At 42.9% G+C, this 144,179-nt stretch overlaps 1 protein-coding gene across 1 annotated transcript; it reads left to right on the top strand.

Annotated features, from left to right (window-relative positions):
• The first annotated feature begins 2,567 nt into the window (after positions 1-2,567).
• LOC123412286 lies at positions 2,568-5,425 on the top strand. The gene is made up of 2 exons (XM_045105237.1): positions 2,568-3,482; positions 4,991-5,425. Exons 1-2 carry the CDS (start codon positions 2,724-2,726, stop codon positions 5,078-5,080), a joined length of 849 nt encoding a protein of 282 aa, XP_044961172.1. The 5' UTR covers positions 2,568-2,723; the 3' UTR covers positions 5,081-5,425.
• The last annotated feature ends 138,754 nt before the right edge of the window (positions 5,426-144,179 follow it).

Here is a 144,179-nt window from a genome sequence, read left to right as displayed (position 1 = left end):
GGAACACCACCTTCAGTTTGTCATCTGATCCCACATTCTCTACCCCATGAGTGAAATAAGATAACAGTCCATTGATCAATTCATGTAGCCTCTTTGTTTTGCTTTGCTTGTCCCGCTCAATTTCTCTTCATGGTGGAATTAACAATGGACGGGTTGATTTCTCAACAAAATAGGATAGGACTGACTACATTAGTTAGTTAGCTTATTATTTTAATAAATCAAAATGATTATAAAAAGATTAAAAGCGTGTGGTATTTTTTTCTCCCGTTGCAACGCACGGGCCTTTTGCTAGTAAAGCTAACATACATTCTAGTTCTCCTCTTCTCAATGTCTTCTTAGCATTTGACCTCATTCTCTTCCTTATGAAAGTCATCCTCATGTCTATTGTGCATAAAAGTCAAACGAGCATGTGCCCTGATTGCTCCGTCATTTGATGGGTCCTCGCTCACAGCTTCATCCTAAATATGGTCGCCAACTCCAATGGGCACGTAGATTCCTGAAGACCAGAAAGACAGAAAATGGATGTCATCGCCATGCTTCTTGAAAGTGTGCCCAATCATGTCAGCATATTGAGCACCAATATGACAAACATTCATATTTCACGAGGAACAACTCGCTTCCCACCATGTATGACTAAAAGTATGTTTTAGAGTTGCTTTCAAATATCCAATTTAATACTCACGCGAGACAAAATTATTGGAAAATCCTGAGATGCTTACTCGAGAGTAATAAATCCACCAACTATGCTAGCAATGGTTTTTAACATACCGCTAAACCTGTGTAGGAGGTCGTTAATCTGAATTCAGATATTAACATGACATAACTTGGATGTGGATGACTTTGTAAACCCATCATAAGTTCCTATAACTAGGGCTAAGCCTTTGTATGCCCATTGAACCCCTTCCATCACCTTTTCATAGTCATCGAGGAAAGGAAACCGCATTGTGTAAAGGTTCTAATCCACATACTTGATCTTCACCTCTTGGGCTACATCCCTTGACAATCACATGTTCTTGTAAAACCAAAACTTACTATTTCCTGTCCGTGTGCATCCAGGCTATAATCATCCAACGGGTTGCCTTCATATGTGATGACCCCTTGTTCTCGAACACAACATCCTCCAAATAATCTTTATCGAGGCATAATCCCTCACCATTGCTTATAGATAACTTTGTTTTCGTAGACGTGGCCTTAAAAGTCTCCACTTCCATGAAACCCTAGCCCGAGAGTAGGGATGAAAATACTAACTCCCGATCGCCAAGAAAACCGAAACCAAGGTCGGGCGACGATGCACGATCGCCCCTTCTCTAATTGTGCGAGGACCAAGGAGAAAAGGGCAGGGCAGGGAAGGGAAAACTCAACACTAGTGGGGGTGACGAGTAAACGTGAGAATGGTTATTAAAAAACCGGGTGTAACGGTTCGGTTCTTACTTTGGGTTTGATTGGTTCAGGTTTTATTGGGCTAAGATTTTTTTAGTTTGGTTTTGGTTTGGGTATGTGGAGAAACCAGTTTGGGTATAGTTGGTTATGGGTTTAAACGGTTTGGTTATTAGCGGTTATAAACTATGGGTCCAAAGCGGTTTCTAGGCATTGGTTATATGCAATAATCAACTACGACGAAGAATGAGTATCTTTGATCCGCGTGCATGCTGTAATGCACTATGTAATTATGTATTATGGGGAAACATCAGATGAAAATCGGAAGTGTTTTCTTGTGCTTTCGCTAAGCAATTTGGTTTTAATACACTTGTTAGTGAGCTTATTAGCCATGGGCATGTTCTTTTTGCCTCTTACTGTGTGTTGACTGTATCTCAAGGATTATTTTGTTTCTAAACTGTTGTAGATGCACTTATGCCTTTTCTATCTTATTTGTTTCTTAACATGTCAATTTGTGCAATCATGTGTATATTAAAGCAAACTCATGGTTATGTACTGGGTTTAAACTCATGGTTATGTTTTGGGTTTAAATTGGTTTGTGTGGAAAAAATAATGGGTTTGGTTTTGATTGGGCTAAAAATGACACTAAATAGGTATGGTTCAAGTATGGTTTTGAAAGATAAATGAATGTGTATGGTTTAAATATGGTTCAAGTATGAAATCATTCTCAGAGGTTTAGCGACCAGAGGGCAGAAACCCTAGGTGGAAGTGGAAGGGAATCAACATTCTCTTCCAAGTTTGTGCAGCCCTACAGAAAAAGTTGGGGTTGTTTACGGAGAGTAGATGAGAGCGAAATGCATCCACATCCGGATCCGGCCTGCCCTAATAAACTCGGATGCCTTTTCGCTGTGGCCCACCTGGCATTAAACAAGCAGGCACTATACAAGGCAGAGTACGAACACGCATTCCTCCGCTCCCCACCAATCGTGTCCAGAGACAATTCCCTTACAAAGAACTACGCCCGTGGGACGGGCCCACGCAACAGGGAGATGATTTCGCGAACGCAAAGCTCATGCCGACTCGCCCGGCCTCGACTTGACCCACCCGCAAGCCAAATACGTGGGGCCCAGGGACCGGTGAGGCGGGGGCTCTAGGCGGCGGCCACTGCTGTCCGTCTCCACCTCGCCCAACTCGCGTCCGCCTCCGTCTCCGCATCCACTTATAAAAGCCACCCGCCCTCCGGGCGCCTCCTTCTTTTCCTGTAGTTCTACCAGAGAAAAGAAATCACACCTCCCATCCATCTCAGGACGGCGGCGTGCGCGGGTTCGTCTCCGGAGGCTTTCCCCATGGCGGAGGAGTACGACGAGCAGGGCATGGCCATCGCGGCCGCCGAGATACTTCTCAGCCTCCGGACAAGGAAGCTGGCGCGGTGGCCGGAGTGGGTTCCGCGGCCATCCAACGAACTCACCGCGGCGGCGACGGATCTACAGCGGCCGGAGGAGGCGGAGGATGAGCTGCCGCCGATTCCGGAGAGATGGCCGAAGCGGCCGCGGCTGCCGCCGCGCGCGGTGGCGAAAGGAACCGCGTGGCTGCTGACGTTGAAGAGCACCTCTGCGCGGCTGGGGCAGCCCGTTCTCGCCAGATCCGGCGCGTGTTCCAGCGGGGAGGAGAGGGCGCGGTCGCACCCGCGCGTCACGAAGGCGAAGCGCGAGCCTTTGGCGGCGCGGGCGCCGGAGACGCCGCCGTACTACGTCTCGGCCACCGGATCCGGCCCTTCCACGAGCGGGCTGGACCAGGCGCGGTCGCGGCGGCGGCCGCGCGTGAGCGAGAAGGCGCAGGCGACGGCGACCGCGTGGACGGACGGCGCCATGGAGGCATCGAGCCCGGAGACGCCCTTCGACTATGCCAACGCCGTTGGATCAGGGGCGTCCTCGAGCGGGGACGACGTGGCGCGGTCGACGGCGAAGCGCAAGGCGCAGGGGTCAGGAGGATCCGGAGGGCCGTTGAGCGGCGACGAGGGGTGCAGCTCGCCTGCGAAGCGCGCGCGGCCGGACGTCGCCGGCGCCGGCGCTGCCCAACCTGCGGCAGCCGCGGTTAAAGTTGAGGTGAGTTTTTCCCCCTCCTTAATCACCTTATCGTTGTCTCATTCTTTGCGGTTTATTCGTCTCGCTTTAATTTGGACTCTGGATATCTTCCTTGCATGCCAATCTTGTTGAAGGTGCGTGAATTGCAGAAGTATTTCCCCTCTCGGTTTTGCGTGACTCTTGTCTAGTTCCTTATCAATCTATCGAAGAAGTTGCTTTGGTGTGATTTTTTTTTGTTCGTCCCATCGTCGATGTGGTGTGGCGATGTGTTGTTAGTTTGAATCTGGGGAGTTATTGTGATTCTAATGAGCTGGTTAGAATATGGAGTTCTCGTGTCGTACTCCGGCGCCAGCGGTTCGCTGGAGAAGATAAATCTTTCTCTCACAACCGGACTCCAGCCTCCGGGGTCGTTTTCGTGACCGTATGGCGGCAGTTGGCGCCGTGTGTAGTGTAGCTGTATGGCCGTGTTAGTGCCGATGGCCGACGAGGCAGGGTAGTTTTTTTTGTTCCGTTATACGCCGCATTTATCGCTTTTATTTATTCCTCGCTCCATCCAATCAATAAGCAGTCCATAGGGAGAAAAATAAGGAATCAACACACTTGTAATTTCGTTATGTTTTCGTATGGCAAAAGAAATTCTTGCGGGCTTTTGAATGAGAAAGTAGTAAAATTTCGTTTCCTTTGACTTGCCTAGACTTTCTTGCGGTCCGGTGCTGTTTCCCGTGCGGCCGCGTGGGTCTGGCCAGTTTTAATGGACCTGTTCCCACGGTGTTCGATTGCTGGTTTGACCCTGGTGTCGTTGATTTTCTTTTTTTTTTCGTTATTTTTTGTGGCGGAAAATACGGCCAACAGAAATAACTGCGGTAATAATTTCAGTGGAAGTTAATACAAAGATTGAAATTTGGTTGATTTTTTTGGAGGAGCAGAAACTTTTTCGTGTCTCTCGGTTGTTGTAAAGTGGTGCGTGTGCCTTCACGTGTCAGTCCGGGATGTGGGTCCCTAGGGCGACCGACGTGCACCGGGGTGGGGTGCAGCCCATCGGTCGGCAACGTGGTCATTAGATGCCGCAGTGACCACTCCTAGTCCGGTATGGGCTCGTGAGTCATGTCACCGGACCAGGCCCACCAGGGCTGCGACTTCTTTCATTCAAAACGAATTACTCAAGATCAAACTCTACAACTAACTAGTTGTAACTAATACCCCTAAAAAAAAACTTGTTGTAACTAATACTAATAATCTAAAATAAAAACTAGTTATATAAGTATGTTGGGTTTGTTGCCAGTAGCAGCTGTCTCGATTCCTTGAATAAATCGCTTTGCATTGCATCTATGCAAGTACGGAGTACCACTATTTTATCCCGCTACGATCTCTCGACAGTGATTCCACGTGATTCGCTAGCCCTTGCATCTTACTGAGTTCCGTCTAGTTGTTGCCATCCTGTATTTGATTGATTAAGCCAGTGTACTTTGACAGCATTTTCGATTTTCCTGGAGCTTCCAACTAAAATCACTTTCGTTGATGTTTTGCAGGTTCAAAAGACCGAGAACAATTACCGGGACGAGAAGGGCCACTTGATGTTTGACCTCAACGAAGATCCAAACATGGCTGAGGAGTGGTAAGAGGCGAGGCGAGGATCAGGAGAGGACTCTGCTAACTAGTTGGTGTGCTTGGGGCGAATCAACCAAGCTGCTCATATGTACATAGAGGGCAAGCTAGTAGAAGAAGAGCTGGTTAAGCGAGATCGGAGGGGGCTTAGGGAGGGGTATAATCGTCATTAGATTTATCAGGTTAACTTAGTCTGCTCTGTTGGACCTACTGCATGCGCCGGTGCGCTTCTGGCTCGCTTGCTCTATGCCGTCTGTGCAATCCCTGTCATTTTGATCTTTTGTTTATCCTGTTTATCCGCATCAACTGATACGGTGCATGAATTAAACAATAATATATACATTAGACATTTTTCTTCTTGTTTGTTTCATGTTGGCTATTTGCTCAGCAGCTTCTTTATTAGGAGGATTTACAGTATGTTATCTTCTTGATTATTTCCTCAGCTGACTCTCAGGGCATGGACAATACATAGCCTCATGATGATACTTCAGGATGTGTTTGGTTGCATTTTCATCTTAATATAGTTGTTCACGCTTTATGCGTGTTCATCTCAACACCCTTTTCATGCATGTCTTCTTCATACATGCGTTTAGTGTATTTGTGTTACGCTAGTATGGGATTATGCATCCTTCATACACTCTATCAAACACCTAAAAATGGGTCAGGGAAGAAACTTTTAGGCTTATGCACCCTTCATGCATCCTACCAAACACATCCTATGCATCCTACCAAACACATCCTGAGAGTGGAAAGTAAAGATGCATGTGTAGTATATTCTTTATTCTTTATTCTTTGATAAGGCCTATTAATGATAACATATATTTGAATTTTTTAATAAAGATATTTTAAGCTATTTTTTATTATGAAACATCTGCATCCATATATCATCATTGTACATGTCTTTATTAAAAGGATTTAGAGTCCGTTGCCATCATTATACATGTCCTTATTAAAAGGATTCAGAGTCCGTTTAATAGAATTGATGATTGATGATTTGCAGGCATTAGTGTTACTTTTTAGTTTAAACTCTTTCATGAGCAGTGGTACACCTGTCCACTTTTTTCTGTACAATAAACGTTATACGTATTTATTTGGTTACTAATGGAACAGTTTAATACGTTATAGTTTAGCGGTTACTAATGGAACAGTTTAATATGATATGGTTTAGCGGTTACTAATGGAACAGTTTAATATGATATGGTTTAGCACTGTGATTGACTTGGCTGGGGCTTGTTGTGAGCCGTTCGGGCTAGCGTGTGGCATGGGTGGTTGAACTGGGATGGATTTGCGTGCGTCACTTTCTCCTGCCCCACTCGTGTTGCTGTATGTATCCCCTGTCTTTAATCGGTAAAGAATGAAAAGATTTCTTTTTTTATGAAAAAATGAAAAGATTTCTAATGTTTTCAGCAAGTATGTTAAACATTCAATGGATTTTTTAAATAGAGTACAATCGAAGTCGTTACATAGACGAGCATACACTCACTCAACACTCATCCTTATGAACTCACGCACACATTCTATTCTTCGAAAGACCGAACCGGTACATCATCTTGAGATTGACGAAGTCGCCACAGATGCCTTCGTAGTCAACGGGAACGTCTTTTCTCACTAAACGTATATTGCCAAAAAGTGCAAGCATGAATGTCGAATCTGAAATTTAAACTCTGATAGATAGAGAATATCACAGTTCTCCTAACCATTTAACCACATAATGTTTTGCCTTAATGAATCCCATTTTGCTATGTAGGATCCCGTATTTAAAGGTGGGGTTAAAGGAAAAAGGAATTGGGAAATACCCTTTAGTTGTTGGGTGTATATATACACCTGATATTAAAAAAGAAATACCATTAATTATAAAAAATGTTAATAAATTCTAAAATAATTTTAAAATAAACTTTGTCTTTTGTATTCATATATAAGTTTCGCGAAACATGCTTTTCTAAAAGTAATGTCATTTTACATGTCCACAAACAAGGAACATTTGATATTTTTTAATACAGTACGGACACAAGCATGTATACATTCATTTCTACGAGTGCATATACGCACACCTTATTCCTGTTAGAATTAATTAATACATGTTAATTAAGGGATAACCCCTGCTTGTACTATTCGCACGTAGTTTCAAACTGCTGCGTCGGTTCTGTGTTGAACACGCGTCTCCTCCGAACAACGCCTCTCTACTCGCGTCCCCTCCTTCGTATAAATAGGAGTTACTATCTAATAAAGAGGACACTTGATTCATTTTATTGTCTCTGGACTTCTCTCTCGATCTTTATTTCAATACATTATTAGCACGCTCCCGGCTAAGCGATTCCATCGGTGCGACGGTTTCCGACTACAGCATCGTCCGCCCACGAGTTCGTCGGCAGCAGATTTTGATTCAGCGTGGTGGCGCCGCTAACATGCCGTCCCTCAGCCTGGCGGAAGCACTTCCAATCGGCAGCCTCACACCATGCACGGCCTCATTCTCTAACTGGCCCTTCGATTCCTACAGGAATACAGGGGATGAACGAGAGAAAGAAGAACGGGGTTGCAGGGGCATTAGCATCCATCGAACCTTTCAAGTTGAGAACATGAATCAAGAAAAGGTAAAATGTCTCACTTGATTAGCATCGTCACTTGGTGGTGACGCTCGTCGGCATCAGGATGTGAACGACGACTGCATCAGTTTCATCTGGCCTCGGCTCGCACTGCACTCGAACACCAGCACCACATGCCTCGCCTCCCGCAACGGAAATGGTGGCGGGCCCTCAGGCGTTCGACCCCGTCTCCCTACCTCCATGGCGAGGCAACGCTGTGTGGCGCGTCTCCTTCGGGTGCGCATGCAGTGGCTCTCTTCGGCCCTGGCACCCGCGAGGTTGACCCCAAACCATGACGCTGCGTGGAAGACCGAGGCGACAACGCGGCCCTCGCCTCGCATCCACGCAGGCGGCGCCCCGAGGCAACGACCCTCGGCTGGCCCTCCGGCGTGGCTCCCCGCAACGGAGATGACGGTGCGCCAGGTTCTCTCACTCCTCGCTGATGAGATGGCCGCCGACGGCGGGGGCTGGGGAAGCGGTTGCCCCAACTGGACATGGCGGTCCATTTAAGGTTGGGCCACCGACATTAGAGCCCTGAACTATTTGTTTTTAACAATCGTTCCACAAGTATTTTTATTCTGTTTTAGACTGTTAAATCCAGTATAGCTCTTTTCCGTAGTACTTTAATATCTAACATGCCCTTTACGAGTACAACGACATTCTTTTTGTGATTGAGATTAACTTTTCTCACACAACAATATTGATTTGTGATTGAGAAATATATATTTTCTCGCAAAACAATCTCATTGCGATAGAGGTTAAGTTTATCTCGTAAAATATTAATTCACCCTGCTGAATTATCTTGCAACTTGATATAAGATCATCTCATTTAATTTGAGGTCTATACAATTCAAGTTTTTCATTTGAGCATCAAGTTTACAACATCATTACTATTCATTACAATAGTAGTGTATTTCTGTTGAGTACCAATGTATTCCAGATCCTAGATTGATGTGATATATTTCCACGTTTATCACATGTTAAGATTAATTACGTTCATTTGCAATAGAGATGTTTAATCTCTTGCAACGATAAATTCAGTATCTCTACAATACTGTTTTCTCCGTTGAGTACGAGGTATTCCGGAATATTTTTATGATGTATCTATTTCCATGTTAAACACATGTTGAGATTAATACGTTTATTTGCAATTGAGATTTTTAATTTCTTGCAAATAAAAATCAATTCATCTTAATTGAGCCTTTTTCTTGATACAAGCAAGAATTGATATGCAAAATTCTAAGTGTTGTTTTTCAAATTAATGTTTTGGAATCACAAGGTAGCGTGTAGATCTACTACTTTGCAGATTATCACCACTACTGATAAAGCCTACATTTTGTCGTTTCGACATTATGTTTGCTTCACAAAGTGCTCTCCCACACATTTTACCAAGTCATTACATAAGGCATTACGCGTGAGTATCTACTTATTTCATCAGATTATACTCTTTAGTGCTGCGAGATCTACTCCATTTTGGAGATTATCTTCAAGGTGTCATATTTAGCAATTTGAGATTCACACTAATGGTTTCGAGATAACTTCTTATAATACCCATTGATTTTGCTAAGTTTATTACAACATCAATCATGATGGTCTTTAATTTACTGACCGTAAATTGATTATCTCTGGTTTACCCATAGCGGTAAAATATGGCTATAGAAATTGAGGCACTCGCCCTCAATGGCCACCACTGCCCTATCTAGGCCATGGACATCATTATTGCTCTTGTCTCTCGTGGGATAAAGTGTGCAATCCAGGATTCATCTCTCGTCAGGATCACACCGTTAAAAAAATGGTTATTCTGATCTTAACATGGTTATTCTGTATTGGCAATTCCTGGGATACAACGAACTCAAGGGCAAAGGTTTGAAGCCCACTTCAACCTTCAACCCGACATCATCACTGATGACGGGATCCTATGGACATGGAGAACGACATGTTTAACCGACATGTTTGGAGACTATGAGTAGTCTCTCAATCTCTTGAGTGGTCAATATTTATTTATGTCCATTTGTGATGTTGTATTAACAGCATAAGTATTGTTGTCATCATATATTGTATATCACAATATATTGTATCAGCATTTGGTACAAATACATTTATAGGTATTATATATATCTCACAGTGATTTTCATACTGAGAATCTTCATGTCTATATATAGATTTCTACGGGAGTCAATCCAATGAAAGATGATATGTGCCTTGTGGACATATGCACCACAAACTCTATACTTAGAGAAGTCCAATGTTTCCGCTCTCGTTGAGATAAAGGAGATATTTAAAAATCGCTAGACGCGATGAGGTACTTGTTGTCTCAACTCGAGTCATATTTACCATCCCTCTGGGTATTCGAGTAATGTCAGGATGCTTTATTGCTCCTGGTTTAAGTCGTACCCTACTAAACTATAGAGGTATCCGGCCAAACAGTTTCCATAGCGAAACTTATGATGGCAACAAAGATAAATGACTTCTATTTACCATATGCAACGGATATGGCAAGCACATTCTCTATGTCATCTGGATTGTACTACCAATACTACAAAATCCGTAGCACATGTTGCGCCCAAAATAGTTTTCCATAATGTCTTGTACATGACAAACTTGGCATACTGGCCTTGGTCATCCAGACATTGGGCTGAAACCGAAACTATCAGCAATTCCATTGGGTTATGATTATTCTGATGCTAAATTCTAACAATATTTGGATTTTATGTGCACTACATGTGACACGAGGAAGCTAATTTTAACGCTCGCGCACCTTAAAGTCTATGCTGAACCACTTAGACTCCTTGAATGCATCAAGTTGAGGTAAGTGATCTTCCCATCCATTGACTAGACTATTCAGGTGTTCCATGGTTATAGAAGACATATCTACATGATGGTCTTGAGTGTGTGCTTTACTTACGCAAAACCATTGGCTCATTGTCCTGACATCGATTTCACACAAATCAAATGGATAACATTGAAGAATTCTCCTTGAGTGCCTTCTCTATGGCCCTTGGATTGAAGTTTAGCAATTTGTCCTAATGTCTAGACTCAAAATGGTTTGGTAGAATCATATATCCAAAGAATTAAGCTCATTACATGATCTTTATTTTTAAATTACAACTTACCAACTTGACGTTGGAGTCATGCAGTTTTACATGCTCATGACACAACTGCATAACATTATTCCCCTCTATCTTTGATACATGGAAATCTACCAAGTATTTCCCATCTGCGATAATTTGGTTACATACTGTCACCACCACCCGGCATACATCATTGGCCCCTCAACATATAGTTGGGATCTATGTGAGGAATAATTTTATTTCCGTCAATACCTCAAGCCCCTCGCATGAGGAGTTATTCAAGGCCAGTATTCTGATTCATGAGGAATATTTCCAAGCATTAGGGGGAGAATTCAAGTACCATAAATAATGCCAGGAAATTAGTGGAATGTTCAACACATTTCTGCATCAAATCCACGTACTCAAAGATTTGAACCATGCGTTCAGAATGTTTGCAACACATTGCAAATAACCTGCCAAATTCATTTACCGAATATAAAGGTGTCACAAATCCTACAATCTTGCAAAAGTATGCGTGAAAGAGTGGAGGTACCAACAAAAACCACTCCACTCCCCGTTCGATGCAACAGGGGGAGATGTGTATGGCATAAGTACATCAGGATTCAACTTCTCGCAAGAAAGGATATCAAGGCCTATGAATCAGTAAATGCAAGTCAACTTCACGTTGACAGACACCTAATGGGTAGCATATACCCAGTAGATGGGAAACCTCCATCAACCCAGGTCATAGTGCACACAGTGACCGGGACATCGGAATACCCGACTCAATCGCATTGGGAAATCGCGAGCAGTCACCATGGGTAACGATATTTCCATCAACTATATATTTATATATACATTCTGGAGAATCATATAACCGGAAGTCTACAATTGTCGACATACATTTCTCAACTAGATTGCAAAACCTTTCACATGATTCATGTCCAATACCATGGCCATGGCATAGTGTGAACAACACTGGGACAAAACTCAAGCAAAGGATATAATCTAGGTAGAAATAATCTTGCTCAATAACGGAAACGTATTCATAAGCAATACCTACACCAGTTTTCTTCTAGAAACAGAATTGAGAACAACAAGGTGGTGAAACATAGAGCAAGTATTGTAGCACAAGGGTTCATGCAGATACCCAACTATTCTCGAGAGGTGGAATCTCTTTCTGATAATTTATATCATTGGCAGTACAAAATCAACTATCTCTACAGTTGATAGATGTAGTGATAACATATCCATGTGGATCACTAGATTCAGACATATATGATTGATTCCCAATGGAATCTCACTTTTGAATCGAAATGCAAAATGCAACATACATTGTGTAAAAATCAGTAAGTCATCATATGATTTATTGTTGTCGGTACATATGGTACAACCGACATAGTGAGTTCCTTATACACAAGGAATACTCCTACAATGATGATTATCCATGTTTGTGTGTTTGCAATGACGATGCATGTAATCATCTAAATGACGGAGCTTAAAATGAAGGATTTTGGGTAAACCAAAATACCGCTCGTTACTACAACTTGAGCACCTTCATTCATACATTATGGTATACTATGTTGTCTATATCCAAAATATATTGGAGAAATTCACTGTGGACAAATCTTATCCATCCATAACTCCCATGGTAGTTCATTCTCTAGATGTAGAGAAAGATCTATTTAGACCAAGAGACGATGGAAATGAGATATTGGGACTCAACGTTCCATAATGCCATTGGATCCACCAAACACAATTGGTTGACACTCAAGAATATCTATTGATATATCCAAAGGCATCAAACATCTTGTCCTGGTTTTTCAAGTTCCACAGAAATATGAACACCTATACCATTGGATACATTGATCAGATCCCCGCTATGTCAGATCATAGACAAGTTCAGTGTTCCTACTAGGTGTGGTAGCCCTCTCATGAAGAGTCTTAGAAACAGACCTCATGGCTATATCCACCAACCATTATCTCAACAATAAAGTTTCTTGTGTTGCCCGGATGCAAACAGGTTACGCAATAAGCAACATCGCTATATTGTATATCTAGCAAATCAAATCATGTGACTGATTTGTTCACAAAGTCTCTACCAACATCTACATTCCATGAATATGTTCATGGAATTGGTATGTGACGGCTTCGAAATTTGCAAGAATCAGGAGGAGTATCTTCCTGAATTGTTCATGTTCAATGCATCATATTCTACTCTTTTTCCCTTCATGAGTTTACTATACAAGTTCTCATAAAGGTTTTTAATGAGGTAAAATCAACATGAGATCATATGTCATACTTTCAGGTTTCCCCACCGGGGTTTTTAGGAAAGTATATACAACATATTTATTGTCCTCTTAATTCTGTGAGTTTTGTCATATTGAGTTAAAAGAGGCAATAATAATTATATGTTGCATCATTTTTCTCCTTATTTTTCCCACTCGGTTTGAAGGAGTTTTAGCAACATATCAAACACGTATCTCCTTATATTTTTCCACATGGTTTTTAAGGATAATCTTTATCAAGATGGAGTCTGCTCACAAGATCAAGCATTGATTAGGGGGAGTGTTAGAATTAACTAATACATGTTAATTAAGGGATAATCCCTGCTTGTACTAATCGCACGCAGTTTCAAACTGCTGCGTCGGTTCTGTGTTGAACATGCGCCTCCTTCGAATAGACGCCTCTCTACTCGCGTCCCCTCCTTTGTATAAATAGCAGCTACCATCTAATAAAGAGGACACTTGATTCATTTTATTGTCTCTCGACTTCTCTCTCGATCTTTATTTCAACAATTCCTATGGACACGTGTGGAAGACTGAGCTCACATATCATCTTGAGATTTCCGAAGTCACCGTTGACACCTCATCGTTGAAGGAAACGTCTCCTCCGACTGACCATCGCTGGAAATTGTGAAATAAATCCAGAAATAATGCAAACACGAGGACTTGAACTGTGGTGGGCTGGAAATACCAGTTTCCCTCTAACCATCCAACTAGAGGTTGGTTTACGAACATTTGGCAGTTGAAGATAAAAAATATATTGTGGCGAACGTGGAGAAAAAAAACATAAACATAGGGGTGGCTTAGATTTTGCCAAGATGGACCGCCAAAGTATGGGTGAGCCAAAAATTTGGCGACTCGTTTCGTCGTCTGCATCTTGCCAAAGCATTGACGAAAAAATAAATTGAAAAATTGCATCCAAAATGAACTGAAATTATGGATCCGGCCAAGGCACGCCAAATGTTATCCTTCAATCGAAATACTGCCCACATACTTGGTCAACGCCAATTATTTGGCTTGGCAAGCCGTGGCTATCATCCAAACAACTCCTACGGGTAACCCCACCCATAAGTTATACCATCAAAACATCTTGTTATCTGAATTTTATGGGTTTGCCACTATAAATTTGTTAGTACAACCATCATCTCAAAAGAGAAATGAAAAACTCACCATCTACCCTCAAATCTTGTTTGTTTGCTACATGGATATCTAATGTTTGAAATCATTATGAATTTAAAAATTCACAACACTCACTTGTGACCTTAAAATTGACTTATCACACGGGAACAAAACTACATGAACTAAATCTTGTCGAATCTCAAAAACATATTCCCTATGTCCCATATTGGTTGTCGCTGAAACGGGAGCGACAACTAATATGAGACGGAGGGAGTACTTATTAGCCATACATATACTGGTTCCATGTGCATGAAGCAGAATCATCAATTAGAACATAATCCAATGTAGCCTCAAAGGTCAATTTTTTTGTCTGACATGTGTTTTGTAGGGTCTTCGAGTTATTTGTCACTCGCGAAGTTGGGGCGGCAGCCGCAAATGGGACTAATGGTTCGTCGACTTTCCCATGTCGATATCTTTCCTCACAGTTGCGTCGACGAATTGGAGAATAGTGTTGATCAAATGGCATTTGTGGTTGAGAATTGTTTTTGTTCTCCCATTACATCCCCACTTGATGAAGCTCATCTTGATACGTCTTCCTAGAAGAACATGTGTGGTTTGTGTCCCTCCCTACTCTATCTAATCAACTTGCGATTATCTTATGGTCTCCTGTGGTGCAAGCTTCTTCGGGACAACGATCTATCCATACCTCGATTGTCGACTTATTTTGGTCTACGTCGATGACTTCCCGACCGTTGCTTGTACAACCTCATGTGTTTCAAGAAGGTTGCTCCGGTAAAACGGAGGCCTAGAGATGGGTGTCGTGGGACTGAACCTGACAGTAGAAGTGCAGGGTACAAATGGAGAGGGCAGAGTCCTAGCTATGGCAAGCTTGTACACGGGATGTATGAGTTCAGGCCCCTCTCTTAGAGGTAATAGCCCTACGTCTTAGTGCTCGAGAGCTCTTGCAGTGTGGATTGTGTATTACAGGGGGTGCGAACCCTTGTGCCATAGGGGAGGGGTGGCTTATACAGAGTGCGCTACCCCTCATCAAGGCCTCAACATCTAAGGGCTCGATCAATATGAGTTATATATATACGTTATTGATAACGTATGCAAGTAATAAGTGCTATTAAAGACCATTGGTTGAACGTATATCAGTTGGCCTTCGTGGGGGTGACTTCTTCTGGTCTTCTATGTCGACTGGAATTATTCCGAGTGGATGTAGGTCGTCGAGTGGATGGGAATATATACCGAGTGTTTGTGTATCGAGTGACTTTTTAGGTGTCACGTCCATCCAGTCGGAATCTTCTTTGTGACCCTTGGACTAATAATGAGGTACCCTTGGGTAGGACATTCAGGCCAGTCCTATGACCCTACCCTAGGTACATATCCCCATCATTAGCCCCCGAATGGATCGGGGTTCGAGTGACGAAGGGGTCGATGTGGATTCTTGTCAAGCCATACTAACCTTGGTCATTTTCCTAGGATTGATGAAACTTCGCGTCGACTGAAATCTTCATCGTTCGCCTTGATCCATTTTGTTGCGAAGTGTGTTCGAGTGATTTTAAATGCTTGAAGTTACTCCGAGTGACCGACGAGATCTTTTGATGTGACAGAACACTTCGGCAGGCCCGGATTTCACGGGATTCGAAATTTTGTATTCCGCGCGCCTCACAGGGATGACACAACTGTCAGGGCAAGTGGAGCAACGACGCCTTGTTTACCGCGCCGTCATCATCGCCACGCGTCACGTCTCCTATGATATCGGGATAAGCTGAGATCTGGGGGACCCACTGTTGGAAATATGCCCTAGAGGCAATAATAAAATAGTTATTAATATATTTCCTGTTTCAAGATAATCATTTCTTATCCATGCTATAAGTGTATTGAATGGAAACATAAATGCATGTCTGGATCTATAGACAAAACTATGTCCCTAGTGGGTCAATAGTTGACTAGCCTGTTAATCAAGGATGGTTAAGGTTTCCTATCCATAGACAAGTGTTGTCACTTGATGACGGGATCACATCATTAGGAGAATTATGTGATGGACAAGACCCAAACTATAAACGTAGCATATGATGGTGTCATTTTGTTGCTATTGTTTTCTGCATGTCAAGTATTCATTCGTGTGACCATGAGATCATGTAATTCACTGACACCAGAGGAATGCCTTGTGTGTATCAAACGTCGCAACGTTACTGGGTGACTATAAAGGTACTAGACAGGCATCTCCGAATGTGTCTGTTGAGTTAGCATGGATCAAGACTGGGATTTGTCACTCCGTGTGACAGAGAGGTATCTCGGGCCCACTCGGTAATACAACATCACATACAAGCCTTGCAAGCAATGTGACTAAAGAGTTAGTCATGGGTTCTTGTATTACGGAATGATTAAAGTGACTTACCAGTAACAACATTGAAATAGGTATGGAGATACCAACGATCGAATCTAGGGCAAGTAACATACCGAAGGACAAAGGAAATGGTATACAGGATTATATGAATCCTTGACATAGACGTTAAATCGATAAGATCTTCGTAGAATATGTAGGATCCAATATGGACATCCAGGTCCCTCTATTGGATATTGACCGGAGAATGTCTCAGGTCATGTCTACATGGTTCTCGAACCCGCACGGTCTGCACACTTAAGGTTTGGTGACGTTTCGGTATAGTTGAGTTATAGGTGCTGGTGACCGAAGTTTTGTTCGGAGTCCCGGATGAGATCCCGGACGTCACGAGGAGTTCTGAAATGGTTCGGAAACGAAGCTTGATATAGGAAGTTGGTATTTGGATTCCGGAAGGATTTCGGCCATACCGGCAGTGTACCGGGAGTGACGAATGGGTACCGGGGGTCCACCAGGTGGGCCCACCACTCCCCAAGGGGGGCACGTGGACTTTCTGGTGGTGCAATATCCCTTGATGGGCTGACTAGTCAACCAAAGAAATCCCATGAGGTAAAAGTGGAAAAACCAAAAGAGGTGGACAACTTGGGGAGGAGTCCTAATCCAAGTAGGATTGGAGGAGGACTCCTCCTCTCCTAGTTTGGCCGAGCCCAATGGAGGCTCCCTTGGTGCGCAAGCCTAGCCCCTCCTTCCTCCTATATATACTATAGGTTTGAGGGTTTTTGAGACATAATTTCAGCCACGTGCTACCCTCTCCTCTAGTTTGTAGTTCTTCCTTTAGATCGGATTTCTACGGTGCTTAGGCGAAGCCTTGCAGGAATAGATCATGTTGGGTAACGTAGCATAAATTCAAAATTTTCCTACGCCATATTCAGATCTTCCTATGGAGAGACTAGCAACGAGAGAGGGGTGAGTGCATCTTCGTACCTTTGAAAATCGCTAAGCGGAAGCGTTGCTAGAATGCGGTTGATGGAGTCGTACTCGCGGCGATTCAGATCGCGGTGTGATTCCGATCTAGTGCCGAACCACGGCACCTCCGCGTTCAACACACGTGTAGCCCAGTGACGTCTCCCGCACCTTGATCCAGCAAGGAGGAGGGAGAGGTTGGGGAAGATCTCCGGCAGCACAACGGCGTGGTGTCGATGGAGAGACGAGGTCTCCCGGCAGGGCTTCGCCAAGCACCGTGGGAGGAGGAGGAAGGAGGGGAGCACGGCTGCGTCGAGGGAGAGAAGAAACGGTGTGCAAAACAGCCCCAAACCCCTAGGTATATATATGAGGAGGGGAAGGGGGGTGCCACCCCTAGGGTTCCCACCCTAGGTGGTGCGACAGCCCCCCAGATGGGAGATGCGGCGGCCAGGGCAGGGGGAGGGGGTGGCGCACCCCTAGGTGGGCCTTAGGCACACCAGCGCCTAGGGTTTCCCCCCCTCTCCACCTCCTGCACCTAGGGTTTCCCCCCCTCTCCACCTCCTGCGCCTTGGGCCCCTTTGTGGGAGGCGCACCAGCCCACTTTGGGCTGGTTTCCCTCCACCTTTTGGCCCATGCTACCTCTTGGGGCTGGTGGCCCGTCCCGGTGGACCCCCGGGACCATTTCCGGTGGTCCCGATGGCCCCGGTACGCTACCGTGACGCCCAAAACATTTCCGGCGTCCAAAACCATCCATCCTATATATCAATCTTTACCTCCGGACCATTCTGGAGCTCCTCGTGACGTCCGGGATCTCATCCGGGACTCCAAACAACTTTCCGTTACCTTGTATAACATTTCCCTATAACCCTAGCGTCATCGAATCTTAAGTGTGTAGACCCTACGGGTTCGGGAAACATGCACACATGACCGAGACGCTCTCCGGCCAATAACCATCAGCGGGATCTGGATACCCATGGTGGCTCCCACATGTTCCACGATGATCTCATCAGATGAACCACGATATCAAGGATTCAATCAATCCCGTATACAATTCCCTTTGTCTGTCGGTATAAAACTTGCCCGAGATTCGATCGTCGGTATACCTATACCTTGTTTAATCTCGTTACCGGTAAGTCTCTTTACTCGTTCCGTAGAACGTCATCCTATGACTAACACCTTAGTCACATTGAGCTCATGATGATGTTCTACCGAGTGGGCCGAGAGATACCTCTCCGTCATACGGAGTGACAAATCCCGATCTTGATTCGTACCAACCCAACAGACACTTTCGGAGGTACCCGTAGTGCACCTTTATAGTCACCCAGTTACATTGTGACGTTTGATACACCTAAAGCATTCCTACGGTGTCTGGGAGTTGCACAATCTCACGGTCGAAGGAAAAGACAGTTGACATTAGAACAACTTTAGCATACGAACAATACGATCTAGTGCTATGCTTAGGATTGGGTCTTGTCCATCACATCATTCTCCCAATGATGTGATCCCATTATCAGTGACATCTAATGCCCATGATCAGGAAACCATGATCATCTATTGATTAATGAGCAGGCCAACTAGAGGTTTGCTAGGGACACATTGTGATCTATTTATTCACACATGTATTACTGTTTCCTGTTAATACAATTATAGCATGAACAATAGACGATTATCATGAACAAGGAAATATGATAATAACCATTTTATTATTTCTTCTAGGGCATATTTCCAACAGATCACCACCATCACCGGCGTGCTGTCACGCTGCCGGAGAACTCATCTACTTCCCCGTCTCTCTTGCTGGATCAAGAAGGTGGAGATCGTCATCGAGCTGTACGTGGAGGTGTAGTCCGTTCAGTGCTAGATTGGGACGGATCATGGGACGGCGGTGATTTGTATGGCGAAGACATTCCCCTACATCAACCGCGTTTCTTAACGCTTCCCGCTTAGCAATCTACAAGGGTATGTAGATCCAATCTCCCTCTTGTAGATGATCATCACCATGATAGGTCTTCGTATGCATAGGAATTTTTTTGTTTCCCATGCAACGACCCCCTACAGTGGAATCATGAGCTAGGTTCATGCGTAGATGAAATCTCGAGTAGAACACAAAAGAGTTTGTGGGCGTTGATGTTCAATTTGCTGCCCTCCTTGGTCTTTTCTCGATTCGGCGGTATTGTTGGATTGAAGCAGCCTGGACCAACCTTACTCGTACGCTTACGAGAGACCGGTTTCATCGACTGACATGCAACTTGTTGCACAAAGATGGCTGGCGGGTGTCTGTTTCTTCAACTTTAGTTGAATTGGATTTGACCAAGGTGGTCCTTGGAGAAGGTTAAATAGCAATTTGCATATCACCGTTGTGGATTTGCATAAGTAAGATGCGATCATACTAGATACCCATAGGAGCCACGTAAAACATGCAACAACAAATTAGAGGATGTCTAACTTGTTTTTGCAGGGTATGCATGTGATGCGATATGGCCAAAGACATGATGTGATATATTGGATGTATGAGATGATCATGTTGTAATAGTTAAATATCGACTTGCACGTCGATGCTACGGCAACCAGCAGGAGCCATAGGGTTGTCTTTAAACTAACGTTTGTGCTTGCAGATGCGTTTACTATATTGCTAGGTAGTAGCTTTAGTAGTAATAGCATGGATAGCACGACAACCTCGATGGCGGCGCAATGATGGATATCATGATGATGGAGATCATGGTCTGGCGCCGGTGACGATGAAGATCATGTCGGTGCTTTGGTGATTGAGATCAAGAAGTACAAGATCATGGCCATATCATGTCACTTATGATTTGCATGTGATGTTACTCCTTTTATGCACTTTATTTTGCTTAGAACGACGGTAGCATTATAAGGTGATCCCTCACTAAAATTTCAAGATAAAATTTTGTTCTCCCCGATTGTGCACCGTTGCGACAGTTCATCGTTTCGAGACACCACGTGATGATTAGGTGTGATAGACTCAATGTTCACATACAATGGGTGCAAAACATTTGCACACGCGGAACACTTGGGTTAAACTTAATGAGCCTAGCATGTACAAACATGTCCTCGGAACACAAGAAACCGAAAGGTCGAGCATGAATCATATAGTAGATATGATCAACATGGAGATGTTCACCACTGAAACTATATTCAACTCACGTGATGATCGGACTTGAGTTAGTGAATTTGGATCATGCGACACTCGAATGACTAGAGGGATGTCTATTTGTGTGGGAGTTTATTAGTAATATGACTAGCTAAACTCAATTGTCTTAAACATAGTCTAAGTAATCTTTGCAAAATTTTATGTCGTAGATCAATGGCTCGCACAGTAGCAACCCTAAATTTCAATGCGTTCCTAGAGAAAGCTAAGCTGAAGGATGATGGTAGCAACTTTGTAGACTGGGCTCGAAATCTAAGGCTTATCCTCCAAGTTGGGCAAAATAATTATGTCCTTGATGTAGCGCTAGGAGATGAACCACCTGCTACGGTTGAACAAGATGTTTTGAAGGCTTGGCAAGCTCGTAAGGATGACTACTCACTTGTTCAATATGCAGTTTTGTATGGATTAGAACCGTAACTTCAAAGACGTTTTGAACGTCATGGAGCATATAAGATGTTCCACGAGTTGAAGTTTATCTTAGAGAAGATTGCCCGGATCGAGAGGTATGATACCTCCGATAAATTCTATGCTTGCAAAATGGAGGAGAATTCGTCTGTTAGTGAACCTATGCCCAAAATGTCTGGGGTACTCAAACCGTCTAGCTGAGCTGGGGATCGCTCTCCCGTAAGAAGCTATCACTGACATAATTCTTCAATCACTACCACCTAGCTACAAGAGCTTCGTGTTGAACTATAACATGCAATGGATGAATAAGTCACCCGGCGAGTTATTTGCGATGGTAAAAGTCGTCGAGTCAGAAATCCAGAAAGAACATCAAGTGTTGATGGTCAATAAGACCACTAGTTTCAAGAAGAACGAAAAATGCAAGAAGGATAACTCCAAGAAGAGTGGCAAAGCTGTTGCTCCTCGGACATAGAAATCCAAGGATGGGCCTAAGCCGAAAACAGAGTGCTATTATTGCAAGGGGACTATTCACTAGAAGCATAACTGCCCCAAGTATCTGGCTGATAAGAAGGCAGCCAACGCCAAACAAGGTATATATGATATACATGTTATTGATATGTACCTCACCAGCTCTCGTAGTAGTGCTTGGGTATTTGACACCAGTTCTGTTCCTCACATTTGCAACTCAAAACAGGAACTGCGGAACAAACGAAGGCTGGCGAAGGATGAAGTGACGATGCGCGTGGGAAATGGTTCCAAGGTTGATGCGATCGCCGTCGGCACGGTCTCACTTCAGTTACCATCGAGATTAGTTATGAACTTAAATAATTGTTATTTAGTGCCTGCGTTGAGCATGAACATTATATCCGGATCTTGTTTATTGCGAGACGGTTACTCATTTAAGTCTGAGAATAATGGTTGTTCTATTTATATGAGTAATATCTTTTATGGAATGCACCCAATGTGAGGGGTTTGTTCATACTGAATCTCGATTGTGATGACACTCACATCCATAACATTGAGACCAAAAGATGTAGAGTTAACAATGATAACGCCACTTTCTTGTGGCACTCCTGCTTAGGTCATATTGATGTTAAGCACATGAAGAAACTCCATGTTGATGGACTTTTGGAGTCACTTGATTTTGAATCACTTGACACATCCGAACCATGCCTCTTGGGCAAGATGACTAAGACTCTGTTCTCTGGAACAATGGAGCGTGCGAGCGACTTATTGGAGATCATACATACTAATGTGTGCGGACCAATGAGCATAGAGGCACGCAACGGATATCGTTATTTTCTCACCTTAGGTGACGATTTGAGTAGGTATGGATATATATACTTGATGAAACACAAGTCTGAAACGTTTGAAAGTTTAAACAATTTCAGAGTGAAGTTGAAAATCATCGTAGCAAGAAGATCAAATTCCTACGATCTGATTGAGGAGGAGAATATCTGAGTTATGAGTTTGGTGCTCACTTAAGACAATGTGGAATTGTTTCACAGTTGACACTGCCTGGCACACCACAACGTAATGGTGTGTCCGAACATTGTAATCGTACTTTATTAGATATGGTGCGATCTATGATGTCTCTTACCGATTTGCCACTATCGTTTTGGGGCTATGCATTAGAGACAACTACATTCACTTAGGGCACCATCAAAATCCGTTGAGACGACACCATATGAGCTATGGTATGGCAAGAAGCCAACTTGTCATTTCTTAAAGTTTGGGGATGTGATGCTTATGTCATAAAGCTTGAGCCTGAAAAACTGGAACCAAAGCGGAAAAGTGCATCTTCATAGGTTACCCAAAAGAGATAGTTGGTTATACTTTCTATCTCAGATCCGAGGGCAAAGTAATTGTCGCTAAGAACAGAGCTTTTCTTGAGAAAGAGTTTCTCTCAAAAGAACTGAGTGGGAGGAAGATAGAACTTGATGAGGTTACAGAACCTCTGCTTCAACAATATGGTGGCACAAGGCAGAAAGAAATTTCTGTCGAGGCAACACCAGTTGAAGAGGAAGCTAAAGATGATGATCATGAAGCTTCAGATCAAGTTACTGTCGGACCTCGCAGGTCGACAAGAGCACCTACTGCTCCCGAGTGGTACGGGAATCCTGTCTTGTCTATCATGTTGTTAAACAACAATGAGCCTGCGAATTATGGAGAAGCAATGGTGGGCCCAGATTCCAACAGATGGTTAGAAGCCATGAAATCCGAGATAGGATCTATGTATGAAAACAAAGTGTGGACTTTGGAAGTATTACCTGAAGGTCACAAGGCTATTCAGAACAAATGGATCTTTAAGAAGAAGACGGATGCAGACGGTAATGTTACCGTTTATAAAGCTCGACTTGTGGCAAAGGGTTTTTCACAAGTTCAAGGAGTTGACTACGATGAGACATTCTCACCCGTAGTGATGCTTAAGTCAGTCCAAATCATGTTAGCAATACCAACATTTTTCGATTATGAAATCTGGCAGATGGATGTCAAAACGGCGTTCCTTAACGGGTTTCTTAAGGAAGAGTTGTATATGATACAACGGTTTTGTCGATCCAGTGAATGCTGACAAGGTGTGCAAGCTCCAGCGATCCATTTATGGACTTGTGCAAGCATCTCGTAGTTGGAATCAACGCTTTGATGAGGTGATCAAGGCGTTTGGGTTTATACAAGTTTTTGGAGAAGCTTGTATTTACAAGAAAGTGAGTGGGAGCTCTACAGCGTTTCTAATATTATATGTGGATTACATATTGCTGATTGGAAATAATGTGGAGTTATTGGAAAGCATAAAGGATTACTTGAATAAAAGTTTTTCAATGAAAGACCTAGGAGAAGCTGCTTACATATTGGGCATAAAGATCTATATAGATAGGTCGAGGCGCCTAATAGCTCTTTCACAAAGCACATACCTTGATAAAGTTTTGAAGAAGTTCAAAATGGAACAATCCAAGAAGGGGTTCTTGCTTGTGTTACAAGGTATAAAGTTGAGTAAGACTCAATGTCCAGTAACTACAGAAGATAGAGAAAAGATGAGTGTCGTCCCCTATGCTTCAGCCATAGGGTCTATCATGTATGCAATATTGTGCACAAGACCGGATGTCATCCTGGCCATAAGTATGACATGCAGGTTTCAAAGTGATCCACGAGTGGAACACTGGACGGCGGTCAAGAATATTCTGAAGTACCTGAAAAGGACTAAGGAAATGTTTCTCGTTTATGAGGGTGACGAAGAGCTCGTCGTAAAGGGTTACGTCGATGCAAGCTTTGACACTGATCCGGATGACTCTAAGTCGCAAATCGGATACATATTTGTTCTTAAAGGGGGTCCGGTAAGCTGGTGCAGTTCCAAGCAAAGCGTCGTAGCTGATTCTACATGCGAAGCAGAGTACATAACTACCTCAGAGGATGCCAAGGAGGGTGTCTGGATGAAGCAGTTCATGTCAGATCTTGGAGTGGTGCCAAGTGCACTGGATCCAATCATTCTGTTATGTGACAACACTGGTGCCATTACTCTAGCCAAGGAACCAAGGTTTCAGAAGAGGACCAAACACATAAAGCGACGCTTCAACACCATCCGTGATTACATCAAGGAGGAAGACATAAATATTTGCAAAGTGCACACGGATCTGAATGTTGCAGATCCGCTGACTAAACCTCTTCCATGAGCAAAGCATGAACAACACCAGAACTGTATGGGTGTTAGATTCATTACATTGTAAATCACATGAAGATGTGAGGCTAGATTATTGACTCTAGTGCAAGTGGGAGACTATTGGAAATATGCCCTAGAGGCAATAATAAAATAGTTATTATTATATTTCCTGCTTCAAGATAGTAATTTATTATCCATGCTATAATTGTATTGAATGGAAACATAAATGCATGTGTGGATATATAGACAAAACTATGTCCCTAGTGGGTCTCTAGTTGACTAGCCTGTTAATCAAGGATGGTTAAGGTTTCCTAGCCATAGAAAAGTGTTGTCACTTGATGATAGGATCACATCATTAGGAGAATGATGTGAAGAACAAGAACCAAACTATAAATGTAGCATATGATCGTGTCATTTTGTTGCTATTGTTTTCTGCATGTCAAGTATTCATTCCTATGACCATGAGATCATGTAACTCACTGACACCAGAGGAATGCCTTGTGCGTATCAAACATCAAAACGTTACCGGGTGACTATAAAGGTACTCTACATGCATCTCTGATGGTGTCCGTTGAGTTAGCATGGATCAAGACTGGGACTTGTCACTCCGTGTGACGGAGAGGTATCTCGGGGCCCACTCGGTAATACAACATCACATACAAGCCTTGCAAGCAATGTGACGAAAGAGTTAGTCACAGGATCTTGTATTACGGAACGAGTAAAGAGACTTGCGAGTAACGAGATTGAAATAGGTATGGATATACCGACGATCGAATCTCTGGCAGGTAACATACCAAAGGACAAAGGGAATGGTATACGAGATTATATGAATCCTTGACATAGAGGTTCAACCGATAGAATATGTAGGATCCAATATGGACATCCAGGTTCCGCTATTGGATATTGACCAGAGAATGTCTCAGGTCATGTCCACATTGTTCTCGAACCCGCACGGTCTGCACACTTAAGGTTTGATGACGTTTCGGTATAGTTGAGTAATAGGTGCTGGTGACCAAAATTTTGTTCGGAGTCCCGGATGAGATCCCGGACGTCACGAGGAGTTCCGGAATGGTCTGGAAACGAAGACTGATATATAGGAAGTTGGTATTTGGATTCCGGAAGGATTTCGGGCATTACCGATAGTGTACCGGGAGTGACGAATGGGTACCGGGGGTCCACCAGGTGGGCCCACCACTCCCCAAGGGGGCCACATGGATTTGATGGTGGCGCAACAACCCTTGATGGGCTGACTAGTCAACCAAAGAAAGCCCATGAGGTAAAAAGTGGAAAAACCAAAAGAGGTGGACAACTTGGGGAGGAGTCCTAATCCAAGTAGGATTGGAGGAGCACTCCTCCTCTCCTAGTTCGTCAGAACCCAAGGGAGGTACCTTTATGCACAAGCCTAGCCCCTCCTTCCTCATATATATACTAGAGGTTTGAGGGTTTTTGAGACACAACTTCAGCCTCGTGCTACCATCTCCTCTAGTTTGTAGTTCTTCCTCTAGATCGGATTTCTGCGGTGCTTAGGCGAAGCCCTGCAGGAATTGATCACCACCAACACGGGCGCGCCGTCACGCTGCTGGAGAACTCATATACTTCCCCGTCTCTCTTGCTGGATCAAGAAGGCGGAGATCGTCATCGAGCTGTACGTGTGCTGAACGTGGAGGTGCCGTCCATCCGGTGCTAGATCGAGACGGATCGTGGGACGGCGGCGATTTGGATCTCGAAGACGTTCCACTACATCAACCACGTTTCTTTACGCTTACCGCTTAGCGATCTACAAGGGTATGTAGATCCGATCTCCCTCTCTTAGATGATCATCACCATGATAGGTCTTCGTGTGCGTAAGAATTTTTTTGTTTCCCATGCAACTATCCCCAACACCCACCAGTCGGTGACTTATTTGGTCGGTTATATAAAGCGGCTGGCGCTAGGGTTGAGGTTGTCCCTTCTTTGATATCTTCTTGCTTCTTCTCCATCTTTGTCCTGCAAGCTTTGCTTAGGTGTTTCTCCATCGACATGACCATGCCGAAAAGCAAGACCTCCAAACTCGAGCGCGCCAAGAAGGGCGGCAAGGCAAGGAAGCCAGGTCGGACCGCGGTGCCACCGGGTTGGATTCAGGGGGATTTTCTCCCGTCCACCGCGACGAAGGAAGACGTCCTGGATCTCGTGCAGCACGGGATGGTGGTCCAAAACTCCTGGAGGTTGTCGGAGGGGGAGCTTGAGCCGGCGCCCCGTGAGGGTTAGCCGGTCCTTCTCCTCACACACGTCGAAAGAGGTTTTTCTCTGCCTCCGCACCCTTTTATTCGGGGCTTCCTCTTTTACTTTGGGGCACAACTTCACCATCTCCCACCGAATACCATCGCGTATATTTCTGCGTTTATCACTATGTGCGAGTGTTTTCTAGGCTGCCCTCCTCACTCGGGGCTGTTCAAGCACATATTCACTGCATGATCCCATACGGTGAAAAAGCGAACCCAGGCGACACTAGGACCAATGTCATCCAGTTGTGTGGCGGTTTAGGGATCCAGAAAAGGGGTAGGAGCACTTATCCCCAAATGACCCTTCGTGAATCTGTCCGGAACCGACAGTCGACATGGTTCTACTGCAACAATATCGCATCTCCGAACATGTCGACTGGCCTCCCTCCTTTCACCTTAGATCATCCAACTGTCCCTAGAATACTGATTGTATTCAAGGATGAGAAGGGAGAGGTGGAGATGTTGGTGGGTGAGGTGATAAACTTGGTCAGGAATGGACTGACTGGAATGGATCTGCTGGAGACGTTCCTTAGCCGGCGCATCCAGCCCCTTCACGCAAGGGACCATGCCATGTGGCATTACTCGGGTTCTGAAGATTCCACTCGGTCACACCCTAAGGAAGTTTCAGAAGAAACGGTAAGCCAGTGATCAAGAGCATCATCGGGCCTTGCGATAATCCCATGGGATCCAAACGAGTCGCGCCTTATTCTGCTGAGAATAAGCCGCGGAAAGTGGTATGTAATATCTTTTCCGATTGTGTTCATGTCTTCGTCGAGTGATTGCATACTTGTCCGACTGACTCTGTTGTCTTTGTTCTTTGTAGGAGTGGACGAACTTGCAGTCTCCTATACCCAACGGGTAGAAGTTTGATCTCGGGGTGGAAAGTGAAGGCGACAGTGTCGAGAGTGATTATGTTGATGATAGCGAAGAAAGCGAAGACGCCTCAGACGACAGTGAAGAAGAAAACCAGTCTCCTCCGCGCCACGAACCATGATCCAAACATCACCATGACCCAGCGTCTTCTCCGAGCAAAACAGTCGCATTTATCAGCAATAATGTGAAGGGTGACCGGGCCGCCGCAACTGACTCCGTGGAGAAGGCTGCGAAGCAGCCCAAGCCTGATGCCCCAAGCTTCGGAAGGCCTTGCCCCGAATGAGAATCGCCGTTCCGGTTGCCTCAGCGTGAGTATTCGTCCTTTTTGTTTTGCCATTATGACTTTCCGGGTTTCTGATAACCGAGTGTAATTCACTCGCCACTGCTGCTACCTCGGTGTCGACTCCTGTCGAGGCTGGAGAGGACCACATGGACTTGGATGTTGTGGATAAGCCTGCTCCTCGACCAGGATGATAAGCATTTATTTTATTATGTTTTATGGATTGGATCTGTCGACTGATTTGGCCATCGCTCTTGCAGCTTCAGACGTCATTTTCTTAGATGACGAACAAGAGCCGCAACATACAGCTGCAGAACAGACTCAAAGCATGCATGCAGCGTCTGCATTGGGAATGCCTGCGACGCCTGCATCGAGTGTTACTCCGGTCGGCTCGGTTGCTATGGCTACATCCCCTCCGATTAGATCGACTCTTTTGCTGACTGTGCTGACTGTGCCTCCGGTAACCCATGCTACCACTGTTATGATGCCAACCCCATCATCGCTTGCATTTTCCATGCACCGCATCCCACAGGATCAGACTGGAGCTTCCAAAGAGGCTATGATCCAAGCTGAGCAGATGATGAGGCGGACTAAGGAGGCGTTCGAGGCCAGTAAGTTGGTGTATGACACCAACTCGGCACTACAGGCGAACATCCGAGTAAGTTCCATTGTAAGTTAGTTTCCGAATGAATCTTGTAAATCTTGTTTTACACCCACTGTTGGTATGTTGTGTAGTGGTTTGTCTTTATTCCAGTGGGGGCACGCTGAGTGAACCCACTGGGTGTAGTCCCCGAGACTGCTGCAGAATGCTTGCATCAGCAAGAGTCTGAATTTGAGAGTCATGCTTTGTTTTTGGCTCGGCCAGGCCGGACCTGGTCGAGTGGTTTTGTACCCAGTGGGGACACTCTTAGTCCCCGAGTCCATTGTCGACTTCTTGCCTCGGCAGGGGTCTAATTGGGAATCGGTTTGTGTTTTACTCGGCAAGACAGATCTGGCCGAGTAGTTTCAAATCCAGTGGGGGCATGCTAAGTGCACCCACTTGGTGTAGTCCCTGAGACTAATGTCGATCGTTTATGAAGGGCATAACTCTTAAAAACTTGGGTTGGTGCGGCGGGCCGCTAATTGGTCGAATGAGTTGCATTTCTCCACTCGGAAGTAGAAAAATAACATTATCGATTGAAACGTATTTCTCCACTCGGAAGTAGAAAAAATAGAAACATCGACTGAAATGAATTGCTGATGTTTTTCAGAAGGCTTGCAAGATCGGGCGAAATACACCAAGGTAGAATTAGAAAGGAACCAGCTGCAGCTGGAGTACGACACTTTGAAGAAGGTGCTTGAAGACAAGGACCAAGTCCTTGCAAAGCTTAAGGAGAAGTCTGAAGCTGATGAGCAGAAGCTTGCGGACTTTAGTAAGTTGGTGGAAGAAAATACTGAAATGAAGAAAGAAAGAATGGAGTGGGCAAAAAAGGTTGATTCTATGGCAAAGAGGGGAAACGCCATAGAAAAGTTTGTGAAGGATTTCCTGGCAAAGATGCTTGCGACACTCATTGGTACGTTCTTTTCGCCGAGTGAGCACTTATGAATTTTGCCGAATGAAATGTGAGTGATGCTTCGTTTTTCTTCTTCCACAGAATTCTGTCCGAACTTTGAGAAAGAGACCTTCGAGGTGGAGCCGTACCTGGACCCCATTGAGACGCCTGTCGCTGACGACTTGTCCATAGATATGTACCACCTCAACTGTCGCCTCCTGAAGGTTCAAGGCTACATCGCTCGGCTGCGAGCTGATGTGGGGAGGATCGACAAGGAATTGTGGCCTGAGGACACTTTCCAAATTGATCGGGAGGCTATGATGGATCGCTTGGGTCGGATTCCTGACAGGGTCCAAGCATGGAAGAAATCCGCCATGCGGTGTGGAGCTGATGTCATCCTCTCGCTCGTCAGGGTCCATTGCAAGGAGGTGAGAGAAGACAAGCTGAAGGCGCTCCAAGTAGCGAACAAGAAGAAACTCCAGTTCAAGAATTTCGTGGAGACTTTCATCAGCGCTGCGACTCGCATTGCTGATGGAATTGATCTCGATACCTTTGTCGAGCCCGCAAGTCCCAGGGGGGGGGGGCTTGAGAATAAAACTGTCATTATTCCCAAAACTTTAAAGTTGCCTCGGTATGCCGAGTGGTTTATGTACCGTTACACTTCGTTCGGGTGTGAAACCCGAGTACTTTCTGGCTGCACGAATGACTTTGATCCCTGTCGAGTCCTTTTGAGTTTGTGTGCTTCTAACATTTGGTTGGTTTCTCTCGAGTGAATAGATTGCTATTCATTCGGGAAAAGTTTTTGACTTAGGTGATTTGCTCGCAGCTAAGTCTCTGAGTGTAAAGTTTTCCTTTCACTCGGAGTATATTTTTACTTAGGCGAATCGTGTTCGCAGCTAAGCCCCCGAGTGTTAGAATTGCTTTTCACTCGGAGTATGTTTCGTACTTAGGCGAAAACTGGTTCACAATGAAGCATCGAGCGAATAGTTTTTTATTCACTCGGAAGGGTTTGCAACTTAGGCGAATGATGTTCGCAGCTAAGCCCCTGAGTGTGAGGATCACTCTTCACTCGGAGTCTGGTTTGTACTTAGCGAAGACTGGTTCGCTGCTAAGCATCCGAGTGAATAATTTGTTATTCACTCGGAAAGGTTTCATAACTTAGGCGAGTCATGTTCGCAGCTAAGCCCCCGAGTGTGAGGACCGCTCTTCACTCAGAGTGTGGTTTTTACTTAGGTGAAGACTGGTTCACAGCTAAGCATCCGAGTGAATAGTTTGTCATTCACTCGGAAGGGTTTGTAACTTAGGCAAATGATGTTCGCAGCTAAGCCCCTGAGTGTGAGGGTCGCTTTTCACTCGGAGTACATTTCGTACTTAGGCTAAAACTGGTTCGCAGCTAAGCATTCGAGTGAATAGCTTGTTATTCACTCGGAAAGGTTTCATAACTTAGGCGAATCATGTTCGCAGCTAAGCCCCCGAGTGTGAGGATCGCTCTTCACTCGGAGTACATTTCGTACTTAGGCAAAAACTGGTTCGTGGCTAAGCATCCGAGTGAATAGCTTGTTATTCACTCGGAAAGGTTTCTTAACTTAGGCGGATCATGTTTGCAGCTAAGCCCCCGAGTGTGAGGATTGCTCTTCACTCGGTGTATGGTTTGTACTTAGGCGAAGACTGGTTCGCAACTAAGCGTCCGAGTGAATAGCTTGTTATTCACTCGGAAAGGTTTTGTAACTTAGGCAAATCATGTTCGCAGCTAAGCCCCCGAGTGTGAGGATCGCTCTTCACTCGGAGTACGTTTCATACTTAGGCAAAAACTGGGTCGCAGCTAAGAATCTGAGTGAATAGCTTGTTATTCACTCGGAAAGGTTTTGTAACTTAGGCGAATCATGTTCGCAGCCAAGCCCCCGAGTGTGAGGATCGCTCTTCACTCGGAGTATGGTTTGTACTTAGGCGAAGATTGGTTCGCATCTAAGCATTCGAGTGAATAGTTTGTTATTCACTCGGAAAGGTTTCATAACTTAGGAGAATCATGTTCGCGACTAAGCCCCCGAGTGTGAGGATCCCTCTTCACTCGGAGTACGTTTCGTACTTAGGCGAAAACTGGTTCGCGGCTAAGCATCCGAGTGAATAGCTTGTTATTCACTCGGAAAGGTTTCGTAACTTAGGCGAATCATGTTCGCAGATAAGCCCCCGAGTGTGAGGATCCCTCTTCAGTCGGACTATGGTTTGTACTTAGGCGAAGACTGGTTCACAGCTAAGCATTCGAGTGAATAGTTTTTTATTCACTTAGAAAAGTTTCGTAACTTAGGCGAATCATGTTCGGAGCTAAGCCCACGAGTGTGAGGATCGCTCTTCACTCGGAGTATGATTCAGGCTAGATGCCACTCGATTGGAATCGACACAAATTGAAGGAGTTATGGCTTTGGCAAGTAACATTGTTCAACAAACTTCATCTGTTACATCAGATCAATCAGTGATCAAGCATAAAAACGTTTGAGTAAATCTGCATTCCATGCACCGGTTTGTTGATCCTCTTCTGGAGATTGTAAAGTCGATAAGCCCCATTGTTCAACACCTTGGTGACGAGGAAAAACCCTTCCCAAGTAGGAGCTAGCTTATGAGGTAGTTGCTCATCCAGTCGGAGCACCAGATCGCCTTCGTGGAACGCCCGACTCATGACATGTCTTGAGTGAAAACACCGTAGGTGTTGTTGATAAATTGTTGACCGAATCAACACCATCTCGCGTTCCTCCTCCACGAGATCCACTCCATCTTGTCGTGCTTGATCGACTTCAGCTTCTGAATAGAGATCCACTCGTGGTGACTTATGGAGTAAATCACTCGGTAGAACGAATTCAGCTCCATACACCAGGAAGAAGGGTGTTCGCCCAGTCAACCGATTCGTGGTTATCCTCAGACCCTATAGAACAGATGGTAGTTCAGTCACCCAAGCACCCGCAACATACTCAAGGTCACGCATGAGTCGAGGCTTCAATCCTTGGACAATAAGACAATTTGCTCGCTGAACTTGGCCGTTGGTTTGGGGATTGGCAACATATGCATAATCCACTCGGGTTCCTTGTTTAGAGCAGAAACGTCTGAATTCATCTAAGTCGAAGTTTGACCCATTGTTCGTGATGATGCTGTGCAGGACTCCATATCGGAATGTAATTTCTTTCATGAACTTGATAGCTGTGCGGCAATCCAGCTTCTTGATTGGCTTAGCTTTGATCCATTTGGTAAACTTGTCGACTGCAATGATCAAATGTGTGAATCCACTCTGACCTTTTTGGAAAGGCCCGAACATATCTAGGCCCCAAACAGCGAACGACCAAATGAGAGCGATAGTATTCAAAGCAGATGCAGGTTTGTGAGACAAGTTGGAGTAGAACCGACAGCCTTCACAACGATCAACGAGATCTTTAGCCATTTCATTCGCACGTGGCCACAAGAATCCGGCTCGGTATGCTTTAGCAACGATGGTCCGAGAAGATGTATGATGGCCATAGGTCCCCGAGTGGATTTCTTCCAGAATGAGTTGGCCCTCCTCAGGGGAGATGCATCATTGAGCTATGCCGGTAACGCTCTCTCTATAGAGCTGATCGCCCATCACTGTGAAGGCCTTCGACCTACAGACAATCTGTCTGGCTTCGTCTTCGTCTTCTCGTAATTCTCGCCTTAAGATGTATGCAATATAGGGCGCAGTCCAGTCGGGTGTGATTACCAGAATTTCCATGATCAGATCAATGACTGCTAGAACATCAACTTCAGTCGGATTGGAAGCACTTGTAGGTTGTGGGGGCTCTTCAGTTAAATGGTCTTCTTGCACAGACAGAGTGTGTAAGTGTTCCAAACACACATTGCTGGGTTTAGGCCTCCGAGTGGATCCGATCTTAGCCAACTCACCAGCTGCCTGGTTTTTCAGTCGGGGTACATGGTGGAGTTCTAAGCCTTCAAACTTCTTCTCCATCTTCCTCACTCCATTGCAGTATCTAGTCATGGTGGGGTTCCTGACATCCCACTCCTTCATCACGTGATTAACCACCAAATCCGAGTCGCCGTAGACCATTAGGCGTCGGACGCCGAGAGAAATGGCTATACGCAACCCGTAAAGGAGAGCTTCATACTTAGCTTCATTGTTGGAGGAATCGAAGTGAATCTGGAGGACATAATTACGCTTGTCGCCTTTAGGAGACACCAATACCACACCTGCACCGGATCCATTTAACATTTTGGAGCCATCGAAGAACATAGTCCAGTGTGCCGAGTGAATCTGAGCTGGATGTTGTTGTTCCATCCACTCGGCCATACAATTAGCAAGGGCCTGAGACTTGATGGCATTTTTGCCTCAAATTCGATGTCCAAATATAGCAACTCCATGGCCCATTTAGCCATTCGACCCGTTGCATCCCGATTGTGAAGCCATTGCTCGGGGGCGCAGCCGAGGGCGCGGAGTGCAGCAGCAGGTCCCGTTGCCGGCGGGCTGGAGGCCGAGTGGTGCGGGTGCATGGGGCCGTGATACGTCTCCAACATATCTACTTTTCCAAACTCTTTTGCCCTTATCTTGGACTCTAACTTGCATGATTTCAATGGAACTAACCCAGACTGACGCTGTTTTTAGCAGAATTGCCTTGGTGTTATTTTTGTGCAGAAATAAAAGTTCTCGGATTGACCTGAAAATTTACGGAGAATATTCCGGGAACTAATAAAAAATATCCGCGAAAGAATCTACCGGAGAGGGGCCACCCCTTGGCCACAAGCGTGCATGGCGCACCCCTAGGCCGCGCCCCCTCACTTGTGGGGTCCCTAAGGCTCCATCGACCTCGTTTCCACTTCTATATATTCCTATCCGGGGAGAAAAACTCGAGGAGAATATTTCATCGCGTTTTACGATACAGAGCCACCGCCACCTCCCGTTCTTCCTCTGGAGGGCACATCTGGAGTCTAATTTGGGCTCCGGAGAGGGGAAATCGACGCCGTCGTCATCACCAACCATCCTTCATCACCAATTTCATGATGCTCTCCACCGTTCGTGAGTAATTCCATCGTTGGCTTGCTAGACGGTGATGGGTTGGATGAGATCTATCATGTAATCGAGTTAGTTTTGTTAGAGATTGATCCCTAGTATCCGTTATGTTCTAAGATTGATGTTCCTATGACTTTGCTATGCTTAATGCTTGTCACTAGAGCTCGAGTGCCATGATTTCAGATCTGAACCTATTATGTTTTCATGAATATATATGTGTTCTTGATCCTATATTGCAAGTAATAGACACCTATTACGAGCTATGATCCACATCTCCTAGGGTGACAATAACTGGGATTCTTTCCGGTGATTACCGTAGTTTGAGGAGTTCATGTATTCACTAAGTGCTAATGCTTTGGTCCGGTTCTCTATTAAAGCATGCCTTAATATCCCTTAGTTTCCATTAGGACCCTGCTGCCACGGGAGGGTAGGACAAAAGATGTCATGCAAGTTCTTATCCATAAGCACGTATGACTATATATGGAATACATGCCTACATTACATTGATGAATTGGAGCTAGTTTGTATCACCCTATGCTATGATTGTTGCATGATGAATGCCATCCGACATAATTATCCATCACTGATCCATTGCCCATGAGCTTTCCACATATTGATCTTTGGTAAGTTAATTTTCCGTTGCAATTGTTACAATCACTACAAAACTGCTACTGTCACGTTTGTCACCATTACCGTTACTTCCATACTACTTTGAGACTAAATACTTTGCTGCAGATATTAAATCTTTCAGGTGTGGTTGAATTGACAACTCAGCTGCTAATACTCAAGAATATTCTTTGGCTCCCCTTGAGTCGAATCAATAAATTTGGGTTGAATACTCTACCCTCGAAAACTGTTGCGACCCCATATACTCGTGGGTTATCAGGACCTTTTTCTGGCACTGTTGCCGGGGAGCATAGCTTTATTCTCTGAGTCACTTGGAATTTATATTTGTTGATCATAATGAAAAATCTGAAAGAAGCTAAAACCAAGATCTACCCCTCAACTACGAGGGCAGGTAAGGAACTGCCATCTAGCTGTGCACTTGATTCACCGTATGTTATGAGTAAATTCGCGACACAACCACCTGTTACTGAATCTGATATGTCGCAAGTAATTGATGATGCTACTTCTGCTATGCATGATGCTTATGATGATACTTTGCTTGATACTACTGTGCCACTTGGTGAATTTCTTGATGAACAAATTGCTAGAGTGAATGCTGAATCTAATGAAACTAAACACTATGATTCACCTGCAAGACCTAGCTCTCCTAGATATGAATTGCCTAATATACCCGAGGGTTATTTTATGGAAGGAGAAGTAGCTAGGGACTTTTTTATTGTAAGGATATATATGATCTTAAGAAATTGCTATGCAAGTGGAAGGAAAAATCTTTGAATGCTAGAATGCGATATGATCCCAAGTTTGCTACTTCACCTATCTGTGTTAGTGATAAGGATTATGAATTATGTGTTGATCCAGAGTTAATTACCTTGATAGAATATGATACTTTTCATGGTTATGGATCTGAAACTGTTGTAGCACACCTTACTAAATTGAATGATATAGCCACCCTATTTACTTATGAAGAAAAAATTTGTTACTACTATATTCTTAAGATGTTTCCATTCTCATTAAAGGGTAATGCTAAGATATGGTTTAATTTCTTGCTCCTGGTTGTATGCGTAGTCCACATGATATGATTTACTACTTCTCTGAAAAATATTTTCCTGCCCATAAGAAACAAGTTGCCTTTCAGGAAATATTTAACTTTGTGCAAATTGAAGAAGAGAGTCTCTCACAAGCTTGGGGGAGGCTTCTCCAGTTGATTAATGATTTTCCTGATCACCCTCTCAATAAAAATGAAATACTTTAAATCTTTTATAATGGACTAACTGATGCTTCTAGGGACCACCTAGATAGTTGTGCTGGTTGTGTTTTTAGGGAACGAACTGTTGAACAAGGTGAACTAGTATTGAATAATATATTGAGCAATGATAATGATTGGACTATTCCCGAACCACCTCCAAAACCAACTCCGAATAAAATAGGTATTCTATTCCTCAGTCCTGAAGATATGCAAGAGGCAAAGAAATCTATGAAAGAAAAAGGTATTAAAGCTGAAGATGTTAAGAATCTACCACCTATTGAAGAAATACATGGTCTTGATAACCCGACACAGGTAGTAGAGGGAAATTATCTTCGTAGATTTGATGATGGTGATATTCCTTATAATAAGTCTGCTAGCCAATGCTTGGATGAATTTGATAACTTTGTTGTTAAACAATAAAATTTCAGTGCTTATGTTAGTAGACAATTGAAGCATAATGCTTACATGCTTGAGCGCTTGGGTGATTAAATGAGTATAACGGCCAATGACCTTAGGCTTACTAGTAAACTTGCCTCCATGGTAACTACTCAAGTAGAAGAGGTACTTATGGCACAAAATGATTTTCTCATTGAGATGATTAGCAAGAACAATGATCATTCTGTTAGAGTTGTGACTAGAAGTGGTAGAATGACTCAGGAACCTTTGTATCCTGAGGGCCATCCTAAGAGAGTTGAGCAAGATTCTTAGAGAGTTAATATTGGCGTACCTGGTCCTTCTAATAGAAAGAAAGAGAATGATGATAGGACTTTGCATGCTGCTAGTGAACCTGTTGTAGAGTCACATGAAAACCCAAATGATATCTCTATTTCTGATGGCGAGACACAATCTGGTAATGAACATGAACCTAGTGATAATATTAATGATGTTTTTCATGTTGATGCTCAACCTAGTAATGACAATGAGGTGGAGATTGAACCTGCTATCGATCTTGATAACCCACAACCTAGGAATCAGAGATATGATAAAAGAGATTTTGTTGCTAGGAAGCATGGTAGAGAAAGAGAACCATGGGTTCAGAAACCCATGCCCTTTCCTCCTAAACCATCCAAGAAGAAGGGTGATGAGGATTTTGAGCGCTTTGCTGAAATGCTGAGACCTGTCTTTTGGCGTATGCGCTTAACTGATATTCAGAAAATGTCTCCTTATGCTAAGTACATGAAAGATAATGCTACAAATAAAAGAAAGATTCCTAAAGCTGAGATTTCCACCATGCTTGCTAATTATACTTTTAAGGGTGCAATACCAAAGAAACGAGGAGATCCCGGAGTACCTACTATACCATGCTCTATTAAAGGAAATTATGTTAGAACTGCTTTATGTGACCTCGGAGCTGGTGTCAGTGTTATGCCATTCTCTTTATATTGTAGACTTGATTTGAAAAAGTTGACACCTACTGAAATCTCTCTGCAAATGGCTGATAAATCAACTGATTTACCCATCGGTATTTGTGAGGATGTGCCTGTTGTGGTTACAAACATTACTATCCTAACGGACTTTGTTATTCTTGATATTCCCGAGGACGATAGCTTGTCGATCATCCTTGGTAGACCCTTTCTGAATGCTGCAGGGGCTGTTATTGACTGTAACAAAGGCAATGTCACTTTTCATGTTAATGCTAAGGAGCATATGGTACACTTTCCGAGGAAACAACTTCAAGTCCATAGTATGAACTCGATTGAAAAAATTCCAACATTTACTATTGGAGACTTTGAATTCCCTCTCCCTACCGTCAAGAAAAATTTGATATACTTATTGATGGGGACATGCATATCCCCATTGAGGTAACCTAGTGTTATTCAAAAGTTCTCTGGTTCCATGTCATTTGAAAAAAGTTTGTCAATAAGACTTGATCAACCTTATTGATGGATTCTTTTTGACGGGGATGAGATGGATGAATTTATAAAGTACAAACTTCTCTACTGAACCTTTATTTTCTGTTCCTTAGTTTCAATTTAGTACAAATGCTTTTATTTCTCTGTTTTTCCGTTCTATCCGTGCAATATAAAAATGACCTAAAAATAAAAGTTCTCAGAACGCCCTGAAAAATTTAGTATGATTTTTCGTGGAATATTTAAGAATTTTTGGCACTAAGAATACATCAGGGGACTGCACCAGTGGGCCACAAGCCTGCAGGGCGCGACCACCCCCTAGGCACGCCCCCTAGCTTGTGGGTCCCACGTGGGGCCCCTTCACTTATTCCAGTACCCATCCACTCCTTCTTCCTCCAGAAAAAATCCCACCATTGCTCAAACCCGTGTTTTAGCTCATCTTGGTGCCATTTTCGATCTCCTTGCTCAAAGCTCCATTTGCAAAACTATTTTAGGGGATTGTTCATCGGTATGTAACTCCTTCAATGGCCCAATTAGTTTTTTTCTAGTGCTTTATATATTGCAAAATCTTGCTGCTGTGGTGACCTTGTTCTTAAGCTTGAATGTCAAATTTGTAGGGCCCCAAGTAGTTTTGATGCATGATATAGCTTCTAGGCACTTGTGGGAGTAGTTGCTATAAGTTTTGATTGATTTTTGTTCGTTTTTATGTGGAGTCACTAAAAATTTCAGATTTAGTTTTTGTAGAGAAAGAAAAATGTTAAGGAAAATATACCAAGGTGGTTCCTCAAGCAAGAATACCCCGAGACTCGAGATACGCGAGCCAGACCTTGAACACCCAAGGGAAGTTCAAGTGTGGCCTTATGAATGGCCGTCGGAATCATTCATGGCCCAGGACGAATTCAAGGAAGAATTTTATGCGTACGTACGAAATGCTGGTCTTGAAGATTTTGTTTCAGACCAATGCAAGCAATATTATGAACTCACCGATTCCTTCATTCGTTATGAATCGAACACGTTTGCAATGAAAATTAGAGATTATAGTCACTTATACCATGCTTAATTAGCTAGGAGTGAATAATGGTTTGTCTTGAGTGCCAACATGCATATTAAAATGGTTGTGACGTAGTATGATAGAATGGTATCCTCCTCTAAAGGATTCGAGTGGCCTCACTTGGCACATGTTCACGCATGTAGTTGAAACAAAACCAACATAGCCTGCACGATGTTTATGTTCATAGTGATTTATATCCTACTCATGCTTGCATTTAATGTTGGTTAATCTCAAAGCATGTTTATGAATTTTATCGCTCTCTAGTTGGTCGCTTCCCAGTCTCTTGCTGGCCTCCACTTGTACTAAGTGGGAATACTTCTTGTGCATCTATTTCCATAAACCCAAAGTTGTTCCATATGAGTCCATCATACCTATCTATATGCGGTATTTACCTGCCGTCCCAAGTAAATTTTCATGTGCCATACTCTAAACCTTCAAATAAATATTCTGTTATGTATGCCCGAATCGCTCATGTAGTGACTAGCGGCTGTCAGTATCTTCCATGCTAGGTGGGTTATTCTCAAGATATGTGTTGGTTCACTATCATTCACGAGAAAGTGGGTGGTAATCGGGATGCCCAGTTCCATGCTCAAAGTAAAATCAAATATAATGAAATAAAACTCCCCCAGGAATGTTGTTGGTATGGACGGTACCCGTAGATTCGGCCCGCTGTGGAGTGCGATCTATTGGTGGAGGGGGAGTAAAAACTTTACTATTCTGTTTGGGAACCGCCTATGATGTATCTAGCATGGAAGATATTGAGATCTCCTAGTTGTTATGTTGACAATGAAATCATACCGCCCAAAATTTTGTTTCATCCTTGTTTTAAAAGCTCGAGCTCTGGCACCTCTGTAAATCAATGCTTCCCTCTGCAAAGGGCCTATCTATTTTACTTTACTATTGAGTCATCCTCTTCTTATAAAAAGGCACCAGTTAGAGAGCACATCCGTCATTTGTATGCTTTGTTATTAACTGTTATTGAGTATGAGTATGACTAGATATCTTTTACCATGAATTACAATGTCTAGTCAGTCCTTGTTCTAAGGAGGTGATCTGCATTTATGTTTTGCGGTCTCAGAAAGGTCTAGCGAGATACCAGTTTATCATATTGTATTATGATTGTTTTGATAAAATTGTTGTCATCCGAGACTTATTATTATTGCTTGTCAGTTGATCATGCCATTGATATAAGTAAATATTAGACCTAAATATTATTGTGAATGTGGTTAGTCTATAATCTTAGCTGAAGATCTGAACATAAGTTAGACATATTTACAACAACAAGATCAAACAAAGTTTGTAAAAGTTTTTATTTATCACTTTCAGTTTGACAACTGAATTGCTTGAGGACAAACAAAGGTTTAAGCTTGGGGGAGTGACGTCAGGTGTGCTTCCCTGGCAATGGCTCCAGAAAAGGGCTGATCCTGCAATCTCTAGTGTTAGCTAGATGAATGCTTATAAACAACTAACCTTCTCCTGCAACGGCACCAGAAGAATGCTGATAGCACTCCCCGGCAATGAAACTCGAAGAATGTTGTTGATGGCCCACCAGCGCGTGGGTTCGCAGCAGTTTTCGAGGGTAGAGTATTCGACCCAATTTGTAGGTACGCCATACAGGAGGTGAGAGTAGACTCTCAAGTATTAGCAGCTGAATCTGTCAGATTCAACCACACCTGAAAGATTAGTATCTGCAAGCACAATAGTAACAACGAAGTAGTAACAGCGAAGTAACGGGTATCAGCAGTGGAACAAGCAATAGCAGTGGCAAGGAACATCAGTAGTGACAGCAATAGAAAGTAGCAACAGTAGCAAGAGACAGTAGTAGCAGAGCAAAACAAGTAACAACAGTAGCAACAGTAGTAGCAGCAGAGCAAGACAAGTAACGACAGTAGTAGCAACAGTAGCAGCAGAGCAAGACAAGTAACAGCAGTAGCGATAGTAGTAGCAGCAAAGCAAGACAAGTAACGGCAGTAGTAGCAACAGTAGTAGCAGCAGCAGCAGCGCAAGACAAGTAACAACAGTAGCAACAGTAGGACAAACTCGTAGGCATTGGGTCGGTGATTTGTTTGGATGATATTCATCATGCAACAGCTATAACATGGAGAGATAAGTGGCTAGCTCCCGTTCGTCAATGTGATGTAGGCATGCATTCCGTGTGTCGTCATACGTGCTTAGGGAAAAGAACTTGCATGACATCTATTGTCCATCCCTCCCGTGCCAGCGGGGTCCAAAAGGAAATTACAGGATATTAAGGTTCTCCTTTTAATAAAGAACCAGACCAACGCATTAGCACTTGGTGAACACATGAACTCCTCAAACTATGGTAATCACCGGGAGTGGTTCCGGTTATTTTCACTCTGGGGTTGCCGGATCATAACACATAGTAGGTAACTACAACTTGCAAGATCGGATCTAAAACACACATATATTGGTGACATGTAGCGACCCGACTCAAGACGAGTCAAGCCTCTGTGTTTCTGTGCCATCCCTGGATCAGTATGCTCGCACACACAGTACATCAATGTATATATCAAAGTGCAATCACATGTAAATAGCGTAAAACTGATATATACCTTAAATATCTCAGCGGAAGCAGTCAAGGGAGTGGAGTCCCAATAAACACCAACGACAAGTTGAGTGTAGACCGTAACCCTGAATCGTACTCTTACTCGTCGAAGAAAAATATCTGCAACATAAGACGTTGCAGCCGTGTAGGTCAGCATATTGAATATGCTGGCAAGTCACATAAGAGAGGGGTAAAATGTCATCTATACTACATGCATATATGGCAGGTGGGGTTGTAAGTTTTAGCGTAAAGCAAATTTTTCTCCTACAACAACAGGGGCTAAAAGCAAAATGTTACTACATTGTTGGTTGTTAACGAGATGGTTCCGCCAACCAGTTCTCGTACCCGAGTTGTTAATAATTACCCTCACCAAATATATAATGGTGTTGAGAAATCCAGATAACTTCAGTTCCTTTGGCTCAAGTTGTCCATGACCGTGGACACGGCTAATCGATTAGGTTTGAGTACTCTGCAGAGTTTTGCACACGTTCCCCACAAGATTTGATCGCCTCCGTGTATGTCCTCGCACTTCAGGGTGTGTGAAGACCGGATGATCAAAACATGGTCTTTCAACGGGTCCATCTGAATCCCTGTCGGTGCCCATCCAATCCTACCGTTCTTCTACATCTGCTAGCACCGCCTGTCCAGAGTCGCCGCGTTGTCCAACCAAGCCAGAGCCCATAATGACTTGTGGCTGTGCAGGTAAGCCTTGGGTCTTGAAAATATCCGTTCGTCTCTTTGAGCCTGGGTGAAGCTTTCCGCAAGATGTCATGGCCGTCTCCAGCATCCCGGGTTATCCACTGGTTTTTCTCCACGGAGCCGATCAACCGTCCTTCACCCAGAATTGCATTGCATCACGAGGTCTTGAAAAGTCTTGACTTAACCGGTCTTGGTTATTAAATTATTCTCGCATCACTCGTGGTAAACTCTCAACCAGAATCCCGTCTACTCAAGCATGGCAATATGAAATTTGTCGTCCCGGGCCTAGTAACGAGGTTGTTGGGTGCCTACCACATGATACTACAATATGTAACCATAATTTCCAAGTACCTAGTCAGCATGCAATTGGGCATAGGATGGTAGAACTACGATGCATAAAACATAGGTGATACATGATCAAATGACTTGCCTGGTGATGTTGACGAAGAAGAATTTTCGTTCTCGGGAAATACGTGATAGAACTATTCGTCACTCTCCGATGAAATCTATATAATCAAACATAGTATTCACATAAGCACTCACACTAGCAATCATTCTAGCAATCAATTAACAAACAGCAATAAAAGTTGATGCAATCAAAAATCAATAAGAGTGAGTGGATAAAATCCAAAGGAAACTTCAAAGAAGCTAGGAAGCCTTCTACTACATCAAACACTATATAGTTTTTGTTCTAACTGAAAATAAAACACTAAAATAGAAAAAATAACAGAAAACAAAATATAAAATAACTAATATAACACAAGTAAAATTTATAAAACAATAATATTTTATAAGTATTTTCAAAATAGGAAATCAAACTAGCAATGCAATCAATTCGCAAGTTAGTATAGAACTAGAATTGATTCCATGCAAACAAATAAGAATAAATAAAATAAAATTTTGTTGTTGTTGAAAAGTTACTGGTAAATATCAGAAAACAAAATATAACTTGTCACAATTATAAAAAAACAAATTAAGAACAATTAATACAAAAGAAATAACAAGAAAACAAAAAAGGCTAAAACAGAATCTGTTTTGCTTAAAACCCTAAGTAAAAATATTTAAAAACAATTGAAACTCAAACTACTGAAAGATATGATCAATAGGAAACAGTAGCAAAAATAATTAATTTAAAAGCTATTTTTAAACTCCCGGTATAAGCAAAACAAGCTTTAATTCAAATCTGATCTAACTCAATTTTTTGGAAATCCAAACATAGACAAATTATTTATCTACAGAAACTACATAAAATTTGTGATCCAACGCAAAAAGAATCACCTAATTCGGAGTTATAGACTAATAGATATGAATTTTCTAAGATTGCAATTTTCTGAAAAAACTGCAATACGGGATTTCGTGAATCTCACCATGGGTGACACAGAGGAAGAACTCCGGCGAGGTAGCTGCTCCGGCGAGGTGGGGAGGTCGCCGGCGGGGTGGGGAATCGGCGGAGGAGTAGCACGGCAGGGGGTGGGGCGCTGGAGAGGCTCGGCAGGGGTGACGTGGAAGCGCCACGAGACCTACTGTACTCCGTTCTTGACAGGAAGATGAGGATGGTGGCGCCGTGGCTACGAGCAGGGAGAAGGCGAGGTGATGGGGAAAATGGAACGACGAGAGGAGGGGCGTTCTTATAAGGGTGGTGGGAGGCTCGGGAAGGAAGTGTAGCCCGCGAATCGGGGGAGGGAAGCTTCGTGGGAAGCTTCTGCCATGCCACACAAGGAAGCTCGTGAGGAGGAAGAAGAAGGTGGGATTGGGCCAGATTGGTTTCCTGACGTGGCCCAAGTACATTCCTAAAATAAGAGATCTCTTTCCCTTTTTATTAAAACAGAAATTAATACGATTAAAAGGAAATAGAATATCCTCGGAATATAGAGGTATAATATATTAAAATTTTCAGAAAAATAAATCCAAAAAGATGGGCATTTTTCCACTACCAAAATAAATACTTCAAAAAAAATGTTTTTTAGAAAATCCCTAAATGCTTTATTTCTTTTCGCAAATATTTTCTCAAATAAATCATGGGTTTCATAGCTCAAATATTTCAAAGAATATCCCCGGGTTTTGGAGGGTAATGTTTCTCCTCTCTTTTTCTTGCTTGGCAAGGATTATTTTCGGAGTATTTCTCGGGGAAGAAAAATATTGAAGCAAGGGAAAATATTTGAAAGAATTCAAATGCAAAACTCCATTCAAATTCTTTATAGTTGAAGAGGTCATGTCATCTTCTCTCATTGCTTTTAATTGGATGAATTTGAATTTACCGGAGAAGGGAAAGTCATTTCATTCCCTCTCATTCAAAAGTTTTTGAAAAGTTTCAAACTCCACTCAAGTTTCAATCACTCAATCAAACAAACAAACAATCTAATAATTATTTTAACATTCCAAAATTTGGGATGTTACATGACAACATAATAATTTCAGATCTGAAATCATGGAACTCGGGCCCTAGTGACAAGCATTAAGCATGGCAAAGTAATAGCAACATCAATCTCAGAACATAGTGGATACTAGGGATCAATCCCCATCAAAACTAACTCGATTACATGATAGATCTCATCCTACTCATCACCGCCCAACGAGCCTACGAATAGATTACTCACGAACGACGAAGAGCTTCATGGAATTGGAGAGGGAAGAAGGTTGATGATGACGATGGCAACGATTTCCCCTCTCCGGAGCCCAAGACGGACTCCAGATCTGCCCTCCAGATGAAGAACAGGTGGTGGCGGCGCCTCCATATCGAAAACGCGACGAAAACTTCTCTCTTTATTTTTCCTGGGACGAAAGACAACTTATAGAGCTGGAGTTGGGGGCGGCAGAGGCCTGTGGGACCCACAAGCCTGCCCAATGCAACCAGGGGGGTGGTGGCGGAGCAGGGGCTTGTGGCCCACTGGCCCACCCCCTCAGGTGGATTCTGGCGCAGGTATTTTTGATATTTTCCAAAAATGCTCCCCGTAAATTTTCAGGACGTTTGGAGAACTTTGATTCCGGCACAAAAATAACACCAAGGCAATTCTGCTGAAAACAACGCCAGTCCAGGTTAGTTCCATTCAAATCATGCAAATTATAGTCCAAAACAAGGGCAAAAGAGTTTGGAAAAGTAGATACGTTGGAGACGTATCAACTTCCCCAAGCTTAAAACCTTGCTTGTCCTCAAGCAACTCAGTTGACAAACTAAGAGAGAAAGAAAAACTTTGACAAACTCTGTTTGATCTTGTTGTTGCAACTATGTCTAACTCATAACCAGAATTTCAGCAAGATCACAAGTTAACCACATAAGCAAATGACACAAAGGTCTCACGGTAAACTAATATCAATTGCATTATCAGCTAACGAGCAAATAATAATGAGTTTCAAGTACCAACACTTCAATCAAAACAAGCATGAAGCAATATGAATAGGTGGTATCTCGCTAGCTCTTTCTGAGACCGCAAAACATAAATGCAGAGCACTTTCAAAGAACAAGGGCTGACTAAACATTGTAATTCATAGCAACGAACATCCAGTCATAGTCATACTCAATATCAATCAAAAGCAAAGCATAAAAATGACAGAGGTTCTCTCTAATTGGTGCTTGTATAAGAGGAGGATGACTCGACAGGAAAATAAATAGACAGGCCCTTCGCAGAGGGAAGCATTGATTTGCAGAGGTGCCAGAGCTCAAGCTTTGAAAACAGAGATAATAATTTTGGGTGGCATGCATTCATTGTCAACGCAATGACCAAGAGTTCTCAATATCTTCCATGCTACTCTTGCTATAGGCGGTTCCCAAACAGAAAAGTAAAGTTTTAACTCCCCCACCACCAATCAATCACACTCCACGGCTAGCCGAATCCTCGGGTACCGTCCATACTAACATCAATCCGGGGGGAGTCTTGTTTTACATTTATGTTTTCGATTTAAGCATGGAACTGGGCAGCCCAAATACCGGCCCCTTTCTCGTGAATGACTATGAATAAACACATGTCGAGGATAACACTCCTAGCATGGAAGATACCAATAGCCCTCTCTCACCACATGAGCGCTTCGGGCATGCAAAACAGATTTATTTCTTGAAGGTTTAGAGAATGGCATATGCAAATTTACTTGGAACAGCAGGTAGATACCGCAAATAGGTAGGTATGGTGGACTCTCATGGAAAAACTTTTGGGTTTATGGAGGTGGATGCACAAGGAGTATTCCCGCTTAGTACATGTGAAGGCTAGCAAAAGACTCGGAAGCGACCAACTAGAGAGCGACAACAGTCATCAAGATGCAATGAGTTTGACTAACATTGAATGCAAGCATGAACAAGATATAAATCACCATGAACACGAACATCATAGAGGCTATGTTGATTTTGTTTCAACTACATGCATGAACATGCGCAAAGTCAATCCACTTGAAACATTCAAAGGAGAATACCATCCTATCATATTACATCACAGTCATCTCAAAATCTATGTTGGCAATCAAGACAAACCATTATAAGCTCTCAGCTAAACAAGCATGGCATCAGAAACTATGGTCTGTAAGTTGTCATTGCAAACATGGTTCTCTCACAACAAAGCTAAATCTGGGTTGACAAGCTAGTCATATTTACAAAAACAAAATAGATAGAGTTCATACCAGCTTTTCAGTCTCAGTCACTTCATCATATATTGTTGCCTTTCATTTGCACGATCGAACGATGAAAACGATAATAAGCGCATTGGACTAAGCTGAATCTGCAAGCAAACACAAAGGAGAAGACAAGATAATATGGCTCTTTGAAAGCTAAACAGGTAAGCATGTAAGAACCACTAAGCATTGTAACCAATATCTTCTACCTTGACACAAAGAAAAATAAAACTATTTACACGGGAAAGCTCCCAACAAGCAAAAGAAGAAAGAAAAATCTTTTTGGGTTTTCTCAAAAGGACACAAAACAAGAAAACAAGAAAACGAAAATAAACTAGCATGGATAATACAGTGGCAAAGTGTAAACACCGGCTAACAGAGTGAAAGCATAATCATGAATGTAAAGTCGGTGAGAACACGTACTCCCCCAAGCTTAGGCTTTTGGCCTAGCTTGATCTACTCCCATGGATGATCCTGGCGAAACCCAAAGTCATAATGAGTGTTATACGGGAGTGCTGCAGCCAGTGCCTGAATAGCTGTCTCGCGAAGTCGAGCAGCCGTCGCCTCCCTATCATTCTCCTCTGCTTCTCCTATGGTTATGTAGTATCTTTGTTTAACCTGAAAGTCAAAGAAAGCAGGAGCAGGAAGGGTAATATGGAAAACACGCTGCCGGTTAAATATCAAGCGGTATAGAAGAGATCCATGATCTCTCTCAAGGAACTGGTAGCGTGTTAGAGCGACACGATCAAGGTAGGCTGTACGGAGAGGAGGTTCTTCTGGACAGATGGATACTCCCAGAAAATTTGCTAAGCGTGTAGCATAAACTCCGCCAAAGAAATCCCCCTCACTGGCATTTTTATTCAGCCTCCTTGCTATAATAGCTCCCATATTGAAGCTCCTGTCACCTGTTACTGCACTCTTAAGGATACTAAGGTCGAAAGCGCATAGGCGACAATGTGCACCCTTGCCGTTAATGCACCTACCTATGAAGAGGGTAAGGTAGTGCAAGGCAGGGAAATGGATGCTTCCTATGGTGGCTTGCGTGATATCTCTGGTTTCTCCAACAGTTATACTGGAGACAAAGTCTCTGACCAAAGACTTAGGAGGATCAATAACACTACCTCCATCGGGTATCTTGCAAATCCTATTGAAATCCTCCGGACCCACGCTATAGGATTTATCGTACAAATCAAACAGTATGGATAATTCATGCCCAGCTAAAAATTTAAATCTACGCACGAAAGAGGTAGTGAGCATAACATACTGTTCACATTTATCTGAGAGGAATTCTTCTAACCCGGCATTGCGGACAAGTGCATCAAACTCATCCTTAAAGCATGCTTCGATCATGAACTCATCGGAAGGCCATTCACATGGTTGCACCGTGCGTCCGTTAGTTGAAAAGGTTCGGGCTCGCGAAAGGAGAGATGAGGACCCTTCTTACTTGAGGAACCACAATGAAACTTCCTCCTGAACATAGTTTCCTTATGCTGAAATTTTTGAAGTTCAAGAGAAAAGTGAATGAGGACCAACTATACCTTGTAGCAACTACTCCTACTAGTGCCTAGAGACCGTATCACGCGCTAAAACTACTTGGGACCAGCTAAAATCAACTTTTCTAGCTCAAGAACAGGGTCACAAAGGTAGCAAGAATTCGCGAAGGATAAAGCACTAGAGCAAAAACTAATTGGACCAATGGAGGAGTCACTTACCAAGGAGTAATTTCCCCAAAACAGTTCGGAGAATGGTGCTTTGAGCAAGGAGATCGAAAATCACAGCCAAATGAGCAAGAACACGGGTTTGAGCTGCGAAACAATTTTTTCTGGAGGTGGAAGAAGAGGCTGAGAGCTGGAGTGAGTGGAGGGGGTGCCTATGGGCCCCACAAGCTTGCACCCCGCCACCAGGGGGTAGGTGGCGGTGGGGGGGCTTGTGGCCCACTGGTCAGGGCCCCAGGCCAGCTCTCAGGCCCAGAAATTTTCAAAAATTCCAGAAAAAATCATACTACATTTTCAGGACCATCGGAGAACTTTTATTTTCGTGGTATTTTTCTCCGGGACGCTAAAACAGAAAACAGGAAAAACTAAACTAATTCTATCATTTTTCTTCTAAGCAAAAGAAAATGAAGACTCAAAACAGAGGTATGTGACTCTATGATTCGTCCGTTTCATGGTCATCGGAAGAAATCCGTCAATGGGATTGATCAAGTCCTTAGGACAAAACCTTCTCGAATCGCAAGAGAGAACGGAGAATTTTTGAATAGTCACTAAGTCACCTCAATGGGGATATGAAACTCCCCAACAAGCAAATCATACTTCATCTTGACATGAGGAATAGGCCATTCAAAGCTCCCAATGAGAGTCGATGAAGTCTTTTCGATAGCATTGATGCAATGTACTGGATATCGTTTCTTTGGAAAGTGCACTGTGTTCTCATTACCGTTGACATGGAGAGTGACATTTCCTTTGTTGCAATCTATAACAGCCCCTGCAGTGTTTAAAAAGGGTCTTCCGAGGATGATATCCATGGCATCGTCCTCGGGAATATCCAAGATAACAAAGTCTGTTAAGATAGTGGTATTAGCAACCACAACAGGCACACCCTCGCAAACGCCGATAGGGAAAGCAGTTGATTTGTCGGCCATTTGCAGAGAAATTTCAGTGGGTGTCAACTTATCCAACTCAAGTCTACGATAAAGAGAGAGCGGCATAACACTAACACCGGCTCCAAGGTCACATAAGGCAGTTCTTACGTAGTTTCCTTTAATGGAGCAAGTTATAGTGGGCACTCCGGGATCACCAAGTTTCTTAGGAGTTCCACCCTTGAAAGTGTAATTGGCAAGCATGGTGGAGATCTCAAGATCTGGTATCTTCCGTTTATTAGTCACGATATCTTTCATGTACTTGGCATATGGAGACATCTTGAGCATATCAGTTAACCGCATCTGCAGAAAGACGGGTCTTATCATCTCAACGAAGCGCTCAAAATCCTCATCATCCTTTTTCTTGGATGGCTTAGGAGGAAAGGGCATAGGTCTCTGAACCCATGGCTCTCTTTCTTTACCATGCTTCCTAGCAGTGAAGTCATTCTTATCGTACTTCTTAGGTTGTGGATTATCAGGATTAACCGTAGGTTCAATCTCCACATCCTCATCATGGCTAGGTTGAGCATTATTATGAACATCACTGTCCACATTGTCACGAGGTTCATGTTCATCACCAGATTGTGTTTCTGCATCAGACGCAGAAATATCATTAGGTTCTTCAGGTGTGACAGTATTTGGTGAACTGGCGTGCAGGTTTCTATCGTCCTTCTTCTCTTTAGGATGACTAGGTGTATCAGCATTGATTCCTTGAGAATCTTGATCAATTCTCTTGGGATGACCTTCAGGATACAAAGGTTCCTGAGTCATTTTGCCTCCTCTAGTAATGACTCTGACAGAGTTGTCATTTAATTCATTGAGCAGGCCATTCTGAGCTTTAAGTACGTGTTCTACCTGACTAGTAATCATAGAGGCATGTTTACTCAGAAGCTTCAGAGCATTGACATTTCTGTCTACACAAGCACTTAAATGGCTAAGCATACAAGTACTTTGTTCCAAATGTCTGCTAACATAATCATTGAAACTCTGTTGTTTGGCAACAAAGTTGTCAAATTCATCAAAGCATAGGCTAGCAGGTTCATCAAAAGGAATATCACTCTCATCAAACCCACACAGAGAATTCACTTCCACTACCTGTATCGGGTTATCGAGACCATGGATCTCTTTGATAGGTGGTAGATTTTTGACATCTTCAGATCTAATGCCTTTCTCTTGCATATATTTCTTGGCTTCTTGCATATCTTCGGGACTGAGGAATAGAATACCTCTTTTCTTAGGAGTTGGCTTAGGAGGTGGTTCGGGAATAGTCCAAGCATTATCGTTGATCAAGAGGTTGTTCAGTAGAGTCTCAGTTTGTTCTACAGTTCGTTCCCTAAAAACACAACCGGCACAACTATCTAGGTAGTCTCTAGAGGCATCGGTAAGTACGTTATAGAGGATATCAAGTATCTCGTTCTTCTTGAGAGGGTGATCAGGCAAATCATTCTGTAGCTGGACGAGCCTCCCCAAGCTTGTGGAAGACTCTCTTCTTGGAGTTGAGAAAAGTTGTATATTTCCTGCAAGGCAGCTTGCTTCTTATGGGTAGGGAAATATTTCTCACAGAAGTAATAGACCATCTCCTGGGGACTATGCACACATCCAGGAGCAAGAGAGGTGAACCAGGCTTTAGCATCATCCTTTAGAGAGAAAGGAAACAACTTAAGGATATAGTAGTGGCGTATCTTCTCCTCATTAGTGAAAAGGTTGGCTATTTCGGATAGTTTGGCAAGATGGGCTATGACCGTCTCAGACTCATAACCGTGAAAAGGATCAAATTCGACTAGATAAATTATCTCAGGGCCGACAGAGAATTCATAATCCTTGTCGGTGACAAAGATAGGCGAAGTGGAAACTTCAGATCATTTCTCATCCTAACTTCCCGAGATTTTTCCTTCCACTTGAGAACTAATTTCTCAGCGTCATAGGCATCCTTACACGCAAGAAAATCCTTAGCTATCTCTCCCTCTATAACGTAACCCTCGGGTATAACATGCAATTCATATCTAGGAGAGCTAGATCTAGCAGGAGCAAAAGCAGGTTCTATCTCAATAGCATCGGCAATATCAGAAGCATCACGAGCATTGGCAGTAACTCTAGCAATATGAGCATCAAGGAACGCTCCTAGTGGAACATCAGGCAAAGGAGTATCTCTAGCAATATCAAGCATAGCATCATCAGGCATAATTGCATCTCTAGCATCATCAGGCAAGCAGTATCAAGCATAACATCTCTAGCAGTATCAAGCATAGTATCAAGCATAGTATCATCAGGCATAGTATCAAGCATAACATCTCTAGCAGTAGTATCACAAGCATCATCAAGCACATGCGACATATCAAGATTTCTAGCAGGAGGTGATGTCGCAAACTTACTCATAACTGAAGGTGAATCAAGTGCATAGCTAGATGGCAATTCCTTACCTCCCCTCGTAGTTGAGGGCAAGACTTTGGTCTTCGGATCCTTCAAATTCTTCATAGTGATCAGCAGATATGAATCCCAAGTAACTCAGAGAATATAGCAATACCTCCCCGGCAACGGCGCCAGAAAAATGCTGACGTCAGCTGTGCTTCCCTGGCAATGGCTCCAGAAAAGGGGTGATCCTGCAATCTCTAGTGTTAGCTAGACGAATGCTTATAAACAACTAACCTTCTCCTGCAACGGCACAAGAAGAATGCTGATAGCACTCCCTGGCAATGAAACTGGAAGAATGTTGTTGATGGCCCACCAGCGCGTGGGTTCGCAACAGTTTTCGAGGGTAGAGTATTCGACCCAATTTGTAGGTACGCCAGACAGGAGGTGAGAGTATACTCTCAAGTATTAGCATCTGAACTTGTCAGATTCAACCACACCTAAAAGATTAGTATCTGCAAGCACAATTGTAACAGCGAAGTAGTAACAACGAAGTAACGGGTATCGGCAGTGGAACAAGCAATAGCAGTGGCAAGGAACAACAGTAGTGACAGCAGTAGCAAGTAGCAACTGTAGTAAGCGACAGTAGTAGCAACAGTAGCAGCAGAGCAAAACAAGTAACATCAGTAGCAACACTAGTAGAAGCAGAGCAAGACAAGTAACGGCAGTAGTAGCAACAGTAGTAGCAGCAGAGCAAGACAAGTAACGACAGTAGTAGCAAGAGTAGCAGTAGAGCAAAATAAGTAACGGCAGTAGCAACAGTAGTAGCAGCAGAGCAAGACAAGTAACGGTAGTAGTAGCAACAGTAGTAGCAGCAGTAGTAGAGCAAGACAAGTAACGGCAGTAGCAATAGTAGGACAAACTCGTAGGCACTGGGTCGGTGATTTGTTTGGATGATATTCATCATGCAACAGCTATAACACGGAGAGATAAGTGGCTAGCTCCCGTTCGTCAATGTGATGTAGGCATGCATTCCGTGTGTCGTCATACGTGCTTAGGGAAAAGAACTTGCATGACATCTATTGTCCATCCCTCCCGTGGCAGCGGGGTCCAAAAGGAAACTACAGGATATTAAGGTTCTCCTTTTAATAAAGAACCGGACCAACGCATTAGCACTTGGTGAACACATGAACTCCTCAAACTATGGTCATCACCGGGAGTGGTTCCAGTTATTGTCACTCCGGGGTTGCCGGATCATAACACATAGTAGGTAACTACAACTTGCAAGATCGGATCTAAAACACACATATATTGGTGACTATATAATAATTTCAGATCTGAAATCATGGCACTCGGGCCCTAGTGACAAGCATTAAGCATGGCAAAGTAATAGCAACATCAATCTCAGAACATAGTGGATACTAGGGAACAATCCCCATCAAAACTAACTCGATTACATGATAGATCTCATCCTACTCATCACCGCCCAGCGAGCCTACAAATAGATTACTCACGAACGACGAAGAGCTTCATGGAATTGGAGAGGGAAGAAGGTTGATGATGACGATGGCAACGATTTCCCCTCTCTGGAGCCCAAGACGGACTCCAGATCTACCCTCCAGATGAAGAACAGGTGGTGGCGGCGCCTCCGTATCGAAAACTCGACGAAAACTTCTCTCTTTATTCTTTCTGGGATGAAAGACAACTTATAGAGCTGGAGTTGGGGGCGGCAGAGTCCTGTGGGACCCACAAGCCTGCCCAATGCAACCAGGGGGGTGGTGGCGGAGCAGGGGCTTGTGGCCCACTGGCCCACCCCCTCAGGTGGATTCTGGCGCAGTTTTTTTTTGATATTTTCCAAAAATGCTCCCCGTAAATTTTGAGGACGTTTGGAGAACTTTTATTTCTGCACAAAAATAACACCAATGCAATTCTGCTGAAAACAGCGTCAGTCCAGGTTAGTTCCATTAAAATCATGAAAATTATAGTCCAAAACAAGGGCAAAAGAGTTTGGAAAAGTAGATACGTTGGAGACGTATCAGGGAGTTGATATGTCTCCAACGTATCTACTTTTCCAAACTCTTTTGCCCTTGTTTTGGACTCTAATTTGCATGATTTGAATGGAACTAACCCGGACTGACGTTGTTTTCAGCAGAATTGCCTTGGTGTGCAGAAATAAAAGTTCTTGGATTGACCTTAAAATTTAGGGAGAATATTTCAGTAATTAAAAAATCACTTGCGAAAGAATCTACCGGAGAGGAGCCACCCCCTGGCCACAAGCCTGGAGGGCAGGCCCCCTAGGCCGCGCCCCGCGGCTTGTGGGGTCCCTGAGGCTCCACTGACCTCGTCTCCACTTCTATATATTCCTATCCGACGAGGTAAAAATCGAGGAGAAGAGTTCATTCCGTTTTATGATACGGAGCCACTGCCACCTCGTGTTCTTTCTCGGGAGGGCAGATCTGGAGTCTGATTTGGGCTCCGGAGAGGGGAAATCGACGCCATCGTCATCAGCAACCATCCTTCATCACCAATTTCATGATGCTCTCCGCCGTTCGTGACTAATTCCATCATAGGCTTGCTGGAAGGTGATGGGTTGGATGAGATCTATCAGGTAATCGAGTTAGTTTTGTTAGGGTTTGATCTCTAGTATCCATTATGTTCTGAGATTGATGTTGCTATGACTTAGCTATGCTTAATGCTTGTCACTAGGGCCCGAGTACCATGATTTCAGATTTGAACCTATTATGTTTTCATGAATATATATGTGTTCTTGATCCTATCTTGCAACTTATACACACCTATTACAAGTTATGATACGCATCCCCCACGGTGACAATAACTAGGATTCTTTTCGGTGATTACCGTAGTTTGATGAGTTCATGTATTCACTAAGTGCTAATGCTTTGGTCCGGTTCTCTATGAAAAGGAGGCCTTAATATCCCTTAGTTTCCATTAGGATCCCGCTGCCATGGGAGGGTAGGACAAAAGATGTCATGCAAGTTCTTTTCCATAAGCACATATGACTATATATGGGATGCATGCCTACATTACATTGATGAATTGGAGCTAGTTTTGTATCACCCAATGTTATGACTATTGCATGATGAATGCCATCCGACATAATTATCCATCACTGATCCATTGTCTATGAGCTTTCCACATATTGATCTTTGCTAAGTTACTTTTCCGTTGCTATTGTTAGAATCACTACAAAACTGCTATTGTCATGTTTCCCACTGTTACCGTAGCTTCCATACTACTTTGCTACTAAATACTTTCCTGCAGATATTAAGTCTTTCAGGTGTGGTTGAATTGAAAACTCAGCTGCTAACACTCGAGAATATTCTTTGGCTCCCCTTGAGTCGAATCAATAAATTTGGGGTGAATACTCTACCCTCGAAAACTGTTGCGATCCCCTATACTTGAGGGTTATGAGGTCGCAACCTGCAAAGCGGGCGCGGACGGGCGATGTAGTAGGCGACAGTGAGCCGGTGCGAGACGCCGCGTGCTGGCATGCGCGCAGGGGTGCTGGAGGCAATGCCGACAACAGGTAGTGGTGGCGACGACGTGGGCGGGCATGCCAAGCCGACGGGAGCGGGGCGAGGTGGCACACGGGATGCGTGCATCGAGGCGAGGCAACATCTTCGGCAGGTGCTGCCGACCTGCTCATGGGCGTTGTTGGGACGGCGAAAGGGGCGGCCGTGGAGCTGGCAATGGAGGCAGATGCGCGAGGGAGGATAGTCGGCGACGTGGTGGAGGTGGCGGCCGGGCAGCACCACGCAGGCGCATGCATGCGGTCTAGGACAGCCGACCAACCAGCAGCTAGCCCGTGTCCGCATGCCTGCGTGCACGCGGACAAACCACATCGGCAGTTGGCCTGCGTTGTGGCCACGTAGTTGACACACGAGACACCTTGTCCTCGCCACCGGTATCGCTCAGGTTCCAGCCAGACGGGTCTCCAGCCGGACGGATTAGCAGCCCCAACGAATGGACGACCAGCCGTACCGGACGTCGCACGCTAGGAGTCTAGTCAAAGGAGCGACTGGTGCTCAGCGGTGCGTGTAGATGCAACGATGCGGAAATGAGCATGCGGACACGCAGGTGCCTGAGCACGTGGAGAGGACAGAGCATACCAGGAACTGAGGCTGGAGCTAGGCAAGGTCGGGGGTGTGCTGATGTTGAGCCCCCGAGCAGTGCGTGGAGAGACGTTGGCGACGTCGCGACGGTGGTGAAGAAGAGGGTCCTGCCCGGACCGCGGTTCCAGCAACAACTTGCCCCATGGTGGGCGTCAACTGTCATGGTATTTTCGCAGGACAGATGCCAAGGGTAGCTTAGAGAGGTGAGAGCAAGACCGTCACACAGATCCGGAATGGGTTGGGCAACAACACGCGGTGGATTACCCAGCTTCAGGGCCCCCACGTGGATGTAACACCCCTACTCCTGCATGTGTGGTGTATATGGAGTATATGGTAGTACATGGTTGCTCCTTGAGGTGTCTGGAGGAAGAAGGAGGAGGCTGTGAGCTCTCCTCTTCTCGTGGAGAGTGGGGAACGATAGAACGGGGTGAGCTAGGGAGAATCCTCCCCTCTTGTGTGCGTGTTGGTGGGCTGGCTCCCTATATCACCGTATAAAGGGGTGCTCAGGGGAGAAAGCGTGGCCCACGTGGCCTAACTTTATTGTTGGAGACAATGGGTGAGGGGGGCCACATGGCCTAACTTCACTGTTGGAGGTGATGGGTGCGCAGTGGTGCAGACTGGACTGCTAGGGGCAGTGATGCAGGATGCAGCGTCCTCGCGTCGTGTCTGATGGGATGTCGCAGCTGACTTCGCTAGGCTCCACCAGGACAGGTCTCTAGTCGGACGGGTTCCAACTGGACGGGTCTCCACCCGAACGGGTTCCAGCAGGACGGGTCCCAGCCGGCAGCCGGTAGAGGCACAGTCGAACGGGTCTATAGCCGCTAGCCGGACATGTCTCCAGACGACAATCAGAGAGGTCTCCAGCCGGCAGCCGAATAGGTCTCTAGGCGGCAGCCACACAGGTCTCTAGCCGATAGCCCGTCAGGTCTCTAGTCGGCAAACAGACAGGTCTCCACCCAGCAGCCGAACATGTCTCCAACCAGCATCCGGATATGTCTCCAGCTGGACGGTCTTTTGTCTTCACTCCTTCGACCGTCTTTGTTGATTCGCGAGGTATGGCATATCGGGGGCAACGTCCGATGTTTTAAAACGTTAGTTTTGTCTCCTTTAATCTACCCACGGGTTATCCCCCCGACACGATCTCTCTACCTAGCCAACAAAACTTGTTGACTCTATAGGGTTTGGTTCAGAGGGCCCCGATTTACACTTCCACCAAGAGAAATTTGATTCCCCCACCTATCCCTTGTTACTCTTGGGTGATTGAGCACCCTAGACGGCTGAGATCACATCAGAGCCACATTCCATTGTGGTGAACCTTCAGGGTGGTGTTGGGAGCCTCCAATTAAGTTATGGAGATTGCCCCAACCTTGTTTGTAAATGTTCGACCGCTGTCTTCAAGGGCACCACTAGTGGAATCACGACATCTCACATTATGTGAGGGCATGAGGAAAATACGGTGGCCCTAGTGGCTTTTTGGGGAGCATTGTGCCTCCACACCTCTCCAACAAATACATACTTCAGCTTAAAGGGAAGGAACTTCGGGAACACATCCTCGTCTCCGCCGGCTCCACTTGTGGTTACTTACTAGTTACTACCTTTACTTTGTGCAAACTATATTTGTGTTGTATCCTTTGCTTTTTTGTATTGTGGTTGTTGCTAGCATCATATAGGTTGCTCAACTAGTTGCGCATCTAGACAACCTACTTGTTTGTAAACCTAATTTGTTTAGAAAAGCTAAAAATTGGTAGTTGTCTATTCACCCCTCACCTCTAGTCAATCATATCGATCCTTTCAAATGGTATTAGAGCTATGTATCTTTTAAAGGCCTAACCGCCCAAAGAGTACGGTTGGCGATGAGATTTGTGACGGGGAGAACTCTGTGGACGGGTTTGAGACCGTGGTCACCCATGATGATTTGAATGAGGCCATCGCCTCTCTCAAATCATCCATGGTGAACAAGGTCAAGGAGACGCTAAATAAATTCCTTGAGAATCTTAAACTCTCCACCAATCCGAAGGATATGGTTAACCCATTCTTTACGTAAACGGATGTTGATTCCAACAAGGAATATGCTAGTGCCGCTATCCCTAATTACTCTCAAGGAAAGAATGGATCTAGCACCAACGCCGCGGTTGCCCCTCCTCTCGCCTATGGTGGACCGGTTCCCTCACCTTACATTAACTCTCATGGGCCACCAACCATACTTGATTTGACTAACTTTCCTAATCGAGTATTTTGCATGAAGTCTCATTTGAATCACATATCAACACAATCATGGAGGGTGATCGAGCCGAGCTTTCACCCTCATGATCCCAACAACATGACCCCAAGAGAAGAAATGGATAATCAACTCAATGCATCCGCTTTGTTCATTCTCCAAGCTGCCATGCCACCTGAAGAGCTTGCACTCTTGCACCCTTTCACCATTGCCAAAGATGCATGGGCGCACATCAACCCATCGTACAAAGGAAGCTCAAGCATTCAATGATGCAACTTTGAGGTGGTTCTTGACGAAGCCGATGAGTTTGTGATGAATGAGGCTGAAGACCCATGGAAGCTCTATCGGAGATTAACCACCCTTGTGGTATCTCTCCGGTACCATGGGAGCAAGGACACACATGACAATTGGGTAGAGTGCAAGTTCCGCAAAACCGTCATGCCATTCAAAAATGCATGTCCTATGTGATCCGACAACTCCCCGACTTCCATACTTTAACCTCAAGCAAAGTGTTGGATGAGTTTGTTCCTATGAACATCATGAAAAAGACCATCGACAACGCACTAGATCGTGTCCAACGATCAAAGAAGCCCAACCTTGCTTTGAAGTCCATGGCTTTATTGTAAGAGGAGGAGGAAGAAGAAGAAGAGAGTTGTCCCGAAGACACCAAGTATGCTTATCATGATCACATGTGAACGGACATGGATGTTTGTGACAGCCTGAGACCCACGTTCCGGAAGATTCCCCCTTTATTTCCGTTTCTGTCGTGTGGTTAGTTTTATTTGTTGCATCACCATTCAGTTTGCATCATCGCATCATGCATGGCATCTTGCATCGTCTGTCGCGTGTGGTGTTTGAGTGTGTGTGGTTCGAGTGCTCACCGAGTCGTGGTGCGATAGTAACTCCCCTCCTCTCTTCTCTTTTATTTGTTTTGGGGTTGCGTAAAAGTTTCCGTTTTAACCTCTTTTAAAAAGGGTTCGTCTTCTTTTAAATAAAAGTCCTTTTATTAAATGTGGGGGCAACCCTTGGGTTTTAATTTAATTTCTCCTTTTGTTTTATTTTAAAACCGTCTCATTTTCTTTTCTCTTTTAAAGAGATTTTATTTTATTCTTTAAATAAAAGAGGTTTTATTTTATTCTTCAAAAGGGTTTTATTTTTATTTGTTTAAAAAGCCCAATCTATTTTTAAAGTTGGGGTATATATTTTAAAGGAGTAAAAGGCATTTTTTTTATTTTGTTAAAACATATTTTCCTTTGATGATTGTTCTTTGTTTTTATTTATAAAAAAACAAAGAGGAGGGAATGAGAGGAGGGGGCCCAAGGCCCAGCCGGACCCCCACTAGACCTAGCCCCAGGGAGCCCAGTCCTGATCCCCTCTCCTCCTCCCTGCGCGTCATCCCCATCCTCTCGACCCCTCTTCTCCCCGTTCCTCCCGTGCGCCCTAGCCCCTCGCTCGATCCCCTCTCTTCCCCCGCGCGCCGTGCCGCTCGCCAGACCCTCGCCGCGCCCCACCGTGCTCCCCTCGTCCTCGCCTCTCCTCTCCCTCGAGCAGGGCCGCCATGGACGCGAAGGAGCTCTGCCCGAGATTCCCAGCACCGAGCCACCCGTGTGCCACGGCCTCCCGCTCCTCCGCGCGACCTCCGCCATGGCGCTGGCTATTCTCCTCGCCTCCCGCGCCGGCCGCCGTGCTCGCCATGGCCGCCCGCCGCCTGCTGCACGAGCTCCTCTCGTCGGAGATTCGCCCCGGCCGCCTGCAGCAGCTTCCCTGCCTGTCGGCATGCTGCTTGCCTGCTGCGTGTCGTTGCTGTTGCTGTCGCCGATTAGCTGCTGCTGCTTGTCGCTGTTGCCTGCTTGTGCTACCTCGCTGCTCCTGTTGCTGTTGCGTTTTGCTGCTGGTAGATGCAGGTGCGTGCCGTTGCTGCTGCCTGAAGCTAGGCATTGCTTGCTTGCCGAGACTGTTGCTGGCCGTGCCCTGTAGCTACGGCTAGGCTGCTGTAGTTGTTGTTGTTTGTGCGGCGGTGTGCCTGATGTCTGCTTGCGCGGTGCTGCTCTTGTTGCAAGCTAGCTGCTGCTTAGTGCTAGGTCGCTTGTTGTGCCATAGCCGCTGCTTGCCGTATTTGCATTGCCACTACTAGTAGCTTTTGCTGTTAGATGCTAGTCTAGGTTGCTAGTGGCTTGCGGTTTGCCCGCTTTCGCTAGCAATGTTGCTGCCGCTTGCCGTCTCCGCGTGCACTAACCCCCCTCCTTCATGGAACCGACAAGTTCGCCACGAGTGCCACGACGTCCTCGACGACCCCGACCATCTTCGGAAACCGTGTTCGACTCCCGGCACCGAAGATCGTCTACCGATGCAAGATAACGACTACCGTCGACGAGACCCGAGTACCACGACTACCATGACGTCCGCTACGAACCGATCCTCTCCGATTTGCACGCCTCGAAGGTATACCGATGGGACGTTGTCGTGAACCGAACGAATGTGATGTATGAGTTGAATGTATTTTTGCACCGTATGTTGCCCGTTGCACGTTGTCCCTCTTATGTTGTGCCCGACACATGGGAACCCGGTAAACGGGATCACCCCATCTTTATTTAACGTTCCCGCACACGCTCCCTATTCGTTGGCATGATATCTCGACGAGTTATCGGGATAGGAACGTTGCCGTGGCATCGTTTCTGTTTTGCCGCCATAGTTCCCTCTCGCTCGCCGTGGCGACACTTGTTTCTTTCTCTTCTTACCGTGGTGTTGATAAACTTGCATGCATGACACATTCATGGCATATCGTGAGTTGCATGCCTCTTGTGACATAGCTCCGTTCCTTGCTCCGCGTGTTAACCGACTAGGATGTCAGGTAGAATCACTCGCTTCACCCTTGCCATGTTAACAACAATTAAATATTGCCGTGTAAATAATCGGGAGTGGACTAAATGATTAACCGTGGAGTTTCGTCGATATGTAACTCGTTGCATATCGAGCTTCACTTAATGTGTAGTGTTTGCGTGAGGTGAATTGCCATGCCATCACTTGCATCATTGATATGTTCATGCATCATATTAGGTTGTACATCATGTTGGGCACCGCATGGTGAATATTTGTGTTAATGTTTGTTTCTGGTTTGCTCCGTCTCGATAGAGTTCCGCAAGCGTGTCGGAATGTGAGGACCCGTTCGACTACGTTGGTTCGCCGACTTCTCAGAGTTGTTCTTCTTCCAAGCGGGATCTTATGCAAGATGACCATTTCCCCAGATACCATTACTATCATTGCCATGCTAGTTTATCGCTTCTATTGTTTATGTCTCGTTGCCTACCACTTGTTAAATATCAACCTCTCAATAATGCCATGACTACCTTCAACCTGTTCGACCTAGCAAACCACTGTTTGGCTATGTTACTGCTTGCTTAACCATGTTGTTAGCGTTGCTAGTTGCAGGTGCAGATGCTTCCATGTGATAACATGGGTTCCTTGTTATATCACCATATATCAAATGCTATTTAATTTAATGCACCTATACACTTGGTAAAAGGTGGAAGGCTCGGCCTTTCTAGCCTGGTGTTTTGTTCCACCTTTGCCCCCTTAGTTTCCGGCTACCGGTGTTATGTTCCATAAATGAGCGCTCCTAACACGATCGGGGTTGTTATGGGGACCCCCTTGATAATTCGTTTTATATTAAAGCTGGTCTGGCAAAGCCCAACTTTGGTACTACATTTGCCTAATAACTAATGAACTGCATAGGGAGTAATTAACCGGAGGAAATTTAATCAACCTCCGGGCTAGTGCTCCTCATGAGTGTTGGTCCAAAACAGAGCAGCTTATTAACGCTACCCGGGGCAACGCGGCGTTTGGCGTGGTAATCATCGCTCATCCGTCGGGTTCCTGAGAACGAGATACGCGGCTCCTATCGGGATCGTTGACACATCGGGCGGCCTTGCTGGATTAGTTTTACCTTTGACGAAATATCTTGTGCATCGGGATTCCGGTGACGCTTTGGGTAATCTCAGAGTTGAGGTTTTCCACTAGGGAATCCGACGAGATCGCGAGCTTCGTGATGGAGGATTTCTATGCGGCTTGTGGTAATTTGTGATGGACTAGTTGGAGCACCCCTTCAGGGTTAAATCTTTTCGGAAAGCCGTGCCCGCGGTTATGTGGCAACGTGGAAACTTTGTTTAACACTGGTTCTAGATAATTTGAAGTTAATTTAATTAAAATATGCCAACTGTGTGCGTAACCGTGACTGTCTCTTTCGTGAGTTCCTTCTCCGATCGAGGACACGGTGGGGTCATGTCTGACGTAGGTAGGTGTTCATGATCATTCATTTGATCATCAGTAGTCACGTTCGTTATGCGTAGATCATCCCCCTCTTTATTCTTGTACTCGTAAGTTTAGCCACCAAATATATGCTTAGCCGCTGCTGCAACCTCACCACTTATCCATGCCTCACTCATTAAGCTTTGCTAGTCTTGATACCTTTGGAAATGAGATTGCTGAGTCCCCTGTGGCTCACAGATTACTACAACACCAACTGCAGGTACATGTAAAGGTTATTTGACGCGAGCGCGTTGATTGTTCATTTGGAGTTGCTTCTTCTTCTTCTTCTTCATCGATCTAGGATGGGTTCCAGGCCGGCAGCCTGGGATAGCAAGGATGGACATCGTTCTTCTTTTGTCGTTTCTTTTCGTCCGTAGTCGGACCCTGCTCTTACTCTTGATGATTATGTAATGTACTGATGTGACTCTGATGTAGCTTGTGCCGAGTGTAAGCCAATTCTATTATGTATCTCTTCTTTTCAGTACATGTACTTGTAACGATATCCATTCTTGCGACACGACAAGATGCACTTCTATCCCTGACGAGGCCCCCGTGCCACATTGAGGATAGGGTCGCATGTTGGGCGTGACAATGTTGCCTAGAGGGGGTGGGTGAATAGGCGCTTTAAATTAATTATGGTTTAGGCTTGAACAAATGCGGAGTAAAACTAACATTTGATTTGTCAAGCACAAAACCTAAAACAACTAGGCTCACCTATGTGCACGAACAACTTATACCAAGCAAGATAAACAACTAAATTATAGCAACATATATAACAAGAAACAATATGGCTATGACAAAGTAAAGTCCATAACTAAAGAGCTGGGGTAAGAGATAACCAAGGCACGCGGAGACGGTGATGTGTCCCGAAGTTCACACCCTTGCGGATGATAATCTCCGTTTGGAGTGGTGTGGAAGCACAATGCACCCCAAGAAGCCACTAAGGTCACCGTAATCTCCTCATGCCCTCACACAATGCAAGATGCCGTGATTCCACTAAGGGATCCTTGAGGGCGGTCACCGAACCCGTACAAATAAGGTTGGGGCAATCTCCACAACATAATTGGAGGCTCCCAACAACACCACGAAGGTTCACCACAATGGAATATGGCTTCAAGGTAAACTCAAATGCTCGGGGCAATCTCCACAACCTAATTGCAGACCTCGACACTTTCCCCGAGCTTTACACCATAATGATTGAGCTCCAAGGCACCACCAAGCTTCTAGGATGCCAATGCACCCAAGAAGAACAAGTATTAGGGTACCAAGCACCCAAGAGTAATAAGATTCTCAAACTTCACTTCCACGTATCACCACGGAGAACTCAAACCTATGCACCAAATACAATGGCAAGAAGACACGAAGTGGTCAAGTCCCTCACACTCAAATCCCTCCACAACAACAAATCTATGGAGGAATATGAGAGGAAGAACACAGAGCTCACAAAGAACTCCAAGATCAAGATCCAAGGGGTTCCCCTCACATAGAGGAGAAAGTGATTGGTGGAAATGTGGATCTAGGTTTTCTCTCACTTTTCCCTCAAGAACCAGCAAGAATCATTGGAGGGATTGAGAATTAGCAAGCTCTAAGAAGGTCAACAATGGGGGGAAAACACGAGCTCAAGAGTTGGGGTACCATTGGGAAGAAGACCCCCTCAAATAGGTCCCCACAAATCTGCCCGTTATGTGCAGAATTACACACGGTAGGTACAACCGGGCTACATGATATAGCGGTACAACCGCCCAAGCACCTCCCAATAACCGAACCGAAAAAGAACCTAGTACGGTGGTAGTGCGGCACATGGCCAGTGCAACTTCGGGACCAATTCTGGAGCGGTATAACCGCTCCAAACACCGGTTGTACCAGTCGACCGGTACAATCTTTGTTAGGGCTGGTACAACCTCTCAATGAAAAACAGGTAAGACAAAAACAACCATAACTTTCGCATACAACCTCCGAATTGAGAAAACTCAAACTTATTGGATAGGAGACGACAAGTACTATCCAAACAACAAATTTTTATAGCAATAAGAGGTAGTAGAAAAGTGCCAATGATATAGAGGTGTGAAACCTCTATGAATGAAGAACCGACAAAAACTCCAACATCGAAAACATCATAAAAATGCACATGAACTCCGTTTTCGATGAACTCGAGCTTGTCATAAAGATGACTATAAGCTCTAATACTCACAAAGAGAAACACCAAAGAAGAACCAAGAAATATGATGCTAGGATGCAAATTATTTGATCTCTCAACGAACGATACGATCAAGCTACTCAATTGAGAGCCCGCCTTGACAGTACGACTATCTATCCTAAAATAGAAAACCTATGAGCGACAAACCTATACCTTGTGCATCGTCCACTTGAGCTAGATGATGACTATGTTGTCCTGCTCAAGATGGACCACCTTTCTTGATTGCGCTGGCTCGATGAAGACTTATAAACTGCTCCCCATACTCCACCATGGGTGAGCCATTCTTCAGCACATCTTCACAAGTTCATTGCCACCACAATGGACGACAAGCATCAAGCATGAAATATTCGTGATGCTCCACTTGAACTTGCACACCACAATATTGATGAAGATCACCACTTGACGTCATCCTCCATGGGTTGTATGAGATCTTACTCTTGACGCAAGCCCATGGAAACCCACCTTGGTCATCATATAAACTCCTTGAAACCAACAGATGGATTTCAAGAAGTGCCTATGGACAAATCCTACAAATTTAACTTCAGGCAACCATTAGTACACAGGGATTGTCATCAATTACCCAAACCACATATGGAGAAATATGCTCTAACTATCTCCCCAATTTTGGTAATTGATGACAATCACTTTCAAGAGAGTTTATATAAGGAAATAAGCATAAACATGCAAAGCAATAATGCATGGGTAAGAGATGCAAGTGCTTAAGAAACAAACACACAACTCTCTTAACTTCTCCAAACTAAACTCTCTAAACTTCTCTCCCATTGGCATCGATTGCCAAAATGGACAAAAATCTTAGAAAACCAATATAATAGGTGGTCCTCCAAAAAGTGTGTACTTCTCAACAAAAGAGTGAAAAATAAATACATATATACAATGATAAGTAGTTGGAGGAAAACGAACTATATGGAGGACCCAAAGATTGCAAAAAGGATCGTATGGCACAAAGACATACAAAAGAGAGAAGCAAGCAATCAAAAGATACCAAAAGGAAAAATAAATCACTTGCAACAAATATTTGGTTGAGCAATGTTAAAAAAGAGGCAACTTATGAATAGGCTCAACCAAAATGATGTGTGTGAGTCATGGCAAAACACTTGAGAAGACTAAGATAAGGATGAGCATTACTCATCAACATAATCTTGAAGAAATGAGAAACAAAGTGCAAGACATATCCTTCCCACACACGCACTACTAGAAAATGGGTTCACAAGCTTACTAATAAACAAATTAAGAACCAACACTTGTGAAAACCCATGGTGAAGAAAGGAAATAATAGCCTAATCAATAGGAGGGATACCAATCAAAATGGCAAGCCCTCGTCAAGACAAGCATGAGGAAAAAGTAATCTTCACCAACAAAGACTGCATCAAGATGCAAGGATATATGATTCACACCAAAGACAAATACTTTCACGATCCCACCAAAAACTGAAAAAGGAAATGCAACGGTGGACGTGAAAGAAGAGGATATCAATTAGAGATGTAACTACTCTCGTGTGTAAAATATTCTAGGTAGAATACAATCATGATGATATATATCCACAAATAAGGATGTACACACGAAATAGTTACAAGAAGGAACGAACAAGATATCCAAACGGAAGTCATAAATACACCAATAAGATCTTTGCTTGAAAGCATAGCACATAGCCTAATATTTTCTTATTTTACATAAATGAACTTCCAACATACGAACATCAAATACATCACAACTAGCAATAAGACATTGTAATTGGGCTTTGAGAAAGGAAACAAGTGCCACCAGAACGAATCAACAAATTCATGCCATGATGCAACCTACAAAAGGTTGAATGCAAGAAATGTATGCATGAAGTAGATACTTGTTACCGAGATTGCATTGGATTGATGTAGTAGATAATTGCTCATCGAGCATCCTAACTTGGCTCCAATAAGAACATGGTGTCAATACCTTCCTTGTAAGTGAGTCAAGCATCCAATGCATCTACAATTGTTCCTAGAACAACAACAAAAACAAAATGGTGCCCAAACTCATTGGGACCAAAGAGTTAGATAACAAACAATACATAGGACAAACTCCATATAAATATGTGCAAATAGGTATGAATTTGACTTGCATGCACACTTTAGCCAATTTATGAAAAGGTGGAGTTTCCTCTATATATTGGATCAAAGAAAGAGAGCATGCCAAGAAACTACATATAGTAAATATGCATGCTCAAGGCTTTCAAGAATCAAGTCAACACATAGTTGATCAGACACCAAATGACAAGGTATCAAGTGATAGTAAGGTACTAAATGAAAAACTATCACTTGAAGGATATCAATTAAAAGATACATCAAGGAATAACATATCCATTGACACATGCCAAATAAAAGGAAACAAGATACCAATTGAAGGAAAAAACATGAGGTATCTAGTTTCCAAAAGAGAGCTAGATTCCAAACGAACCAAAGCCTCGACAAATTTTCATGATGGCACAAAGCACCATAAAGAGAAATACTTGCCTCCCACCAACACACACTTGATGGGGATCAAAAGTTTTATGATAAATGCATAAATAGAGTGTTATAAAGAAAATAGGATAGCTCCCCCAAGAGATGTGCATTATACAGAATTTGCATTTAAATACGACATGCATAAGATGGGATCGTCACTTTTTCTATATCTATAGAAACACTAGAGATGTTCACAAAGATCCACAAGAGGCAAGTAAGACAAATGTTACACAAAATCCAATGTAAAGATGATTAGAAATTTCTACCACATGAAGGGAATACCAATTGTCAAAGGACAATAAGTATTAGGAAATAATTCCCATTAGTAGATTGTGAATATATCCAACATCATCTTTACTCCTAAAACACAAGCAAGTGACACTTGTAGAGCTAACATGCCACCTAGGAACAAGATAATTTACATTATCAACACTAAGTGGCAATATCTCAAATGTACACATTTTCTAGGCTTGTAATATGCACATAGCATATTACTCCCCCATAATGTGATAACCCAACATTATTAACAAGTGGCAAATGAAAAGCAACAAGAGATAATTAATGTACCACTTAGAATTTGAATTTCTCATGAGTAAGACATACCACATAGAGACTAGATAATCTTGAAATATCAATACTAAGTGATATTCTTCATGTACACACATATTTAGGACCGTGAAGTGCACAAAGCACACCACTCCCCCAAAAATGGGATAATCCATTAATCTCTCACAAGAGCCAACAAAGATATAAAAATATGCAAAAAGCATCAACACAAGACTCACATGTACATGATGTGCAAACCAATATACACATACTTGATTACTCAAGATAAGCAAGTTGGAAGCACGTCATATTAAAACACATGAAAGGTACATAACCACATCATGCAAAGGGGCAAGTAACTAACAATGTAAACAATTTAAGTACGAGTTACTGTAAGGAGGCACATTGGATATAAGATAAAAACTACATAATCCAAATGACTTGGCTTGAGATAATATGAATGATGAAGATCCTTTAATTCTTCATGATGTAGCCAATTCTCCAATGCCCTCCAAAATCACCTATTGATCAGTTTGAGCTTGTTGGTCCCCAACAAAGTTGGGTCCTAAGAGGTTAGTCACAATAGGCTTGGCAACCCAAATGGTTCTTTTATTAACACCACTTGGAGTACCAACAAACTTGGAAAACACATCGCCAACCTTATCCTTACCAAGAGAATAGATATCATTAATAATGATTGGGTTGGATAAGATACCTTTCGTGCATGAAGAAGCGACGTGACCTTTATCATGACATAAGTAGCAACGTCTACTCTTCACTTTCTTCTCACTTGATTTGTCAACATGAGAAGTATTAACTTAAGTCTTCTTAGGAAGTGGCCTTTCCTCAACTTGTGGTTGAGCATGAGATTGAACTTGTGGCCGCTTCCCATGTTGCTCGTGACTATGAGGCTTCTTCTTAAATGGGAAAGATCTAACATGATGCCCTTCAATCTTGCACTTGAAGGAAACAATCTTGGCCGAGTTCTTGATTTGTTCTTGCCCTTATTACTGTTGCACTTTGATTTCTTATTATTATTGGAGTTGAATCCAAGTCCACCTTTGTCACCTGGGGATTTTTTTCCCACATAAGACATTGTTGAGTGTGGACATCCCTTCATGACTGTTTTCCAAGTCTTTCTTCAAAGAAGTGATTTGGGCCTTGGGCTCTTTGATTTCCTCTACATGGTTAGTATGAACACAAGTACTAGAGGTAGTATAAGCTTTATTGTTAGAGCAAAAAGGCAAGGAAAGTAATTCATCACAAGATGTAGCAACATTATGAGTAGAAGAATTACGAGGACTAGCACATGGCAATATAGAATTTTGACTAGAAGTGGTGCCAATGTCCACATGCGGGTCACTTGATGTTACCTTGGTAGTAATAACCTCATGAGCTAACTTGAGCACATTATGAGATGCGAGAACATCCTCATGAGAGCTTGTGAGCATTACATGACTTCCTCCCAATTTCCCATAATTGCTAGATAGCAACTCAAGTTGAGCCCTTAGCTCAACATTATCCTTTAATATGGATGCTTCACAAGAAATAGAGTTAGTAGCACAAGCATAATCATTAACAACAAGAAGAGAAGGAAAGTTGGCAAACTATTTAGCATATGAAGCTTCAAGTTGAGCATGAGACTCGGGGAGTTTCATGAGCAAGGTCTTAATGACACTTGAGCCATTTTCGAGGTGCTCAAAGTCCTCAAGGAGTTTAGCATGTGCAACTTCAAGCTTATCATTTTAGTTCTAAAATCATTAGGCACCTAGAGAGTTCTATCATGGGATTCCTTTAATCTAGATATTTCTAGAGCAAAGGTTTCCTCAAGAGACTCCTTGGTGGTTTGTTCATCATCAAGAGCTTGAGCTAGCTCCACGATCTCGTTAGTGTAATCATGCTCATGACCTTCCATTGTCTAAATGGTGGACTCATGCTCCTCAAGGTGAGCTTCCAACTCATCAATATATTTCTTGCCCTCAATGGCAATAGACATGATTTCCAGGAAGTTGGAACGAGCAATTTTATTCTTATGAAGAGCTTTAAAAATCATTTCCCCCTAAATTTTTAAGGAAGCAATATTATCACTCTCTTCGTCATCATCCTCATCCTCATTATCATCAACATCATCATCATGAGAAATATTGGGATTCAAAGTAGGAGATACCTTTGAAACCTTTGTCCATAAGGCAAAAGTGGGAAACAATACATGATGATGTAGGACCCCTTGAAGCATCATTCAAAGCCACATCTTGTTTCATGGAGTGGTGGATTTCCTCTACATTGTTAGCACAATAATTCAAGGAAATAGATAATTTTTTATCATGGCAACAAGATATAGAAAGCATATCATCATGAGATTTAGTCAAGCAGTTTTTACATGATATGCAAGGACTATCAACACAAGCATGTAAACTATTTAGAGTGCTCGAAGTGTTAACGCCCAAAGATGAATCATTGCAATAATATAGTGATGAAGGATCATCAACTATAAGCCCACTATCATCATTGCAATGATCACCACTACTCACCATATCATTACCTTGTGGCAATACACATGTAGGTGAAGTATATGAAGTTGAGAAGACCACACGACCGAAGGTGGAGGGAGAACATTCATTCCCACAAATGTTGGACACACTATATTTATCTTGAAGCTTTGTCCACAACTCATGAGCATCCCGGAATGGCATGATTTGAAATATAACTACATTGCTCAAAGCATTAAAAAGAACATTAGAAGCTTGAGCATTGAAATAAGAGCTGTTATCATCCTCTAAAGATATATTTTGAGAATCCTTTGGAGGAGAAAACCCATATCTACAATTCACTCTAAATTTGGGTCCATGAGCCTAAACAGATTAAGCATGCGAAATACCCAAATATCAAAATTTGTGCCATTGAAACTAATACCCTAGTTGACATCCTCACTCTCTAGGTGGTAAAACCTAATAATGACAGACCTAGCTCTAATACCAATTGAAAGGACGTGGATGTAGCCTAGAGGGGGGGTGAATCGGCGCTTTAAAATAATTACGGTTTAGGCTTGAACAAACCCGGAAAAAACTAACGTTTAATTTGTCAAGCACAAAACCTAAAACAACTAGGCTCACCTATGTGCACCAACAACTTATGCTAAGAAAGATGAAAAACTAAGTGATAGCAAGATATATAACAAGAAACAATATGGCTATCACAACGTAAAGTGCATAAGTAAAGAGCTCGGGTAAGAGATAACCGAGGCACGTGGAGATGATGATGTATCCCGAAGTTCACACCCTTGCGGATGCTAATCTTTGTTTGGAGCGGTTTGGAGGCACAATGCTCCCCAAGAAGCCATGAAGGCCACCGTAATCTCCTCACCCAACCCCTACAAACAAGGCTAGGGTAATCACCACAACTTAATTGGAGGCTCCCAACAACACCACGAAGCTTCAATACAATGGAATATGGCTTCGAGGTAACCTCAAATGCTCGGGGCAATCTCAACAACCTAATTGGAAACCTGGACGCTTTCCCAGAGCTTTACACCACAATGATTGAGCTCCAAGGCACCACCAAGCTTCTAGGTTGCAAACGGACCCAAGAAGAACAAGTATTAGGGTACCAAGTACCCAAGAGTAATAAGCTTCTCAAATTTCACTTCCACGTATCACCGTGGAGAACTCAAACCTATGCACCAAATGCAATTGCAAGAACACACGAAGTGGTCAAGTACCTCACACTCAAATCCCTCCACAACAACAAAATCTATGGAGGAATATGAGAGGAAGAACAAGGAGCTCACAAAGAACTCCAAGATCAAGATCCAAGGGGTTCCCCTCACATAGAGGAGAAAGTTATTGGTAGAAATGTGGATCTAGATCTCCTCTCTCTTTTCCCTCTAGAACTAGCAAGAATCATTGGAGGGATTGGGAGTTAGCAAGCTCTAGGAAGGTCAACAATGGGGGGCAAACACGAGCTCAAGAGTTGGGGAACCATTGGGGAAGAGGACCCCCTTAAATAGGTCCCCATAAATGTGCCCGTTATGTGCAGAAAAACACAAGGGTGGTACAACCGGTGATGCGGGCGGTATAACCGCCCAACCACCGCCCAAGAACCACACAAAAACAAAACCTAGTCCGGTGGTAGTGCGACACATGGCCGTTACAACCTCTGGACCAATTCTGGAGCGGCACAACTGCTCCAAACGCCGGTTGTACCGGTCGACTCGTACAAGCTCTGTTAGGAGGAGTACAACCTCTGAGTGAAAAATAGGTAAGACAAAAACAACCATACCTTTCGCATACGAGCTCCGAATTGAGCAAACTCACGCTTGTTAGATAGCACACAACAATTACTATCCAAACAACGAATGGTTACAGCAATAAGCAGTAGTAGAAAAATGCTAATGATATAGAGATGTGAAACCTCTATCAATGAAGAACTGGCAAAAACTCCAACATCGAAAACATCATAGAAGATGCACGTGAACTCCGTTTTTGATGAACTCGAGCTTTTCATAAAGATGACCAGAAGATCTAGTACTCACAAAGAGAAACACTAAAGAAGAACGAATAAATATGATACAGGGATGCAAATGATTTGAGCTCTCAACGAATGATATGATCAAGCTATTCACTTGAGAGCCCCCCCTTGACAGTACGACAATATATCCTAAAAGAGAAAACCTATCAAGGAGAAACCTATACCTTGTGCATCGTCCACTTGAGCTAGATGATGACTATGTTGTCCTCCTCAAGATGGACCACCATTCTTGATAGCGCTAGCTCGATGAAGACTTGTAAGCTGCTCCCCATACTCCACTATGGGTGTGCCATTCTTTAGCACATCTTCACAAGTTCATTGCAACCACAATGGACGGCAAGCATCAAGCATGATATATTCATGATGCTCCACTTGAACTTGCACACCACAATATTGATGACGATCACCACTTGACGTCATCGTCCATGGGTTGTATGAGATCTTCCTCTTGACGCAAGCCCATGTAAACCCACCTTGGTCATCATATAAACTCCTTGAAACCTACAGATGGACTTCACGAAGTACCTATGGACAAATCCTACAAATATAACTTAAGGAAACCATTAGTCCATAGGGATCGTCATCAATTACCAAAATAACATATGGAGAAATATGCTCTAACAACATGATTCTTGCGTCAAGGAAATTTTGGGGAAACAAGAGGAACACCAAGCCCAATTTCTCCAAGAACATCTCAAGTGGCTCCAAGGGCAATCAACTAGTGAGTATGTGCTAAAAGTGTGGAAATGTAAGTCACTTTGTTGCAAATTTCCCCTAAGAGAAGCGTAAAGACAATGAGTGCAAGCTCATTCGCAAGGACAAGTTCAAGTCGTTCCCCGACAAGAACAACTTCACGAAGAGGGTGCCTCAAAAAGGATTAATGGTGCAACAAAAGTACAACTTAGATGATCATGATGATGACGATGATGCAAGTGGAGAAGGAATGGTAACAAGCTCTGTGGAAATTTCCATCTCTTCCCCAACCATGATGTCACTCTTTGGCTCATCCAACAAAGACCATATCCCCGTCGGCAAGTGCCTAATTTCCAAAGCTTCCAACAAGGTAACCTCCAACATCAAAACTACCATCTCCACTACTAATTCTTCTACGAATAATGGGGATGAACAAGAGGAGGTAAAGGTAGATGAAAATGCCTTTGATTAATTCATGTGTAAACTCAAGGGTGAGACCAAGAAGCATTTCATTGCTCTCTTGGAACAATTGGGTGAGGCCAATGATGTCATTGAGTATCATTAAGAAACCATCACCAATATGTAAGGGCATATACGTGATTATGCTGATGAGATTGCACATCTTTCCTATGCTTTAGTAGAAGAGCAAGGTCTTTGTTTGGCTCTTGACAAGTCACACAATGCTGACCATGTTAGACTTAAGAAGATTTTGATCATGCTCAAGTTCTTGTGCGTGTGCTTAAATATCATAATGTTGAACTTGGGATTGGTCATGATAAACTCAATGAGGAGTTTGGGTTGCTTGACAAGGCTCATAAGGACTTGTGGAGTGCTCACTCTAGCCTCAAGGATTCTCATGATCAACTCCAAGCAAAACTAACTAAGGAGATTGCCACTTGTCCTCCTTTTAAGTTAATTGATAATGCCCGTGCTTCTAACCCTTGTTGTGAGCATGTGCACCTTGTGGAGGAAAATGCCAAGTTGAAAGAGCAACTTGAAAAGGGCCTTGTGACTTGTATACAAGGCGAGAAGAACCTAGCCGACCTTTTGAGAAAGTTGAATCGAAGTAGGGCCTTGGGTATGCGCCCAAGTCAAAGAAGAGGGAATCCAAGAAGAAATACAAGGACAAGGAATCTCTCCCTCTTAAAGAAACTTTTGTCAAAGAGGGAGAGGGTGATAGTAAGGAGAATAAGAACAAGCTTATTGGTGTTAAGGCCAAAAGGGGCAATGTCACTCATCCAAATAAGGCCGACAATTTTAACCCTTCTTATGTTTTATGCTGTGCTAGTGATGGGCATGTTTATGCCAAATTCGTTGATTCTCCTTATTAGTACATTGAATGGTATATTTGGGTTCCTAAGACCCTTGTTACTAACCTCAATGGAACCATCAAATAATGGGTACCTAAAACCAATTATTGATCCTATGTAGGAGTTTGCTTGAGGAGGAGGTTCGTGGTTTCTTGATAGTGGAGCAACAAATCATATGACTAGATCCAAGGAATTGGTGGTGGACGTTCAAACTAACTCCTCTATGGACACTCAAGTATAATATGGTGATGCTACAACAACAAAGGTATTGGGTCTTGGCAAGGTGGTGATCTCTCGGGAGTGAACCATTGAGAAAGTCATGCTTGTTGAGGCCCTTGCATACAATTTACTTTCCGCTTGTCAACTCACACTCATGGTTTTTCCTACATTTTTTGATATTGATACCGTGGACCTCATGTGGAGAAAAAAAAATCTTAAAGTAGCCTATGTTGGATATGTTGAGAACGGTCTCTATTGGGTCAACTTCTCGGAAAAGCCCATTAAGACCGCAACATGTTTAATGGCTAAAGTTGATGTGGCATGGCTTTGGCATAACTGTTTATCCCATGTCAATATGAGATATTTGCAAAGTCTCCTCAATGAGGACCATGTTCGTGCACTAAAAAAATATTATTTTTGCCAAAGGTCGTGCTTGTATCGAAAGAAAGCTACATGAGACACCTCACCGGTCCACAACTACTATTTACTAAATGAGGCCCATATAGCTCCTATACATGGATCTCTTGGGTCCTCCATATTTTGATAGTCTTGAAGGAAGAAAATATTCCTTGGTAATTATGGATGATTATTCAAGATACACATGACTATTATTGTTCAAGAGGAAGAGTGAGACACAACAAACCGTCATCGACTTTGCAAATGAAGCTCAATGCCAACATGAGGCAAAGATATTAATGATTAGAAGTGAAAATGGCTCATAGTTCAAGAACTACACCTTGGATGTGTTTTTGAGTGATGAGGGGATCAAGCACCAACACTCCGCAACATATACTCCTCAACAAAATGGTGTAGCAGAGAGGAAGAACCATACATTGATGGATGCGGCAAGGACCATGATGGCGGAATTCAAATCTCCGTAGAACTTTTGGGCCAAAGCAATCAACACCGCATGCCATGCATCCAATCGACCCTACCTCCATAAAGGCTTAAACAAGACTCCATATGAAATACTCACGAGCAACAAGCCCAACCTCAAGTACTTTCAGGTGTTTGGGTGTAAGCGTTTCATTCTCAAAATGGAACTCGTTTAGCTAAGTTTGATACTAGAGCTCAAGAGGTGATACATCCATTTTGCATGATGTTTTTCTACTGTTATTTATAGTGTTTTTATGCATTTTTCCACTTCGGGAAGTAGTTCTAATGACTTCTCTCTCATCATACACAAGGTCTACAACAAGTGGGATAATACCGACATATGGAATCCTGGACCTGAAAAAGTTACGTTAGAGATACCTATTCTGCACATTTCCAATTGAGCTGAAATTTTACGAACATTTATTTTATAATAAATAAAAAATATTGGAATGAAGATGTGTCGTAGGGGGGCCACCAAGCGGCCACTAGACACCAGGGTGCGTGAGGCACCCCTAGTGCGACCTAATGTCTAGTGGGCCACCTGGCCCACCTCTAGCGCCCATATAATTGTATATATTCTCCTTCGACCTAAAAAATTGAGGAGAGCACTCTCGGGACTATGCGACGTAGTATTGATGCGGAACCTAGGAAGGAGCACTTTTGCCCTTCGGCGGAGCGACTTCGCTGAAGGAACTTCCCTCCCGGAGGGGGAAATCGAGGCCATCGTCATCACCAACAACCCTCAAATCTTGGGGAGGCCAATATTCATCAACATCTTCACCAACACCATCTCCCATCAAAACCCTAGTTCATCACTTATACTCAATCTTGTACCGGTACCTCGGATTGGTACCACGGGTATCTAGTAGTGTTAATTACATCTTGTAATTGATGCTTTATGGTTTATTTGGTGGAAGATCATATGTTCAAATTCATTATACTATATAATACCTCTCTAATCATGAAAATGTTTATCACTTGTGAGTAGTTACTTTTGCTCTTGAGGCCACGGGAGAGATCATGTTGCAAGTAGTCATGTGAAGTTGATATTCGTTCAATATTTTGATGATATGAATGTTGTGATTCCCTTAGTGGCGTTATGTGAATATTGACTACATAACACTTCACCGTATCTTGGGCCTAAGGGAATGCATTGTGGAGTAGTAATTAGAGGGTGGGTTGCCTGAGTGACAAAAACTTAAACCCCAATCTATGCACTACTTCGTAAGGGGCTGATTTGGATCCCTATGTTTAATGCTATGGTTAGAATTTATTCTTAATACTTTTCCCGTGGTTGCGGATGCTTGCAGTAGGGTGAATCATAAGCCGGAGGTTTGTTCAAGTAAGAACAACACCCAAGCATAGGTCCACACACATATAAAATTATCAAAATCCAGAACGCAAATTAACCCAACATGACGAAAGTGACTAGATGAAATTCCCGTGTGCCGTGAAGAACGGTTTGCCTATTATAAGAAATTGTTCAGGCATGTCCTTTGCCACAAAAGGAATGGGCTACCTTTCTGGACTTATTGTTACTATTTCTACTTGTCACTTGTTGCAATTATCTTGCTATCAAACAACTTGTTACCACTATTTCAGTGCTTGCACAAATTACCTTGCTGAAAAACTCTTGTCATTTCCTTCCGCTCCTCGTCGGCTTCAACACTCTTACTTATAGAAAGAACTACGATTGACCCCCTATACTTTTAGTTCATCAAGACTATTTTCTCGCGTCGTTGCTGGGAAGTGAAGCGCCTTTGGTTAGCAGAATTCGGTAAGGGAAAATTTATATTACATGCTGAAATTTACTCTTACTTGTCACTATGGAAAGTAATCCTTGAGGGGATTGTTCGAGGTATTTTCACCTTGACAAGAAACACCAAGGGTTGTCCCTCAACCTTCTGCACCTACTGAAAGTGTTTATTATGAAATTGCTTGGGGTATGAAACAAAAACGGTTACCTAATCCTTATGCACGAGATGGAACAAAACATCCCGATATGCACCTAATCTATGTGGATAAAGTTTGTGGATATTTAAGCTTGCGGGTTTATCCGGAGATGAAGTTAAGAAGAAGGTTTTCCTATTATCTTCGGGGGGAAAGGCATTAACAAGGTAGGCTATGTGATGATACAAGATCTTGGAACTAGAACCGATTGCAATTGGAGTTTCACCAAAAAATTTACCCTATGCATCTTGTTCATCGTGATCGAAATTTTATCTATAATTTTTGTCGTCATTAAGGAGAAAGTATCGCTCTAGCTTGGGGGATGCTAAAGTCATTGTTATATTCATGCCCAAATCATGAGCTCTCGATACAAATTATTGTTCAGAATGTTTATGCTCGGCTTGCTCGTAATGATCAAACCATGCTCGATACTTCTTACTCTAGTTCTTTTATGAAGAAGACTATTTAATTCAGGTGTGATCTTTTGGAAATAATTAAAGGCAACTTTGAAGATTGGGAGCTCGACGAAGGTAAAGAGTCAGGTATAAAACCTAAGTTTGATTGTGTTAATCTTTTATGAATACCGATGCTTTCGGTTATTTTAGCACTAAGTATGGACTTGACTCTCAGATAGTAGCCTCACTTTGTGAAACCTTTGCTGCTCATGTTGATCTCCCTAGAGAGAAGTGGTTTTAATATCATCCACCTATTAAATAAAAAAAAATGAATAACCAATCAAATTTGAAGCTGAAACTATTATTTACAATGTTGACAGAGTTGTGCCTACTGCTTACATTGAGGAACCACCTTTCCCTCTAAGGATAAAGGAAAATGCTAAAGCTTCAACTATGGTCAATAAAAGTTATGTTAGAACAACCAAATCCTGTGAGCAAATTAAGGTAGAAGCTAGTACCTCTATGTTCAAAGATCCCTTGGTAGACAATATTGATGTGCATGTTATTTTTATGCAATGAAGCTGCTAGAATCGCCAAACCTCATACTAAAGATAAGAATAGACCTGTTGTTGGCATGCCCATCGTTATAGTCAAAATAGGAGATCATTGCTATCATGGTTTATGTGATATGGGTGCTAGTGTTAGTACTATCCCTTCTACCTTATATCAAGAAACTATGCATCAGATAGCACCTGCTGAGTTAAAAGACATATATGTTACTATTAAACTTGCTAATAGAGACACCATCACACCACTTGGGATCGTTAGAGATGTTAAAGTCTTGTGTGGGAAAGTAAAATACCCTACTGATTTTTTAGTACATGTCTAACCACAAGATAATTTTTGTCCCTATTTGATAGACCCTTCTTGAACACCTTCAATTCTCAAATATATTGCAAAAAGGAAAATGCCAGAGTTAATTTTGGTGGTACGTCTCATGAGTTTCATTTCTCCAAGTTCATTCAAGAACACCATGATAAAGAATTGCCTAGTAAAGATGGAGTAATTGACCTTGCTTCTATTGCCATTCCTCCTACGGATCCATTAGAACAATATTTTCTAGACCATGAAAATGATATGCATATGCATGAAAGAAATGAAATAGATAATATGTTCTTTGAGAAAAAACCTATCCTTAAACACAACTTGCCTGTTGAAACTCTAGGAGGTCCTCCTCCACCCAAGGGTGATCCTGTGTTTGAATTAAAGCAATTAAGTGACACTTTGAAATATGCTTATCTTGACGAAAGGAAGAAAAATCATGTTATTATCAGTGCTAACCTTATTGAGCATGAAGAAGAAAGATTATTAAAAACTTTAAGGAGGCACATAGCTGCTATTGGGTACACTCTTGAAGATCTTAAGGGAATTAGTCCCATTCTCTATCAACACAAGATTAATATGGAACCAGATGATCAACATAGACCAAATTCTAGAAAGTTTATCGAAGAACACACATTTTGCTTTCTGGATGGTTATTCTGGTTTCTCTCAAATACGAGTGTCACAACCTGCTCAAGAGAAAACCACCTTCACTTGTCCTTTTGGAACCTATGCTTATAGACGTATGAACTTTGGATTATGCAATGCACCTGCTACCTTTCAAAGATGTATGACTACTATATTCTCTGTTTTTTGTAAAAAGATTGTTGAGGTCTTCATGGGTGTTTTTTTTCGTTTATGGAACTTCTTTTGAAGATTGCTTATGCAACCTTGATCGAGTTTTGCAGAGATGTGAGCAAACTAACCTTGTCTTGAATTGGGAAAACTGCCACTTTATGGTGAATGAAGGTATTGTCTTGGCTCATAAAATTTCCGAACGGGATATTGAGGTGGATAAGGCTAAAGTTGATGCAACTGAGAAGATACCATGCCCAAAAGACGTTAAAGGTATCCGTAGTTTCCTTGGTCATGCTAGTTTCTATAGGAGGTTTATTAAAAACTTCTCGAAAGTTTCTAGGCCTCTTACTAATTTATTACTAAAGGATGTTCCTTTCATTTTTGATGATGATTGTGTAGAAGCCTTCAATACACTTAAGAAAGCCTTAACTTCTGCACCTATTGTTCAACCACATGATTGGAACTTGCCTTTTGAAATTATGTGTGATGCTAGTGATTATGCTGTTGGTGCTATTCTAGGACAAATAGTTAATAAGAAACTAAATGTCATTCATTATGCTAGTAAAACTCTAGACAGTGCTCAGAAATATTATGCTACTACTGAAAAAGAATTCTTAGAAGTTGTATTTGCTTATGATAAATTCAGATCCTTCATTGTTCATTCTAAGGTAATTCTTCACACTGATCAGGCTGCTATTAAATATCTTATGGAAAAGAAATACGCTAAGCCTAGACTTATTAGGTGGGTTCTCTTGCTACAAGAATTTGATTTGCATATCATTGATAGGAAAGGAGCTGAGAACCCACTACCTATTGATGATAGCTTTCCTGATGAACAACTAGCCGTGGTCAATGTTTCTCATAACACACTGTGGTTTGCTGACTATGCTAATTATATTGTTGCTAAATACATACCACCTAGTTTCTGTTGGGGAACGTTTCATGGGAAACAAAAAATTTCCTACGCACACGAATACCTATCATGGTGATGTTCATCTACGAGAGGGAGATCGGATCCACATACCCTTTTAGATCGCTAAGCGGAAGTGCTAATACACGCGGTTGATGTAGTGGTACGTCTTCACAATCCGTCCAACGAACCGTCTCGTGATCCGTCCCAATCAAGTGTCGAACGGACGACACCTCCGTGTCCCGCACACGTACAACTCGATGACGATCTTCGCCTTCTTGATCCAGCAAGATAGACGGGGAAGTAGATGAGTCCTCCGACAGCGTGACGGCATGCCGGTGATGGTGATGATCTATTCCTGCTGGGCTCCGCCCGAGCTCCACAAAAAAACCAATCTAGAGGAAGAACTACAATCTAGAGGAGAGGGCAGCACGTGGCAAAGTTGTGTCTCAAAAGCCCTAAACCTCTAGTATATGTAGGAGGAGGGAGGAGGCAGCCTTGGCGCCACAAGGGGATCTCCCTTGGGTCGGCCGAAGTGGAGGAGGGAGGAGTCCTCCTCCAACCCCACTTGGATTAGGACTCCTTCCTTAATTTCCCACCTCTTTTGGATTTTACACTTTTTCCTCATGGGCTTTCCTTGGATGACTTTGTCAGCCCATTATGCCTTATCGTGCATCCAATAAACCCACGTGGACCCCTTGGGGCGTGGTGGGCCCCCGGAACCCATTCGCCACTCCCGGTACACTGCCGATAATGCCCGAAAATCTTCCGGAATTCAAATACCAACTTCCTATATATCAATCTTCATTTCCAGACCATTCCGGAACTCCTCGTGACATCCGGGATCTCATCCGGGACTCCGAACAAAACTTCTGCACCAACACATATAACTCAACTATACCGAAATGTCACCAAACCTTAAGTTTGCAGACCCTACGGGTTCGAGAACTATGCACACATGACCTGAGACACTTTTCGGTCAATAACCAACAGCGGGACTTGGATGTCCATATTGGCTCATACATATTCTACGAAGATCTCTATCGGTTGAACCTCTATGTCAAGGATTCAGTTAATCTCGTATGTTGTTCCCTTTGTCCTTCGGTATGTTACTTGCCCGAGATTCGATCGTCAATATCTCTATACCTAGTTCAATCTCGTTACCGGCAAGTCCCTTTACTCGTTCCGTAATACAAGATCCCGTAACTAACTCCTTAGTCACATTGCTTGCAAGTCTTGTTGTGAAGTTGTATTACCGAGTGGGCCCCGAGATACCTCTCTATCACACAGAGTGACAAATCCCAGTCTTGATCCATGCCAACCCATCAGACACATTTCGAGATACCTGTAGAGCCCCTTTATAGTCACCGAGTTACGTTGCGACGTTCGATAACCCACAAGGTATTCCTCCGGTGTCCGGGAGTTGCATGATCTCATGGTCATAGGAACAGATACATTGACATACAGAAAACAATAACAATAAACTGACACGATCATATGCTACGTTTATAGTCTAGGTCTTGTCCATCACATCATTCTCCCAATGATGTGATGCCGCTATCAAGTTACAACACTTGCCTATGGCCAGGAAACCTTGACCATCTCTGATCAACGAGCAAGTCAACTAGAGGCTCACTAGGGACAGTGTGTTGTCTATGTATCCACACATGTATTTGAGTTTCCAATCAATACAATTCTAGCATGGATAATAAATGATTATTATAAACAAGGAAATATAATAATAACAACTTTATTATTGCCTCTAGGGCATATTTCCTACAGTCTCCTGATGACCCACAAGTATAGGGGATCAATCGTAGTCCTTTCGATAAGTAAGAGTGTCGAACCCAACGAGGAGCAGAAGGCTCTGATAAACGGATTTTAGCAAGGTAATAACTGCAAGCACTAAAAGTAGCGGTAACAAGTGATTGTGTAGCGAGGTGAAACGTAGCAAGCAAAGTGTAACAAGTAACAAGTAGTAGAAACGGTGCAGCAAGTGGCCCAATCCCTTTTGTAGCAAGGGGCAATCCTGAACAAAGTCTTATAGGAGGAAAAACGCTCCCGAGGACACAAGGAAATTTCTGTCATGCTAGTTTCATCATGTTCATATGATTCGCGTTCGTTACTTTGATAGTTTGATATGTGGGTGGACTGGCGCTTGGGTACTGCCCTTACTTGGACAAGCATCTCACTTATGATTAACCTCTCTCGCAAGCATCCGCAACTACAAAAGAAGAATTAAGACAAAGTCTAACCATAACATTAAACTAGTGGATCCAAATCAGCCCCTCACGAAGCAGCGCATAAACTGGGGTTTAAGCTTCTGTCACTCCAGCAACCCATCATCTACTTACTGCTTCCCAATGCCTTCCTCTAGGCCCAAATATGGTGAAGTGTGATGTAGTCGACGTTCAAATAACACCACTAGAGGAAAAAGAACATACAACAAATCAAAATACCGAAGGAATATCAAATTCACATGACTATTATTAACATGACTTATCCCATGTCCTCAGGAACAAAAGTAACTACTCACAAGGCATAATCATAATCATGACCAGAGGTGTAATGAATAGCATCAAGGATCTGAACATAAACTCTTCCACCAAGTAATCCGACAAGCATCAACTTCAAAGAGTAATCAACACTACTAGCAACCTTACAAGTACCAATCGGAGTCGCGAGACGAAGATTGGTTACAAGAGATGAACTAGGGATTGGAGAGGAGATGGTGCTGATGAAGATGTTGATGAAGATGCCTCCCCTCCGATGAGAGGAGTGTTGGTGATGACGATGGCAACGATTCCCCCCTCCGGGAGGGAAATTTCCCCGACAGGATCGTCCTACCGGAGCTCTAGATTGGATCTGCTCAAGTTCCGCCCCGTGGCGGCGGCGAAACCACGAAAAATCTCTTGTATGATTTTTTCCAGGTCAGGACGCATCACATAGCAAAAGATGGGGGCTAGTGGGCCAGTGGGCTGCCCACAAGCTTGCCCACCGCCACGAGGGGTGGTGGCGGAGTGGGGGCTTGTGGGGCCCTGGTGCCCCCACCTCCGGTAGTTCTTCCGCCCAGTATTTTTAATATATTCTAGGAAAAATCCTCGTAAATTTTCAGGGCATTTGGAGATATGCAGAATAGTGGACTAGGATTGGCTCCTTTTCCAGTCCAGAATTCCAGCTGCTTGAATTCTCCCTCTTCCAATAATCCTTGCAAAATAAGAGAGAAAAGGCATAAATATGGTACCACAAGTAATATAACAGCCCAAAAAGAAATAAATGTCAACATGAAAGCATGATGCAAAATGGACGTATCAACTCCCCCAAGCATAGACCTCGCTTGTCCTCAAGCGAAAACCAAGTTCCATAAACATGTCCACATGTTGAGGGACGAAGGTGTCGATAAAACATAATACTGACATGAGGGCATGATGATCACACATAGAACATCAATATATCATAAATATTCTTATGGGAAAGTAACAATTCCTTCACAAAGCAAAGCATGAAGTAAAAACCTTACCGAGAAGTAACCAACAATAGTCCATAGTCATTGAAGCAATTGCAATTTATCACAACATCAGAAAGAGTCAAATAAGAGCTTGTAAGGCAAACCCACATACTCAATCATCTCTTTTGTTTTCCACAATTGTTCTAACTCATGTGGTACTCATGGTGTCAAAACTTCAGCTGGACACAGAGGAAGATAGGGGCTTATAGTTTTGCCTCCCAACAGTTTACCTCAAGGGTAAAGTAAACAATAATAAAGCATGAGTACTCAACTCCAAGTTGATATATGAATAAGATCTTTCCCAAGCATGTGACGGTAGCCAAGACAAAGGCAAAAAGGGAATTGGTGATGATCACCATGACTCTTACAAGGGTAAAAAGTAAAGGTACAAGATAGGCCCTTCGCAGAGGGAAGCAGAGGTTGTCATGCACTTTTGAGGTTTGAATGCTTGTCCTCTTAGTGCGGAGGAACGTCACTTTATATTGCCCCCTGTGATAAAGAACTTTGTTATGCAGTCTGTCGCTTTTATGTCTTCCTCATCACAGGTTCGTACAAAGCTTATTTTCCACACACTAATAGATCATACATATTAGAGAGCAATTTTTATTGCTTGCACCGATTACAACTTACTTGAAGGATCTTATTCAATCCATAGGTAGGTATGGTGGACTCTCATGGCAAAACTGGTTTGGAGGTTTATGGATGCACAAGTAGCATCTCTACTTGGTGCGGGAGTTTTGGCTATTATGAGGTGGAAGCAATCGTCACATGCTAAGGGATCTCTAATCATATAACATTGTTTGGAACCAAGCAAACACAATTCATTATGATGTCTTCCTTGTCCAACATCTACTCCTAGGCATGTAATAGTTTGGTGAGTGCTCACAATTGCAAAAAGTGTCTAAGATGATATATCTATATGTGAACCTCTCTTTCCTTATTACTTCTTATTAATTGCAACAATGACTGAGGTCTATGTTGATTTATTCTCAACAAGTTTCAATCATCATACATGTCCTAAGTGAAGTTATCACTTTCCATAAGATCGACTCATGATCTTTCATGCTATCGTTCTTTTCATACTTATTATCATGGCACAAAGTAAAGCCCTTGACTAAGACACTCTTTATTATATAGCTCGTAAGCTTGAATACAACGGGGGAGAGACAAAAGCAAAAGACTCAAACTAAAAACTAAAGACTTATTCCTCTAAAAGAAGAAATAAAAACTAAAAAGGAAAGAACTAAAACAAAGGTAAAAGCAAAAGATATAAAGGTGATACGATACCAGGGCAACTCCCCCAAGCTTCGCAGAAGCGAAGGGGATTGCCCATACCAATGCTTAGTTGTCTTCCTTTGGTGGTGATGGTGGTGTTGTTGTCGTAGTCCGATCCTCCGTCTTCCAAGGCATAGGTGCTCCATCATGGCAGGATGAACGAGTCGCCGGAATCCTCAAATTTGCAGCCAACCTTATTGATTTAAATCTGTACTCATACTCACAGTTTTGATTCTGCGGGCCATAGATCTGGCCCTGAATTGGTCAACCCTATCGTAGAGCTTGGAGAGGTGTTTCCCAATATCAATGGCATCCATCTTGTTATTGCTAGTGAACTCCGTGATCATCGTGTGGTTGGCTTGAGTCCATGCTCCACCATCCCTTGGCACTTGAGGACTTGTTGCTCCATTGCTTCGAGCCTCGTCTCCACGCTTCCGGTCTTCTTAGGCCCCTCAACATCACGGATGTGCAACATCCCCTCGCTCATATTGATAGATTGAGGGTGTCTCAGCACTTCCTTGAGGTAGGGATTGATGACCTTCTTGAAGATCTTGTCCTTAGGAGCGTTTGGGGAAGTCATGATGATCTAGATCTGCGGCAGAAACAAGCTCGAAACGAAAACAGAGGAAAACTACGCGACTATATATTGATTTTTTCTGGGCCAGAAGGAGTCCTCCGCAAGAAAACGGAGTCCGGGAGGCACACGAGGTGCCCAAAAGCTTGCCCACCGCCACCAGGGGGGTGGTGGCGGTGTGGGCCCTTGTGTCTGCCTCTTTTGCTCTTCGTACTGCTTTTTATTTTTCTAATTTTCCAAAAAATCCAAAACTGTGGAAATTTCCTATTGGAAGAGCATCGGAGTCCAATTTCTTGCCGAAATAGATACATCTTTGTATTCAAGGTCTGAAACAGGCTGGTAAACATCCCTTATGTACTCCTCTGGAGTTATGACATTGATGATATTGGTCTCAACAATTATGGGAGTACCAGAGATGTAATGCTTGATTCTTTGCCCATTTACCACTCTAGGAAAATTTCCTTCCGTGTTATTGATTTTGATGGCACCGGAACGACATACTTCCTCGACAACATAGGGACCTTCCCATTTGGAGAGAAGCTTGCCTGCAAATAATCTCAAACGGAATTGTATAGCAAGACATAATCACCTACATTGAACTCTCGTTTCTGTATTCGTTTGTCGTGCCATCTCTTAACCTTTTCCTTGAACAACCTGGCATTCTCATATGCATGGGCTCTCCATTCATCCAACGAGCTGATATCAAACAACCGCTTCTCATCGGCAAGTTTGAAATCAAAGTTGAGCTCTTTGATTGCCCAATAAGCTTTGTGTTCCAGCTCAAGAGGTAAATGACAGGCCTTACCGTAAACCATTTTATACGGTGACATGCCCATGGGATTCTTATAAGCAGTCCTATAAGCCCATAGTGCATCGTCAAGTTTGCTTGACTAGTTCTTTCGAGATCTATTGACGGTCTTTTGTAGGATCAACTTGATCTCCCTATTACTCAACTCCACTTGACCACTAGACTGAGGATGATAAGGAGATGCAACTCTATGGTTGACATCATACTTAGCTAGCATCTTGCGGAAAACACCATGGATGAAGTGTGAACCGCCATCAGTCATCAAGTATCTAGGGACTCCAAATCTTGGGAATATGACTTCTTTAAGCATCTTAATAGAGGTGTGGTGATCATCATTTTTAGTGGGGATAGCTTCTACCCACTTAGTAACATAATCCACAACAACTAAGATGTGAGTGTACCCATTGGAACTTGGGAAGGGTCCCATATAATCAAAGCCCCAGACATCAAATGGTTCAATGACAAGTGAATAGTTCATAGGCATCTCTTGACGCTTACTGATGTTCCCTATCCTTTGGCATTCATCACAAGACAAGAAAAACTTGCGGGCATTCATCACAGAAACCTGATTGCAATACCTTATGGGCAGTTCTATCTCCAGCGTGGTGTCCTCCGTAGGCTTCGGAATGACACTTCTGCAGGATCTGTCCCTGTTCATGTTCAGGCACACAACGTCTAATAACACCATCTACTCCTTCCTTATAAAGGTGAGGATCATCCCAAAAGTAGTGTCTCAAATCAACGAAGAATTTCCTCTTTTGTTGATAGGTGAAACTGGGTGGTATGTATTTGGCTACGATATAGTTTGCATAATCGGCATACCACGGTGCACTAAGTGAAGTGCAGATGACATTCAATTGCTCATCAGGAAAGCTGTCATCAATTGGTAGTGGGTCATCAAGGACATTCTCTAGCCTAGACAAGTTATCTGCTACAGGGTTATCAGCACCCTTTCGATCAACGACATGCAAATCAAATTCCTGTAGCAGGAGAACCCATCTGATCAGCCTAGGCTTAGCGTCCTTCTTTTGCATGAGGTACTTAATAGCAGCATGATGAGAGTGAATAGTGACTTTGGAGTCAACTATGTAAGATCTGAACTTTTCACATGCAAACACGACTGCTAAAAATTCCTTCTCCGTAGTGGCATAGTTTCTTTGGGCACTTTCTAGAGTTTTACTAGCATAGTGAATGACATTCAACTTCTTGTCAACTCTTTGTCCTAGAACAGCACCAACAATATAATCACTAGCGTCACACATGATTTCAAAGGGCAAGTTCAAGTCAAGTGGTTGAACAATAGGTGCGGTTATCAAAGCCTTCTTAAGTATTTGAAAGGCTTCCTCACAATCCTCATCAAAAACAAAAGGAACATCCTTCTGCAAGAGGTTGGTAAGAGGCCTAGAAATCTTAGAGAAGTCTTTAATGAACCTTCTATAGAAACCAGCATGTCCTAGGAAACTTTGTATACCTCTGATATCTGTGGGGCAAGGCATTTTCTCAATTGCATCAACCTTAGCCTTATCAAGTTCAATGCCTCTCTCAGAGATTTTGTGTCCTAAGACGATACCTTCATTAACCATAAAGTGGCACTTCTCCCATTCAAGACGAGGTTGGTTTCATAGCATCTCTGTAAGACTCGATCAAGGTTGCTGATGCAATCATCAAAGGAGGACCCGTAAACGGAGAAGTCATCCATGAAAACCTCGACAATCTTTTCATAAAAGTCAGAGAATATAGCCATCATACATCTTTGGAAGGTGGCAGGTGCATTACATAAGCCATAAGGCATACGTCTATAGGCAAAGGTACCGAAAGGGCAGGTGAAAGTGGTTTTATCTTGATCAGATTGTGCAACAGGTATTTGCGAGAAACCCGAATAACCGTCTAGAAAGCAGAAGCGAGTATGTTTTGATAGCCTTTCTAGCATTTGGTCGATGAACGGCAAAGGATAATGATCTTTCCTGGTTGCCTTGTTCAGTTTTCGGAAGTCTATCACCATTCTATAGCCGGTAATAATCCTTTGTGGGATTAGTTCATTCTTATCATTAGGAACGACGATGATACCTCCCTTCTTAGGTACGCAATGTACTGTACTTACCCAATCACTATGAGCAACAGGATAAATGATTCCTGCTTCCAGAAGCTTTAATATTTCTTTTCTAATGACCTCTTTCATCTTAGGATTTAATCTACTTTGATGATCAACAACTGGTTTAAAGTCAGGATCGGTTTTAATCTTGTGCTGACATAGAGTAGGACTAATACCCTTAAGATCATCAAGAGTATATCCAATAGCAGCGCGGTGCTTCCTTAGAGTTTTTAGCAAATTCTTCTCTTCGCGCTCTGAGAGGAGAGCACTAATAATGACATGATATATCTCCTTCTCATCAAGATAGGCATACTTGAGAGTATCAGGCAACTGTTTAAGCTCGAACACAGGATCACCCTTTGGTGGGGGAGGATTCCCAAGCAGTTCAACAGGCAGATTATTCTTGATAATAGGACATTGTTCTAAGACAATTCTATCTATCTCATCTCTCTCCTCCATATGCATATCATTTTCATGATCAAGCAGATATTGCTCTAAAGGATCCGTAGGAGGCACGACAATAGAGGCAAGAGCAATGATTTCATCCCTACCAGACGACTCTCTTTCATGGGGTTGTCTTCCAAACTTGGAGAAGTTAAATTCATGAGACACACCCTCGAAACTTACTGTGAGAGTCTGTTTAATGCAATCAATGTGAGCATTGACAGTGTTGAGAAAGGGTCTACCGAATATGATGTGACAAAAGCTATCTTGTGCAGTACCAAGGACGAGGAAATAAGTAGGATACTTCATCTTACCACAAAGGACTTCTACATCTCTCATAATTCCCAAAGGGCAGATAGTGTATCTATTAGCTAGCGTGATAGTGACATCAATGGGTTCTATCTCAGTAGGTGCAATCTCATCTTTGATTTCATCATAGAGAGAACGGGGTATTGCACTAACACTCGCTCCCATATCACATAAACCATGGTAACAGTGATCTCCTATCTTAACAGAAACAACGGGCAGGCCAACTACAGGTCTGTGCTTGTCTTTCACGTAAGGTTTAGCAATTCTAGCGGAGTCCTCACAGAATTTGATAACATGCCCATCTATGTCTTCGGCTAAGAGATCTTTGATAATAGCAACACTAGGTTCAACTCTAATCTCCTCAGGGGGTGCAAGTGGTCTAATGTAACCCCTTTGTATCACAGTTGGAGCTTTAGAATAATCCTTCATTCTAGCAGGGTATGGTGGTTTCTCTGTGTAAGCACAAGGAACAACAGGATCACTAAAAGATATGATTTTCTCCTCAACTAGATTGGTTTTGGCTATGTTTCTTTCTACAGGAGGATGATATTTAAACCACTTTTCCTCGGGAAGTTCAACACGAGCAGCAAAAGATTCACATAGAAAAGCTACTATCTCAGAGTCAAGTCCATACTTAGCGCTAACATCTCTAGAAGTGTTCGTCTCAACAAAAGATTTAACGCAATCAAACTGGAAATTCATACCTGACTCCTTACCTTCCTCTAGCTCCCAATCTTCAGAGTTGTGTTTGATTCTCTCCAATAAATTCCACTTGTGATCAATATCCTTCTTCATAAAAGAACCGACACAAGAAGTGTCAAGCATGGTGCGATCTTCATGAGAAAGCCGAGCGTAAAAGTTTTGAGTGATGATTTCTCTCGAGAGCTCATGATTGGGGCATGAATATAGCATTGATTTAAGCCTCCCCCAAGCTTGAGCTATGCTTTCCCTGTCACGAGGCCAAAAGTTATAAATAAAGTTCCGATCACGATGTACTAAATGCATAGGATATAACTTTTGATGAAATTCCAATTTCAACCGATTGTAGCCCCATGATCCAGTATCATCACATAGCCTATACCATGTCAATGCCTTATCCTTGAAAGATAAAGGAAAGACTTTCTTTTTTACCTCATCCTCGGGCAAACCTGCAAGCTTAAATAAACCACAAATTTCATCTACATAAATTAGATGCAAGTCTGGATGTGAAGATCCATCTCCTGTGAAAGGATTAGCCAGCAGTTTCTCAAGCATACCCAAAGGAATTTCATAAAAGATATTTTCAGTAGGTACCTCAGGTTGAGGAGAAACTCCTCATGCTTCCGTTTCTGGTGAAGATACCCCGAACAAACTCCTCAAAGAAACAATTTCCATAGTGACAAGTGACAATAAATTTCAGCACAATATATAAATGTTTCCTTACCAATTTCCACTTACCAAAGGCGCTTCACTCCCCGGCAACGGCGCCAGAAAAGAGTCTTGATGACCCACAAGTATAGGGGATCAATCGTAGTCCTTTCGATAAGTAAGAGTGTTGAACCCAACGAGGAGCAGAAGGCTCTGATAAACGGATTTCAGCAAGGTAATAACTGCAAGCACTGAAAGTAGCGGCAACAAGTGATTGTGTAGCGAGGTGAAACGTAGCAAGCAAAGAGTAACAAGTAACAAGTAGTAGAAATGGTGCAGCAAGTGGCCCAATCCCTTTTGTAGCAAGGGACAAGCCTGAAGAAAGTCTTATAGGAGGAAAAACGCTCCCGAGGACACACGGGAATTTCTGTCATGCTAGTTTCATCATGTTCATATGATTCGCGTTCGTTACTTTGATAGTTTGATATTTGGGTGGACCGGCGCTTGGGTACTTCCCTTACTTGGACAAGCATCCCACTTATGATTAACCTCTCCCGCAAGCATCCGCAACTACAAAATAAGAATTAAGACAAAGTCTAACCATAGCATTAAACTAGTGGATCCAAATCAGCCCCTCACGAAGCAGCGCATAATCTGGGGTTTAAGCTTCTGTCACTCCAGCAACCCATCATCTACTTACTACTTCCCAATGCCTTCCTCTAGGCTCAAATATGGTGAAGTGTTATGTAGTCGACTTTCACATAACACCACTAGAGGAAAAACAACATACAACAAATCAAAATACCGAACGAATATCAAATTCACATGACTATTATTAACATGACTTATCCCATGTCCTTAGGAACAAAAGTAACTACTCACAAGGCATAATCATAATCATGACCAGAGGTGTAATGAATAGCATCAAGGATCTGAACATAAACTCTTCCACCAAGTAATCCAACAAGCATCAACTACAAAGAGTAATCAACACTACTAGCAACCTTACAAGTACCAATCGGAGTCGCGAGACGAAGATTGGTTACAAGAGATGAACTCGGGATTGGAGAGGAGATGGTGCTGATGAAGATGTTGATGAAGATGCCTCCCCTCCGACGAGAGGAGTGTTGGTGATGACGATGGCGACGATTCCCCCCTCCGGGAGGGAAATTTCCCCGGCAGGATCGTCCTGCCGGAGCTCTAGATTGGATCTGCTCAAGTTCCGCCCCGTGGCGGCGGCGAAACCACGAAAAAGCTCACGTATGATTTTTTTTTCCAGGTCAGGACGCATCATATAGCAAAAGAGGGGGGCTAGTGGGCCAGTGGGCTGCCCACAAGCTTGCCCACCGCCACTAGGGGGTTGGTGGCGGAGTGGGGGCTTGTGGGGCCGTGGTGGCCCCCCTCCGGTAGTTCTTCTGCCTAGTATTTTTAATATATTCCAGAAAAAATCCACGTAAATTTTCAGGGCATTTGGAGATGTGCAGAATAGTGGACTAGGATTTGCTCCTTTCCAATCCAGAATTCCAGCTGCCTGAATTCTCCCTCTTGAAATAATCCTTGCAAAATAAGAGAGAAAAGGCATAAATATGGTACCACAAGTAATATAACAGCCCAAAAAGCAATAAATATCAACATGAAAGCATGATGCAAAATTGACGTATCAACTCCCGCAAGCTTAGACCTCGCTTGTCCTCAAGCAAAAACCAAGTTCCATAAACGTGTCCACATGTTGAGGGACGAAGGTGTCGATAAAACATAATACAGACATGAGGGCATCATGATCACACATAGAACAACAATATATCATAAAGATTCTTATGGGAAAGTAACAATTCCTTCACAAAGCAAAGCATGAAGCAAGAACCTTACCGAGAAGTAACCAACAATAGTCCATAATCATTGTAGCAATTGCAATTTATCACAACATCAGAAAGAGTCAAATAAGAGCTTGTAAGGCAAACCCACATACTCAATCATCTCTTTTGTTTTCCACAATTGTTATAACTCACATGGTACTCATGGTGTCAAAGCTTTAGCTGGACACACAGGAAGATAGGGGCTTATAGTTTTGCCTCCCAATAGTTTACCTCAAGGGTAAAGTCAACAATAATAAAGCATGAGTACTCAACTCCAAGTTGATATATGAATATAGATCTTTCCCAAGAATGTGACTGTAGGCAAGACAAAGGCAAAAAGGGAATTGGTGATGATCACCATGACTCTTACAAGGGTAAAACGTAAAGGTACAAGATAGGCCCTTCGCAGAGGGAAGCAGAGGTTGTCATGCGCTTTTGAGGTTTGAATGCTTGTCCTCTTAGTGCGGAGGAACGTCACTTTATATTGCCCCCTGTGATAAAGAACTTTATTATGCAGTCTATCGCTTTACAAATCTCCATGTTATCTTGTAGATGCTGCTACTACGTACCATTTGGAACTATTCCAAATGACTGCTCCACTATACGAATCCGGTTTACTACTCATAGTTATTCGGATTAGTGTCAAAGCTTGCATCGACGTAACTCTTTACGAAAAAATCTTTTAACACCTCCATAATCGAGAAAAAAAAATTCTTAGTACAGTAGTTACTAAGGATAACTTTTGACCGCTGTCCAGTAATCCATTCGGGGATCACTTTCATACCCCTTGACAAATTCATGGCAAGGCACCCATCAGGTGCGGTACACAACATAGCATACTATAGAGCCTATGACCAAGGCATAGGGGACGACCTTCGTCCTTTCTATTTCTTCTGCCGTGTTCAGGTTTTGAGTCTTACTCAATTTCACACTTCACAACACAACCAAGAACTCCTTCTTTGCTGATCTATTTTGAACTCCTTCAAGAACATGTCAATTCATGCATTTCATTGGAAGTTCTATTAAGCGTTTTTATCTATCTCTATAGATCTTGATGCTCAATGTTCAAGTAGCTCTATCCAGGTTTTCCTTTTGAAAACTCCTTTCAAACAACCCTTTATGCTTTACAGAAATTCTACATTACTTTCGATCAATAATATGTCAACCACATATACTTATCAGAAATTCTATAGTGCTCCCACTCACTTCTTTGGAAATACAAGTTTCTCATAAACCTTGTATAAAACCAAAAGCTTTGATTATCTCATCAAAGCGTATATTCCAACTCCGAGATGCTTGCACCAGTCCATAGAAGGATCACTAGAGCTTGCACACTTGTTAGCATCCTTGGGATCGATAAAACCTTCTGGTTGTACCACATACAACCTTTCCTCAAGGAAACTGTCGATGAAACAATGTTTTGACATCCTATGTGCAATATTTCGTAAATAATGCAGCAACTTCTAACATAACTCCAACAGACTTTTAGCATCGCTACGAGTGAGAAAGTCTCATCATAGTCAACTCTTTGAACTTGTCGGAAACATCTTTGCGATAAGTCGAGTTTTCTTAATGGTGACTTTTCACCATCATTGTATGTCTTCCCTTTAAATATCCATATGTACTTAATAGTGTTATGACCATCAAGTAGTTCTTCCAAAGTCTACACTTTGTTTTATACACGGATCCTCTCTCGGATTTCATGGGCTCCAGCCATTTGTCGGAATCCAAGCCCACCATCGCTTCTCCATAGCTCGTAGGTTCATTGTTGTTCAACCATACCAATCTGTAGCAGTACGCGACCTTGTTGACCTACCAGGTTTGTAGTAACTTGATTCGAAGCTTAATGAACACTATCATCAGTTTCCACTTCAATTGGCGTAGGTGCCACAGGAACAACTTCTGCGCCCTGCTACACACTGGTTGAAGTGACGGTTCAATAACCTCATCAAGTTCCACTACCCTCCCACTCAATTCTTTCGAGAGAAACTTTTCCTCGAGAAAGGACCCGTTTCTAGAAACAAACACTTTGCTTCCGGATCTGAGATAGAAGGTATACCCAACTGTTTTGGGTGTCCTACGAAGATGCATTTATCCGCTTTGGGTTCGAGCTTATCATGGTGAAACTTTTCCACATAAGCATCGCAGCCCCAAACTTCTTAAGAAACGTCAGCTTAGGTTTCTCCAAACCATAGTTCATACGGTGTTATCTCAACTGAAATACATGGTGCCTTATTTAACGTGAATGAGGTTGTCTCTAATGCATAACCCATAAACGATAGTGGTAATTCGATAAGAGACATCATAGTATGCACCATATCAAATAGGGCGCATCTATGACGTTCGGACACACCATCACACTATGGTGTTCTAGGTGGCATGACTTGCGAAACAATTTCCACATTGTCTTAACTGTGTACCACAACTCGCAACTCAGATATTCATCTCTATGATCATATCGTAGACAGTTTATCCTCTTGTCACGACGATCTTCACTCTGAAATAGCTTTGAACTTTTCAATATTTCGGACTTGTGATTCATCAAGTAAATACTCCTGTATCTACTCAAATCGTCAATGAAGTAAGAACATAACGATATCCACTGCGTGCCTCAGCACTCATTGGACTGCACACATCAAAATGTATTACTTCCAACAAGTTACTTTCTTGTTCCATTTCACTGGAAAATGAGGCCTCCAGTCATCTTTCCCATGTGGTATGATTTGCATGTCTCAAGTGATTCAAAATCAAGTGAGTCCAAACGATCCATATGCATGGAGTTTCTTCATGCGTTTATACCAATAGGCATGGTTTGCATGTCAAACGTTTCAAAAATGAGTGAGTACTAAGATCCATCAGCATGGAGCTTCTTCATGCATTTTATACCAACATGACTCAAGTGGCAGTGCCACAAGTAAGTGGTACTATCATTACTACTTTGTATCTTTTGGCATCAATATTATGAACATGTGTAGCACTACGACCGAGATTCAATAAACCATTGAAGGTAATTATTCAAGAAAATAGAATAACCATTATTCTCTTTAAATGAATAATCGTATTGCAATAAACACAATCCAATCATGTTCATGCTCCACACAAACACCAAATAACAATTATTTAGGTTTAACATCAATCCCGATGGTAGAGGGAGCGTGCGATGTTTGATCACATCAACCTTAGAATTACTTCCAACTCACATCGTCACCTCACCCTTGCTAGTATCCTTTTAATCCGTAGCTATAACTTCGAGTTACTAACACTCAGCAACAGAACCGGTATCCAATACCCTGGTGCTACTTGGAATACTAGTAAGGTACACATCAATATCAGGTATATCCAATATACTTTAGTCAACTTTGCCAACCTTCTCATCTACCAAGTATCTAGGGTAGTTCCGCCTCACTGACTGTTCCCCTCATAATAGAAGCACTTAGTCTCGGGCTTGGGTTCAACCTTGGGTTTCTTCATTAGAGCAGCAACTGGTTTTCCGTTTCATGAAGTATCCCTTCTAGCCCTTGCCCTTCTTGAAATTATTGGTTTTACTAACCATCAACAATTGATGCTCCTTCTTGATTTCTACTTTCGCAGTATCAAACATTGCGAATCGCTCAAGGATCATTATATCTATCCTTGATATGTTATAGTTCATCATGAAGCTCTAGTAGCTTGGGGGCAGTGACTTTGGAGAGACATCACTATCTCATCTGGAAGATTAACTCCCACTTGATTCATGCAAGTGTTGTACTCAGACAATCTGAGCACATGCTCAACGATTGAGCTTTTCTCCTTTACTTTGTAGACAAAGAATGTTGTCGGAGGTCTCATACCTCTCAACAAGGGCATGAGCATGAAATCCCAATTTCATCTCTTAGGACATCTCATATGTTCCGTGACGTTCAAAACGTCTTCGGTGCCTTACTTCTAAGCCGTTAAGTATTACGCACTGAACTATCATTTAGTCATCAAAAACGTGTATGTCAGATGTTCGCAACATCCACAAACGACGGTCGAGGTGCAGCACACTAAGTGGTGCATTAAGGACATAAGCCTTCGGCGCAGCAATGAGGACAATCCTCAGTTTACGGACTCAGTCCGCAAAATTGCTACTATCATCTTTCAACTAAATTTTCTCTAGGATCATACAAAAACATAGTAGAGCTTCAACGCAAGCTACAACATAATTTGCAAAGACCTTTTGACTATGTTCATGATAATTAGTTCAATAAATCATATTACTTAAGAACTCCCACTCAAATAGACATCCCTCTAGTCATTCGAGTGGCGCATGATCCAAATCCACTAACTCAAGTCCGATCATCACGTGAGTTGAGTATAGTTTTAGTGGTGAACATCTCCATGTTGATCATATCAACTATATGATTCATGCTCGACCTTTTGGTGTCTTGTGTTCCGAGGCCATGTCTGTACATGCTAGGCTCGTCAAGTTTAACCCGAGTGTTCCGCGTGTGCAACTGTTTTCCACCCGTTGTATGTGAATGTTGAGTTTATCACACTCGATCATCACGTGGTGTCTCGAAACGATGAACTGACGCAAAGGTGCACAGTCAGGGAGAACACAATTTTGTCTTGAAATTTTAGTGAGGGATCACCTTATTATGCTACCGTCGTTCTAAGCAATTTAAGGTGCATCGAAGGACTAACATCACATGCAATTCATAAGTGACATGATATGGCCATGATCTTGTTCTTCTTGATCTCCATCAGTGTCGTGGTTTTTTCACGGCATATGTCCTCGTGCAAGGACTTAGGTGTGAGGCCATCGTAACCATGTGGCGGCTTGAGAGGGGTTGGTCGGAATTAAGGGACGCGAGTTTACCTAGGTTCGACCCCTCCAATGGAGGTAAAAGCCTACGTCCTGCTTGTGTTTCATTGATGAAGATGATGATCTCGATTACAAGGGTGCAGACTCGCCACCTCTAATCTCGAGGGTGTCTAATATGACTATCTCATGATTTGTGTTGTCTAGACCTAAGTTGTGAATCTTGTCCCTCTTGGGGCGCCTTACCCCTCATATAGGTAGAAGGGGTAGGTTTACATGTAGAGTCCTACTAGGAGTAGGAATAGTACTAGTCTCTCTTGAATCCTAACCCGAGTGCTGTTTCCTTCTTGTGGGAGTCTTTCCTCTTCTTGGTCCTTCTCTTATGAGCTGGCCCTCCTGGCCCCTCTATGAGTGGCCTTATGCCAGGGTGTACGCCGGGCCTTGGGCCTTCATCATTTGTCTGAGTCGCCTGCCGGGTCATGTATGAGCCGCCCGCCAGGTCACCAATGAGTCGCCAGTGAGTCGCCAAGATTTAGCCGGATCATACTTCAAGTCGGGTTACATTGCGGGCTATATCCCTGACATTAGCCCCCATGTTAGCTTGAATTTATTCATGGTAAGCTCCTGAAATAAGAATAATAAATATGTTAAGGGACTGGCTTGCTCCTCTAGCCGGCTTGATTTACTGAAATGGCTCCTTGAAAAATCCGGTTTTATTCTTTGAACTATCTTCAATCATTTTGCAGGTACGTGTCCTCCACAATAAAATACATACGCCATTGAATCGGCCTTCAATGCATTGGCTTGATGAAATTTGGGGAATAAGAAATCCACACAATGTTTAACCAGCTTCTCTTTGCTTTGGCGAGTTATGATTGATAACGGCGGGTTATGATTGTTGGTAACGCCCCGTCAAACAACTGACCTCCCATTGACTTGATTGTATTATTGGGGATAAAGAAATCCAAGTAATGCTGAACCGGTCTTTCAATGCTTCAACTAGATAAAAATATGTTGAGCCGGTTGATACGTCTCAAACGTATCTATAATTTTTGATGGTTTCATGATGTTATCTTGTCATCTTTGGATGTTTTATGTACATTTTATATCTTTTTTGGGACTAACTTATTAATTCAGTGCCAAGTGCCAGTTCCTGTTTTTTCTGTGTTTTTCGCTCTTTTCAGATCTGATTTTGGAACGGAGTCCATACGGAATAAAATCCCCGAAATAAAATTTTCCCGAACGGAAGAAGATGAGGGGGCTTGAGGGCCAAGCCAGGAGGGCTACAGGGGGCCCACAAGCCCTGTAGCCGCCAACAGGGGGGCGGCTAGCAGGCTTGTGGCCTCCCTGGCGCCCCCTGACCTAGCTCCTTCGCTTATATATTCCCTAAAATACAGAAAAAAAATCAGGGAATCCACGAAAACACTTTTCCGTCGCCGCAAGCTTCCGTTTCCGCGAGATCTCATCCAGAGACCCTTCCCGGTGCCCTGCCGGAGGGGACTTTGGAGTTGGCGGGCTTCTACATCAACATCATCGCCCCTCCAATGACTCGTGAGTAGTTCACTTCAGACCTACGGGTCCGTAGTTAGTAGCTAGATGGCTTCTTCTCTCTCTTGGATCTTCAATACAAAGTTCTCCATGATCTTCATGGAGATCCATTCGATGTAATCCTCTTTGGCGGTGTGTTTGTTGAGATCCGATGAATTGTGGATTTGTGATCAGATTATCTATGATATATATTTGAGTCTTTGCTGATTTCTTATATGCATGATTTTATATCCTTGTAAGTCTCTCCGAGTCTTGGGTTTTGTTTGGCCAACTAGATCTATGATTCTTGCAATGGGAGAAGTGCTTGGTTTTGGGTTCATACCGTGTGGTGACCTTTCCCAGTGACAGTAGGGGGAGCAAGGCACACATCGTGTAGTTGCCATCAAGGGTAACAAGATGAGCTTTGTCGTAGATATGAGATTGTCCATCTACATCATGTCATCTTGCTTAAGGCGTTACTCTGTTCTTTTGGACTTAATACACTAGATGCATGCTGGATAGCGGTCGACGTGTGGAGTAATAGTAGTAGGTGCAAAAAGTATCGGTCTACTTGTTTTGGATGTGATGCCTATAGATATAATCATTGCCATAGATGACGTCACGACTTTGCACGGTTCTATCAATTGCTCGACGGTAATTTGTTCACCCACCGTTTACTTGCTTTCATGAGAGAAGCCACTAGTGAACACTACGGCCCCCGGGTCTATTCACACCTATCGTTTCCACTTTTGCTTTTACTTTGATTTGTTGCTTTGTTGCTTTCAGTTCTCACTTGGCAAACAATCTATAAGGGATTTACAACCCCTTCATAGCGTTGGGAGCAAGCTTCTTGTGTTTGTGCAGGTACTTATGATACTCCTTCACTGGATCGATACCTTGTTTCTCAAAGCTGAGGGAAATACTTACCACCGCTGCGCTACATCACCCTTTCCGCTTTGAGGGAACACCAACGAATCCTTTGCATATTTTCCTAGGAAGTCCCTAAAGGCGTAGCCGTAGCAGAAGGATTCCTGGTGCCGTTGCTGAGGAGTATCAAGAATAGTCTCCCGTCAGCACGTGTTTCTTGCGCTGTTGGAAGGTCTTTTGTTGCAGTAGCAGAAGTATTTCTGGCGCCGTTGCCGGGGAAGGAGAGATCTATCCAAGTAGGTCTCACAAACTCATCTCTTGCATTTACTTTTTTGCCAGTTGCCTCTCGCTTTCCTCTCCCCCACTTCACATTTGCCTTTTGCCTTTTTGCCGTTTTCCTTCGCCGATTTTCTTGCTTGCTTGTGTGCTTGTTTGTTTTTTGAAGTCATCATGGCTGAAAACACCAAACTTTGCGACTTCTCGAGTACCAATAATAATGATTTTATTAGTACTCCGATTGCTCCCGCCACTAGTGCGGAATCGTATGAAATCAACGCAGCTTTGCTGAATCTTGTTATGAAAGAGAAATTCTCTGGCCTTCCTAGTAAAGATGCCGCATCCCATCTCAATACCTTCATTTACCTTTGTGATATGCAAAAGAAAATAGATGTGGATAATGACGCGATTAAGTTGAAGCTTTTTCCTTTCTCGTTGTGAGATAGCACAAAAACTTGGTTTTCTTCTTTGCCTAAATATAGTATCGATTCTTGGGATAAGTGCAAAGATGCTTACATATCCAAATATTTTCCGCCGGCTAAGATCATCTCCTTACGTAACGATATCATGAATTTCAAGCGACTTGATCATGAACACGTTGCACAATCTTGTGAGAGGATGAAGCTTATGATTAGAAATTATCCCGCTCATGGCTTGAGTTTGTGGATGATTATACAAATATTTTACGCTGGCTTGAATTTTGCCTCTCGCAATATCTTGGACTCCGCCTCAGGTGGAACGTTCATGGAAATCACGTTAGGAGATGCTACAAAACTCCTAGACAATATCATGACCAACTACTCTCAGTGGCATACTCAAAGGTCGTCTGCTAGCAAAAAGGTACACGCTATAGAAGAAATTAACTCGCTTAGTGCTAAGATGGATGGGTTGATGAATTTGGTTGCTAGTAGAAACGCTCCTTTAGATCCTAATGACATGCCACTATCTTCCTTGATTGAGAGTAGCAATGCTAGTTTGGACGTAAATTTTGTTGGTAGGAACAATTTTGGCAACAACAATGCTTTTAGAGGAAACTATGTTCCTAGGCCTTTGCCTAGTAACTCCTCTAACAACTATGGCAATTACTACAACAACACTTATGAAAATCACAACAAATTACCCTCTGATTTAGAGAGTAATACCAAAGAGTTCATCAACTCTCAAAATATTTTCAATGCGTCCATAGAGGAAAAACTACTCAAAATAGACGATTTGGCTAAGAACATTGATAGGATGTCTTGTGATATTGATGCTTTGAAAGTTAGATGTGCTCCTCCCAAGGTCAACTTGAATGAAACTTTGAAAGCTATGCGTGTCTCCATGAATGAGAGAAAAGAAAGAACCGCCCAAATTCGCGGTAGGCATGAATGGTTTAAAAGGGTGCGTTATAGTGATGCAAATCATGAAGATCTTAAAGTGCTTGGTGTCACTCCTCTTGAATCTTTGTTTTCGCGTGTCAAACCTATTGATGAAGGGGTTGGATATGAATCCACTTTGGATGAAAAACGCCCCAATGATTCGGAGTCTACCCATCTTGATGATAAAGGTGTGGAGAGTGGAGTAGAAGAAATCAAAATTTTGGGTAGTAATGAAACTCCCACTTTGGATTTCATGGAATTCAATTATGATAATTGCTCCTTGTTTGAATGCATTTCTTTGATGCAATCCATTTCAAACTCTCCACATGCTTATAGCCAAAGCAAAGCCTTTACCGCGCATATCGTAGATGCTATGATGAAATCTCTTGAAGAGAAACTCGAACTAGAAGTCTCTATACCTAGAAAACTTCATGATGAGTAGGAACCTACTATCAAAATGAAGATAAAAAACTATGAGTGCAATGCTTTGTGTGATTTGGGTGCTAGTGTTTCCGCGATTCCAAAGTGTTTATGTGATATTCTTGGTTTTCATGAGATTGAAGAGTGTTCTCTTAATTTGCATCTTGTGGATTCTACTGTCAAGAAACCGATGGGAAGGATCGATGATGTTCTTATTGTTACAAATAAGAACTATGTACCCGTGGATTTTATTGTACTTGACATAGATTGCAATCATTCATGTCCCATTATTCTTGGTAGACCTGTTCTAAGGACTATTGGTGCTATCATCGATATGAAGGAAGGGAATATTAGATTTTAATTTCCTTTAAAGAAGGGCATGGAGCACTTTCCTAGAAAGAAAATAAGATTGGCTTATGAATCTATGATGAGGGCTACTTATGGTTTGAGCACCAAAGATGACTATACGTGATTCCATCACCTTTTGCCTAACTAAGGGCGTTAAACAATAGCGCTTGTTGGGAGGCAACCCAACGAATCTATCCTTTTCTTTCTGTTTTATGTTTTCCACACTTTCATAATTCTATTATTATTGTGTTTTTTGTGTTTCTTTTTGCGTTTGTGCCAAGCAAAACCATTATTATTAGTCTTGGGGATGATCGTTTGGTCATGCTGGAAAAGACAGAAACTTTCTGCTCACGAAAAGAATTTTCATTTTTTTCTGTAAGAGATTTCAGTTCATTCTTTTCTCTGCTGATTGCTACGCAAATTCTTCAGGCTGTCGTAAGTTTTCAGAATTTTTGAAGTACCAGAAGTATACGAAGTGTACAGATTGCTACAGACTGGTCTGCTGTTAACAGATTCTGCTTTTGTTGAGTTGGTTGCTTATTTTGATGAAACTATGGACAATATCGGGGGGTATTAGCCATGAAAGATTGAAGGTATAGTAACCCAACGTCAACATAAGTAGAATTTAAGTTTTCTACAGTACCTAAGGAAGTGGTGGTTTGCTTTCTTATACTAATGTTATCACGAGTTTCTGTTTAAGTTTCGTGTTGTGAAGTTTTCAAGTTTTGGGTGAAGTTCTTATGGACAAAGAGATAAATATTGGCAAGATCTCAAGCTTGGGGATTCCCAAGGCACCCCAAGAGACTCAAGGATGCCGTAAAAGCCTAAGCTTGGTGATGCCCCGGGAAGGCATCCCCTCTCTCGTCTTCAAATCCATCGGTAACTACTTGGCTATATTTTTATTCACCACTTGTTATGTGTCTTGCTTGGAGCGTCTTGTATCGTAGGATTCTTTTATTTTTGTTGTGTCACAATCATCTTTTCTGCACACCTAGAGAGAGAGACATGCACTCACCGTGATTTTGTCGAGCTTCACTTATATCCTTTGGTAGACAATTCACCTCACATGTGCTTCACTTATATCTTTTGAGCTAGTTGATTTTTCTCTATGTGCTTCACTTATATCTTTTAGAGCACAGCGATGCGTGGCTTGGTAGTTGATCTATGCTTTGAAACTAGTCTCAAAAGGGGTAGTTATCCAAAGGGATACGAAAACTTCCACCTTCATATGCATTGAATAGTTAGAGAAGTTTGATTCATCTCAATTAGTTTTGAGTTGTGGTTGTGGTAATATTGAAGTTATGCTAGTAAGGTGTTGTGGATCTAGAAATACTTGTGTTGAAGTTAGTGATTCCCGTAGCATGCATGTATGTTGAACCGCTATGTGATGAAGTCTGAGCATGATTAGTCTATTGATTGTCATCCTTTGTGTGGCGGTCGGGATCGCGCGATGGTTTATACCTACCAACCCTTCCTCTAGGAGTATGCGTTGAATGTTTTGTTTCGATTACTAATAAAACTTTTGCAACAAGTATATGAGTTGTTCATGACTAATGTTGAGTCCATGGTTTAGATGCACTTTCACCTTCCACCATCACCATCTTCTTAGTGCCGTGCAACTTTCGCCGGTGCACAAAACCCACCATTAGCCTCCCTCAAAACAGCCACCATACCTACCTACTATGGCTTTTTCAAAGTCATTCCGAGATATATTGCCATGCAACTACCACCATGACATGTACCACCACTTCTACATTGCCATTGCATGATCGTAAGATATCTAGCATGATGTTTCCATTAATGTCTATGCCATGCTAGATCATTGTCACGGTACACTACCGAAGGCATTCCATATAGAGTCATCGTTGATCTAAGTTTTGAGTTGAAAGTGTGATTATCATCATTTATGGAGCATTGTCCCATGTGAGGAAATAAAAGAGGCCAAAGATGCCCACCAAAAAAAAGAGGCCAAAGAGCCCATTCAAAAAAAAATGAGAGAAAAAGTGAGAAGGGACAATGCTACCACCTTTCCACACTTGTGCATATTAAGCACCATGATATTCATGATTGAGAGTCCCTCATTTTGTCACCAACATATAGCTAGTGGGAAATTTTGATTACATAACTTGGCTTGTATATTCCAATGATAGGCTTCCTCAAAATTGCCTTAGGTCTTCGTGAGCAAGCAAGTTGGATGCACACCCACTAGTTTTCTTTAAGAGCTTTCACATACTCTTAGCTCTAGTGCATGATTTGTATGGCAATCCCTACTCATTCACATTGATATCTATTGATGAGCATCTCTACAGCTCATTGATATGCCTAGTTAATGTGACCATCTTCTCCTTGTTTGTCTTGCAACCTCCACCACACTCCACACCACTTATAGTGCTAAAACCATGGCTCACGCTCATGTATTGCGTGAGAGTTGAAAAAGTTTGAGAAAGTAAAGGTGTGAAAACAATTACTTGGCCAATACCGGGGTTGTGCATGATTTAAATTCGTTGTGCAATGATGATAGAGCATAGCCAGACTATATGCTTTGGTAGGGATAACTTTCTTTTGGCCTTGTTATTTTGAAAGTTCATGAGTACCTTGCTAGTTTGCTTGAAGTATTATTGTTTCCACGTCAATAGAAAACTATTGTTTTGAATCTAATGGATCAGAACATTCACGTCACATAAGAGGAGTTAAAAATGGCATCTATGCTAGGTAGCATGAAAGCATCAAAAATTCATTCTTTATCACTTCCCTACTCGAGGACGAGCAGGGGTTAAGCTTGGGGATACTTGATACGTCTCAAAGGTATCTTTAATTTTTGATGGTTTCATGCTGTTATCTTGTCATCTTTGGATGTTTTATGTACCTTTTATATCCTTTTTGGGACTAACTTATTAATTCAGTGCCAAGTGCCAGTTCCTGTTTTTTCTGTGTTTTTGGCTCTTTTCAGATCTGATTTTGGAACGGAGTCCAAACGGAATAAAATCCCCAAAATAATTTTTACCCGAACGGAAGAAGATCTGGGGGCTTGAGGGCCAAGCCAGGAGAGCTACAGGGGCCCCACAAGCCATGTAGCCGCCACCAGGGGGCAGCGGCTAGCAGGCTTGTGGCCTCCCTGGCGCCCGCGTGACCTAGCTCCTTCGCCTATATATTCCCTAAAATACAGAAAAAAAATCAGGGAATCCACGAAAACACTTTTCCGCCGCTGCAGGCTTCCGTTTCCACGAGATCTCATCTGGAGACCCTTCCCGGTGCCCTGTCGGAGGGGACTTTGGAGTTGGAGGGCTTCTACATCAACATCATCGCCCCTCCAATGACTCGTGAGTAGTTCATTTCAGACCTACGGGTCCGTAGTTAGTAGCTAGATGGCTTCTTCTCTCTCTTGGATCTTCAATACAAAGTTCTCCATGATCTTCATGGAGATCTATCCGATGTAATCCTCTTTGGCAATGTGTTTGTCGAGATCCGATGAATTGTGGATTTGTGATCAGATTATCTATGATATATATTTGAGTCTTTGCTGATTTCTTATATGCATGATTTGATATCCTTGTAAGTCTCTCCGAGTCTTGGGTTTTGTTTGGCCAACTAGATCTATGATTCTTGCAATGGGAGAAGTGCTTGGTTTTGGGTTCATACCGTGTGGTGATCTTTCCCAGTGACAGTAGGGGCAACAAGGCACACATCGTGTAGTTGCCATCAAGGGTAACAAGATGGGCTTTGTCGTAGATATGAGATTGTCCATCTACATCACGTCATCTTGCTTAAGGCGTTACTCTATTCTTTTGGACTTAATACACTAGATGCATGCTGGATAGCGGTCGATGTGTGGAGTAATAGTAGTAGGTGCAGAAAGTATCGGTCTACTTGTTTTGGACGTGATGCCTATAGATATAATCATTGCCATAGATGACGTCACGACTTTGCGCGGTTCTATCAATTGCTCGACAGTAATTTTTTCACCCACCGTCTACTAGCTTTCATGAGAGAAGCCACTAGTGAACACTACGGCCCCCGGGTCTATTCACACCTATCGTTTCCACTTTTGCTTTTACTTTGCTTAGTTACTTTGTTTCTTTCAGTTCTCACTTGGCAAACAATCTATAAGGGATTGACAACCCCTTCATAGCGTTGGGAGCAAGCTTTTTGTGTTTGTGCAGGTACTTGTGATACTCCTTCACTGGATCGATACCTTGGTTCTCAAAACTGAGGGAATACTTACCACCGTTGCGCTACATCACCCTTTCCGCTTCGAGGTAACACCAACGCAAGGCTCCAAGGCCACGGGGAAATCCTTTGCATATTTGCCTAGGAAGTCCCTAAAGGCATAGCCGTAGCAGAAGGATTCCTCGTGCCGTTGCTAAGGAGTATCAAGAACAGTCACCCGTCAGCACGTGTTTATGGCGCCGTTGGAAGGTCTTTTGTTGCAGTAGCACCGGTCTTGCTCATAATTAACATCTTGAAAGTGTTCTTCAATTTTTTTGATATATCCATATTATCTGTAGCCCCCAAGCTCCAAGTTTAGCAGGTCATGATGACTTGGAGATTTGCAATAATATCTTTGACCATGGAGCCCCCAAGTGTCGGTTTGTCTTGCCTGCAACAGCCTGGGACTTGTAATCATCTTATATTTATAAAGCTTCAGCTGGTGTAGCCCCCAAGGGTTGGCTCATCAGTGTGTGATGGGCCGGTTCTTTAATTTGGACCTCATGATCTGTGAAGGAGCCTGGAAGAGTTCTATCTGCTAATTGGAAGGAGCTTGTGACTTTGTTGCGATATGATGATCAGGGGATCCATACCCCAATTGGAACGATCCCTCACAATGAGACCACAACCACGCACAAGTTTGCACTCTGGCCCTTTTCTACGAAGAATATTTCCCCCCACCGGAAATAAGACCTATGCGTTATGTTTGTTCCTGGATATCATGCACCACATCTTCACACACACGCTCTTCCCTCCAGTTGGGAACTTGGACCAGGCACACTCTTACCTTGTGGACATGCTCCTCATTTCCAGAAGGGGGACAAGGGGCAAGCTTTGGATGTGTCCCATGTCATGTGGTTGGAGCATCACTGGGTTGTGATGGAGCCCAAGTGTCTATTCTATGGTCCCTACTTGATGCATCTTATTGACAGAACCTGTGAATATGCCTTTCGGAATGAAGTGTTTGACTATGGTGTTTTGACTACTCATGAGGTAGTGCAACTGAGGCTGAAGGACAAATGGAGTACTCATGATGCTCTTGAAATGGAGGCTCGTGAGGCTGAGGATGAGGATGAGGGCAATGATGAGCCCAATTACGTGCCATCCGACAAGGAGCCATCTTGGGCTAAGAAGCTCAATAATAATATGAAGAAGCTATTATGTATGGAGGCGCATGGTGAGTACACAACACACATGGCAGAGAAGAAGTCATGCAATCGTGACAAGATCGCTATGAGGCACCTTGGGATGGAGGTCACGAGCGGGTGAGAGGACACGACTGCATCAGAGGAGGAGTTGACATCCAAGAACTACTAATGGATGGACTTAGAGGTTGGCATGCCTGCTGCTACACATGATGAGGAGCCCAACGAGCATGAGGAGTGGTGATGGTTCCCTCGAGTGTTTCTACCAATCGGGACCGTAGTAGTTCTCTTTGCCCTTTTGGTGTCTCGATGCCAAAGGGGGAGATAGTTTAGGGATTTTGTGAGTCATGAGTGCGTCTTATTTGTTTGCTTTCTTCACTTGTGAACTCTTTATCGTTTGCTTTGGTTTATGGTTTGTGTTTGTGAGAACTATAGACCGAGTCATATGGTGTGAGACATATGCTACCCTTTTACTTATCTATGTGTGTCTAAGTACTTTGCTAGTATGTGATTTTATGCTTATCTTGTTCCCTATGTTTATGCTCACATGCTATCTATTGCATTATGCTTATGTCTCATCCTGTTAATGAAAGTATTTTCAGTCTATAAAATCTAGAGGGAGTGTTGATCCTAGTGTGTGTACTTTGCATTCCAAAAGCATACCTAAATAGTGAACACATCTAGGGGGAGCCTGTCGTGGTTTTGCCACGACAGATGTCCTCATGAGAGAACTTGAGTGTGAGGCCATCGCCGCTATGTGGCGACTCAAAGGGGTTGATCGGGAACGAGAGACGAGTTTACCCAGGTTCGGCCCCTACGATGGAGGTAAAAGCCTATGTCCTGCTTCGTGTGTATTGATAATGAAATTGATTACAAGGGAGCGGATTCGCTTGACCTAGCTATCGATTGTTTGTAACTTAACCCTATTGGCCATAGAGACTCGCATTTATATACAGGTCGAGACCCTAGGTTTACAAGAATTCGGGTCACACTATGATTCATGACCCAACATGTCTCTAACGCGCCTTGCTCCATAAGTAATGAAGCTCGTGTGACCTCCCACCTTGTGGGCCTTGAATCGCCATCTTCATGTCCTGGGCCGCTAACGGGTTCATCTTAGTTACCTGACTTACATCTCCACTCTGGGCCGTCAAGGCTCATCTTGACGACATCGTTGAGCCACCATAATAATGACCCGACCCAAAGGGGCGGGTTATACAATGGGGTTATATCCCCAACATTAGGCCCTAGATTGATCCTTCATTTTTTATCTTGGCGGCTCATCTTCTATTTTGCTTTACCGCTCATCGGTGACGTCACCCGCCCCAAAATTATAGGGATTCGGTGATGTCATCATAATGGTGTGTAGATATATCCGTTCGGCCCGAGAATCAAGGCGCCCATAAGTCCGAGATTTACTGTGCCCCCTTGATCCCCTCCCCTCCCAGTCGCACTTCAACTTTCGGGCTTTAAATACTTGTGACAGGTCCTTCATTTTTACCCTCTTCCCCTCATCTTCTTGCTCGTGCACGCCTCTGGTCGTCACGCCATTGTTGTCACCGATGTTCTCCTTCGTCGGTCGATAGCTTTCTAGGAACACGACACTCCCTCATTTCGTCAAGACGCGGCTAATCATCTCCGCCACCGTCAGCAACCCTCCACGTAATCTCGTCTTCATCTCTAGATCTGCACTAAGTTGGAGTTGTGCGTAGGAGTTCGTCAGCGTTCATCGTATGTTCTTCCTATTATCGTCCATCTTCACCTATTCTGATGAGATTAGGCCACGGTATTGTGGCAGTTGGTTTAGCTCCCCTATTTCGCTCATAATGTTTCATAGATCTCCTTCGATATCCATTAGTCAAATCACCGATGCTTCATACTATGTTGTCTAGGGTTAGTAAATATTTCCCTTTTTTGAACCCTTTGTAGATCCGAATTTTTAGATGCTTCGGTAGAAACCTGTTTGTCTTGAACTTAGTGGAAAGAAACAAAACCTTGTCCATTTGTAAGTCACCTTCGAATTTTGTCAGTTCCTTTAGTATTACTGTAACCCGCCAGCTTCTGTAAATCGCTTCCCCTTTAGGTGACAACTCATGTTAAAGCGACCTTAATGTCGGAGGTTGTCTTGTTACTGAAAATTAGAACTGCCCATCTAGTTCTATCTTGAATATCATGCTTCCCAAATAATTTGTTCCTCTTTTAATTGAACCGCCAAAAATGTCTCTGCAGCCCATTTCCCGTGAATCCATCATCATGGCCGAACCCGTCTCATGCAACTGGGTGCCCTCTCAAGTCTCTCACACCGTACTCTAGCACTATGTGTCTTCAGGAGCCTTATCATCAAAAGAAGAAATTGGTTGGTGACCCACCGTTGGAGAGGAACGACCATAACCCAATGAAGGAGAAGTAGTGGTCTTCATAGATCATCTTGAACAGGGTTTTACTCCTCCCGGGTCAAAATTCTTTTGAGATGTTATGCAATTTTACAATCTCCATCCTCAAGACCTGGGTCCTAACTGTGTAACCAACTTGTGCCAATTCCAATTATCCTGTGAAGTGTACATGGGAATAGTGCCCAATGTCCTCCTATTGAGGGAATTCTTTTATCTCAATCACCAAACAGAATTTGCCAATGGACCCTGCTTAGAACTTGGCGGGGCAACAATCTAGACACGAAGGGAATGTGGTTTCTTAGCTGCTATGTTATCTAGTCACCTAAAAGGTTGGGGGTAAGACTTGGTTTTATTGCAAAAACACAGCCCCAGCCGATGAAAATCCTCTGCCGGGTTTCAGAGAAGACCACCTTCCAATGGATTTTGAACTACCCGACCCACCAACTCCTGAAGAGTGTGCCCAACTCGCCTTCGTATGGCCAAAGCTCAGAGCTGTGACGGTCAATGGTTTAACCGGAGTTGATTTGCCTCAGTGTTGGGTGGATTGTAGGATCATGCCCCTTAATCGCGACGCGTTAATGTGCGAATATGAGGGCGACTTGAAGAACACGGAATGCTTCAACAACATCACCCTCGACTTAAGTGATGTCAATACGATTGTGAAGAAGCTGCTGGGTGAACCGAAAGAAGTTTGTTGTAAGATTGGCTGGAGACGTTCTATACTTTGAATCCGGCTTCTGAGGTAACAATCTTTAACATCTCTTACTCTACTTATAAGTTTCTTCATTGTTCACAACTTGCTTTTCCTCGTCAATACTTCTACAGGCAGATTTGGTATTTTGGAAACGAAAACAACAGAAAGGTGCTCCTAAGAAGACCAAAGCCACCCCCAATGAAAACAAGAAGAAGGCGACCATTGAGGAGTCATCAGTTATGGGAGAGTCACAAACCGCTGACGACCAATCTGAGGTAAGACCACTACTTTAAAGCTGTCTTTAAATTGAACTTGCTAACACTCCTTCAGTCGCAGGATGATGAAGGTAACCAAGATGAAGGTGTTGAGCTAATGTCTATCTATTTCGACTCAGAAAACTCATTTCCAAGGCCACCAAGGCGAGTCATGAAGAAAATACATATGTCTCACCCGAACGCTTATTTGGATCCTGATTTCCTTTTGTAGAAAACTCTTTATACACCAATACATCAGGCCCGTAGTGCTTCAGGTGATCTTGTGACAGGCTTGCTTGAAAAGTTCGCCACTCGTAAACGTCGGCATGAGGTACCTCACAATCTAACTCTTTCTTTCCCAAAAGCCAGCCTTTTTCAACACCCTCTCAAATCTTTTGACTCAATCTATCAAGAGTCACTGCCTTCTTCACTCGACTCAGCTATTTCAAAGCTGCCACCACTCATTGTCAATCCAGGGTAGTTTTTTTTGCATTCAACACTGTTTAGTACTTTTAATCTGTGCATATAGCTTATCCTTGCTTTATAGGGCCCAAGCAAAAAATAAGAAAATTGGCGGGTCATCAACCAATCCTAGTGCGGCGGAGAAGAAAAGTCAAGAATCTGTTATTCGTGAGACTCATATTGACTTTGTTGGTGCGCACATTGATCTCCGTGAAGCTCATCAAGAAACCTGTGACGACCCTATGGATATTCATGCTGAGACAACAAGTACTGATGATGTAGCCATGGAGACAAACCTAGAAGGCAATCCCGACACGCCCAGTCCTCTGAAAGCAGCCAAAGACAGTGATTCCCATGAAGAGAAGGTTGTTATCATTGGGACGGGCTATACAATGCGTGCCTTCAATGTGTTGGCCAAGCACACCACTAAGGATGTTTCTCCTGAACTGGAAAAAGGGAAGGCTAAGCTTGAGCTTCCCAGTATCGAAAAACTTAGTTTCGAAGAACTGCATCCTGGATATCTAATCCTCCTATCCGCCAGTCGGGATATGGAAGCCAGCCTAGTTGGTATGATGAAGAGAGGATATGAGGTATGCTCAACTTAATTTTGTATTACATATATCCCTATGTAGCCCCAAGGGTCGGGTCATCTTCTTGAAGATGAGTTGGGTCTTGATGAAACTGAAATATAAGTAAAGCAACTGGTAGCCCCTAAGGGCCGAGTCATCTTTTTGAAGATGAGTCGGATATTGATCATGCTTAATTGTAAGATTTAAACCTGTAGCCCCCATGGACCGAGTCACCTTTTTGAAGATGAGTCGGGTCTTGATTATGCTTAGTTGTAAGGTTTCAACCTGTAGCCCCGAAGGGTCGGGTCTTCTTCTGGAAGATTAGTCGGGTCTTGATCATGCTTAGTTGTAAGATTTCAACCTGTAGCCCCCAAGGGCTGGGTCATCTTCTTGAAGATGAGTTGGGTCTTTATCACAACATATAAGGAGTAAAAACTTATATGCATTAGACCCCAAGTGTCAAGTATATTGCTTGAAATCTGCTTCAGACTTATAACAATCTTTTGTGCATTTCCCAAGTATCTTTTGTGCACCGTATTGGTGGCTTAGATTTGACTAATATCCATCCGATCACTTGATTTGTGTAGGATGCTTTGAAAACAGCCGACTCGGAATTAGGCAGCATGAGGAAGAATCTGGTGCAACAACAAGATGCCCGAGCCCTAGCTGATCAAAAACTTCGGGCCACCTGTGAAGAGGTGGCAAAAATAAAAGCTGATTTCAAAGTATATAAGGAGTCTTCCGAAGCAGAAAGAGTCGCCTTGGTGATGCGTGCTGAAGATGCTGAAGTCCAATTGAAGCCAATTACTAAGGAGCTGACTGGTCTTAAGCAGCATATCTCGCGGATGACCTCGACCGTCTTTGGTAAGCATTATCTGATGAATAGGTGACCAATCTTTGTGGAAGAGACCCGTGAGGCGACTTATATGTTTAAATTATTTGCGGGCCTTCGAACTCGCAACCTTCAAGACAACAGCTTACTAAAACTGAAAGCTTTGTACACCTTAACAGAACAACGTCGTAAGCATCTCTTTGCCCCTGATGTTGACCCGTCCCGCATCTTGAATGAAGAAGCTGAATGCCACGCCTTAATACATTGCAACTGGGATGTGGACAATCTTCAGATCCAGGAAAAAGAAAGCTCGGTGCAGGATGAATCGGCGGCGGCTTAAATAAGAAATTGGTCTTGAATTTAACCTGAATGAATTAACAGTCGGGTTATATTGCTAAGTCTTGAGAAACTTTTGTTGAAAAATCCTGGGCCCCATGTAGCCTTGTAATATTTTTGAATTGCACCAAACTGAATGCATGTGCCATGCCTTCGTGCATGTTTCAAACTCTGTCTTCCAGCTTTAATGTTGCTTCTTCTTTTACACCTTTGTTTTGGAAACCATGTATCCATCATGGGGTTAGAACTTCAAAACTCGCCATCGCAGGACCTGAGCTGTATGACCCGCCTTCATAGGACAAAAGAATTGTCTAACTTGGACGCTCCTTGTGAGCCGGTAATAAATATGGGTTCATCCCTGAAATGAGTCAAGGTAAAATTTAACAATATCAATAAGCCAGCTCAGTGAGACATGGTAGGGAGACAGGCTTGGAAGGCTCTAGTCTTACCCTCCATTGGGCGGGTGTAATAACCCACATAAATTATGATAAGCCGGCTCAATGAGACTCGGTGATTTAGACTCGCTGATCACGCTCAAGTCCTGCTTCAGTGAAGCAGGTTACATGAACCCATGGTTTCTCCATTTTCCATATGTCGTCTATCACACGACACACTCAATGTTTTAACCTTGGCAAGTTCAGGGTCCACAATGGATTGACTCGCCAAGAGTACACATGGCCAATAAGGGGAGTCGCACAAACATACAGTCAGGTCTAACCATCGTAAAGTGGTAATTTGTCGCAGACAAAGAGAATGAGATAGCTAAGCTCAGTGAGTTGGAAGCCCCCAAGTGACCCATGATCATGGAAAAGCCTAGCATAGGATTGAAGAAGACAATGCTATTAGTGCCAAACAATCTAGAGACTAGTAGGCCCAGATAAGCCGGCTTGATTCTCCTGACCACAATTGGCGCCTATGTTTGAACCATGCAATGTGGCAACAGGTCCTCTTTGTCTTATTAGTACCTATGTTTGAATGGTCGCAACATGGCGGATCATCCTCTTTGATACTAATAGTGTCCATGTTTGAATGACATCCGCACGGCGACTCATCCTCCTGTGCATCTTAGGGGAAATAATAAAGACGCATGCTCATTGTATATGCTGAAACGGTAGAAACCCCGAATTTCGTGGGTGTCGGCTTTATTATATTAAACATAAAAGGGTATGTACAAGTGTTGCGGGAGGTACATAATCGATGCCACTGGCGCTAAGTATAGTAATGCCGAAGGTGGGCAATGTTCCAAGGCCAGGTCGTCTCTTCCTGAGAAGTGTATGAATTGGGCCGAAGGTCCACCAGATAATATGAACCATTGTGGAGATTCTTACTGATGACAAAATGACCCGCCCATGGTGGAGAAAGCTTGTGTATGCGTGTACGATCTTGAATCAATCGAAGCACTAAGTCTCCCTCCTGAAAAGTCCGGCTCTTAACCTTACGACTATGACAGCGACGTCGGTCTTGCTGATATATAGCTGATCTTGTTGCTGCGAAGTCACATTCTTCCTCCAAGGCGTACAAAGAATCTTGACGTGCATGCTCATTGTCAGCTTCAATGTAAGCCGCGACTTGTGGGGAATCATGCTGTATATCGCTTGGTAGAACCTCCTCAGCTCCATAGACTAGAAAAAGAGTGTATAACTAGTAGATCTATTTGGCGTCATCCTGATGCTCCAAAGCACTGCGGGGAGCTCTTCAACCTAACAACCCGGAGTACGCTGTAAGGGAACCATGAGCCGAGGCATGATCCCTCGTAAGACTTCTTGATTAGCTCGTTCGGCCTGCCCATTGGACTGTGGATGTGCTACCGCCGAAACATCAAGCCGGATATGCTCCTGCTGGCACAATTGTTTCATGGCCCCTTTGGATAAATTGGTACCATTATCAGTGATAATGCTATGAGGATAACAAAACCGAAAAAATCAGCCTTTTCAAAAATTTGACTGCCGTCTCTGCCTCATAATTGCTGATGGGTTCTGCCTCAACCCACTTGGTAAACTTGTCAACCGCCACCAGTAGATGGTATTTTTATTAGAAGAAATATTGAATGGGCCAACCATATCAAGCCCTGAGACCGCAAACGTCCAAATGATTGGGATCATACGCAATTCCTGAGCAAACACATGAGCTTGTCGAGCAAACTTCTGATATCCATCGCATTTGTGTACGATATACTCAGTATCTGCATGAGATGTTAACCAGTAAGACCCATGGCAGAAAGATTTTGACACTAGAGATCGTGAACCGGTATTATGCTCATAGTCGCCAGCATGTATCTCATTGAGAATTTCTTGTCCTTCCATAGGGGAGACACATTGTTGAAAAATTCCACAAGTGCTTTGTTTGTGTAACTCGCCCTTATGAATGGCCATAGACTTGCACCGTCGTATTATCTATTGGGCGATGATTTCCTCAGTTGTCCGCTCGCCCCGAGCCACGCAAGCCATATATGGAATCGTCCAATTAGGAGTTGCCTGGAGAGCCTCCACCAATTGTGATTCTGGGTCAGGGATAACTATATCCTCTTCAGATGGTAACTTCACAGAGGGGTTGTGTAGGACATCCTATAACACATTGGGAGGAACGGGCTTACATTGAGATCCAAGTCGTGACAAAGTGTTAGCCGCCTCATTATGTCAACGATCAATGTGATCAACCTGGTAGCCGTGAAAATGACCCACCACCTCGGTTATTGCATGCCTATAAGCCGCCATTAGGGGGTCTTTTGAGTCCCAAGTTCCAGAGACCTGTTGAGCCACCAAATCTGAGTCGCCCAAGCATCTCACCCGGCTAAGGTTCATCTCCTTAGCTATCCTGAGCCCAGGTAAGAGAGCCTCATACTCAGCTGCATTGTTAGTACAAGGAAACATGAGCCATCGGACATAACAGAACTTGTCACCTCATGGAGAGGGTAACACTACACCAGCCCCCGAGCCTTCCAAATACCTCGAGCCGTCAAAATGTATAGTCTAGTACGTGTTATATGGCCTATCTTCTGGAATCTGCAGCTCGGTCCAGTCGTTGATGAATTCCACCAATGCTTGAGACTTGATGTCTGTATGAGGCATATACTTCACATGACGAAGGCCAAGCTCAATGGCCCATTTAGCAATCCGACTAGTGGCCTCTCTATTCTGTATAATGTCCCCAATTGGCGCTGAATTGACCATAATGATTGGGTGTTCCTGAAAGTATTGCTTCAGCTTCCAACTTGCCATAAAGATCCCAAATACTAGCTTCTACCAATGTGGTTATCATTGTTAGGACAAGGTTAGCACCTCGCTGGAGAATACACCGACCGCTGAACCGAATACTCTTTCCCTTCTTCCTTGCGCTCGATGACCACTACCACACTTACTGCCTTAGAATTAGCAGCAATGTAGAGGAGCATGGGCTCTTTATCAGTCGGGGCGGCTAAAACGGGCGGCTCAACAAGTTGCTTCTTGAGGGCTTCAAAATCTTCATTAGTTGCATTTGTCGAGACAAAATTATCCATATTCTTGAGCAACTGGTAAAGAGGTATAGCCTTTTCGCCAAGGCGACTTATGAACCGGCTTAATGTTGTGATGCGACCCGCCATACGTTGGACCTGGTTGATGTTAGCCGACTTACCCAACGAAGTTATTGCCTTGATATTATCCGGGTTAGCCCCAATGCCTCTCTCACACACAAGGAAACCCAATAACTTGCCTGTAGGAATACAAAAAACACACTTGGCCAGTTTAAGTTTCATCTTTTAGACTCGAAGATTATCAAACGTTTCCTTGAGATCCCCCAAGAGTGTTTCCTTCTTCTGAGATTTTACCACGATATCATCAACATAATCATGGATGTTGCATCCAATCAGATCGTGTAGACAATTCTGGATGCAACATTGATAAGTCGCCCCTGCGCGCTTAAGTCTGAAAGGCATAGAAACATAGCAGAACACGCCAAAAGGGGTTATAAAGTCCGTCTTCTACTGATCCTTCTTAGCCATCTTGATTTGATGGAAACCTGAATATGCATCCCGGAAACACACGTGCTCATAACCTGCAGCAGAGTCAATGATCTGATTGATGCGGGGGAGAGCAAAGGGATCTTTAGGACAAGCTTTGTTGAGGTCGGTGTAGCCTATACACATACGAAAAGTGCCATTCTTGTTCAGATAAAGCACTAGGTCAGCCAACCACTTAGAATGAAAAATTTCAATAACGAACCGGGCAGCTAGGAGCCAGACGACTTCTTCCCCAATAGCCTTGCTTCTCTCCTCATTAAAATGACGAAGGTATTGTCGTACAGGTTGAATATTTCGATCCACATTAAGGTGGTGCTCAACGAATTCTCTCGGTACTCCAGGCATGTCAGACAGCTTCCATGCAAAGATGTCCTGATTTTCACGGATGAATTCGATGACCGTGCTTTCCTATTTGGGGTCCAGGCCGTTCCAAACAGTGAACTGCTTAAAAGAGTTGCGTCGGGTGAAGTCCACTTGCTCGGTGTCGTGTGTTGGCTTGAACTTGAGAGGTGACTCGGGATCGATAGTGGGCTTCTTGAGAGGGCTCATGTCAGTTGGGTCAACATTGGCCTTGTGGAATTTCAACTCCTCAGCTAGACATGCCGACTCAGTGTAAGCAACATCTCGTTCTTCACACTCCTGAGCTATTTTCCGATTCCCATTTACAGTAATGGTGCCGTTGAGACCTGACATTTTAAGCTTGAGATATACATAGCATGGACGGGCCATGAACCGGGCATAAGCCGACCACCAAAACAAAGCATGATAAGGGCTCTTTATCTTGACCACCTCGAACATCAAAGCCTCACTCCTGTAATTGGAATCGTTCCCAAAGGCGGGGTTTAACTTGATCCGCCCAAATGGGTATGCCGACTTGTGTGGGACTATGCCATGAAAAACTGTTGTCGATGGCATCACGTAATTCTTAGAAAAGTTCATCCGCCAGAAGGTATGATAACATAAGATATTAATACTGCTTCCTACATCCATGAGAACCTTTGTGAGAGTAAACCGTCCAATCCGACGTACCATCGCGGGAGCCAAATCACCGGGGTTGTCAACCCGAGGCGGGTGATCATCCCTATTCCAAGTAATAGGTTGCTCTGACAAATTGAGATACCCGGGAACCGCCGCTCAGCCTTATTAATGGCTCTCTGCTTAACCTTTTTATCCTGCCTGCAAGTGTTAGTGGTGAAAACGTGGTACTGACCACTGTTCAGCTGCTTGGGGTTACTCTGGAATTCGGCCTGATTGTTTTGCTGCTGATTATTCGGCCCAGAATGATGTCCATTGCCATTACCTGAGTCGTCCTGTCTATGAAAGCCAGATCTAGGAAACCCGCCAGATGAGCCCCCATGTGACCTGCCACGACCAGGTTGACCCGGATGTCCACCACCATTGCCTCCTTGGTTATTTGTAGAGGCATGGAGAAGAAATTCCTGCATAACATAGCAATTTCCCAAGAATGAGTAGACGGGGTATCTGGGGTATTATGCTTTGGGCAGGGCACCTTTAACATCTCCTCGTAATTGCGTTGTTTTCTCCAACTGAAACCTCGTCCAGGGCCAGCGTTCCGGCTCCGATTCTTGAACCGAGTATTGGTGTTGGCGACAAAATCTGACCCGCCATCTTGTTGCCTTCGCTTACCTTGACCTCCCGGGTTCCCATTACGCCCTGGGTTCTGATAATGACCCTTGGTGCTATCTCCTTTCTTGTTCTCACCAGCTTTGTCCTCATCTGGGCTGGCATCGTTCGTGCCATCTGACTCGGCGTATCTCACGAGAGTATCCATTAACTCGCCCATATCCTACACCTTTCATTTCACGCATCCAAGCTTCAAAACCAGCAGCTGAAAATGGCAGTTCTTCTCCAAAATCAGGATGGCCTGAGCCGCCGTGATGCCATCTGACGAGTGAATAATTTCGGAGACCCGGCACATCCAATGGTGCGCCGACTCATCAGAGCATTGAACACAATGCTGCAGATCCACTATCGTCGTTGGGCGTTTGCATGTTCCCCTGAAGTTCCTGATAAATCGCTCCTTCAACTCCGCCCAGGTGTTGATAGAATTGGGTGGTAGATTTTTCAACCATGTTCAAGCTGGCCCTCCAAACATCATCGTAAGGTACTTGGCACATAACTCATCACTCGGATCAAGCATATCCATATCGAGCTCGTAGCTCTCAATCCACGTGTCTGGCTCAAGATCTGTTGTGTAGTTAGGCACCTTACGAGGGCCTTTGATGTCTTTTGGCATGCGCTTGTTGCGAAGAGCCAAAGATAAAGAGGGGAACCTGACGTTCCTTCCACCTAACTCTCTCCCGCACGTGTTAGCTAAGGATAACTTGGAACCACTTGAGCCGCCAGGGCCGCCGCCGCGTCTGCTTCTGCCTGACAGGTGGCTCAGGCTGCCTCTATGAGCGTCTTGGCATTTGATATCAGAGGCCCGGGCGGGTTAACTTGAGGTTGCTGCCGATGACCGTTGCTGGAAATTGCCGGGATTCCTCATGGCGACTCTTGGTGCGGTTCACATGCGGCATGGAGTGTAGCCGATCTCGGCTGTAAGAAAATTGTGTGTGCTGAACCACCACAGTCTTAAGCATCTCGATGGTGTTCCGAGCCACCACCACCGGCGGGGTGTTTCCATGTATGGCGAGCAACTCCAGGTTGCACGTGGCGTCAAACATATTATCAACAGGGTTGGAGAAGTAGACCTGTGATGTGTGAACACGTTGATTCGGTGACCGCGCTAGCGGAGGCTAAGCCGGCTCGACCTGTCGGTCCGTTTGTCGAGGGGGTCCCGCTCCACCCCCGGTTGTCGAACAAATGAGTCGGGTCAAGATCAAACGGAAAACGAGTATGATGTATCCTTTGATGCACCGCGTCAGAAGCATTTTGACGATGTTCCAACTGCCAAACCTTAGCTTTCAAATGTTCCGACTCATTATTGATTCGAGTGTGCACCTCTTCCATCCGGGTGTTCTCAACGACAATCTCCCGTCGCACCTTGGCCATTTCCTCGCGAAGTTTTACCAACTCCACATTGATCTCCTCCAGATTCTCAGCCGTGACCGGGGTTGCCACGAGTTTTGACATCTCCCCCATCAAATCCAGCATGGCTTGAGCTGGCGTCTTGCCAGACCCACTGGTGACAGCCCCATGGTGGGCGCGGACTGTCGTGGTTTTGTCATGACAGATGTCCTTATGAGAGAACTTGAGTGCGAGGCCATCGTTGCTATGTGGCGACTCAAAGGAGCTAATCGGGAACGAGAGATGAGTTTACCCAGGTTCGGCCCCTTCGATGGAGGTAAAGGCCTACGTACTGCTTTGTGTGTATTGATCATGAAATCGATTACAAGGGAGTGCATTCGCTTGACCTAGCTATCGATTGATTGTAACTTAACCCTATAGTCCTTAGAGACTCGCCTTTATATACACGTCGAGACCCTGGGTCTACAAGAATTCGGGTCACACTATGATCCGTGACCTGACATATCTCTAACTCGCCTTGCTTCTTAAGTAAGGAAACTCCTGGTGATCTCCCACCTTGTGGGCCTTGAATCGCCATCTTCATGTCCTCATCCGCCAACGGGTTCATCTTAGTTACCCACCTTACGTCTCCAATGTGGCCCATCAAGGCTCATCTTGACGACATCGTTGAGCCACCATAATAATGACCTGGCCCAAAGGGGCGGATTATACAGCGGGGTTATATCCCCAATAGAGCCCATCTATATTTTATAGATATTGGGGTTTGCCTACTTCCTTGATATATCTTTGTGCAAATCCGACGTTGTCATCAATCCACCAAAAGGGGAGATTGCTAGGGCATATTTCTCCCTTAGTGGTTTTGGTGATTCATGACAATGCTTTTGCAAACTAATCGCGTGCATTAAGACTTTCAGATAATGTATCATATGGCACAAGACAATTCTTGCCCCTTGGAGTTTAAAAGTGAAGACGGTTATTTTCCCTCATTTCGTTTTCAACATATTTGAATCATAGGATAACCATACTATTAAGAGGGGGGCTCGCTTCAGAAACTTTTGGGTGGAATCAACACTTACACATCTGCATTTGCACCCTCGTTCCTTCCCCGCATCGATGGAGCTGCTCCTATGTTACTTGTGCTTGTGTCTTCAAGGGCTCTTCTGCTCCCTTCACACTCTTGGAGGAGGTAGGGCGGTAGTGGAGCACGAGACTACTATTTGTAAGTGGTACTACCACTCACTTCAGTGGTAGTACCGCTCTAGAGATACTGCTTTGTCCCCTACTCCTGCCTTGCATGTGTGGGGATCTTATGCTGAAACCCCAACGGTAGTACCGCTCCAGCTTCACTACCGCCTCATGGATCCGCATGATTGCACTACACAGCGGGCACTACCGCCCAAGCGGTAGTACCTCTTGTGTGTTGGCTGAGGGCAGCATACCAGTTGGATTCTTCCCACTATAAAAGGGGTGTCCTCTTCAAAAAGAAGACTCACCTCTTCCCCCCCCCATCCTCCATTTTTCCCCGATCTCTCTCCCTAGCCAACAAAACTTGTTGATTATCTAGGGTTTGGTTGAGAGGGCCCCGAGAAATTGAGGTCACCTGAGAGCCGCATTCCATTGTGGTGAAGCTTTGTGATGGTTAGGAGCCTGAAATTAAGTTGTGGAGATTGCCCCAACCCTGTTTGTAAATGTTCGCTCGCTGCCTTCAATGGTACCAATAGTGGAATCCCGGCATCTTGCATTGTGTGAGGGCGTGAGGAGAATATAGTGGCCCTAACGACTTGTTGGGGAGCATTATGACTCCACACCGCTCCAACAGAGACATACTTCCCCTTCAAGGGAAGGAACTTCGATAACATATCCTCGTCCCCACCGGCTCCACTTGTGGTTACTTTTTATTTTTATTTCATGGAAACAATATTTGTGTTGTATCCTTTGCTTGATTGTATTGTTTTTGCTGCCAACATCATAGAGGTTGGTCACGTAGTTGCACACTAGACAGCCTATTTGTTGCTGAAACTAGTTTGTTAAGAAAAGCTAAAAATTGGAAGTTTCTTATTCCATATCGATCCTTTAAGTTTCCTATTAGAAAAATAAAACAAACGGACATAACTAGTGAATATTGGAGAGCTCAAATACATATGAAACCAATGTTGGATCGTATTTCACACGATGTCACAAAACAAACGATTTTTCCATTAATTTATAATACATCTCAAACATATCTATACTATTTTACTGTTTCATGCTATTATAATATCACTTTTGATCATTGTTTATAGAAATTTATATTATTTCCCTAGACTAACCTATTATTTCAGTGCCCACAGCTAGTTCTATTTTCTCCATGTTTTTTACTTTTCAGAAAATTCATATCTACACATGTCAAAAAACCCTAAGGATTGATTACGATTTTTCTACAACACAAGGAGTGTATAAAGTGCCGGACCTATCGGGGCCAGCTAGGGGGCACCCACGTGGCATGGCCATGCTAGTCCCTTGTGCACCGCCTTACGCTTATTATTTCACATATAAATCATATATTCCACGAAACCCTTCGAACAAATTTTACCCAATTTGTTTCACTACTTCAAGACCCTATGCCGAGGAGATCCAATGGATGCCTATTCCGGCACCCTATTGGAGAGGGTATCTATCATCGAGGGTTTCTTAAGCAACCTTGGTGCCTCCATGAGAATGTGTGAGTAGTTCCTTTAGGATGCATATAGTTATAGCTAGATAACATCCTATCTACCTTGTGAAACAATACAAAGTTCCCATGGGCCGCCTCGCATGATCGGGATCCTTATGATGTTATTGGTGGTGTGCTTGTAGGATATGATGAATTGACACTTTATGATCAATTTTTTCATTGAAATGTGTTGATTCTTTCAAAGATTCTTTTATGTATAATTACACAACTATGTATGCTCTCAATTCTATTTGTTGTTTGTGGCATATAATGATGGATGGTTCATCACAGGAAGTGGTTCATAGTACTGGGTTCAATCGTTAATGATTAATGTCACTGAAAGATAGGGAATGGGCACATATTGTATTGTATTGTATTGTATTATTGCTACTAAGGATAAAATGATGGTTTCCCTATCACACTTGTATGATAGTTTTACTATCACCGTGCTTATTGCAATGTTCCATTTGCTATAAACTTAATAATTAGATATGCATGCTCGATAGCGATCTTGGGTCGGAGTATTAGTTATAGATGTGGTTGGATAACGCTCTACATATCATCAACGTAATGCATATATGAGATTATACCATGAATTATCATAGTCATAAATATAAATATTGCAATTTAATCGCTGCCCAACTATAATTTGTTTCACACCATACTTGTATGATTGAAGAGATGCTACTAATGAAACCATGGCCCCGGCGATCTATTGTCCTTTACAGAAAACATCACCAAAAGTACATTCATTTGTAGTAACGCTTTATTTATTTTACCTATATATCAATTCCTAACATATCGTGCAATCTCATCTTGTAACTAGCAGGACAAGAAGCTTGACAACCTTCCTCAAGTCTTGGGTCCAAGCTTGTATTATGTTTTGTGTGTTGATACTCGGGACTTTGTTTGCAAGAAGAACTCCTTCTGGTTCGATAAATCTTGGTTCTCTACTAAAATACCGATTGCTCGATTAGTTCACCCTTATACTTGGGGTTACCAAACCACTCTTATGAGGAAGCAAGGAGTTCACTAGATCTGAAATATACAGCACATCCATGAAGCCGCCCCAAATCCTAAAATATATGTGATTTGGTTCCAACACCAACGCAAAAAATTCCCATCCACATGTACATTTTTAGGAAGGCAATCACGTGTTTGTTTGATGGACGTCGCTAGGGAGCGCATGGGCGCCCGTTCGTTCCATCATGCACAATACCATTTATAGAAAGTATAACTGGTTCATCTCCACACACTTCTAAAAAACAAAGCACTTTCGTTACCTTCCACCAACTTTTTCATGCCTACATGAACCTGAAACCTTATTAGCCTAAATCATGTCCTCGTGTGCATTTATTTATGGTTCAAAAAAATTTAAACCCATATTTTTTGATTCAAGCATCGAATCCTGTTTTATTTTCATCATTGGTTTTTTTGCGACGAGTTCTTCAAAACTAGATGCCATATTGGTATGTTTTGTTGAACTTTTTTTGAGGCAACTTTGGATGCGATGGAGGCAACTTTAGTGCTATATGGAAGCAACTTTTTGATCTCCTACTAACATAGATCTCCCCCTTGCAAATCAATGTCACACTATGTGCAACTCCTACTCATCTTGCGTGTATGCACCTATACATATCCGCATATAGCAATTGTTCCTGAAAACTCTTAGCAACTGACTCTAGCAAAAATCAACATAAACATTCTAGCAAGATCCAAAGGAAGTATTACTCAAAAATCTAAGAAATTATCCTAGCAAATCCAAGCAATTGTATTACCAAAACAAAATGCAAAACTCTTTCTAGCAAAACCAAGCAAATGTATTACCAAACCACAATGCAAAATTGTTCTAGCAAAACCGAGTAACTATCCTACAAAACCAAGCAATTGTAGTATCTAATCCAAGCAGTTGCATTACAGAAAAATAACTATGAAAAAATGTGCTAGCAAAACGAAGCAACTTCCCCTAGCATTACTACTTAGATTGTCTACTTAAGGAAGAAAAAACATACGACCAACTTGAATAGCCTTCATGGACAACTATCTGATCCCCATCACCATGCAAGTTATCTGTTCTAGCAAACATCCAAAACAACTCAATTACAGAGAAAACAGAAAATGAAAATTGTTCTAGCAAAAACACATTACAACTGTCTAGCAAAATTAAGTAACTTCATTAGAAATAACATAAATGCAAAAACATGTTCAATACCAACGTGATCAAGTGCCCTAACAAATCACAATGTTCAATATACTCTAAAACATAATGTTAGCATGCTCGATAGTGGAGTAGACAACTTATATGCGAATTAGTGAACTTGATAGTCATGGGAGGCAACTTATAAGGACTTCTTGTTGATAGGCAATCATAGTAGGCAAACTAATAATATTTCCTTTCCTATAACACTATAGTTACCTCTCGAGCTTCCAAAGTTCTAAAAAAATCGTTGGAACATACTCATATGTGATCTAGTTTTGAAGAACTCGCCATGAGTAACCTAGAGGTGAAAATGAGTCTAAATTACGATACACGAATCAAAAGTTATGGCTTTTTAAATTTTATAAAACACAAATTTATGCACATACTTCTTATTTATTAACTTGTGCAAAGTAGGGAGCATTTCGAAGCGATGAGGACTAGTTACTTTCCATTTTTGTAGTATAATAATGACACAGGATGCTAATTGCCCTTTATGGCAGGTTTGCTCGAATGCATCTGATAACCCACAAGTCTAGGGGATCGCGACAGTCTTCATGGGTAGTATTTCACCATGATTTATTTATTCGACACAAGGGGAGCCAAAGAATATTTATTGGCCCTAAAAGTTGAGTTCTCAGTTCAGCCGCACCTAGGATATATCTCTACACCAAGGATATAATTGCACAACAAATGATAGTAGTAACAGTAACAGTGATAACAACAATTTTGTAACAGTAGCAACACTAGCAATTGAGTAGCAAGTGTGACAGCAGCAGCAACAATAGTAACTTAGCAAGATCTGGTATAATTAAAGCGTAGGCACATGGATATGTGATGGATGATGATTTAGATGACATAGATCATGTAAAAGTTACACACTAGGGCGACACAGAACTAGCTCCAATACATCAATATAATGTAGGTATGCATTCTGTATATAGTAATATGTGCTTGCGATACGAACTTGCATTACATATTTTCTCCTACCCTCCCGTGGCAGTGGGGTCCTATTGGAAACTAAGGGATATTAAGGCCTCCTTTTAGTAGAGAACCAAAACAAAGCATTAACATGTGGTGAATACATGAACTCCTCAAACTACGACAATCGCCGGAAAGGATCCTAATTATTGTGACCTTGGGGTATGCGGATCAGGACATGTAATAGGTAACTACAACTTGCAAGATAGGATCCAAATCACTCTTATATTCATGAAATCATAATAGGTTGCAATGTGAAATCATGGCGCTCGGGGCCTAGTGACAAGCATTAAGCATAACAAAGTCATACTAACATCAATCTCCAAATATAGTGGATACTAGGGGTCAAGACCTATCAGACTTAACTAGATTACTTGATCTATCTCAACCTATTCGACCACCATCCAGCAAACCTACAAAGAAATTATGCACTCCTGGTGGTGAGTGATACGTCCATTTTGCATCATGTTTTGATGCTGATATTTATCGCTTCTTTGGCTGTTATTTCACTTCACGGTACAATTCTTATGCCTTTTCTCTCTTATTTTGCAAGTTTTACATGAAGAGGGAGAATGCCGATAACTGGAATTATGGCCTGAAAGTGGAGCAAAGTTGAGATACCTATTCTGCGCAACTCCAAACGCTGTAAAAATCAACGAGGATTTTTTTCCGGATTTATAAAAAATACTGGGCCAAAGAAGTGCTAGAGGGGCGCCAGGGGTTGGCCACAAGCATGCACGGTGCAGCCACCCCCCAGGCCGCGCCATGAGGGCTTGTGGGCAGCCTGCTGGCCCGCTTGCCCCCCTCTTTTGCTATATGAAGGGTTTCGTCTGGAAAAAAAATCAGGGAGGAGCTTTTTCGTGGATTCGCCGCCGCCACGAGGCAGAACTTCAGCAGAACTAATCTAGAGCTCTGGCAGGACGATCCTGCCGGGGAAACTTCCCTCCCGGAGGGGGAAATCGTCGCCATCGTCATCACCAACACTCCTCTCATCGGAGGGGACTCGTCACCATCAACATCTTCATCAGAACCATCTCATCTCCAAACCCTAGTTCATCACTTGTAACCAATCTCCATCTCGCGACTCCGATTGGTACTTGTAAGGTTGCTAGTAGTGTTGATTACTCTTTGTAGTTGATGCTAGTTGGATTACTTGGTGGACATGAATATGATTATGCCTTGTGAGTAGTTACTTTTGTTCCTGAGGACATGGGATAAGTCATGCTAATAGTAGTCATGTGAATTTGGTATTCGTTCGGTAATTTGATATGTTGTATGTTGTTTTTCCTCTAGTGGTGTTATGTGAAAGTCGACTACATAACAATTCACCATTATTTGGGCCTAGAGGAAGGCATTGGGAAGTAGTAAGTAGATGATGGGTTGCCAGAGTGACTGAAGCTTAAACCCTAGTTTATGCGTTGCTTCGCAAGGGGCTGATTTGGGTCCACTAGTTTAATACTATGGTTAGACTTTGTCTTAATTCTTCTTTCGTAGTTGCGGATGCTTGCGAGAGGGGTTAATAATAATTGGGATGCTTGTCCAAGTAAGGGTAGTACCCAAGCGCTGGTCCACCCACATATCAAACTATCAAAGTAATGAACCCGAATCATATCAACATGATGAAACTCGCATGACAGAAATTCCCCGTGTGTCCTCGGGAGCGTTTTTCCTCCTATAAGACTTTGTTCAGGCTTGTCCCTTGCTACAAAAGGGATTGGGCCACTTTGCTGCACCGTTGCTACTTTTTTTACTTGTTACACAATCACTTGTTACCAATAATTTCAGTGCTTGTAGATATTTCCTTGCTGAGAACCACTTGTCAGATCCTTCTGCTCCTCGTTGGGTTCGACACTCTTACTTATCGAAAGGACTACAATTGATCCCCTATACTTGTGGGTCATCAAGACTCTTTTCTGGCGCCGTTGCCGGGGAGTGAAGCGCCTCTGGTAAGTGGAACTTGGTAAGGAAACATTCATATAGTGTGCTGAAATTTATTGTCACTTGTCACTATGGATACTAATCCTTTGAGGGGCTTGTTCGGTGTATCTTCACCTACAACGGAAGAACAAATAGTTGCTCCTCAACCTGTTGCACCTACTGAAAATATTTTCTTTGAATTTCCTTCGAGTATGCTTGAGAAACTACTGGCTAATCCTTTTACAGGAGATGGAACATCACATCCAGACTTGCATCTAATCTATGTAGATGAAGTTTGTGGTTTATTTAAGCTTGCAGGTTTGCCCGAGGATGAGGTCAAGAAGAAGGTATTTCCTTTATCTTTGAAGGATAAGGCGTTGACATGGTATAGGCTCTGTGATGATACTGGATCATGGGACTACAATCGGTTGAAATTGGAATTTCGTTAAAAGTTTTATCCTATGCATTTAGTACATCGTGATCGAAATTATATTTACAATTTTTGGCCTCGTGATAGAGAAAGCACCGTCAAGCTTGGGGGAGGCTTAAATCAATGCTATATTCATGCCCCGACCATCAGCTCTCGAGAGAAATTATCATTCAGAACTTCTATGCTCGGCTTTCTCATGATGATCGCACCATGCTTGACACTTCTTGTACCGGTTCTTTTATGAAGAGAGATATTGACTTCAAATGGAATTTATTGGAGAGAATTTAACGCAACTCTGAAGATTGGGAGCTTGAAGAAGGTAAGGAGTCAGGTATGACTTTCACATTTGATTGCGTCAAATCCTTTGTTGAGACATATACCTTTAGTGATTTTAGCGCTAAGTATGGACTTGACTCTGAGATAGTAGCTTCATTGTGTGAATCTTTTGCTACTCATATTGATCTCCCCAAAGAGAAGTGGTTTAAATATCATCCTCCTTTAGAAGTCAATGTAGTTAAACCCACTCCAGTTGAAGAAAAAGTCATTGCCTATAATGATCTTGTTGTTCCCAGTGCTTACATTGAGAAACCACCTTTCCCTATTAGGATAAAGGATCATTCTAAAGCTTCAACTGTGATACGTAGAGGCTATATTAGAACACCTACACCCCCTGAGAAAATTAGAGTTGAACCTAGCATTGCCATTATCAAAGATCTTCTGTCCGACGATGTTGAGGGACATAATATTCACTTCTGTGAAGATGCTGCTAGAATTGCTAAACCTCACGTTATAGACAAACATAGGCATGTTGTTGGCATGCATGTGGTTTCTGTTAAGATAGGAGATCATTGTTATCATGGCTTATGTGACGTGGGTGCTAGTGTTAGTGCAATACCTCAATCCTTATATGATCAAATCAAAGATGAGATTGCACCTATTGAGATACAGCCTATTGATGCCACTATTCAGCTTGCTGATCGAGATACTATTTGCCTTGTGGGGATTGTTAGGGATGTTGAAGTCTTGTGTGGTAAAACGAAGTATCCTGCTGATTTCCTCGTTCTTGCTACTACACAAGATAGCTTTTGTCCCATCATATTTTGCAGACCCTTCCTCAATACCGTCAATGCTCATATTGATTATGAGAAGCAAACTGTCACTGTTGGCTTTCAAGGTGTGTCACATGAGTTCAATTTCTCCAAGTTTGGTAGACAACCTCATGAAAAAGAGTTGCCCAGTAAGGATGAAACTATTGCCTTAGCTTCTATTGCCGTGCCTCGTACTGATCCCTTAGAGAAATACTTGCTTGAGCATGAAAATGATATGCTTATGGATGAAAGGGATGAGATAGATAGAGTTGTCACTATTCAGCTTGCCAATAGAGATACTATCTACCCTGTGGGAATTGTTAGGGATGTTGTAGTCTTGTGTGGTAAAATGAAGTATCCTGCTGATTTCCTCGTTCTTGCTACCGCACAAGATAGCTTTTGTCCCATCATATTTGGCAGACCTTTTGTCAATACCGTCAATGCTCATATTGATTGTGAGAAGCAAATTGTCACTGTTGGCTTTGAAGGTGTGTCACACGAGTTCAATTTCTCTAAGTTTGGTAGACAACCTCATGTAAAGGAGTTTCCTAGTAGGGATGAAACTATTACCTTAGCCTCTATTGCCGTTCCTCCTACTGATCCCTTAGAGCAATACTTGCTTGAGCATGAAAATGATATGCATATGGATGAAAGGGATGAGATAGATAGAGTTGTCTTAGAACAATATCCTATCCTTAAGAATAATCTGCATGTTGAACTTCTTGGGGCTCCACCCCCACCAAAGGGTGATCCAGTGTTCGAGCTTAAACAATTGCCTGATACTCTTAAGTATGCTTATCTTGATGAAAAAGAGATATATCTTGTTATTATTAGTGCTAGCCTCTCAGAGCATGAAGAAAAGAAGTTACTAAAAACTTTGAGGAAGTACCGTGCTGCTATTGGGAATACTCTTGATGATCTTAAGGGCATTAGTCCCACTCTATACCAGCACAAGATTAAAACTGATCCTAACTTCAAACCAGTTGCTGATCATCAAAGGAGATTAAATCCTAAGATGAAAGAAGTAGTGAGAAAAGAAATACTAAAGCTCCTGGAAGCGGGTATTATCTATCCTGTTGCTCATAGCGATTGGGTGAGTCAGGTGCATTGCGTCCCTAAGAAGGGAGGCATTACCGTTGTCCCTGATAAGGTATTGAAGTCGATAAGGCTAAGGTTGATCCAATCGAGAAAATGCCATACCCCACAGATATCAAAGTTATAAGAAGTTTCCTTGGTCATGCTGGTTTCTATAGAAGGTTCATCAAAGACTTCTCTAGGATTTCTAGGCCTCTTACCAATCTCTTACAAAAGGATATTCCTTTTGTTTTTGATGATGATTGTGAGGAAGCCTTCGAAATACTTAAGAGGGCTTTGATAATTGCATCTATTGTTCAACCACCTGATTGGAACTTACCTTTTGAGATCATGTGTGACGCTAGTGATTATGTTGTTAGTGCTGTTCTAGGGCAAAGAGTAGATAAGAAGTTGAATGTTATTCACTACGCTAGTAAAACTCTAGACAGTGCCCAGAGAAACTATGCTATTACGGAGAAGGAGTTTTTAGCAGTCGTGTTTGCATGTGAAAAGTTCAAGTCTTACATAGTTGACTCCAAAGTCACTATTCACACTAACCATGCTGCTATTAAGTACCTCATGGAGAAGAAGGACGCTAAACCTAGACTTATCAGATAGGTTCTCTTGCTAGAAGAATTTGATTTGCACGTTGTCGACATAAAGGGTGCTGATAACCTAGTAGCAGATAAGTTGTCTAGGTTGGAGAACGTTCTTGATGACCCACAACCTATTGATGATAGATTTCCTGATGAGCAATTGAATGTCATCAATGCTTCACGTAGTGCACCGTGGTATGCTGATTATGCAAACTATATCGTTGCCAAATATATACCACCTAGTTTCACGTACCAGCAAAAGAAGAAATTCTTCTTTGACTTGAGACACTACTTTTGGGATGATCCTCACCTTTATAAGGAAGGAATAGATGGTGTTATTAGATGTTGTGTACCTGAACATGAATAGGGACAGATCCTACAGAAGTGTCACTCTGAGGCCTACGGAGGACACCATGCGGGAGATAGAACTGCACACAAGGTATTGCAATCAGGTTTCTATTGGCCCACTCTCTTCAAGGATGCCCGTAAGTTTGTCTTGTCTTGTGACGAATGTAAAAGAATAGGTAATATTAGCAAACGTTAGGAAATGCCTATGAACTACTCACTTGTCATTGAACCATTTGATCTTTGGGGCTTTGATTATATGGGACCTTTTCCAAAATCCAACGGGTATACTCATATCCTAGTTGTTGTTGATTACGTCACTAAGTGGGTAGAAGCTATCCCCACTAGTAGTGCCGATCACAACACCTCTATCAGGATGCTTAAAGAAGTTATCTTCCCTAGATTTGGAGTCCCTAGATATCTAATGACCGACGGTGGTTCACACTTCATTCATGGTGCTTTCCGTAAAACGCTTGCTAAGTACGATGTCAACCATAGAATTGCGTCTTCCTATCACCCTCAGTCAAGTGGTCAAGTAGAGCTAAGTAATAGAGAGATTAAACTGATTCTGCAAAAGACTGTCAACAGGTCTAGAAAGAATTGGTCTAAGAAGCTCAATGATGCACTGTGGGCTTATAGAACTGCCTATTAGAATCCCATGGGCATGCCTCCGTATAAAATGGTGTACGGTAAAGCATGTCATTTACCTCTTGAGCTAGAGCATAAAGGTTATTGGGCAATCAAAGAGCTCAACTTTGATTTCAAACTTGCCGGTGAGAAGAGGTTATTTGATATTTTCTCGCTTGATGAATGGAGAACTCAGGCATATGAGAATGCCAACCTGTTCAAAGAGAAGGTTAAGAGGTGACATGATAAGAGGATACAAAAGCGTGTGTTCAATGTAGGTGATTATGTCTTGCTATATAACTCTCGTTTAAAGATTCTTTGCAGGCAAGCTTCTCTCTCAATGGGAAGGTCCCTATGTTTTTGAGGAAGTATATCATTCCGGTGCTATCAAGATCAACAACACAGAAGGTAATTGTCCGAGAGTGGTAAATGGGCAGAGAATCAAGCATTATATCTCAGGTACTACCATAAATGTTGAAAGCAATATTATCAATACCATAACTCCGGAAGAATACGTAAGGGATATTTATCAGCCAGTTTCAGACTCCAAAAATGAAGAGGTATGTGATTCGGTAAGAAAGGAGAGTCCAAAACTTTTCCAGTAGGAAATTTTCTCCTTTTTGGAATATTTGAAAGAATACAAAAATTGGAAGTAGTCCGGAAAGTGCGCGAGGAGGCGACAAGCGTGCACGGCGCGAGCCCACCCCCTGGTCGCGCCGTGAGGGCTTGTGGCCACCTCGTGCGCCTCCCGGACTCCGTTTTCGTGCGGGGTACTCCTTCTGGTCTGAAAAAAATCATTATATATACTTCTGTTGGGTCTGACCCCTGCATCACGCAGATTTCCTAAGTTTTTTGTTTCGAGCCTGTTTTTTGCCGCAGATTTAGAGCAAGATGTCGTCCCAGGAATCTATGGGAGAGAATAATCTTCGTCAAACCTATGGAGAAGTTCATGCTGATCTGAAAAGGATGGAGGTCATGGAGGCTAAGGAAAGGCTACCTAAAGAAACCAAGGGCAAAGCTAAGGAGAAGGATCAGGCATGGGACGAAGTGCAATCTGTGCTCAACAAGGAAGAAGTTGAAGAAGTGGATTTCCTCCAACCCTACCTCCACCTACTATCTCCATCTTTGATTGAACTCTTGAGGTTTTGTGAAACAACTCGTGCTCGCAATACTTGTCTCACTCATGAAATTGTTTTGCTGGAAAAACGTATCGCAGATCTCCAAGGTATAAATCAAAAATTAATGGCCCTCTTGGAGTCAAAGATTGCAACAACTCCACCACCTTCACCACCAAAGGAAGACAACTGAGTATTGGTATGGGCAATCCCCTTGGCTTGTGCCAACCTTGGGGGAGTTGCCCCGGTATTGTATCACCATCACATCTTTTGCCTTTACCTTTGTTTTAGTTTTTTCCTTTTCCTTTTTCTTTTTCTCTAGTAGTTTAAAAGTCTTAGTGTTTTAGTCTTGAGTTTTGCTTTGCGTCACCCTCGATGTGTTTGAGCTCGTGAGCCATATAATAAAGAGTGTCTTAGTTGAAGGGCTTTGCCTCTTGCCATGATCAAAAGAGTGAGAATAGAACAAAAGCATGAAAGATCATGTAATGATATTATGGGAAGTGATGGCTTCACATATAAAAATAATGAGGATTGAAACTTGTTGAGGGTAGGCAAATGTAGACCTTGGTCATTGTTGCAATTAATAGGAAGTGATAAATAAGGAGAGGTTCACATATAAATATATCATCTCTGACACCATCTATGATTGTGAACACTCACTAAACTATTACATGCCTAGAAGTAGATGTTGGACAAGGAAGAGAACATAATGAATTGTGTTTGCTTGGTTCCGAACAATGTTATATGATTAGAGATCCCATAGCATGTGATGATTGCTTCCACCTCATATTAACCAAAACTCCCGCACCAAGTAGAGATACAACTTGTGCATCTATAAACCTTCAAACCAGTTTTGCCATGTGAGTCCACCATACCTACCTATGGATTGAATAAGATCCCTCAAGTAAGTTTTCATCTGTGCAAGCAATAAAAACTTCTCTCTAATATGTATGATCTATTAGTCTGTGGAAAATAAGCTTTATACGAACCTGTGATGAGGAAGACATAAAAGCGACAGACTGCATAATAAAGTTCTTTATCACAGGAGGCAATATAAAGTGATGTTCCTCCGCACTAAGAGGACACGCATCCAAACCTCAAAAGCGCATGACAACCTATGCTTCTCTCTGCGAAGGGCCTATCTTGTACCTTTACTTTTTTCCCTTGAAAGAGTCATGGTGATCTTCACCAATTCCTTATCTCGCCTTTATCTTGGCTGACGTCATATGCTTGGGAAAGATTTATATTCATATGTCAACTTGGAGGTAAGTATTCATGAATTATTATTGTTGACATTACCCTTGAGGTAAGTAGTTGGGAGGCAAAACTATAAGCCCCTATCTTTCTTTGTGTCCAGCTGAAACTTTGATCTCATAAGTACCACGTGAGTTGTAGCAATTGTAGAGAACGAAAGAATGATTGAGTATGTGGATTTGCTTTACAAGCTCTTATTTGACTCTTTCTCATGTTGTGATAAATTGCAATTGCTTCAATGACTAAAGGCTATCGGTTGTTACTTCTCGGTAAGGTTCTTTATCCATGCTTTACTTTGTGAAGGAATTATCACTTTAGCATGAGAGATTATATGTTGGTATTGCTATTCTGATCTTGATCATGATGCATGCATGTCCGTATCTTGTTTTGTTGATACCTCTCTCCCTAAACATGTGGAAATATTTATTGAGCTAGGCTTTCGCTTGAGGACAAGCGAGGTCTAAGCTTGGGGGAGTTGATACGTCCATTTTTGCATCATGTTTTCATGTTGATATTTATCGCTTCTTTGGCTGTTATTTCACTTCACGGCACAATTCTTATGCCTTTTCTCTCTTATTTTGCAAGGTTTACATGAAGAGGGAGAATGTCGGCAACTCGAATTCTGTCCTGAAAGTGGAGCAAAGTTGAGATACCTATTCTGCGCAACTCCAAACGCCATAAAAATCAATGAGGATTTTTTTCCGGATTTATAAAAAATACTGGGCCGAAGAAGTGCCAGAGGGGCGCCAGGGGTTGGCCACAAGCCTGCACGGTGCGGCCACCCCCCAGGCCGCGCCATGAGGGCTTGTGGGCAGCCTGCTGGCCCACTTGCCCCCCTCTACTGCTATATGAAGTGTTTCATCTGGAAAAAAAATCAGGGAGGAGCTTTTTCGTGGATTCGCCGCTGCCACGAGCCGGAACTTGAGCAGAACCAATATAGAGCTCCGATAGGACGATCCTGCCGGGGAAACTTCCCTCCCAGAGGGGGAAATCATCGCCATCGTCATCACCAACACTCCTCTCATCGGAGGGGACTCGTCACCATCAACATCTTCATCAGCACCATCTCATCTCCAAACCCTAGTTCATCACTTGTAACCAATCTCCGTCTCGCGACTCCGATTGGTACTTGTAAGGTTGCTAGTAGTGTTGATTACTCTTTGTAGTTGATGCTAGTTGGATTACTTGGTGGAAGAGTTTATGTTCAGATCCCTGATGCTACTCATTACCTCTCTGGTCATGAATATGATTATGCTTTGTGAGTAGTTACTTTTGTTCATGAGGACATGGGATAAGTCATGCTAATAGTAGTCATGTGAATTTGGTATTCGTTCGGTAATTTGATATGTTGTATGTTGTTTTTCCTCTAGTGGTGTTATGTGAACATCGACTGCATAACACTTCACCATTATTTGGGCCTATAGGAAGGCATTGGGAAGTAGTAAGTAGATGATGGGTTGCTAGAGTGACAGAAGCTTAAACCCTAGTTTATGCGTTGCTTCGGAAGGGGCTGATTTGGATCCACTAGTATAATGCTATGGTTAGCCTTAGTCTTAATTCTTCTTTCGTAGATGCGGATGCTTGCGAGAGGGGTTAATCATAAGTGGGATGCTTGTCCAAGTAAGGGCAGTACCCAAGCGCTGGTCCACCCACATATCAAACTATCAAAGTAACGATCACGAATCATATGAACATGATGAAACTAGCATGACAGAAATTCCCGTGTGTCCTCGGGAGCGTTTTTCCTCCTATAAGACTTTGTCCAGGCTTGTACCTTGCTACAAAAGGGATTAGGACACTTTGCTGCACGTTGCTACTTTTGTTACTTGTTGCTCGCTACGAATCATCTCACCACACAATCACTTGTTACCGATAATTTCAGTGCTTGCAGATATTTCCTTGCTGAAAACCACTTGTCAGATCCTTCTGCTCCTCGTTGGGTTCGACACTCTTAGTTATCGAAAGGACTATGATTGATCCCCTATACTTGTGGGTCATCAGTGAGCATCATGGCGGTGTTGATAGAGAAGGGTTGGTGATGATGATGGAAATGAATCCCTCTCTCCGGAGCCCCAAACGGACTCCAGATCAGCCCTCCGAAGGAAGAATAAGAGGTGACAGTGGCCCCGTCTCGTGAAACGCGATGAAAACTTCTATGTGTTTTTTTCTCCGAAGATGTGATTTTATAGGATTGGAATTAGGATGTGAGGAGTCATGTGTGCCCCCACATGCCATCAGGGCGCGACCTAGGGGGCGAACAATTGGCTTCCGGCCCCCTGGCAGCTTTTCTCTGGCAGATCTTTGCTCCATAATTCCTTATGAATACCATATATAATTCACAAAAAGTTTCGTCCAATTTCGAGAAATTTTATTTCTGCAAAAAAATCACACCAAGGTTGTTCTGCTCAAAACAACGTTAGTCCGGGTTAGTTTCATTCAAATCATGCAAATTAGAGGTGAAAAACAGAGCAAGAGTGTTTGGAAAAGTAGATACGTTGGAGACGTATCAACTCCCCCAAACTTAACTCATTGCTTGTCCTCAAGCAATTCAATTGGTAAACTAAAAGTGATAAAAAAAATGGTTACAAATTCTTTTGTTCTTGTCGTTATACATATGCTTAGCTAGTGTTCAAGTTTTTAGCATAAATCATAAACATAAACATCCGTGATAAAAATTTAAGAATCATATTCAATCATGGAAATACATAACCAACTAGCAAGCAATAATAATATATCTCACACGCCAACGATTTGTCAAAACAATCACGATATAATATGGTGCTATGGTATCTCGCTAGCCCTTTCTGAGACCGCAAAACATAAATGTAGAGCTCCTCTAAGATTCAAGAAGTGGCTAAATATTATAATTCAAAATAGACAAATGTTGGAAATATGCCCTAGAGGCAATAACAAGTTAGTTATTATTATATTTCTTTGTTCGTGATAATCGTTTATTATCCATGCTATAATTGTATTGATTGGAAACACAAATACATGTGTGGATACATAGACAAAACACTGTCCCTAGTAAGCCTCTAGTTGACTAGCTCGTTGATCAAAGATGGTCAAGGTTTCCTGACCATAGACAAGTGTTGTCACTTGATAACGGGATCACATCATTAGGAGAATCATGTGATGGACAAGACCCAAATTATAAACGTAGCATGTGATCGTGTCATTTTGTTGCTATTGTTTTCTGCGTGTCAAATATTCATTCCTATGACCATGAGATCATGTAACTCACTGACACTATAGGAATACCTTCTGTGTATCAAACGTCACAACGTTACTCGGTGACTATAAAGGTGCTCTACAGGTATCTCCGGAGGTGTCCGTTGAGTTAGCATGGATCAAGACTGGGATTTTTCACTCCGTGTGACGGAGAGGTATCTCGGGGCCCACTCGGTAATACAACATCACATATAAGCCTTGCAAGCAATGTGACTCAAGTGTGAGTCAAGGGATCTTGTATTACGGAACGAGTAAAGAGACTTGCCGGTAACGAGATTGAAATAGGTATAGGGATACCGACGATCAAATCTCGGGAAAGTAACATACCGAAGGACAAAGGGAATGTTACACGGGATTATATGAATCCTTGGCACAGAGGTTCAACCGATAAGATCTTCGTAGAATATGTAGGATCCAATATGGGCATCCAGGTCTTGCTATTGGATATTGACCGAGGAGTGTCTCGGGTCATGTCTACATAGTTCACGAACCCGTAGGGTCTGCACACTTAAGGTTCGATGATGTTTTAGTATAGTTGAGTGATATGTGTTGGGACGTCACAAGGGTTTCCGGAATGGTCCGGAAACAAAGATTGATATATAGGAAGTTGGTGTTTGGATTCCAGAAAGTTTTCGGGCATTGCCGGCAGTGTACCGGGAGTGACGAATGGGTTCCGGGGGCCCACTGGGTGGGCCCACCACGCCCCAAGGGGTCCACGTGGGTTTATTGGATGTACAATAAGGTATAATGGGCTGCCTCTCCCCTCCTCCTATATATAATGGAGGTTTAGGGCTTTTGAGACACAACTTTGCCACGTGCAACTCAAACCCACACCTCGTAGTTCTTCCTCTAGATTAGATTTCTGCGGAGCTCGGGCGGAGCCCTGCAGGAATAGATCATCACCAACACCAGCGCGCCATCACGCTGCCGGAGAACTCATCTACTTCTCCGTCTATCTTGATGGAACAAGAAGGCCGAGATCGTCATCGAGTTGTACGTGTGCTGAACGCGTAGGTGCCGTCCGTTCGGCGCTAGATCGAAACGGATCGTGGGATGGATCGCGAGACAGTTCGTGGGACGGTTTGAGGGATGGATCGTGAAGACGTACCACTACATAAACCGCGTTTCTTAACACTTCCTTCTGAGCGATCTACAAGGGTATGTAGATCTAATCTCCTCTGGTAGATGGACATCACCATGATAGGTTTTCGTGTGCGTAGGAAAAATTTTGTTTCCCATGCAACGGTCCCCAACAGTGGCATCATGAGCTAAGTTCATGAGTAGATGTTATCTCGAGTAGAACACAAAATGTTTTGTGGGCATTGATGTTGGATTTTCTGCCCTCCTTAGTCTTTTCTCGATTCGGCGGTATTTTTGGATTGAAGTGGCCCGGACCGACTTTACTCGTATGCTTACGAGAGACTGGTTTCATCGACTGACATGCAACTCGTTGCATAAAGATAACTGGCGGGTGTCGGTTTCTTCAACTTTAGTTGAATTGGTTTTGACCGAGGCGGTCCTTGGAGAAAGGTTAAATAGCAATTTGCACATCTATGTTGTGGTTTTTGCGTAAGTAAGATGCAATCATACTAGATACCATAGCAACCACGTAAAACATGCAACAACAAATTAGAGGACATCTAACTTGTTTTTGCAGGGTACGCTTTTGATATGATATGGCCAATGACGTGATGTGATATATTGGATGTATGAGATGATCATGTTGTAATAGTTAATATCGACTTGCATGTCGATGCTACGGCAATCGGCAGGAGCCATAGGGTTGTCTTTAAACTAACGTTTGTGTTTGCAGATGTGTTTACTATATTGCTAGGTCGTAGCTTTAGTAGTAACAACATAGATAGCACGACAACCTCGATGGCGGCACAATGATGGAGATCATGTTGTGGCACCGGTGACAAGAAGATCATGCCGGTGCTTTGGTGATGGAGATCAAGAAGCACAAGATGATGGACATATCATGTCACTTATGAACTGCATGTGATGTTAATCCTTTTATGCACCTTATTTTGCTTAGAACGACGGTAGCATTATAAGGTGATCCCTCACTAAACTTTCAAGATGAAATTGTGTTCTCCCTGGCTATGCACCGTTGCGACAGTTCGTCGTTTCGAGACACCACGTGATAATCGGGTGTGATAGACTCAACGTTCACATACAACGGGTGCGAAAGAGTTGCAAACACGGAACACTCGGGTTAAACTTGACGATCCTAGCATGTGCAGACATGGCCTCGGAACACAAGAGACCGAAAGGTCGAGCATGAATCGTATAATTGATATGATTAACATAGAGATGTTTACCACTGAAACTATACTAAACTCACGTGATGATTGGACTTGACTTAGTGAATTTGGATCATGCACCACTCAAATGACTAGAGGGATGTATTTTCTGAGTGGCAGTTTATCAATAATTTGATTTGTTAAACTCTAATTATCATGAACATAGTCAAAAGGTCTTTGCAAATTATGATGTAGCTTGTGCTATAACTCTAATGTTTTATATGTTCCTAGAGAAAATTTAGTTGAAAGATGATAGTAGAAACTTTGTGGACTGAGTCCGTAAAACCGAGGATTGTCCTCATTGCTGCGTAGAAGGCTTATGTCCTTAATGCACCACTCGGTGTGCTTCACCTCGAGCGTCCTCTGTGGATGTTGCGAACATCTGACATACACGTTTTTGATGACTACATGATAGTTTAGTGTGTAATACTTAATGGCTTAGAAGCAAGGCGTCGAAGACGTTTTGAAAACGTCACGGAACATAAGAGATGTTCTAAGATATGATATTGAGATTTCATGCTCATGCCCTTGTTGAGAGGTATGAGACCTCCGACAAGATTCTTTGTCTACAGAGTAAAGGAGAAAAGCTCAATCGTTGAGCATGTGCTTAGATTGTTTGAGTACAACAATCGCTTGAATCAAGTGGGAGTTAATCTTCGAGATGAGATAATGATGGTTCTCCAAAGTCACTTCCACCAAGCTACTAGAGCTTCGTGATGAACTATAACATATCAAGGATAGATATGATGATCCTTGAGCGATTCACAATGTTTGACACTGCGAAAGTAGAAATCAAGAAGGAGCATCAATTGTTGATGCTTAGTAAAACCACTAGTTTCAAGAAGGGCAAGGGCAGAAGGGATACTTCATGAAACGGCAAACCAGTTGCTGCTCTAATGAAGAAACCCAAGATTGAACCCAAACCCGAGACTAAGTGCTTGTGTTATGAGGGGAACGGTCACTGAGGCGGAGCTACCCTAGATACTTGGTAGATAAGAAGGCTTGCAAAGTCGACATAAGTATGTTTGATATACATGATATTGATGTGTACTTTACTAGTACTCCTAGTAGCACAAGGGTATTAGATACCGGTTCGGTTGCAAAGTGATTAGTAACTCGAAATGAAAGCTACGGAATAAACGGAGACTAGCTAAAGGCGAGGTGATGGTACGTGTTGGAAGTGTTTCCAAGGTTGATGTGATCAAGACATCTCACGCGCTCTCTACCATCGGGATTGGTGTTAAACCTAAATAATTGTTATATGGTGTTTATGTTGAACATGAACTTGATTGGATCGTGTTTATTGCAATACGATTATTCATTTAAAGAGAATAATAGTTATTCTATTTGCTTGAAGAATTACCCTAAATTGTTTATTGAATCTCGATCGTAGTGTTACACATATTCATAATATTGGTGCAAGAAGATACAAAGTAATAATGATAGTACCACTTACTTGTGGCACTGCCACTTGAGTCATGTTGGTGTAAAATGCATGAAGAAGCTCCATGCTGATGGACCTTTGTTCTCACTCATTTTCGAAATGTTTGAGACATGCAAACCATACCTGTTGGTACAAACGCATGAAGAAACTCCATGCAGATGGATCGTTTGGACTCACTTGATTTTGAATTACTTGAGACATGCAAATCATACCACATGGAAAAAGAAAGTAACTTGTTGGAAGTAATACATTTTTGATGTGTGCAATCCAATGAGTGCTGAGGCACGCAGTGGATATCGTTATGTTCTTACATCACTGATGATATGAGTAGATACAAGAGTATTTACTTGATGAATCACAAGTATGAAATATTGAAAAGTTCAAAGCTATTTCAGAGTGAAGATCATCATGACAAGAGGATAAACTGTCTACGATATGATCATAGAGATGAATATCTGAGTTGCGAGTTTTGGTACACGGTTAAGACAATGTGGAAATTGTTTCGCAATTCATGCCACCTAGAACACCATAGTGTGATGGTGTGTCCGAACGTCATAGTCGCGCCCTATTGGATATAGCGCATACTATGATGTTTCTTATCGAATTACCACTATCGTTTATGGGTTATGTATTAGGGACAACCACATTCACTTTAAATAGGGCACCGCATATTTCCATTGAGATGGCACGGTATGAATGATGGTTTGAGAAACCTGAGCTGTGGTTTCTTGAAAGTTTGGGGCTACGACGCTTATGTAAAAAGGTTTCAGCCTGATAAGCTCGAACCCAAAGCGGATAAATGCATCTTCATAGGATATCCAAAACAGTTGGGTACATCTCCTATCTCAGATCCGGAAGCAAAGTGTTTGTTTCTAGAAACGGGTCCTTTCTCGAGGAAAGGTTTCTGTCAAAAGAATTGAGTGGGAGGGTGGTGGAACTTGATGAGGTTGCTGAACCGTCACTTCAACTAGTGTGTAGCAGGGCGCGGGAAGTTGTTCCTGTGGCGCCTACACCAATTGAAGTGGAAACCGATGATGGTGATCATTAAGCTTCAGATCAAGTTACTACAAACCTCGTAGGTCGACAAGGTTGCGTACTATTACAGAGTGGTACGGTAACCCTGTCTTGGAGGTCATGTTGTTGAACAGCAATGAAACTCCGAGCTATGGAGAAGGGATGGTGGGCCCGGATTCCGGCAAATGGCTGGAGGCCATGAAATCCGAGAGAGGATCCATGTATGAAAACAAAAGTGTAGACTTTGGAAGAACTACTTGATGGTCATAGGACTATTAAGTAAAGATGGATCTTTAAAAGGAAGACAGACGATGATGGTGAAAGGTCACCATTAAGAAAAGCTCGACTTGTCGCAAAGATGTTTCCGACAAGTTCAAGGAGTTGACTATGATGAGACTTTCTCAATCATAGCGATGTTAAAAGTTTGTTGGAATTAAGTTAGCAGTTGCTGCATTATTTATGAAATATTGCACATAGGATGTCAAAACATTGTTTCCTCGACGGTTTCCTTGAGGAAAGCTTGTATGTGATACAACTAGAAGGTTTGTCGATCCTAAGGATACTAACAAGTATGCTAGCTCCAACGATCCTTCTATGGACTGGTGCAAGCATCTCAGAGTTGCAATATACGCTTTGATGAGATGATCAAAGTTTTTGGGTTTGTACAAGGTTTATGAGAAACTTGTATTTCCAAAGAAGTGAGTGGGAGCACAATAGAATTTCTCATCAGTATATGTAGTTGACAAATTGTTGGTCGGAAGTAATGTAGAATTTCTGTAAAGCATAAAGGGTTGTTTGAAAGGAGCTTTTCAAAGGAAAGACCTGGATAGAGCTACTTGAACATTGAGCATCAAGATCTATAAATATAGATCAAACGTTGAATAGAACTTTCAATGAAATACATGCCTTGATAGGTTTTTAAAGGAGTTCAAAATAGATCAGCAAAGAAGGAGTTCTTGGATGTGTTGTAAGGTGTGAATTTAAGTATGACACAAAGCTCGACCACGGAAGAAGAAAGAGAATGGACGAAGGTCGTCCACTATGCCTTAGCCATAGACTCTAAAGTATGCCATGTTTTGTACCGCACGTGATGCGCGCCTTGGATGAGTCTGTCAAAGGGTACAAAGAGTGATCCAGGATTGAATCACTGAACAGCGGTCAAAGTTATCCTTAGTAACAAATGGACTAAGGAATTTTTCTCGGTTATGGAGGTTATTAAAGAGTTTGTCGTAAAGTGTTACGTCGATGCAAGCTTTGACACTAATCCGAATAACTTTGAGTAGTAAAACGGATTCATATAGTAGAGTAGATATTTGGAATATTTCTGAATAGCACGTAGTAGCAGCATTTATAAGATGACATAAAGATTTGTAAAGCTCCAACGGATCTTAAAGGTTCAGAACCGTTGACTAAAACCTCTCTCACGAGCAAGACGTGATCAAACCCCACAACTGTACGGGTGTTGGATTCGTTAAAATCACATGGTGATGTGAACTAGATTATTGA

This window comes from Hordeum vulgare, chromosome 7H (genome assembly GCF_904849725.1).
Source record: "Hordeum vulgare subsp. vulgare chromosome 7H, MorexV3_pseudomolecules_assembly, whole genome shotgun sequence".
In the NCBI taxonomy this organism is placed as follows: Eukaryota; Viridiplantae; Streptophyta; class Magnoliopsida; order Poales; family Poaceae; genus Hordeum; species Hordeum vulgare.
The sequence above is the reverse complement of the archived record's forward strand: the minus strand, read 5'-3'. Positions and strand labels throughout refer to the sequence as shown.

What these genes read in the sequence shown, in the direction of transcription:
- LOC123412286 (XM_045105237.1), top strand. Translation starts at nt 2,724, where the DNA reads ATGGCGGAGGAGTACGACGAGCAGGGCATGGCCATCGCGGCCGCCGAG. An exon ending in CAGCCGCGGTTAAAGTTGAG is followed by an intron (nt 3,483 to 4,990) that starts GTGAGTTTTTCC and finishes GATGTTTTGCAG; the next exon opens with GTTCAAAAGACCGAGAACAA.